The sequence below is a fragment of the Brachionichthys hirsutus genome, chromosome 9 (genome assembly GCF_040956055.1).
Source record: "Brachionichthys hirsutus isolate HB-005 chromosome 9, CSIRO-AGI_Bhir_v1, whole genome shotgun sequence".
Lineage (NCBI taxonomy): Eukaryota > Metazoa > Chordata > Actinopteri > Lophiiformes > Brachionichthyidae > Brachionichthys > Brachionichthys hirsutus.
In genome coordinates, this window is record NC_090905.1 from 12,693,262 (window position 1) to 12,834,617 (window position 141,356).

The 141,356-nt window shown below is 43.6% G+C and overlaps 9 protein-coding genes across 10 annotated transcripts; 2 read left to right on the top strand and 7 right to left on the bottom strand.

Annotated features, from left to right (window-relative positions):
- Positions 1-2,881: 2,881 nt before the first annotated feature.
- Positions 2,882-31,530, bottom strand: kif1aa (kinesin family member 1Aa). Its single transcript, XM_068743215.1, has 50 exons — positions 31,425-31,530; positions 27,587-27,660; positions 27,280-27,462; positions 27,098-27,163; positions 26,759-26,937; positions 26,398-26,509; positions 26,134-26,211; positions 25,908-25,973; positions 25,809-25,826; positions 25,623-25,701; positions 25,451-25,529; positions 25,088-25,230; positions 23,729-23,767; positions 22,148-22,281; positions 21,544-21,623; positions 21,179-21,254; positions 20,526-20,605; positions 20,295-20,401; positions 20,110-20,190; positions 19,807-19,987; positions 19,416-19,488; positions 19,121-19,211; positions 18,895-19,043; positions 18,631-18,809; positions 18,330-18,467; positions 16,469-16,774; positions 14,017-14,135; positions 13,810-13,916; positions 13,593-13,728; positions 12,734-12,896; positions 12,528-12,618; positions 12,324-12,442; positions 12,164-12,219; positions 10,733-10,841; positions 9,842-9,908; positions 9,663-9,747; positions 9,477-9,582; positions 8,059-8,085; positions 6,453-6,476; positions 5,919-6,033; positions 5,660-5,793; positions 5,509-5,570; positions 5,283-5,428; positions 4,908-5,093; positions 4,415-4,486; positions 4,196-4,314; positions 3,486-3,629; positions 3,206-3,398; positions 3,011-3,129; positions 2,882-2,924 (listed from the first exon to the last, which is right to left on the bottom strand). Exons 1-50 carry the CDS (start codon positions 31,528-31,530, stop codon positions 2,882-2,884), a joined length of 5,439 nt encoding a protein of 1,812 aa, XP_068599316.1.
- Positions 31,531-38,892: 7,362 nt separating this feature from the next.
- Positions 38,893-46,009, bottom strand: LOC137899662 (tetratricopeptide repeat protein 39C-like). The gene is made up of 14 exons (XM_068743700.1): positions 45,861-46,009; positions 45,071-45,119; positions 43,447-43,575; positions 42,915-43,029; positions 41,987-42,347; positions 40,632-40,800; positions 40,312-40,405; positions 40,105-40,212; positions 39,902-40,011; positions 39,690-39,813; positions 39,492-39,589; positions 39,292-39,396; positions 39,150-39,188; positions 38,893-38,982 (listed from the first exon to the last, which is right to left on the bottom strand). Exons 1-14 carry the CDS (start codon positions 46,007-46,009, stop codon positions 38,893-38,895), a joined length of 1,740 nt encoding a protein of 579 aa, XP_068599801.1.
- Positions 46,010-47,940: 1,931 nt separating this feature from the next.
- On the top strand, positions 47,941-53,784 carry atg4b (autophagy related 4B, cysteine peptidase). Its single transcript, XM_068743043.1, has 13 exons — positions 47,941-47,997; positions 50,318-50,419; positions 50,507-50,578; positions 50,703-50,801; positions 50,939-51,040; positions 51,125-51,197; positions 52,142-52,221; positions 52,367-52,563; positions 52,647-52,725; positions 52,813-52,958; positions 53,103-53,159; positions 53,239-53,332; positions 53,425-53,784. Exons 1-13 carry the CDS (start codon positions 47,988-47,990, stop codon positions 53,496-53,498), a joined length of 1,185 nt encoding a protein of 394 aa, XP_068599144.1. The 5' UTR covers positions 47,941-47,987; the 3' UTR covers positions 53,499-53,784.
- Positions 53,785-53,940: 156 nt separating this feature from the next.
- On the bottom strand, positions 53,941-56,270 carry dtymk (deoxythymidylate kinase (thymidylate kinase)). The gene is made up of 5 exons (XM_068743044.1): positions 56,093-56,270; positions 55,884-55,992; positions 55,606-55,696; positions 55,311-55,508; positions 53,941-54,254 (listed from the first exon to the last, which is right to left on the bottom strand). Exons 1-5 carry the CDS (start codon positions 56,220-56,222, stop codon positions 54,144-54,146), a joined length of 639 nt encoding a protein of 212 aa, XP_068599145.1. The 5' UTR covers positions 56,223-56,270; the 3' UTR covers positions 53,941-54,143.
- A 657-nt stretch (positions 56,271-56,927) lies between these two features.
- agxta (alanine--glyoxylate and serine--pyruvate aminotransferase a) lies at positions 56,928-59,748 on the bottom strand. The gene is made up of 11 exons (XM_068743357.1): positions 59,590-59,748; positions 58,738-58,930; positions 58,581-58,645; positions 58,403-58,503; positions 58,260-58,330; positions 58,051-58,135; positions 57,875-57,973; positions 57,711-57,780; positions 57,368-57,463; positions 57,129-57,257; positions 56,928-57,035 (listed from the first exon to the last, which is right to left on the bottom strand). Exons 1-11 carry the CDS (start codon positions 59,746-59,748, stop codon positions 56,928-56,930), a joined length of 1,176 nt encoding a protein of 391 aa, XP_068599458.1.
- Positions 59,749-62,030: 2,282 nt separating this feature from the next.
- zgc:103559 (Allantoinase, mitochondrial) lies at positions 62,031-66,867 on the bottom strand. Its single transcript, XM_068743356.1, has 11 exons — positions 66,755-66,867; positions 66,498-66,677; positions 65,508-65,622; positions 65,287-65,433; positions 65,144-65,189; positions 64,897-64,990; positions 64,612-64,798; positions 64,388-64,526; positions 62,860-63,032; positions 62,274-62,306; positions 62,031-62,180 (listed from the first exon to the last, which is right to left on the bottom strand). The coding sequence occupies exons 1-11, from the start codon at positions 66,865-66,867 to the stop codon at positions 62,031-62,033; spliced, it is 1,377 nt and encodes a 458-aa protein (XP_068599457.1).
- Positions 66,868-67,825: 958 nt separating this feature from the next.
- Positions 67,826-78,428, bottom strand: boka (BCL2 family apoptosis regulator BOK a). The gene is made up of 5 exons (XM_068743374.1): positions 78,357-78,428; positions 77,859-78,203; positions 74,734-74,862; positions 71,877-72,040; positions 67,826-69,767 (listed from the first exon to the last, which is right to left on the bottom strand). The coding sequence occupies exons 2-5, from the start codon at positions 78,070-78,072 to the stop codon at positions 69,642-69,644; spliced, it is 633 nt and encodes a 210-aa protein (XP_068599475.1). The 5' UTR covers positions 78,073-78,203; positions 78,357-78,428; the 3' UTR covers positions 67,826-69,641.
- A 1,718-nt stretch (positions 78,429-80,146) lies between these two features.
- farp2 (FERM, RhoGEF and pleckstrin domain protein 2) lies at positions 80,147-106,870 on the bottom strand. Its single transcript, XM_068743054.1, has 27 exons — positions 106,670-106,870; positions 100,329-100,433; positions 99,236-99,278; positions 99,075-99,153; positions 97,662-97,759; positions 97,278-97,392; positions 95,718-95,865; positions 95,522-95,617; positions 95,281-95,444; positions 95,096-95,164; positions 94,916-94,973; positions 94,536-94,803; positions 89,989-90,173; positions 89,775-89,864; positions 88,873-89,006; positions 88,712-88,793; positions 88,390-88,627; positions 87,421-87,551; positions 87,278-87,346; positions 87,111-87,200; positions 86,344-86,364; positions 85,872-85,954; positions 83,990-84,108; positions 83,632-83,795; positions 82,139-82,246; positions 81,894-82,045; positions 80,147-81,819 (listed from the first exon to the last, which is right to left on the bottom strand). Exons 1-27 carry the CDS (start codon positions 106,868-106,870, stop codon positions 81,726-81,728), a joined length of 3,204 nt encoding a protein of 1,067 aa, XP_068599155.1. The 3' UTR covers positions 80,147-81,725.
- A 4,286-nt stretch (positions 106,871-111,156) lies between these two features.
- Positions 111,157-124,555, top strand: hdlbpa (high density lipoprotein binding protein a). Of its 2 annotated transcripts, none has more exons than XM_068743037.1 (28): positions 111,157-111,208; positions 112,638-112,709; positions 114,810-114,922; positions 115,001-115,167; positions 116,353-116,568; positions 116,659-116,865; positions 116,965-117,180; positions 117,287-117,493; positions 117,576-117,683; positions 117,777-117,881; positions 118,057-118,135; positions 118,501-118,640; positions 118,725-118,829; positions 118,919-119,032; positions 119,142-119,228; positions 119,312-119,443; positions 119,520-119,738; positions 120,069-120,290; positions 120,661-120,879; positions 120,981-121,119; positions 121,237-121,388; positions 121,542-121,646; positions 121,736-121,870; positions 122,061-122,204; positions 122,347-122,526; positions 122,780-122,896; positions 122,977-123,117; positions 123,214-124,555. In XM_068743037.1, the coding sequence occupies exons 3-28, from the start codon at positions 114,847-114,849 to the stop codon at positions 123,301-123,303; spliced, it is 3,822 nt and encodes a 1,273-aa protein (XP_068599138.1). In that variant the 5' UTR covers positions 111,157-111,208; positions 112,638-112,709; positions 114,810-114,846; the 3' UTR covers positions 123,304-124,555. The 2 variants fall into 2 exon arrangements, with proteins under 2 accessions (XP_068599138.1, XP_068599139.1); XM_068743038.1 differs by having other exon boundaries at positions 121,240-121,388.
- Positions 124,556-141,356: the final 16,801 nt, after the last annotated feature.

The window sequence follows — 141,356 nt, forward strand, 5'->3', positions numbered from 1 at the left end:
GCAACCCGGATTACTGCTGCGAGCGTGTTTTTGGAGGCGCCTCCAAACAGAGTTTCTGCCAAGAAGCACTTTCACAAGAATGAACCTACAAAACACCAATATCCTTACTTTGAGTGCGCAGTTTATCTATACATGCTGCTGTTATCGATTCAAAGAGGAGTCTATTGTGTTTGGATATTTTTCCATGTTTATTTAATATATGACAATGTGTTTAGTGTACACAAACATCTGACGGTAAACTTCAACACTCAGAGACACTGACTGAACTACAGCCCAGACTTTTGTAAATGGGTGCAACTTTATAATACACTGTTCACAGCAATCATGTTTATATACAATGCAAAATAACACGAAAGAGAAAAATGTACCGGTGCGATTTGGTCGTGCAAACAAACAAACTGAACAACAGTGATTATACGTGGAAGCACAGGAATGGTTGCCCTTCAGAGGACAGTTGAAGGATGAGAAAATGCGAATATTGTGAAGAATGTCCACGAGTGATTGTGAAGGTAGATGCCGAAACAATAGTGAAACTCAGACAGGCTGAAATGACTGACAGGGGCCTGGTGCACCAACAAATTACAGATGCATATTACAGCATCAGCGTGTTCCCTGATACTAAACAACCTACAATCAATAAGGAACCAGGCTATGAAAAAGTTCCCGCTTCTACTCCTGCAGTATAAGTAATGTGAAATACTAATGTACATTCAAAGTGTTTTTTTTTTCTTGTGACTGCACCAAAGGACCTTTGGTTGGCTCAAATGTGCCCAAAACAAAGCAAGAGGAATGATCTTAATAGAGATCAGTCCGGGATAATCCCAGGTTCTATCTAAGACTGGAACTTTAAGGAGATGAAAGAGATATGATGCCCTCCATGATAATGCCCTCGCTGGATAAAATCGCAGAGTCTGGGATAGACTGGCTGGATCATTGATCACCCAACTAACTCCACAAACATTTGATTGATTAACTACATACACGTAGGACTGCAAAATAAATTGATTTGATCACTTGAAAATATGTCCACAACACAGAGAATACTTTCCAGTCTCATAGTATGCCCTTAGTGAGATTCATTACTATGTAAATTGCATCGGCATCAAACAGGGATACACAGAATTGTTTTTAGAATTCATGCCAAAAACCAGCTGTGTCAATGCATAGAAATAAATAAGAGGCTTTGTATAATGGTGTCACGTTTCATTTAGCACACTCCGTAGGCTGGCTGACCTGAGGCGTGCTTAGCAATGAAAGTTCACCCAATCAATTACTTTAGTGTCAGATTCAGGATCAGTTTGAATGAAATGCTGCAGAGACAATACAGCAGCAAAGTTCATTAAAAAAATGCAACTAGTGATAAAGTAGAGCAGAAGACTTTCCTCTTGATACTGTCAACAGAACCGACATTGCAGTTCTGGAATACATATACCGGTAATTATTTTTTTAATGCACAAGCGGGGCGTATGCTTTGTGTTGTGGAAATTCAGCAATAAATCACACCTGGTCGACATGTTATGGAACAAAAAGGCCACATTTTTGACTGACTATAGCAGCGATGGTGATGCAAAGCAGAGACATGATGTGATGTGATCTGCAGACACTTCCAGAACTATTCGAGCAGCATGTAGGAGGACGTTTCAAAACAACTGGCGCAGCGGCATACTGTACAGTATGAGTGTTAAGAGAGGCACTACATTTTATTAACATACACACCATTCAGAAAGCCAGCTTCTTATTCTGTACTGTAAAAGACAGTGATCAGCCCATCTCAACGTCCTTTATCGAATAATAAATATACTGTTTGTTAGCAGGGTCAAAGGTCAGAGGTGACTATCCCTAATCTTAAAGGGGGTAGTATTCTTCGAGTAGTTTTAAGCACAAAGAAAGAATAGAATACAAAATTATTACGTTGTTTAAATAGAATTAACTACAAAGGGCCAGGGTCGCATTATTCAAACATTTGAGGAACTCATTAAAAAGTGCAGTGTGCAGAAATTGCACGGTACAACTACTTTAGAAATATAAATATCTTTTCAAATAAATACATGCAGAAATAAATCATAATGCTGTTAATTATCTAAATAGATCACAGTTTGAAATAAATAAATCATGTGCAGAATGACAGGATTAAAGGTGATGTTTGATGACTTGATATGTGAAAGCCGATAAACTCAGCGCTCCTACAAGTAGCTAAACGCATGAACGAATTAAAATGGCAATAGAAGATGAAATCACGTCGTGCGCTAAGGTTTTATGAGGAGTTTTGGGAACAGGAGGCAGACTACTCAACATCACAGTACACAGATGATTCTAAAGGGTGACACTCAGCGGCTATTTTCCTCTTTCAGAGTGTATTTTTCTAAGTTGTACGCAAATCAGCCCAGAAACTTTATATACTGCTGTAGAGTCGAGTGGAAAAGGATCTGTGTGTTCGTTTATTTACTGATGCAAATGTAGCGAATCTCAACTGACACGGCAGCTTTAGGTAAAAATAAACATCACTGTATTTTTAAGGAATAAATGCATAAGGCTTGATGTGTCACTGACAACAACTACAGTACATTACCATACGTATGCAATCTGAAATAAGAAACTGCTCCTACTTCCTCCATATTGTCGGTTTGCGCAGCTATGAATGAACTCCTGTACAGTACGGTGACACCTTGTTGAAGCGGTTCTCCAGACTACGGGACTCACACCGCAGCAAAGGCCCGACACGATAGGGAGGCTTTTTGATCCACAGAGAATGTGCAGAGGAAAGATGACTGTCGGTGACGGTGGAGGGAGGATGGAACTTCAGCACAGTGGGAGGGATAAAGACAAAGATCTATGTACATTTAGTCTTTGCGTTCATCCTTCTCTAAAGACGTTTGTCCAGTCACATCCTCATCTGTCCCGCTCGTCTCCTTGACAACTTTGACCTGGGAGACGGAACAGAAAAACTATTCATAATAAAGATACATCTCCCATCCCTGAGTTTATTATTTTACACTTACAGTGATTTTACCTGATGGTTCCAGCGAGGAGAGGGTTAAACGCATACAGCCAGTCATGCATCTCTTTGTCATTAGTGGCCTGAAGCAATATTCCACGGTGCTCTGTGCACACGGCGAATGTGTTTGGGGTCTGTGGAAAGAGACAAACTGATTATAGCCTTCGCCGCAGAACGAGGGGATGAAGAAGAGTTTGGGGAATCACCGACCTTCAGCATTGCCTGCTGGTCCTCACTGTACTCCACCTGGGCAGAGGAGAGGTTGAGGATGGCCCGTTCCACAGTGTCTCGCTCTGTGTTGTAGATGTAGACATAAGGCCGTCGCACGACAACGTAGCGCTTCACCCATCCGTTGGAGTGCGGCTCCAGGAAATGTATGTAACCTTTTTTGGACACAATGGGGCTGCAAAAAACAGGCAGTACCACCAAATGTGAACCAAGGAAGACGCAGAACGAGCACAAAGGAAGGGAAGGTACCGTACAGACTTACCTGATCCTAATCTCCTGGATATCAGGGACGAATCTGTGTGTTCGGGGTTTGGTTTCAGAGCCTCCGTCGACAGACTTCCTGACCTGTGCGTCCTGATGCGTGCCAGGACTGGGGCTAACAGCACGAGAGCGAGGCACAGGGGGTCTGTGGTCAGGAAAAATGTGAGGCTTAGCGTCTAATGTTAACAAAGTGCTTCGCAATGTGTGAGCGACTTTACAAGTCTAAAAGTATTATGTTATTTCACTGAAGCATTTAGTCAAAACAGCAGGAAATACTGAGTAGCCCTCGTTTTGAGTGCATTTCATCAAAGAGAAACAGCGGAAAGAAGTCATTTAAGTTTCCCCCGGAATATCTGAGAAAGTACCCCCCCCCCCCCCCAAAGGTTTCAAACGAGTTGCATTGTGGGAAACTCCACCAGAGACAAATGCCTCTCACAGAAATAAAAATAAATCTCTTAATAGTCAAAACTGTTGCTTCAGTGCTTGGTTTTATCATGTTTAGAACAATTTGTGAAAAACCATCAAATGGATTTTGAGTTATTCACGAGAAGTGAAACAGACGGACAGACGGATGGATGGAAGCCAACCCGACGTCCACCGCCTCACGTTGCTCATTGCAGGGGATAAGTAATGCTAAACCAGACTCCAGATCTCAAAACAAAGTGTATCATGGCTTCCAAACGAAAAACACAGGGGGATCTAAGGACTGACCTGAGATCAGTGTTGCCATAACCCTCAGCCAGTGAGGGGCACGTTGAGGAGGGTGCGATTGTGTTGAGGGCGCAGATCGAGGTCGAGTCTCTTAGCGTGGTGACTGACATCTCAGAGATCTGTGACACACAGACGCTCAGCTGTGAGGAATCGATCAGCGAGCATTGATCTGTCTTTTTGGCGGCCGTGGGTTTAGATCCGAGTGTTTTGGAGCACTACCTTGCTTTCGCTGGCGCTGACACACACGTGGCTGTATTCTCGGTTGAAGGAGTGAGTGAGCAGCCGCAAACACTGCGAGTAAAAAAAAGGACAGAGCTTCTTCTGAGGTCACACAAGATTAAGTGAAATCGCATGGACAATACAAAAATGTACGCTACATTCTGATATAAAGGCACACGTGTTGAGGTACAACACGTACTGTACTTGAGCAGGACAAATGACAAATGCTTCTCTGGCACCAAACAACACCCTCCACTGTCCATGAAGGATCTATCGTTATTACACTTCAACTTCATGTAGCTTGGCCACCTTCTCTCTTTTGATGTTATGCCCAAGTCTTCCTTTTTGAGAAGACATAACTCCCTTACATGAACGAATCCAGAGGTTACTGTAGTGTAGCTGTCATTTTCCCACTCATTGATTCTCTGGGTTTTGTAACCTTAAAAATTCTCTTTTTGTCATTCATGAAGCTGAAGAATAAGTGACGGCCGACCTTGGCAGCAAGTTCCCTCTGCCTGTCAGTGATCTCAGAGCCGGAGATGACTTCCTGTTCGAGGTCTGAGGACGGCGGCGTCTCGCTCAGCACCTCAGTGACACAGGACAACAGGGACTCCTGGCCCATGAGCAAGGTAGAGTCCAGTTTCTCTCTTAGCAGGAGGTAATGTTTGGTCTTCTCCACCTGAGGAAAAATAATAATCACAATTATTAGACTTAAACTTGGAGAAAATGATCTCCAAGCACCTTTAAGATAGTTTGACAAGTGGACTGGCAGAGCTGCTTTCAACATCATAAACCATCGTGTTTAAAAAGATGATCTGCATCTGAGGATGCAGTGGAATAAATGACACCAAGTAACTAATCTCCTCACATCCTGAAGGAGGCTGAGTTTCTCCAGCTCCCACTGGTGGTCCAGAATGAGGCTGTCACTGCGAGGCCTCCAGCCAGCCAGATTCTCCTCCCCACGGACGTAGGCCACTGAGGTGTCCAGCACCCGCCTGCGTCTCCGCTGCATACCTGGTATGGGCAGATGCACGGTGATACATGTTGCTGAGGTGAGCTTAACGCCGGATGCCAACTTTTGCGTTGCGTCTCACCTGGGCTTCCGACAGCAGCGAGGTTACACAAGCTGACCTCATAAACTCCAGTTACACGGTTTCTAGAAATGCAAACAAAAAGGCCACAGTTCTTTATCAACTTAGAGAACAGGATATAAATGTTATTCATAGTTTGAAGATCGGAACCCACCCATCAGCTGCTCTCAGGCTCCCAGTACCAAAAAGGTTTCGGATGGAGCGTGAGGCTGAGAGCTTTGTGTCCCGGGAGTAAAACACCATGCAGATATCTTTGGTGATGACTGCAGGCTGGGTGCAGTTCTCCATCTGCAATTGATTATTTTTTTAAAAGTGGTGGATTTCCAAAGCTAATCCTCCAGAGTAATTCATACATCATTCCTGATGACAGCAAAAGCATTTCTGACTGTCATGAATACAGGCAGTGTTCCTACCTCCAGGTAAGCAGAGAGGGTCATGTAGATCTTCTCTCCGTACGGAGTGACTCGGTTTAGCAGCAGGGAGTTGTGCATGGAGCTATCCCAAGCAGCCTCGAAGCGGTAGAAGGTCCTGATGACATTTGAAGGAAAGAAAAAATGAATCAAAGAAGTCCTCACACTTTAACTACAAATAGTGTCTGAGCTAATATCAGCCAGACATCAAGATAATAATCAGGAAAAATAAATACAAAAGTTTAAATAATCAAAAATACTTCACTTACAAAGATGGAGACTAAAATTTGATTTGATACAATGAGAAAATAATATGATTTGTAAAGTAACAATCCTATTGGAGTTGTAGAGTCTTTAAACAGTAATCTTCAAAATGTAAGTACATAATCGATGAAGAAATCTTTTGCATGCAACAGAGTTGATGTTTGGCCTCGTACGAAACACCACAGAAAAGCAGAGGTGAATGTGAGCAGAAACAGGAAGGGGGGGTGAAGGACAGCTAGATGAGATGGGGCGGGGGCGGGGGCAGTGAAATACCTATGATCAAGTTCCAAGGAAATGCTGTGAGAAAGAAGAGATCAGCAAAAGAATAGACATGTGAGCGTCAGGAACTGCGCTGCGGTTTGCACCCTGGTGAGACACGGACGGCGTTTTTCCAAACTATTATCTCCTCGTGTAAACACAGCGCAGCTCGCACACAAGAGACCGTTGAGAAATCCTCTGGAAGCTCATCGACCTGACGCAATCTCTCATCCTGCTCTACTGCTCAAGTGGTCAAATCACAGCACATGGCCATTTCTCAAGCAAAACAATGCTGCTTTCAGTTACGCCTCTGATTTATTTGATTTTTTTCCCACTTCCCTTGAGGGGAAATAATCACACACTGAAACCAGGAGACTGATGTTTCTGTAAACCACAAAAAAACAGGCTGAATGAACTCTCCATGAGGTTCACATGTTGCGCTCGCTGGCCTTGGCCCGAGGCGACCTTGTGGGAACGTGAACAATGTGTCACCCAGAAGAAAACGAAGCACCAATGCACCGAGTAGATTGTGTGGCAAAGAGAGCTCAGCTGCTCTTTGAATGTTCTGTTTTTAATAATTAGCAAGTTCAAGTAGTCGAAAGCGCTTCGCTAAAACTACAGGAAAGCAATTTCCTCTTTGCACGACACCAACATGAGCTCCTCGGTGTTTTACTACCTCCTAAAAACGCAGCAGCCAGGACTGAAGTCATGCTGCTGGCGGAACATGTGAGGAGCCGTTTGTTTCTGGTGCTTGGCGGCGTTTCACTGGAGGTACAAGTGAGATTTACAAATATTCACAACATTGCAGCAATTTTGGGCAACAGAGCTACTGGTGAGGTAATGTTTGCCTGGATTACTTTACAATGGCTGCATGTGAATGCCGGGCCAGAGCGGGTACTGTAAATGATGTGATCCACATTACAGCTCTTGAGTAATAGTGTTCCTGTTAATAGTCTGTGGCTGTGATGGGAAGTTTCTCTTGGGATTTCGGTCATTTACAAAAGTAGAACATATTACGGGATTTAAAATATTGCTTCATTTCAAAGTTCAACATTATGAAACTAAGAAACAGACTGGAGAGGGGGAAGCTGAAAATGTTGTTCAGGCCAGGATGTGTTTATTTCTATTTATTATCTGTGTTCTAATAATGAATCACTACCGCCCCCTGATGGCAGACAACAGAAACATTTAAAATATTTTACTCAAAATCAACGTAAACACGGTGAAAGATGGTTTTCAAGTGCAAGAGTAACCAAATATAGATTCGCTTTCTAATATCAGCTTCATTGGATATTTCCTGCAGCAACTTAGTGGAAACAGCGAGTGTGATACTGACCCCCCCACGACACCTCCAGCAGAGACACAATCCACAGAAGTAAAGCAAGCCATGCACAAACCATCATAAACTGCATGATCAGAGCTCAGCACACATCCAACTCAGCAGGAGACATGCAGCTTCACACTCCCGTCACTTCTCACGAGGCACAGATGAGCCGCTGAGTGATGGCAGAGGTCACAGAGCGCGAAACGAAGGAAATGGAAGTCATGTAGGAAGGACAGAGAGATGGAGGAGGTGTTTCAATAACTTAAGAATATGAGAAGAAAGGCAAAAATCATATACCTAGGCATGTCCGAATCAAGAAACTGTCTGCAAAAGCAAAACAAACAGCATTCCGTTAGTGGACTGGAGGGAGAAAAATGTTAGCATCCATTTATACTTTAATGTTAGTCTCTGCAAGCTGGAACCGGGCTGAGTGGGGCGTCTGTTTGCTTTAGAATGATATTCAGTAAGCCTGAGTATGAGTGGGAAGGCTGTTGGTATCGTCATGGATATTGGAAAGGAGTCAGGAAAGCAGGTGGATTAAGCAATAAGTCAAAAGCAGAGGAATCAAAATTCACCTGGGAAAAAAACTACACCTGACATTAAGGTAATAATTTAGGCCAAATATTCAGTGGTTGTACGGACACTGTTTGATGGTGCTGTTAAAGTAAAGTGATGCTGGTTGGAGGTCAAATCAATTAAAACGTAAATCTTTTTCATGCGAGCGTGAGCGAGTCGAACGTCTTGTGCTGCCCTCTAATGTCAGGCCACAGAAAGAAATAAGACGAGTGAATAATTCAGAGGGAAGCCTTAATCTTCAGTGTGCAGAATATATTGTGAGACAACATGCAACACAGGCCATAATGGGGAACTTAATACTATTTAACAACATTCTGTATGAATTTCAGTCTGGCATTGATCTGCTGGGTTGCTGTTTCCTGTAGTTTAATTCAGTCCGATGCCGATACGTGCAAAGCCAGCAAAAAACATCCTTTTCATGGGTTTAGCGTGGATTATAAAGTTGTTATTCAACTGAAATGTTCATTCAGCAGTGAGATTTGATCAGACGACGGTGGCTGGCGATGAGTGATTGCTCTCCAAAAGCAAACGAGTGTCGGAGATGAGATGAGTTAGAGGTGGGTGGTAAACAAGGTGAGATGGAATATGTACGAATGACCAAACGACACAAAAAGCACAGAATAACCAGGAGGGTCGCACAGCCAGCAGGGAAGACGTTTATCATACAACTCATTCAGCTTTCATAAAATACGCAGGGGACATTTGAGCCACTTTGCTGAGATGGCCACTCCACATTTTTCTTTGTGGAATCCCACAGAAGAGGAAACTACACTCGTGCAGACATAATAATTATAAAGGTGGCAAAAGGAAACTGCGTTCTAAGGATTTCTGGAACATTCACGATGCTTCATTTGTCGTTTATTACAAACAGCCCCTTGATCATCATGACATGCGCCGCCTGTATCCAGTGCAGGTTCCGCCACAACAATACAAATAAAAGTCACAAGGATGAATGGTTTCCAAAGTCAGCAATGTTGCCACGATTTTAGTAAGAAACATTTTCGATTCTTTTATTTCGATATATATCTAAATCTAGTTAAGCCCGCAGTCTCAAAATGGATCAGCGAGGTGTTTCTGTTCATAAACAGGATCTGGCTGCTGCACAGGAAGGCGTTTCCATCGAACAGATCGGTACGTACCGGTCATCTGCCATGGGCCGGACATACCCAGCAGCCAGGATGTTGAGAGAGAGAATATTGGGATCGATGATGGTCTCATCAGCTTCGGGGGTGCAGCGTAGACGACCTGGACAGACATGTGTACTTCATGTTAGGACAACTCATACACAGACAAGAGAAAGTGTCACTATCAGTCTGGAAACTTACCCACGACAAGCTCCCGAATATCCTTCCACTCCATGTCACCTCCTGACTCGTGTACAATGGTAACAGCAATTCTCCTCTGTAGGCCCTTTGGTCATGAAAAACATGGAAAAGAGAAAAAGATGCATAGTTCAGTTATCATCTTTTAAATATTCTATTAGTACACAGTGTGAATAACGAACCTGGTGCAGCAGGAACGTGCCATGACAAGGCATCCCGCCTCTGTGGTCCGCCACTGCAGGGATGTAGCTGAGAAGAGGAACACTGATTTAGTCAGGTGTCAGTGATTTATGAGTTCTGCTCTCCCAAACTATTCCGCCTCGAGGGAAGAACAAGCCGGCTTCCGAACAAATCTTTACTCTCCACAATATCATAGACCAATGCCAAGAACACCAGACACCCCTCAAGATCAATTATATCGATTTCAAGAAGGCCTTTGACAGCATCCACAGGGAGTCATTGTGGCAGATTGTCCAGCTGTACGGTGTTACCATGAAAGCACGTCGACATCTTCAGGGCCCCGTACCGCCCGCAACTCCACTTGTCGAGTGGAAACCATCACCATTATTGTTGTCATTGACTTTGTGATGAGGAAGACCATTAGCGGGGCAGATTTTGTGAACGCGGATGAAGTCTGCCAGCGTCACCAAACAAATTGGATGTCTTCTGCCGACGGTGCCTCAGATCCATCCTGAGGATATCATGGAGAGACCACATCACAAACGAGGAGGTGATGAGAAGGGCGGGTGTGGCACTGCTGTCTGACGTCTGTCTCTGACAGGAGAAGGAGGATGGCTGGACATGTACTCCGGCTGGCAAGAGAGAGACCGCCAAGGGGTGGAAAGAGAAAGAGAGGGAGGCCAAATAATACGTGGAGAAGGACAGTCAAGGAAGATCTATGGGAGATGGGAGTCAGCTGGCATGGAGCAAGAAGGGTCACCAGGGACCGGGGCAAAGGGAGGGGACTCCTCACCCAATGTTCCCATGGGAACGGGAGGAACTAACTAAGTAGCCAAACTATTCTAAACACACAGCACTGGATGCCCGTTGATAAAATAGACCCGGATACTCACTCTCCATTGGCCTCCAGCTCGCAGATCTCAAAGGACACCATGAGATCGTATTTGCTGTGGCAGGGTCCCGCCAGCGGCCGGGTCAGAGCTGTCAGCTTTGTAGCAGGTACTGTTGAAAGGTGTTAAAAAGGGAGACAGGCTGCGTCAGAGAGGAGACAAGTGGCTAATAGCAGGGAGCAGCTCTGACCTTAGAGGGGAAAGAGAACGGGAAGAAGAAAGGAAATCAGGGGGGGGGGGATACCACTAAGACCTGCAGGAGGTGCTGCTTTCCTTCAGCACTGTCCTCCCAGAGGAGAATAACACTGCATCCCCATAATATATCTATTTATGCTGTTTCAGACTTTACATGTGTTCACAGGGATTCAGTCTGTGCTATGCATATGCACAAACTCCTTGAGCAGCGTTCTCCTTTATCACTATCGATGTTATCGATCATAGCTTTGTAAATGAAAACTGACTATGAGCTGGCAGCATTACTTCCGTTTTAAGTAGCTCCTCCCAAAAAGGAGATCAGTGTTCAGAGAAAGCAGTAGAAAGATCATTTTAAATAATGTGTGATACACTCTGCGTGTTTGGACAATGCAGAAATTTGGAGTAAGTACTAGAATTCTTTTTTTTTTTTTCTGAGACATTTTACATCAATTAAGTCAAATAAGTGTTTCAGATACGGCTGTGAATCAGCAATTCATCTGGTTTACATGTTAATATACTCTACAGGTTAGGTAACGTCCCATCTGAGAAGCACTCACAGAGGGAACTGAGAGGAGAATCCACCACAACACACGCTGACAGAGTACACACAGTACACAGAGTACACACAGTACACCAGAGAGCCAATCCAACTGAATCCTAATGCAGGAAAACTCTTTGATATCTACATGTTTCATTCAGATGACTGTTACAGTCTTTGAGAAGTAGCACCTGTAACATAGAAATGTAGGGATTTGGCTCATTCAAAAAATGCAACAGTTAACAGTGAATGAGTAAAGTGTAACGTGATGGTCATTTTAACTTGTTGGTATTGCTGTGATAAACACTCGACATAGAAAAGCTTCCGGTCTCAGGATTCTCTTGGATTCAGGATAAATAACCAACCCGGCTTCTGAGCTTTAATAACGGAACAGATAGAGATGGGCGAGGCTGTCGGCCGAGCTAGCTCATTTCCTTCCAACAGGAAGGAAGCAGCCAAGCCAGCGGCAGACAGCGCGTGGCCCGACAACGAGTCCACCAGCGCCCCATTGAGCGCTTCCGGGACCAGGTAGCGGATCAGCTCCAGCGATTTCTCCCGGTCCGGTGAGGCGTCTGAGTCAGCTGATCATGCCCAACAACACAAGGCTAACGGTTACACGGGAGACCAGTACAAAGACGCTACGACATTTATGAATGGTGGTATTGAAGCAAAAAACAAAAAACTCAACAAGCAGTACTCACCAGGTTTGGACAGAGGCATTACTCGTGGGAACTGTCTTCTGCAGGGACGCAGCGGACTGGTAATGACAACATGCCCAGCGTCAAATGGAAACTCAACAATATGCATTACATCTGTGTGTGCAATAAATAAAAAAAAGACCCCTCATAATCAGACACCGACCTGAGGTCGTCTTTACAGAGAGGCAGAAAAGGCTGTTTCTGGTAGTGTCCAAACACCTCGAACACAATCGGCTGAGTCTTGATGTAGTCAACAAAAGATTTTGTAACTTCAACAGCAATCTATAAAAAAGAACAACATAGTGATCCTACAGACGGAAACTCCACAGCGCTCGTCGTTGCACAGGATCGGACTTGTGCATCTTACGTTCTGGACGTGGTAGAAGCCCAGTGGGGGGCCGCGGCCTGTGTTTTTTAGGGGCTCAGTGGAGAAAGCCTCATCGTGGCGGTGGATGAAACTACAAGCAGTAACAACACAAATCTTGACTGTTTGAATGTAACGCAGTCGCCGGCGAACTAAAAACACAGGCAGTCATGAGAGTTGAACTGAAAATATTAAGATGAAGCGCTCACTTGAACTGGCAGAAGATGTCGGCGTACTCTGCAGGAATGCTGGAGGCCTGCAGGACAGTCACCCGGAAGGTGAAGACGTTACCGATCTTCAGGCGCTCCTGAGTTGTGTCCAGTGGGCCGTCCAGACCGGCCTTCGGGGGGCTCTCAGGCTCATCTGCACCAGCTGGGAGGACACAAAAAAAGAGCATTGCATTCTGGGTGGCCGTTCAAGCCAAGATGTTTTTCTGTACTCTCTGGTACCATGAATCAAGAATAGAGGCTTATCTTTGCACAGTTTGTATGTTCTCCCCGTGTCCGTGTGGGTTTTCTCCGGGTTCCCTCCCGACTCCAACAACATGCACTTTAGGTGAATTGGCTGCCCCAAATAGTCCGTAGAGTGTGAGTGTGTGCGTGAGTGGTTGTCTGTCTCTGGTCCCTGGCAACGCGTCCGGGGTGTTCCCCGCCTCATCTCAAAGAATTGAGATGAGGCGGGGATATATTTTCTTTGTAAAGACTTTTTTAAGAGCTTATTTTAAAATCTTTGTTTCAAGATTCTCCCTGCGGATCACTTTCTTTTGATCACTTGCTGCACAAGTAAAATTTATTTGAGTTGCTTTTATTATTCCACCCATTGATTATAAAATGTTGCTTACAGAAATAAAATGTAATCACTTTTTATTGGTAAATGTAATCTAATAGAACTCATTGGTAAATATTAATCATGTTTTTTCTGCATTGCTCGTCACTGAGTAAAGACGACGAGTAAAATAGCTTAATTTGTTTAAAACCATCCATGAAGAACGGCTGAGTAACAAGAAGAAACCCCCCACACCCACACAAGGCGTTTGTATCTGAAGTACACATGATATAACATGATTACCCGTACATGTGTTGTTGTTGACCTCATCAGCCGAGGGTCCCATTTCTGCATTCTGCCCTTCCCCCTCCACAATACGAAGCTCCTCCTGGGAGATCCCTGTACGGGACAGTCCTGTGGAGCAGGACTCAGACTGAAACTGCAAAGAGAGGGCACAAACAGAATGAACGGCTTGCTGTATACAGGTGTGTATACGTAGTACACCTTGATGTTTCCATACCTTTTCATATTGCTGATCCTCAAAGGAGATTTTGGCAGTGCCTGACTGCCTCACTCCTGATCCATAGTCAGGGGCTTCCTCATCAGCTGGAGGAAAACACAAAGCACCTTCACTTCACTCCCTCAAGAAGTCCCACAGAGCCCGTCCTTTCAAATCCTGCCCCGCCTCTGATCTTAGCGATGATGTGGTTGAGGATACAAGCCTGACCTGATATGGCCTGCACCGCCACTCGGAGGAAACCCTTCACTTCTCCCTTTTCACTGACGATAGCAACACGGTGGACGAGAGCAACCGGATACAGAAGGTTACTCAGGTAAACAAAGGCCCTGGATAGGAAGCAGGATGGGACAAAGGAAAAAAAATGACCACAGGTTAAAGCAATCGCACCGAGGAGATCGCTCACACGTGATAAAACGCCGCTGGACTGGACAACAGAACACAGAGCTGCAAAGCAACCAAACAGAAGCTGGGACTGCTTTTGCGACGGCCGTGGCTGCCCTTTACTCGCTATGCAGGGGCTCGTCTTTACCATCTATTGCTACTGACGTCTTCGGTACAGCTATGGGTCGCATGCAGTAATCCCTACCTTTACTTACTGTGCCGGTGAAAGCTTGGTGAGGCTAGGGAGCATGTGTCAACTGGGAATTCTTTAAGTGTGTTCAAAATACTGGAACTAAGCTCACTAATGAAAAAACAGTGTGTTGAATTGATTAATGATTATTCACTATTATACCACATTATAAAATGTGGTGGAAATAAGAACTTAAGAAGGTATCGTATTTGCATTATCTGACTTTACGTCAGGGACGATGACTAAGGTTTGACAGACGACATGCTGGACCAACTGCTCCAGTACTGTTTCTCTATCTTCGTTTCTCAATCTGTAGTTTTTCACTCTCGTTCTTGATCTTGCAGTCAAAGACCACAATGACAGGAGACATTTAACGGTGGAGAGTGTAAAAGATGGGCAAAATTATGACAAGATTGGTGAGGTGCAAATCAGGCATGCTCAGGACAAATAAAAAGTGAATGGAAATGCGTTCATCTGCTTGACTCAAACGAATCAACAGCAAATGGAACATAAACGGTCATATGGCACATGGTTCAGCTTGAATTAAGAAAAAATAAATAAAAAAGCCAAAAGCTTGATACTGTGTGCTACATCCAAAAAATAAAGAACGACATCAGAAATCAAAATGCACCTCCTGGGTCGAAGTGATAATTCGTGCAAAGGAGGGGCACTGGTTCATCAATAGATGCATTCAAGCTCAAATTGACAAAAAAAAAGATTCAAATGAAAAGTGCTCTGGCATGCCCAAAAGAGACAGCTGCCGTAGAAACCAGCTCTTTCATCTTGAGATATTGAGTCTTCCTTGAACACCATTTTGCTATTTCATATGGATAGTTCCCTAGTTTCAACATCCCACTGGGTTTCTGTGTTATGCAAATCAGACTTGAACATACTTCATGAGACATGTCAGTGCTTCGGCTTGTGAATGGCCTCCTTTAAAGTTATTAGTTTACATTTAGCCACACATAAGTGAGACACACACACATCAAGCAGCTGTTGAGCATCAACTTTGCTTGGGTTTCCATGGCAACATGAGGTATGATATGACCCTCTCTGGGCTGATTTTAAAGACTTGCTTCATACATAGACCAGTAATAAGCCGGAGAAAGCATTTAGTATTAAATTAGTATGAAAAAACAGTAAACACAAAAAAATAAAGGCGGTCAAATTGTTTGAGATTAAAGTAAAAGCTAATCCTTGCAGCCCAGAAACGTCTACACCAGTGACACTTGAAAGAAACCTGTGTAGTGGTTTGACACTCGAGAAGGTTTGTGTCTTAAACATGAGACGCAGTGACGGTGAGACAGAGAATAGAAACTAAAGTGACTTGTTTGACTCGGTGGACTCAGGAACATGGAATGAATGAAACTCTCACCGTAAACCGATAAAGGTAAACCTGGCTTTTATGTCTCTCCACTAGCTGCACTCAAAAGATCATTGTGTCTCAAGGTTGAATAATAAAAATATATTTAACATTTAATTCTGTTACATAACTACAATAAAAAAATGTGACATTTATAGCAATGTTTTGTCTTGTTGAGTTAACATACATAAAGGAATTAACCTGACGGGATTAAATTAATGAATAAATCATTTCAAATCCATTATTTTCATGTATAATTCTTGGATGATAAACTTATTATTCTTGTGTAGAACTTAACTTTAAACTTAACATTGGAATCAAGGCGTATAACATATTTGCAATAATTTGTATTTTATCAGACATTAAATCTATTTAAACTATGCACTTAAAATGTTGCACTGAAATACTTTAAGTAATTTGGGCATAATCATTTATTTGTTTGCACTGAATTGAAATTCCCTGACGCCGTAGGTTCCTAAGTTTCCCAGCTGGACGGCTCATTGGGAAATAAAGCAGGTTCATTGTGTGGCCCACCCATCTTGTGCTTAATACCACGCATACCACAGCATAGTGAGGACATAGTAAGAAGATTCAAGTCTCTTCAGTGTTGCATGTTCAATGATGTCATGTAATTCCTACTGACGCCTATAGGGGGAGACAGACCCAGTGTCTCAGTGTGAAAGAGCGAGTTTCCTCCACCAGCATGCTCCTGAAACCTCACCAACCTTCCCACTACAATGAATAACGGTGAGCGGTCGTAAAAGGGATCCTGGCCTTCGCTGAAGCCTCGGCAGAGCTCGCCCTCATCATCATAATCATCATCATCATCATCATCCTCTCCCCCAAGCTCCAAGCACGGGTCGTCCAAAAAGATATCATCGTCCAGGTCCTCCAACTCCTCCAACTCCTCCAACTCCCCTCGACCCTCCCGCAGCGGGTCAGCCAGCTCAGTGATTTCAGAGTTGGAGAGGGTCGGGGATGGGGTGGGGTCACTCATGCGTTCGCTCATGCATGTGTTGAATATTGGGTTTCTGGTACAGCCACAGACATGGGAACCAGGTTAGTAGAGTTAGGTAGAAAACACACTGGTTCAGTCAGGAGGAGCGGTGGAGCAACTATACTGACTGAACCATTGGAGAGAACCTGCCTGGGCTTAAGGCTGCCCTTCCTGTGTGCCTTAGCGGACGGCGGTCATGTTAACATCGTAATGATGCCACGAACAGATATAAGACAGCACAACAAGCAACACGATGATCACCACGCCCTAAAGCAGGGGTCCCCAACCACCAGGCTGCAGCTCGGTACCGGTCCGTGAGGCATTTGTTACCGGAAAGAATAAATATTTTTTGCATTTCCACTGTATTGATTATTAGCATTTGACAGGTGTTTTATTTTGAAATACGACCAGATGTTCTCCGACGTTACATTCGCCTATGAATCGTCACACGTCAAGACCCGTAAACTAGAAAAAAATAGTAAAAAACAAAAGGTGAAAACAACTGACCCACATGGAAAGGTCCGTGGCAAGAAAAAGGTTGGGGACCGCTGCCCTGGAGAACAAAGGCCAACCAGAGGTTTACCACATTAGAGTGGAGCTGGGTTAGCGTTAGATCTATCTATTGCTTGATGTTTTACATCTGAATGGCTTTATATATGTTTTCTTACCTCTTATTCTTGTCTATGCTGCTGGGAAATGTGAATTTCCCCCGACTCAACAGTCTTATTGTATTCCTTCATATAGTGCATATTAACTTGCGAACTAGCTGATATAACTAGGACACCTAAGTGTAAATATCTTCATATCATTTAAATACACAGATTATCAATAAAAAGACCACACCGCAAACACTAAAGTCCCGTTTGACTCAGCTATTGCAGGAACAAAAACGCAAAATGAGCTAATACATGACATATTTCAAGACGACATCTTCCAGAAAACAGCCTTTTTGATCATATTTGCTTGTCTTGCAGCAGCTAAATGAGATTTATGTGCTGATTATTATGTAACACGGCCCCGTGACTGTGTGTGGGACAATGTGGAAGCGAGAGAATCCGAGTGTTAGAGTTTGGCAGAGAGATGTGGAGGCCGTGTGCAAAGGTGGGTGAGAACGAAGCAGCAGGCTTTGAGTAGGACGACTGATGAGATCGCAGACGGTCCTTTCCATTGAAAGACAGACATTGACTAACAAGTACCGATCATTTCCTTTGATTATCAAATCCATCCTGTGTTCTAAAGCTGTAAAGCCGTGTTCAGCAAGAATATATTCACAACGGCCACCAGATTAACAAGTGATATTGGTCGCTGATGAAGCACGTAGCTTTTTAAAGGTGACATTTTTCCAGCTTAATGGGCTGAACCCATAATGAGGTGGGCTGCAGACTACTCCATCCTTATATCTGTCATCCTGGTCAATTAGTTCACCACATGCACAACATGTGTAGCAGTTAGTGTCAACAGACTCCCATTATCCTGAATGGCTAACACTGTGCTTCTGTTTGCTGAATGAATGTCCTCCTCCTCCTCCTCCTCCTCCTCCTCCTACCCCGTGTCTACACTGAAGAGGACCGGCGGTGTTCAGCATTTACCTTCCAACCAGACGGAACCAGGGGAAGCGGTCGTAAAAGGGGTCCCCTCCTGACATCACGTTGTCAGAGTCTTCAGTGGTGTTGTTTGGCACGTCGGCAGCGCGGTCGTACATCTCTCTCATGAGATCCAGCCTCTGTCTGCAAGAGGCAGCAACGATCGCGTAAAAAAAACACACACGCACAGCTGCAGTTTATTGATTACGAGTGAGGCTTTGAAGGTCAGATAAGCACCTTTGTGGGTTCAGTTTCTTTAAGCGAATGATTCAGCAGTGTGCTGACCTCATGCTATGTGATCGTGTACCTTAATTTTTCTAATGTCCAGTAGTGCGTGGCTCCATTCTTCTGATCCTGCACCTCCACAGCCACAATGGTGCGTGGGAATTGTTGAATCTCTCTGTCCTTACTTGCCTCTGGGGGCAACAGGTCTGGAGCCAGGGGGGAGTAGAGAGTGTCTGTGAGGAGAACAAACTGGAACTGGACCTGTGGAGAAAAAAAACATCAGAGCCATATTATTTCATGACAACAGCCAGTGGATATGAAGGCGATTAGAAGGCAGCTGGCGGACCTTCTTCTTGAGCTCCACACTGATGGCGTTAGCCTCCTTTAGGAAGATGGCGTTCCCCCATAACAGGTCACGGAGGGAGGTGAACTGGTAGCACCTCCACTTACGGAAGCTCCACACAGCCAGCTCGATCTCCCTCTCTGTCCATTGCACTGTGGAATAAAACAGCATCACTTGGTGAGGATTTGCTCTAGTCCCGTTTATCGGTAAACCTTAAAGTTATGATCACCTTCCTCATCTGGCTCCTCCTCTTCCTCTGGGCCTTCCGGGTAATAGCGGTCCACTTGCTTCTGAAGAGCCTCCAGCTTGCTTTCATAATCCTACAGAATTGTTAGTGGCAGACCGATGTCAGTGATCTTAGCTTCTCAAAAAGTCTTTCATGAACAAATGTCAGTAAACTGTCCTACAGAGGTGAAAACACATTCTCACGTAATTAAATATTTTTTGTGTCCTCTACTATTCCAGTGCAGTAAGGATAATTTATTATGCAAAAACATAGAGCTTTCTTGAGCTCACTACTGTACCAGTCTTTGCTGCTCCAGCAGGTTGTTGGCCTCCTCCCGCTCTTTGCGATACTGATCCTCCAGCTCCTGCAGCCTTTGCAAACAGACACAGTGACGAGAGCTTTTGTCCGAACACACACGCACAAGCGTCTGTTGACCTAGTCTTTGTGCTGTGTCCTGCGCTGGCTTCTGATATTGCTGTTATGGTTTGGTTGGATCTGGTTTTTAACACATGCCAGCTGGCTGCTGATCTTACTGCTGTGGCTTCTTCTACTGAAACCTTTGGGGCCAGGCCAGTGGCGAATCGCCGGCCGTTAATTCATCTCAGGTTTGTGTGTCGCGCACGCTGCAGTTTAATGTCTGCATGCCTTCTAACGGCACCGTTCAAGGGATCATTGTCGTCTTGCAGTACCTCTGATCCATCTCCTGTTTCATGTCAATGCCCTGTTTGTCCAGCAGCTCCCCCTGGGCGAAGGCCCAGTCCACAGGCTCGGCTGGTGTTTCAGCACAGGGTGTCCTCTCCCTCTCAGCCCTGGCCTGTTCAGGGTGGTTGAACCGGAACACGTGGCTCTTCCCCAGGATGATGCGATTGCCTTTGTGAGAACAAAACATCAAAATGTGTTAAAGCACACGAATGGAGTAGCATCACATGCGTCTTGTGAAAACACGATACGTATAAAGACGGGCGGAGCTTCACAGAGGAAATCTTGCTGACCTGATTTGAGGACCGTGGGCTCAGTTACCCTCTTGCCATTGACATAAGTCTCAGCGCCGTCACAGGGCTCCAAGACAACTGCTGCTTAGGAACAGAGAGAGCAACGTGAAGCTTCTCCTGTCTGTCAACATCAGACGGTTCAGCACAAAACGGCAGACCAGTGAAGCCAGATAAACGCCACTCACTTTCTCCCATTGGCCCGGTAGAGCTGGCGAAGATGCAGTGCTCATCCTTAATGAAGTGACCGCTGAGGACGATATCTTGACGACTGCTGGCGTCAACACGGCCCACCCTGAGACAGAACAAGTCGCAGCGATATCAGATGAAATCTGAATAGTTATTTATTAAAATGTTAAATCCATCCACCAGTCCTTCCTCATCAGGCTAATATCTTAAAATGTCTGGCAACATCGAACCTCGTCGTCCCGTCTTTGATGTAGTACAGCAGGCACTCAGACATCAGAGGATCCTCGTTCAGGTTCACCAGATGAGGCGTCTGACACAGAACAAGGATGCAGGCGTACAGTTAAGTATACATCGGTCATTAAGTGCCCATACAGTATGCAGACAATGCACAGCTAAAGAAAAACCACCCATAGTTGCATCAGACAATCAGTTAAATCCATGCAGACCAGTTCCCACCAGTTCACAGTGAGTGTTTAATGGAGGCTCGGTCGGATGTGACCGGACCGCAGGCCGTGAATCACTGGCACGGGACCAGCTATTCGCTGTTTTCACCCAATAATGCCTTTCAGGGAATGTTTAAAAAGAGTCATGAAGCAGATTTAAGGCAACAGTAAAAAAAAAAAAGGAAGACATCGGCCGATCTGTTTCGATGAGGCTCCTGTTGAAGTGAGACTAGAGCACTCAGAGAAAGAAAGAGCTTCAAACACTTCACAGCCACAAACCTCATTGGGGGAAAACAGCCCGACTGTGTCGATAAACACAGGCTGGGGCTTTCTAGGGCTGTCGGAGGGCTTTGGGGTAAATAAACAGGTATTTTAGGCGTAATTCTAATGATGATTAGGATATCCCAGCAAGCGTCAGGAGATTCATGAGGCCGTCTCACCTTCTTAGGACTGAACACACCCACTGTCCCACCGTCTTCTCGCATTGCTACGCCCATCTCTGCCAGCAAAGCCTCCCTGTGAAGGGATGCCAGACACTGAATACCGACAGGCTGCAATTTTTTCAATATAGTTTATATAATATTTTTGCTTCATGCTACTCCTTAAAGAACACATAGCGTCATTCTAAATAGATTTTAAAAACCAAAGCTTTATTTGGTTGTTTTTTTAAAGTTGTTGTTACCCTATTCCTTTTGTTTTAGGAGTTACTGTTTCTTGAACTTTTGTGACAGAAAAGGGGGACGTTCAAGAGAAAAAGTGAATTACACCAATCAAATAAAAGGAATCTTTTATCTGTACATCTCACCTTTCCATTCTGATGGCTTCAGTTCTGCGAAGCTTCTCTTCCCAAGTCTCATTGAGTTCGGCAATGATTTTCTCTGTTTCCTGAATATTTCAGAGACAGACCAACATATCCTGTCATGGCCCAACAACGTGTCCAACTGTTCTTATGCTCCTTAATGACGGGTGGGCATTTATTTATTTTAAGTCAGTCCTAAACAAATGTACAATTTACTGTTGAGTAACATTTCATGTTTGCTTCAAGACAGTATTATAGAAAATGATCAGGCTGTAATGAAAAATGACCATCAACCAGAAATCCACCAGTTCAAATCTGCATTGTTGTTGTTGTTGTTTGTAGTTTCATCTATCTTTCTACTGTTTTTTTTTTACTTGTACTGTCAGAAAATGTCACAGAAATACTGCTTGTCAGTCTTTAAAAGTCGGATGGTATCATGAAACTAATGAATTGCTGGTCATTTCCGTGCAAAGACAAGAAGTCTGGAATATTGCTGGCCTTACGCGTAATGAGAGAGCTATGCATAACAAAGCCCAGTGAAGAATTCTTCCCATAAGATCTGCTCATTTACAGCTGATGAGTGATTTAAATGTGTGCTATCCAGGCTCACCTTCAGCCTCTCGATGGCCTCTTCGCTGCCGGGGCTGAACATGATGCGATCGTGCAGGCTGGCGATGGATCCAGCACGGCTGGATAAGGCTGAGAGAGACGGAGAGGGACTCATCCCCGTCATGGCATTGGTCACTGTGGAGAGATCGTCCCTTTGGTTCACAGCTTGGCCTTTATTGTTATTGTAATCGGACAGGTCTGTCCAGTGGGACAAGGATGAGGTGTGTGTGTGTGTGTGCAAGAAGTGGAGTATGGGTAATCAATAATAAGGAATAAATAAAAATGGAGAATGCAAACAGATAAGGAAGATAAGAGATTAGAAAAGAAAGAAGATATGTGGCCTGAAACAATTCATTTAAATCACAGACAGAAATATGAAATGGTAGTAAATAGAAGCGAAGGCAGCACCAGCAGGAAGACAAGCGCAGAAGAACGACCTTGAGCATATTGGGAAGGTCATCGCAGCCATAAGAAAAGAAAATGCAAATGTTAAATCAAACATCATATGCATGAACATGTCCGACCGCCATACTGTTTATATGCTATTTTAAGAGCTCTAGTAGGAGAAAGGGATTCTACTGCTCACGTCCAATCATGCGTCTTTATCAGCAAGTACAAAATGAGTCGTCAATTATGGAAAAAGCCGTTAACAATCTAGGCTGGCCTGGTGCAGACACTGCAGACACATCATGGCTCATTTCTGAAAGGGTCATGTTTCCAGCAGAGAGCATTAGACAGCCAGAGCTCTCAATTTAGATTAATATCAAAAATCAGCATTATCTATTTAATGTCCGTGTGCTTCCTTCATATTCCAACATCAAAGAAAAGGCTGAAAGAAGAAATCCGGTTTGCTTGGATAACCAAGAGACGTCATTGGTCTTATTAGACATTTAAATTAGAGCATGAATCATTTCCTATTATTCTGTAAATACCAACAGGCCCAGATTTTAATAATTCAAAGTTAATTAATTTTTCCATGTTTTGTGTTGTGTGCGTTGCCTTTTCATAAAGTCTATTTCAGACTTTGTAAAACAGAAAATAGCCACCTTGCAGCTGCTGATCTGGCAACACAGAGTAATAAATTGGGAAAGAGTATCACATCGATCCATCTGGACAGGCTGCCTGCCAAGTTGGACCATAAAATATTGCATTCCCAGTTGATTAAGTCATGTATTATGGAAAGACAATAAAAATGTATGGCTTAAAACCTACATTATGTAAGTGATAAAACGCTAATCATCTTCTGCCTGACGGAATAAGCAGGAGAAATTCTTTATCAGGGAAATATATTGTTTGGGATTGATTGTATTTTTGTTTTGCTTTGCTTCATTTAAGAATGCTTCAGGGCTTTGCCACCAATGCCACAGATATAAAGCCCATAATGCATGACATCGCAAATACTCAAGACTTGGATAACATGCTATTTATTAGCTGCCAGCGTTTCATGCAACGGGCCTAAAACATTGCGAAGAAAGCTTTATGATACTGGGCTGCTGCAGAGAAAAGCTCATCTTTACACTAACAGTAGGCGACGTTGAAGCTAAGCGGCCACAAGAGCAAAAGCAAGAACCGGAAAACACACGTTTCAAACCGTCCATGTCAGCACCAGACATTCGATAAGCTGGGAGGAGAGAGAGAGAGAGTGACAGAGACAGTATAACACCTCGAGGTAAAAACTTCCATGGGTGTTCACAGTTCACAAAAAACAGGAAGTCGTCATAATACACATTAGTTTGACTCACCTAATGGTTTCATTTCTAAAGTCACATGTTTTCCTGACAAATGCTGTAAATTAATTACAGTGGAACCTCGGTTTGCGAACTCCTCATTTTAGGAACAAATCAGTTTACGAACACAATACAAGAACGACTTTTGGTTCGGATGGCGAACATGCTTCGGTGCACGAACACCCACGGACACCAACTCCTCTGGTTGGCGTCATGGAAATCGTCAGCTGTGCTTTGTAGTGGGATTAAGAAGCATAATCATATTTGAAGGAGTCGTCTTCCTCCTCTCCTCCTTCCCCTGTGACGCACACTTTCAACAACCAAGGTAAATTGTACAATTATTCTGTTTTATTTTAGCATTCATGTATAACTGTAAAGTGCCTCTCTATAATTAAGGTTATCTTTAATTCCTTTCTACAGATTAACTGGATTTACATTCATTTAAATGGAAACGTTTTTTCGGTTCGGGTTGTGAACGAGTCAAAGAACGGAATAAATTCGTGAACCGAGGTTCCACTGTACTTCAGTTCAGCAACAACACTGGAATATTGTGAACATCAAATGAAGAGACAGACAAGGTTCATTCACAGCTTCTGTTCTTGTTCAACGTGACGAGCTCCCATCGTTTTTGCTTTCATAGTCTTAAACTGAGGAGTGATGAGGAGCATTGGTATCCTGGGAACACAATCTGTTCTAAAATCATCACTGCGTTGTTCTGCCTGCTATTCGCTGGTGCTGCACACATTAGTTCTCACACCATCCGCACATTTTAAATGTTTTTCTCTGATTTACAAATTCACATCAGCATGGATATTTCAGCAGCTTTACTTCAAACAATTGCACTATATGAATCCTGACTATGTGTGGTCTTGTTGTTGTTAGCTGTTAGTAAAACTTTAACTAATCATGACGTAAGAAACTTGAACTGGCTGTTGCTCGGTAACAGGTGCATAGCTTTAAGGTTCAAGGGCAAGGACAGAAAGAGAGTAATCTCCATGTAGACCAGGGTCTTCATAGATCCAGTCCTCAGAAGGACATGGCCTCTGAACTGAGACAGCTAATGTTCGTGCTACAGGGAAAATAATCAGTCCAGTTCTTCGTGTGTGGCTGAAGTGAGACTGTATTATCAATAATAATAAACAAATGACCCCACTGTCAAACATTTGACATTAAATTTAGAGATGGAACTAATGTTCAAATAAACCAACACTTACACTCAATGATGTCACCCAGGCCTTGAGCAAAGAGGAGATCTTTCAGACGAGACACCTCCTCCTTCAGCTCCCGCACCAGTCGGTTGTTGGGATCTTCATTGATCACAGCGTTACAGCGAATCTGTTTGGCTCGGTCTGCGTACCTGTGGGAATAAAGGAGAGATCGCTGGGCACAAAGACACACACACATATTCCCCCGAACACCCCGCATTCGCATAATTGTGCAGCCTGGTACGGCATCTCAGGACGGATATTTGAAGTTTGAAGCTGATGCACGCTGCTCAGGATAAACCTTTGTTTTCCACTGTTCAGCAGCTGAGTGGGAGGTACGAGCCGCACCAGCCCGTGTCGTCTGCTCCCTACCTGAGTGTGCTGAGGGTCTCATCATAGTTGATGTCAGCGGGACTCAGGGCAGCTACCATCGCAGTACGGGAATTCCCTCCTGGCAAGATTTAAAAATAAAGGTTATGTCCAAAACTAACCATTAAAGAATTAAATAAAACGCTTGCTTTTCAAACAAATATCTTATTCATACCCAAATTTTCTCTCAATAGCCATGTCAAAACTGAATCTCTGTAGGGAATGAAGCTTTCCACTTTCTTCTTCTTTTTATTCTATAGATTTGATGAAAACACAAAATTATATGCTATGTAATCAACTGCATGTGCGTACAAAAATCTAAAAAAGAGATTCATTCAAATATATAAATGAAATGAATTACCTTATTTGGCCCAGAGTCCTGAAATGACGAATAAAGTAAAAATAATGTCATTTCCTTTGCCTAACACAGTGGAATATGTGCTGTAAATATAATACATACCACTTCTGCCAGAGCAGAGATGACTTTTCCCAGCGTAGTCAGAGATTTGTTGATATTTGCTCCCTCCTAAAAGCAACAGGCAGAGAATGACGGGTAATCACATAGATTCACAGCTTTAATATGCTTTTATTTTACTGTTTTCCAGATAGTTTTAAAAATATGTTTTCATATTTGTAGCTGAATATTATAATAATAATAATAGAAGCAGCTGAGGGAATCATTCTACCTTCAGTCTGGTCCCTTTGGCTCCAGTAGAATCTGCCCTCTCGCTACCAGCTAAGTCCACCAGACTTATTTTGCTGACCTGCAACAAAACATCCAATGAAAAAAAACATTAAATCTTTTCATCTTTATTCCAGATAGTTTACTTACAAAAGACCTTACCATAATTAAAAAGACGATCACGCAATCAATGATTTCAGACAAGATTTACAATAGTTTCAAGCTCGCAAATAATCACACTGACACAGGAGGAGAGGAGACACGCTACCTTCTCGGAGGTGTTATCAGTCTTAGCATCGTGGCGTTTCTGAGTGAAGATGATGTTAAAGACAGCATGGGAGCGACTGCTTGTCTCATTCATGTTGGTGGCCGCCACGGTCCTGCACAGGGAGTAGAGAGAGTTCAAAAGACACAATTCAAAGTGAAGCTAAAGGTAAACAAATACAAATGATCAGCGGATGCCTCTTCCTCCACTTCAGCAGACGTGTCTCTGTGTCCTGGTGACATTTACATTACATGCACTTTGTCTGTCAGTTCCTGGAATATAAAAATAATGATCTGCCGACACACACAGTGCTTGTTCTCAGAGCTCTCTGGGTAAACAGTGAATAAATATTTAGCACCATTACCTGGCCTTGTTGCCTGAGTCCATCAAGTACTGGATGTCAGTGTAGGAAGTGACAGCTAATTTAGAGAGGTCCTCCACATAAGGTCCCATCAGAGGATGCTCTCGAACTCGCAGGTTCCCCTTATTCTTGGGGTTCAGTAAGTCCCGCACTCGTTCGCAGTAGATTTCCATGTAGCTCACCTGTTCACATTCATTACATTAGTGCTCTGGTTCAGGTTCTTGCATATACAGCACACCTGTATTACACTTAATCTGCATTGTTCCAATATATTATTGTGATTTTAATTGTAATTTTACCTAAACCCATAAAGTTTAAACTAAAGAGGGCACATGTGCTTACCTCCACAGAATAAGCCATGCTGTTGTCTGTATTGTCATTGATTTTGGTGAACAGATCTTCACACATCTGAGAGATGAAACGTGAGATTATTACCTCCATAAAATTTCACATCTGTGAAAATAAAAATTCTATTTCTTTCATTTATTATCAGCCATTGTCAACATTTAGCAATGAGTCGGTACCAGTGGAATGATTCCCTGCTGATCCTTGACGTCCTGTTTCCCCATCATGGTGTAGGACTTGCCAGAACCAGTCTGACCATAGGCAAAAATGCAGACATTGTAGCCCTCGAAGGCGTGCAGCAGCATTTCCTCTCCGATGTCTTTGTAGACTTTCATCTGAGATGCAAAACTGACATCCTCAGGCTGTAGAAAGAGACCAAATAATGAGCGGCTTCAGGAACATTCTCAAACACTTTACATTTGCATCATAATTGCGTGTCTGTTTGAGACTTTTTTGGGGGGGGTGTCTGGGGGTGTAGCAGTTTACCGAGGTGTGGGACCAGTAGGAGTAATCAAAGTTGAAGCTCTTGTTGTCTTTGGCCTGCTTGGGGTTGATGATGGCTGAAACACAGGACAGAGGCAGGGTGAGAGGCTGAAAATGGATCTGAGCGGTGTCGGTGTCATGTTGGTGTTCAAAGACTGCAGTCACCTCCTCTCCCTGAACCAACAGTCACGTCGACCGTGTTTTAAAACAAACGCATGGCAGATGTCTGTGATGAGAAAGTATTAAAACACGCTGAGTTATATCTGTCGGGTCTGGGTCGGGCCACGACCCAGAGAGCCACCATTTTTCACTGCTAATACAGTCAAGACTTGAGGAAAGGGCCCTGGGCTAACGACACTCCCATGGAAGTGCGCACCATTATTTCCCCCACTATGCTGCTACTGCGTTCCTTGAAACAGAGGCTGGCCTGGGTTTTGGATTTCAGACCCATTCCTCACCACGACACAAAGATGAGACCTCATTCAGTACGGATTATAGGTCCAGTTCTCTGTTTAGCTAAAATACCAAACACCACACATTTAGTCACATGCCTGCACATGTGGGCACAAAAAATCCATAATCCATCCAGAACCCGATCCAGAACCCGATCCACCAACAGACTGTCCAAAATGAATGGAGTCGTGCTCTTATGTTGACAGAACAGGTGACGATTGATCACTTACATGCTTGACTCAGGGCTGCTTGGTATTGTTTCCTGATCATCCATTAATTCTGAGTCATTTTGTCTGATTGTTTTGATCACTGATTAGTTATCTTTTTGCCCAATTAATACACTGATTCTTTCATTGAATAATTAACTATTGATGCACCTTAATGCAGCAGCCCTGCAAAAAACTAAAACCATTTTAATGCCACACTTTTAAATAATAATCTCACTGCCACTGAACGATTACTTCCCAGGGACAGCTACCCTTCATATTACACCTGCTTTACTTTCCACATGAGAGGCAGAAAAATATTCACAGTAAGAGGGGAATATTGTATGCTTTGATGTATCTCTCAATGAATGTGCATCCTCATGTTTCATAATGTGCAATGTTTATTGCACTGTTGTTTTATGTATAACCAAACCGGAGAGCTCGCAGTGTCCACATTTCATATCCTGAATCCTAATTATGGTGGCGATGCTGTGATCTAGATTCATCTTGGTTGCCATACGTAATATAAACGGCAGGTTAATGCGGTGCACTCTGCTAATCTTTGTTCAGAGCTGCCACGACTGTGACCGACTGTTATGGGCGGCCTGCCTTGCTCAATCGGAGAGGAAATGTGGCTGCGTCAGGAGGTCTGCTTGACTAGAGGGTAGATGCTACATAGATGCTACATTCAGCTGTGTGGGCGCTTTATGCTGGACAGAGCGGTAATGAGACGCTAGAGCTCTAGAGAAAAATCAAGAAGCAGCAAAACTACATTTGACCTAAAATATATTACATTTGTGGAATACGTTTCTTACTACACTATAAAATTCAAACAGGTACTGTAGTATTTTTTAAATAAGCCCATTTATCCTTGTGGTCTGTTCCCTGCATCTTAATTAAGTCCTGGTAGGAGGGGGGGGGGGGGGGGGGGGAGCCCCCAGACAGCAAGATTACTGACATTCTCCTGCTTTGAGGTAACCGGGCCTTTCGACCCACTTGTGTCAGAGCGCACAAAGAAGTGTGTGAGACAAACACAAAAAAACTCCACAGCTCCTCCTCCTCCTTCCTTTCCTCAGCCCAGAGTAGAGAAAGACAAGGGGGCATTTACATCCTGCCCTGCGCCCCCCTCCAGACACCCCCCCAACCAGTGGGCTTTTTCATTCTGCTCAGTCTGTCCTCGTCCCCCGGATCACATCCAGAGCTGCTGACTCAGCTTTGGAGAAGACGATCTTCTCTCCTGACAGACCTGCTGTCTGAAACGGTGTTGTGGTCGGTGTGAGACCGACCAACCAGACGTTTACTAGCCCTGCTGCTAAAATCAGTTTTAATAAGTCATAAAGGATCAAACCGAATTTACATTTGAGGAATCACTGCTTTCACAGATGAGCAGAATGCAAGGCTGAGAAGGTTCTTCTGTGGAATTCATGTATTTAACTTGCTTTAACAAAGAAAAACTGTGGATTACAGCCCCTAATCTCATCCCACACTGGTGTTAACATTGTCATTCTCATTAATGGAGAGACAGAAGCTGAGCTCTGTGCTTAAGAAATGACACAACTTTTACTGTAGTCAACTAAATCTTTTCATCATCCTGTGCTGAAAAAATAAAGTTGTGACAGAAAAGAGAAATAAAACAGAATACTTTTATGCGCTTAGGGATTTAGCAGTGTCGATCCCCGTCACAAAATACAACAAATCACGTCATCACAATATGGCAGGCGGAATAAAGCCAACCGGTTTGTTGTCTCGCTGCCCATGACGGGAGGAAGGAGGGCGGAGATCCCTAAATTAGGCCAAACGGTAAATATTTCAGGAGGCTTCATCCATTATTGACAAACGGCTTTACCTTGTTGAGTAGAGCTACATATCGAGTTTCTTTCCAGTCTGCACTGTGTGTGCTGTATAAGCCAAGGGATGCGCTCTGAGCTAAAAAACAGTTTATGTTCTGCAGGAAACGTCACTTTTAATTAGATACAAGCAGCCCCGCCCCTAATGACACGATACAAATCAAATTGTTCTTCTTGTGACTCTTACTTTATATTACTTTGCTTATTTCACAGCTTAATCTTTTGTCAGATTTGATGAGAAATATTAATTATCGGTGTTGAATAACAAGCCATTTTTAGATCTGGTTTAATCTGGATTTATAAACAAATAGCACAGCCCTAAATTGATATCAGGTCAACTATGAATGAGATTACGGTCCAGGAGATTTCATTTTAACAACTGCTCTGTTTAATAACTATTAGCAACGCTCTATTTAGTCGGGTGATATATAGACCATAAACTACAGCAGTGTTGATGCACATAGTCACTGTATTCTGGCAGAGACAGATGAGAGGTCGACTTGTAGCTGCGTGTCCACAGTCCTCAGTCTCTCCCTGCATGTATCACAGAATATCAATCGGGGATCAATAAAGAATTCTCATTCTGATTTATCTTATGTAAGTTTGATTTAAAAAAATGTTTTGCCACAAATTTGCTGTCGAATGGTCAGAAAATTGCAAAGGAGCTGCTTGAAGCTGTTGGACGCTCGTTCTCCAGAGACGTCCCTCGTCTCTCAGTTGCTTAGGTGTCTCCAGTTTGCTTGGAACCACTTCCTGCCTTGACAATGTCCGACCACAACAAGGCACACGTTGAGAGAGCACGATGGATCACTTGGAAGGATGAGACCCTACACACCATGGGAATGCCTCCATGTTGTCTTTTCTTTGTCTTTCTGCCGTCCTTGCTGCTGATCCACCGCTGCATGGAGAAACTGATTGAGCCGACTCGGACTGACAGCTGTCTGATTCTGGAGACTCTAAACTGTTTCATGTTAGCCCGCGTGTCACATGCAGGAGTTTGCTCGGATTTTGATTCCTTTTATGTCGGCAGCTACAGCAGAGTATTTTAAAATGCGCCCCTGATGATGGTCGACGGGCCTCCGGCTGAGAAAAGGCTGCAGGACAAGGGACTGTAGCTCCAGCAGCAGAAACGATGTTAACAAAACTCACATTTCTACCATCTGATGATATTTTCCATAAGATCAGCCAACTTAATCGACATTTTCAGACATTCCCTATTCATGGGTGATGAGACATCAACATCCAAAACGAATGCATGAATAAAATGTACACAATATAACACGTCAGACACTACATAGCGAAGCTAAATTCTAGGCTCGTGGTAAAAGCACTTACTGGTTGTGTTTCCTGACATCTGAATGATGCATTTGCTTTCCTTTCCGATCTCTCTTGAATTGAAGGGGCGGACCCTCACCGCCACCTTCACCGAGGCTCCTGCCATGGCGCTGTCTTCCTAGCACCCTGGGGTGCTCGCGTCAATGGCCAGATGAAGAGCCTGCCGGTCTGCGTGAAGAAAATAGTCAATCCTAAGAATCATAATCACAAGTTTTATCACTATGAAGAATAGAAACCTTTATCACATGCTATTTCATGATTGTTATGTGACAATAATCTTTTTCCACGTGTGTTAAAACATGCAAAGACTGACTATTACACTGTGTAGTTGACTTGATCAGAACAATAGAAGAGAGCAGGGCTGTGGCCGTAATGCGAAAAGACCGTGCACGGTCAGCTCCACCCATGAGAGAAAGATAATAAACCTGAAAGTAACAAAAGAAGAGCAGCAGCAGCTAAAAACGCCGGACGACAACGGCACCGAAACCGAAGGCAGCTCTCTGGCGTGAACAACGAGCAACTCCTGAAGCACGAAATGTGTACTTTGAATCACACACGTGATTTAATATGTGACTGGATCATGGCTGTGCGAAGAGGAACTGTGATCATCAACCGGTAATCAAATGACAAAGACGTTGATGGGTTCAATATTATGCTCCAACAGCGAGCAACGGAGCACAATTAGCTTTCACTGCACAAGCCAATGTTTTAAAAGAACAATTATTAGCATGTTCATCAGCAAAAGGGACATTTCTTTAGCTTTAGACGTGGGATAAGAACGGACGCTGAATCAGTATTCAGGGACTGCTCTTACGGCTGGTGACTCGCATGTCTGTCATCAATATTGATTGATGTAAATGTGCTGTGTCATCCTGCTTCCCAGCACAGCTGGCACCCATTAGTGAGATGAATGTCAGTAACTTTAGCAATAGATCAATAAATTCGACTAAAAGGTGAGATTCAACACCAAATTCAATCCGGTTTAATCATTTGGAGCAATATTAAAACGCACATGTTTACATCCTGGTCATGTTGACTTGTTGCAACAGAATGGAATTTAAACAAATTATAATAAACATAATTCTTGGACTTGAAGTCTGTTTTTAGCATCAACATCATGGATGTCCGGCCCAGTCAGCTGATCCCACCTCAGCTGGGCGGACAAAGGCCGGCGTGATGTTTTTATTTACCGTGCTCGAACGTATTTCAGCCTGACGAATATTTCCTTATCATTACTAGAAATATTTATTTATTTTTAACATTTAATTATAATATTTCTGCTAAGACAACAGAGCCATACGCCTCGCGTTAACACCGACTAAAGACCTGAATAAAAAAAAAAAAAGAATTTCTGCTTTACTTTATGAAATATAATTGCGTCATTTTCAGAACGTGTGACGTAACTCGTCTTCATCGCAATAATACGGTCCCCAATGACGGGACATTATTCCATTGTAATTAAAACGCATGTTGTGAACTAATACCAGAAATAAAAGGCATATATTTGTGTGATAGTTTATTGCTGCCTCTCTCTGCTCCATCTTTCCCGACGTTGCAGCCCCGCCGGCCGCACCCTGCCCGTCTCTTCCCAGGAGACGCGCTAGATAAATATGGGCGGTGTGGTTAAAGCTGCATCACCGGACACCGGACTGCATCACCGGACACCGGACTGTTCTAAAATAAAGACCGAAGCCTACCTGAGCGGCGCAGCGGACGCCTTTCCCCGGTGTCCGTCCGTTTTATTGGCCGCAGCAGCTCCTTCCACCTCCGGCGGTCTCCTCCGGGTCTGGCGCTGCCTCCGCTAACAGCCTCCCCCCGCCGCCATAAAACCGGCAACGAATGGCGTGGTCACGCAAGCTGCCCAGTGTTCCCAGCGTTCCCAGCGAGGCGGCCGCTCGGCTGCGCGGATGCTCCTACCTGAAGACAGCGGGTAAAAATGGCTCTGCCGACTCCCCGTCTTTGGTGAGGATGCTCGAGCTCCACTGAGCCGGTGACGTCATCGCTGGGAGAGTTAACAGCATCAATGCGGTGGTGAGGAGAGAGAGAGAGGGGGGGCGAGAGAGGGAGAGAGAGAGAGAGAGACGCCTCACATCCAACTTCCCCTCTAAACTGCGCGCGTGCGCAATTGCGCACTGCTGATGCGTCTTCGCGCAGCGAAAATCTCCGCAGCGCACAAAAACAAAATCCAACCTGAATTGAAAATAAAAGAAACACGTTTGAATTCACCGGTGTCCGGCTGCTGCCGCTAACGATGAGAGTCACGTGCGTATTTACGCAGCTCATCGACGTCCACAGGTGTTTGAGCGAGGAGGGGAGACGCGCGTTTTCCAGAGGAAGAAGGAGGAGTTGTCCGTTTTTGACGTCCATGCACTGAGCTCTGACGTCACGTCTCTGAGTGTGGAGCGGCAGACATTGCTGCTCTGGCAGAGAAGAGTGAGGCTGTTCTGCAGAACCCACATTCTGGAGGTCATTACTGTGAGGCTGTTCTGCAGAACCCACATCCTGGAGGTCATTACTGTGAGGCTGTTCTGCAGAACCCACATCCTGGAGGTCATTACTGTGAGGCTGTTCTGCAGAACCCACATTCTGGAGGTCATTACTAGTGAACGTGTTGAATTCAAGTCCATAATGAGCCTAAAACCTAAACACGGGTCAATCAGCACCTTCTCAGACGTGGTGCTGCAGCACTAAAATATAGCAGCTCAAACATCTCAGCTGTTTGTGCTGCATCTCAAGCATCCGGAGCAGAATGAGAAAGAGAACTTAGTTTAATGAAGCGTATTAAAATAGCATCCAGAAATGCTCTTGAAGTGTTTGGAGCAGCCGATGCGTATAAAGTCAAAGCTGCAGGCAGACGAGGACGTCAACCTGGACAATGTGTCCAACCGTTGGAGACGTGAGAAGGACACAGGACAAATGAGGTTATATGCTGTATTTTGGAAGCGAGGAGTTCCACATGAATGAATGAATGAATGAATTTGTTTGCCCTGCGATGACCTGGCAGCTTGTCCAGGGTGTACGTACCCCGCCTCTCGCCCATTGACTGCTGGGATTGGCTCCAGCTTGGCCCGCGACCCAATGACGGAATAAGCGGTTGGGAAAAAAAAAAAAAATGAATAAAAATATGTAAGTATTTGTACATACAAAAGAAAGAAATACTGATAAAATAACAAAAGAAACAAAAGACATCACAAAATGCAGCGCATAGTTTGAAAAAGGAGTCAGAAGAAGTGGAATACTTAAAAGTAATACCCCTTTGTAACTATTATTCAGTTTATAGCTAAATATTCAACATAAATACTCGTATTAATGAACCATAAAATACTATCAGATATATAAAGAAAAATATATATACTCATCATCCACAGTTAACACCCTTCCTCTTGCGTATACAAAAACAATTGTACATCCTTAGCTTGTTAATTTTCTGTTTTATTTGTTGATTTTATCTCTTGTTTTTATACTCTTGTGCACTTTGAGGTTTGCTTTCAAATATAAAGTGCGTTCAACATAAAATGTATTATTGTGATGTTGCTCACATTTGTCCGAGGGTCTGCTCAGGGAGTTTGTGTGTTTGCTCAGACACATGAAAAATTAGCGGGAACATTGCTCACATCCCTATACTGCTGTTTTATGCACTTTATTTAAGGGGGGGGGCAACATGAAGCATGGACGCCATGTTATTTGCAATGAGTTAAAATAAGTAAATATACTTAATGCTGTGGCCAATAGGATGTTAAAGACACATTTCTTTCGAATACCCTGATCTGAATTGTATATAAGTGAAGACACTGTGAATAAATAATGAATTCACTTCCATTGATCGTCGATGTTCACGCTGTCATTCTGTGGCAGGAAACCTGTGTGGATTGTGGCAGCATACGGGAGAAATTCACATTGGAAAATTGATTTGAACTGTCTTCTAATCAAATGGGAAAAGGGTGCGGTTCTGTACGACAACTGAAGAAGAAAATCAACGTGAATTTTAATTCGCAGATGATTTGAATGGAGACACCCTCAACATAGAGACGGCTATTTAATCAGAAAGAAGATTTCCAGTATTTATAGTCTGTGTTCACAGACTCGAGAGTAAACAAAGAGGAAATGCTGAGCCTTGATCTTGTCGGGAAGCTCGTCGACAGTCCTTGAGCATCCTGCCTGCTAATTGTGAGACTCTGTCCTTGTGGCAGTGACCTGTGACCTGTGGCAGTGACCTGACCTGGACACTGCAGGACACTGATTGGGCTGGTGGCTGCATCTGCTGCTGCTATTTGATCAACATGTGCCTTTTCACTGGAAACTAAAATTTCTACATGTGTACCATCTCCTATGTAACTAACATAGTATGTTAAAGTACATGTACATGTATTTTCAAATCTAATGCATCATGTTCCTATACTTAATATAATTTTTTTGACCTAGGCTTATTAATGTCTGCTTGTGTAAAGATCAATTCCTGTATCATTTGCACCAAGGGCTAAAGCAGCAACAGAGTGTGGTGGGCAGGAAGTCTCTATCGGGTGGTAGGATATTTCCGCTCGGGTTTCACTAAGGGTGAAATCTGAGCCGAAATTGTAGGACTGTGCTCTTTGCACAGTCTTATAATTTCCCCACACTCACTTCTGCTCACTGGTGGGTACCATCTCGAGTCACTTCCATCTATTACCATTCTGCCTGATGTAATTGCTTTATTTAATTTATTAGCGTTAAGATTTCAGCCCATGCACGGATAGAATATTCTGAGGTACAGTAGCTGTGGTTTGCAGACAGCACACCAAAGTGGGGGTGAATCACAACGGCTTACGAAGGATGACGTCACTGACCGAATCACCAGATACTCCAGAAAAGCTTGTCCTCCCTGCTTGAAAGTCAAGTATTCCAAGCTGTTCTATCAGCGTTCGTAAAAATAAATGTGTTTTCATTATTTGCTTCATTCGACGAGCTTTATTCAGTTCTGCTCTGCCTAAATTCAGTGGCACAGGGGCTTGAATAATTTATTGGTTGAATGAGCCGCTGCCCTGAGCCTGCTGTGACAGACATGTTTTCTTCAAGCGGCATCTAGAAAGCATGCAGAGCAAGTGCCCACCCTGAACACGCGACATGGGAACAACAATAGCAGTAATACATGGCTTTAATTACAAATGGAAAGTTACTCTTTCAGTTACTCTTCAGCTAAAAGTAAGAACCTCTTTCTGATGGGGAACAATAAACTGTAAATGTTGTTTTTTTATTATTTCTGATTAAATTACAAATAATAAATATCAGTCATTCTAACTGTGGCTGGAAGTACACAATTTTCATTAACACTTTGATCATCAATGATTCGTAGCTCAGTCTAGATTACAGAGTCTGTGTTTATATTTGTAACTTTAAATGGGAAAACTGAATAAAAAAAGGTAAGAATTTGTAAACATCAAATGCTTGATATTTCCTGCCGACTGAAACAGCTACTCGTTTCAAAATTGGTCATAATTTTCTTCTGATTGACTAACTGATAAATCAGTTAATTGTGGCATCTGTAACAGTGACTTACAAAGCAATAACCTAATCATGTGTCAACCACTTCTGATCAATAACGTGTCTCTGAATGACAGTAAGCCTGCAGCGGGCTTTTTTACATGTCCCAACTCCCAACAACAACTCATTTTGCTCATATTATTTTCATTAGCTCTGCTTCCGCCATTAGGTTCAAGTACAAATTCTGCTGCTCTTTTATGATTTATTAAAAAAAATATCATACTTTTGCGGGGCTTGGAACGGATTAGTGCATTTGCATTCAAAATGCGTCTCTACTTACGAAGTTACTCCCAGAACGAATTAAATTCGTAAGTAGAGGTATGCTTAACGTCAGACAATCTCCCCCTGGTGGAGATTGTCAATAACTACAGCTACAGGTACTGTCGGTAAATAACACATTATAAAAAAAGACACACTTAAACAGTGTTATTTTCTGCCTGGATCAATTCACATAGAACCCTGGTGACTTTGAAGCTTTAATTTTAAAAGCTGTGCTTATGTAAGGATGCTGAGGATGGAGCAGCCAGGGAACAGGGCTAGAGGTCGACCCAGGAGAAGATACATGGACGTAGAGAGGGAGGACATGAGAGTGGCTGGCGTTGGGGAGGACGATGCAAAGGACAGGGTGAAGTGGAGAAGGTTGATTTGCTTTCGCGACCACGGGACAAACCGAAACCGAGGATGATTACCAGAAAGCCCAGAGGCAAAGAAAGACACCATATATATGGATAGCTTAATGGAGAGAAATTTATTGACGTACTGAAACGTTATCATCCTCAGCTTCAACAAATCTTCACAAAAGGAAAGAAAATAATAATTCAGTGATGCAAGTATTTGGTAGAGCAGGCATGTTACTTACATTTCACCATCACATTACTTGGACCGCACAGACCACCTGAACAGCGGTCACCTAAACATTTACCACATTTACATCGATCACAGCCACAGGGATGACTGGTTCCGTTTGACCAGCTGAGTGAAAGCAAAAACAAAGCTATACGTCCACAACCTCCGACGCGGGATGAAGAATACAGATAGGCATAGTTGTGAGATGGCCTCTGTTTCCTCGTACTGCTTGCATGACAAGAATCAAGAGTGCTCGTCAATAAAAGTCAATGTCCTGCACAGAATAGTTCCTGTGTACAGTCCGAAGCTGTGTTAAGCGTTTGTTGAAATTACTCTATTGACCAAAAATAGTGTTTCTGTCAGATTTAAGATCAGAGTTCAAGATTCAAACTAAAAATACCATAAATTAGACCTTAAATCCTCTGCTATGTTACAAACAAAATATGAACTGAACATCTTGCATCACCAAAACACTATTAAAATAACTTAATATCAATATATTTTATTAGGCTGACATTTAGCAGCACCTTTCAATAGTAATATTACAGTACTGCATGTTAACACCTTAGTGTATTTGCAGGAATGGACACACAGGTACAACTGACTTTAATGTAGACTTCAGGTCACTGATACCATGCATAGTGCACAGGAGCGATGCCTGATGCCTCCAGGGAGAAAACATGAGGACGTTGTGGAGTAATGATCAAATGTTTTTCTCATAATTAAATAGTGAATACCTAATTCCCATTAGCAATTTGACAAGTTAGGAGTTAGTGGAAAAAGTATGACTGATTAAGTCACTGCTGAAAAATAAACAACCCATGGAGTCATTAATGAGGTACAGTATGTATAAAATCAATTTGACACCTCTTTCCCTTATCTTTTTCGATTATATGTAGCATGGAAAATAATCCTTATTTACTGTTAACATTTTATTATTGAAGTGCGGAAACTTTGCGTGCTTTTGAAAAACTTTGAAACTGCACCTCTTACTTCTTAATTTGTTGCAAAGCTACTATTGTGGGACAAATGGTGCACGTCTGAAATCCTCCAAATTCGCAAATCAATGAGAAACATTACAAGCTCGATAAATACATTCCTCTTTTCACTGAGGCACTACTTCCTTCAAAGAAGCCAGGGCTGAATGGATGCGGACATGAAGCCTGTTCTCAAAGTCATAGCCTGTAAAATCCTCCTAAAATGGGTGGAGGGACAGAGACAGACAGACAGACAGAAAAAAGGACATATATGTATATACACAGAGAGAGATAAATAGATTAGGATCTGCAACTACAAATATGAATCTAAATAATTTCAAAGCACATTTGTCACATTTTCTGGAAAATAAAATATCTTCTTTACCTTTGCCTGAAGTAGCAATGATCTTCCCTTCCCCACTGTCTGGATCGCAACACACAGAAGAGTGCGTGAGCATGATGTCACATCACAATCCAAATAAAATGTGAGGGAAGGAGAATAACAACATTGTGAACAGAAGACTGACCTCGGGTTTTGCAAGGAGTATGCATCCGACTTCATAGACAGCGTAAGGCTGAACATAGGAGTTGATCTGACGTCCATACTCGTCTCTGGCAGCCAGCTGGAATGCCTGGATCACAGGACGGAGAGTAATGTATGTTAGGTTACAGCGTTTTAGAGTGTAGATTAAATGTAACGCCCGACACTGCTCAGAGGGATTGATACCTGAACGGCGTCTCTAATATTCCCGTGACATTTGTGAACGGCACCAAGAAGGAGGTGTTTCAGGCCTCTGCACAAGGCTTCATCTAAACTCTGTAACACTGGTCATAAAAAAAGAAAGTCACCACAAGGCGTAAAGATGGAACTCGTAGAATTCTCTAATCAGTTTATGTCGACATGCAGCTTGAAGGTTTAATTCACCTTGGTTCATTATCTGCAGTTTAGATGAGGAGGAGTTCTGAAGCGCTTTCCACAGGTACAGCACTTCAATTACACCCAGAATGCATAGCTCTCTGGTTGGCGAGATCTTTCTCAACCTCTCAGCCTGCAGACAGAATTCAGACACAGGAGGGGAAACGTTCGTTACGGCTTTTAAAAGAGGATGCTGAGAGCAAATCGAACGGAAAACTGACCCTTTTGACTGCAAACTGTTCTATCTGGTTGTTTTTTCTCTTGAACAGTTTCTGCACGTCTTTGAAAACTCCGCTTGCTCCGTCCAGGTCACCTGACGCACCCTGACATACTGGACAGAGACAAAAAAAAGACATAAATAAAAAAGACAATAAAATACATAGAGTGTAAGTGTAAGCATACGCCGCTGGGTTAACAGGCTCACCTCCGGTCAAGTAGGCGTAGTAGCACTGAGACCAACGCGACTCATTCTTCAGCCTTTCAAACGACCTGAACGCGTCTTCAAAATTCAACTCTATCATGCTGCACCAACCTGATCAAAGACAAAACAGGCCGACCAAAAACGAATCCCTCCCCGTCCCGTAAAGCATGATCCGGTATTCCGCAACTACGGCCTGATGAGAAAACTCACCGATCTCATAGAGGCACACATGCTGGATCTCTCTTTGGTCTGACGCGAGCTCTAGTGCATCATGGAAACAGGCCAAAGCACTGTTGATATGACACTGGGGGGGGTAGGGAGAACACACACACACACAGGCGGGTGTGTTAGGCGTACGCTAAACACCACATCCATGTGTTAAATGACACAGCTTGAAAAGTAGATGGTGGATCCGATGCCATCCATCCATCACTGTCTGTCTGTCTAATGTCTAAAACATTAACCACTTACAGTTTCAGTGGGTATGTGAAAGTTAGGCATGCAAGCACCTCTGAGCCTGCTAATCGTACCTCCAGCCTCTGGACTCGTCCTTTAAAGAATATGAAGAGGGATGAGTTGGGGTAAACCACCGACTTCCTCTGCAGAATCGATTTGGCCTCCAGCAGTCCCTCGTGCGTATCGGAGCCATCCAAGGCAAAGAAAGGCAGCACTACCGTGTGGTACCACAAGAGGGCCAACCTGTGCAACACAGCGGGAAGCCTCATCCCTGACACAACATGAACTTATCATCTGAAGCTCGCTGGGGATCTAAACAGAGCAGGTTAGGAAAGGTGAGCGTGGAGCTCCGCGCGTGACAGAGCACTTCTTTTAATGGTAGGTTAAGGTCAAGGGCAAATCTGGCGCATTGCAAACAAAACATTTGCTGGTGGGTCAAGATTCAAGATTCAAGATACTTTATTGTCATTATGCGAACATAATAAAATCGTGAGAAGGCCCACGGCTTAAGGCACACATCATAACATAATCAAATCAAAAACTAAATTCTCTCTCAAAGGTCAAAGGCCATAGTTAGAAACGTGGACCATGATGTCCATGCCTCGCTGTGAACTACTATTTTAATTATACTATTATAGTACAAATAATGCCAGCAGAAGGTTACCAGTGCTAAAAATACAAGAAAACTTTTAATCTAATTAGGAGCCAGGATCAGCATCATTTATGTAATTGTATAGCGCCTCTGATTCAATTAATGAATTGGTTGCTACTATTGGTGGAGATAGTCGAGAACACCCACACAGAGCCACCGGAGTTTTCCATTGGTTTCCTAAATATAAGAAATTGTTGCTTGTTTATTTTCTTGACCACCTGCAGCTGAACAAAGACAAAGTGTCCAAAATGTCTCAATACTGGACGATAAACAACGTTCTGAATTCATAATACATTTCATTTATTCATAAAAGAAGCAGAGCAGATTACTGAACCCACTGTTCTTTTTATCCTAGCAGACTATCAACGTAGGTTTATGACATTAAATATGCACGCTGATGAAGAAGAGCTCTACATGGGCTGTATTCACTTCCTACATCTGTTCAAACAGCGTGTATAATCAGCAACATTTGCTAAGGTAGTGTGTGTAGCATCGCGCACAACAGAAAACAAGCTCCTCAAACACAATCGCTATACAGTGTTTTCTTAATAAACAATGTGTTTCTGTAAATCTGATGAATACTCATCACATTAAAACTTTCTAGCTTAATTTGATTCTGTCAAAATAAGAGAGTCAATCTGCAGAATTATCAATAATATGAACTTTGAAAGATTTCTAGTCAAAGAATGTAATTGTTTTTAATATAGTTAGGTCTTTATCTTACAGGACAGACTGACGGGGGACCTGTCACCCCTCTAATGCTATCTGTCTACTCACGTGGCCAGCGGTGCCTTCATATCTTTGCTCTCACTCGCATACATGAGGGAGGACAGGCCCTGGAGACGGTCGCCAGGGAAACCCAGTAGGTTGATAATCTTGAGCAGGTGTGGCGGCACCATGGAGATGCACAGATGGAAAAGGCCGTAGCCGAAGCTGACGGAGCCCTTGAGTCGGTCCAGGGCCTCTGGCGTCACCCCGTTCTCCTCCGGCGCGTTGTGGTTGCCGTTGTCCGTCGAGAGGGACACCTGGTTGACAGACGGCCTCCGCTCACAGGTGTCCTGCAGCAGGCTGATGTCACTGTGGCACTTATTGTACATTTTCCATGCCTTCCGAAGGATCCAGCCTCCTTTGATGTAGGCTATTATAAGAAACAAAATGCATTTGTAATGTAATTGAGGTTAGTCTGAAGCCAACGAATAGATTCATGATCAATTCATCTATTGATGGACTTTTCTCACTTCGTGGAGTCGGCAGTAACTTTCTGTCTGTCATTCTACTACTGTGGTCCATACTGAAATACAACTCCAGCGGCATCTGATAGATTGCAATGCTCATTTGAATTGTGTTCAATGAATTTGATGACTTAACTTTTCATCAAGTCAGATTGAACTACAATACCCAGCATGGCCAACACTAACGCTGCTTGACACAAGCGCGTTAGCGAGTGAGCATGTTTGCATGCTAACCTGAGCTTTGAATTAACAAACAAAAACATGTTGACGCTAACGCAGCAGACGTTTCATGCAGCCTACGCAATAATCACATACAAACATTATAAAAATCCATTTATTCCACCTTAAGATTTATAGTAGCGCTTCCAAAAATATGAGCAGATCATCTTTTGTCTTCTGCATGTGAATCTATTTATACAAATGACACACACACCACAATGATGACGCAAAGCCTTCTGGGTAAGATTCATCACCTGAAAGTTCCTGCTTGACGAAGGAGAGCACGGCGAGATACACCTGACAGTCAGCGACGATGATCTGTCTCTGTAGCCGGTCCACGACGACCACGCCTGACCGCTGGGTGTCCATCTGTAAAACACACACACACACACACACACACACAACAAGCAGTTAGCACAAGCACACACCCGCCATTGTTCTTCAGAGGCTGGCTGCCAATATAATGTGGCGTTTCCTGAATGACCCCAGCTGCTGGACTGCCCCCCCCCTACTCCTCCATCACTTAGGTGATTACATTTCACAGAAGCACTAACTGAATCTGTGGGTGGGCTTGGCATGATCTCACTTCTGTCTGCATCGCTAGGCCTGATGCTGAGAATATGAACATGAACTCCCTGCAGTGACATTTAGACACACGGAAGTGAAACAGAACCGAACGCGTACGTTAGTGTATCAGTAGCACTTCTTCAGTTGCTTTTGTCACTGTTGGCTCACGGGTTTATTTTGCCACGCGACATTCACAATGGCCCACAGTGTTGAACTCACACTTTTTTTAATCTTGTTTCTGATCGTCTCTATGACTCCAGCGTTGTCGCTCTCACACAGCTTCTCAGTGGTCTTCAGGTCATCGCAGGCCATCTGCATCTTCTCCTCCTCAAAGGTCATAATGGCATTCTACAATGCAATGCAATAAATGTGGGTATATATCAGACAAAAGCATTAAGTCTAGTTTTACAGTGGTGGCTCTATGCTTGAGCTGACTCATTACCAGAGACATGCTCTGACCGGAGGGGAGGCGTCTTGCAGAGAACATAGGGTTCTTTCTGCCCTGCTGTGTTTAGGCCTGAAAAGGCCCTGCACAGATAAACACAAGAAGAAACAGTCTGATGTTGGGGAAATCTCCTCAGCTCCCTTTAAAGAGTGACAAAATCATTTACACCCCCATGATTCAGAGGAATGTGTTGCAATTTTGTTCCTTGGCTCTAACCTACAACCTTTGACACCAAGTCATGATGTTGGTGGGCCAGGTGACAGGACACAGCTCGATCTGGCAGCCACCAGGGTGGCATAGCAAGACACAGACTGCTGCAATAGTAAAACAGCAGGTGTTTAGAGGAGCTCCGTTTCCCATCGACCGCAACTGATTACATGAATATAAAATGCTGAATTCTGTAAAAATCTAAATCAGATACAATTCTAAGATTAGCTACAGTGCAGCTAATCTGATGTCAAACCCTCGTCAACTTGTTTCATGAATGTTAGAGATTTATTTAGAGAGTTTTTGCTGCATGTGTTCGCGTGCCTCACTTTTTGATTATTTAAACATCAGGATGACGCCCTATGCCCCCTCCATGCATGTCACAGGGCCCCTACATTCTGTATGTGCATCGATTGTTAAAGGGGCCCTAGTAGTAGGGTGTAAATGGCATTGATGTGTGATATGCATAGACAATAAAGTCATCTTAATCTTAAAGTGACCAGGTTCATAGCTACTCACAGGTCAAAGAATATGAACTACGATGCATGAATTATTATTTTTTATGAATTTTAACAATGTACCAATTTCAAACCAATCAATATTAGAGCTCAGGCCTGAAACATATCTTCCGACAGTTGGGCGACATTTACATATCATTACAGTGGTTTGATATTTTGATAGTATCTTGTCTAAGAGATACACTTTCTCAATATTTGCTGCATTTATGCATGAATAAATATGACCGCCCCCTCCCCTCCCCCACTGCCCTACAGACATTTGCATCTGGGTACAGAGGATGACATCATCTCTCACTTCACGCTGTGTGGGTTTCATCACTAGGGCAAGTGACTCTGTGTGGGTATGCGTGTGTGGGTATGCGTGTGTGTGTGTGTGTGTGTGTGACCACCACACTGTGAAACATCTCCTTTCTTTCATCAGTGATGGATGCAGCGTTACCGTAATGAGCTTCTCTAGGGGAGCTGTGCTGCTGTTGAGAGGAAGACGCACCCATTATGTTAATGGACGGAAAAAGCAGCGGAGAGGATGCCGGTGGTGACAATGACGCAACTCAGATCAGGTTATATCAGGTCTTGATCGCGAGAGATTTCTTTATGAACTGTGACAGCTGAACGCAAACAGCCGTTGGTATTTTATTGGGTCATTTTTATCAGCAGCTGAGAGGAAACTCACCAGGAAACTCACGAAGCTGGCCCCAAAGCTCATCAGTGGGCTGTGAGTCCTGAAGGAGAACAGGGAGGAGAATAATAAATCACATGCCAAAAGGAAAGATAACCGCTCCTGCATGCAGGAAGAGGTGCAGCCCCAATCCCAACGTTCAGTTGTCACGATCTATCAGAGATCTGAAGACTATCTGCTTGACGAGAAGTCTCGACTGCCCGACGTCTACCGGCAAAAATCAGTCAATTGCTCCCAAATTATATACATCTATATATAGATATATATAAAATTCATGCCATCAGAAGTGTTATTGCTCTTATATTGACCGATTTATTAGGAACTGCTTTATTGTTTCTAAAAAAAGAAAAAAGAAGGAGCTACCATGTTCAGGTATGTGGAGAAATCTCCTAAAGCATATATATATATGTTTCAAAAATCTAATGAAGGGTCTTCAAATGAAGCCCTGACCATACAGAATGTTCAACATTCTGGGACATGCTTTAGGAGATTTCTTCACATATCTGAAAATGGTAGCTCCTTCTTTTTTCTTTTTTTAGAAACAATAAAGCGGTTCCTAATAATCGGTCAATATAAGAGCGGCAAGAATTCTGATGACATGAATTTCCAACAGGAAATACCCTTCAATGAATCATGACAGACACCAAAATAATGCATATATTAAACGGTGTTTTGGTTCATCCTAATGTGACAGAATACACGCTGTACGTAAGACCTTTATGAGATAGTTCCAACTCTTCGTGATATCTAAAACACCCTCCGACACCGATTCATTTATAGATACCTGTATCGCCTGAAGAGCTCGTCGCTTTCTTTGAATCCGTTGTTGAGCAGCATGTTGATCCCTTGCAGAGCCATCTCAGCATCATCCATGCGCTCTGCCGTCACCTGGACCTGCTGCTGCTGCTGCTGGCACTGCTCGGGTCCCGCCATTGTTCGTACCGCAGCTCAGCGCAGCTGACGGCTGAAACCAGCGCGATGGGGAACAAGACGCGAACCTCTTTCCTCCCTGAAGCAGCAAACCCGCATTGGTTTATTCCCACTGATAACAGAGAGGATTGAAACGGAGACGCGCAGCGCAGCCTCTGAAGGTCCCAGACGCCCGTGCGCCTCGGGGATAGGCCACTGATGCCCGAGCGGCCTCAATCACGCCGATCTGCTGCTATTTACACCCAACATTGCGCCAACCATGAGCGGGCGTCAGTACGCTCTGTGGCGAGGCAGCACGACGTCATTTGCCCCTGAATTATCCATCCGCCAGTTTGCCCCCTGCAACTCAGTGCCGTGCGGCAGCAGCATTACATAATGAGGATCCAGGACACGTAACGCACTCGACGGCGCTGACGCGTCATAACGCACAGCGCGCATCGCCGGTGGGATGGAGGGAGGGATGGGGGGGGTCCGCTGAGGCGTCCACGCCAACAGGCTCACGCCTCAGCCAATAGAAGCGCATCCTGAGCGGAGGGCGTGGACGTTAGTCTTGAAGAAGTTATTGTTTTATAGTGTTCGCATTTTAAATTCAATCAAGCACCGATTTTGATCAAGTGACGTGTCGTCGGTCCATCATGAAACCTGCTCCATCCATTCATTCATCTTCCTGGCCGCTTTGTCCGTATAAGCACATTTATAGTTGAAAACAAAAAAGGGGAATCTTCTCCATATTACCATCATCACTGGTAGATAAAAGCATTTAAACAGTGACAGAGACAGTGAGGGAAATTTGGCAGATAGATTAAAGAACGACACCAATAACCACTTTGAAAACAAAACCAATTGTAAGATGTGTTAATAAAATTGAAGATATCCTTTGATTGATGCAGTTTTTTTCCACGTTGAAGCGAGAAAACCCAGATATTTATAACATTTGCGGCAACTTAGAGCATTTTTACCTCCGCCAAGAAGCTTACACTCAGTAAAACGACTGAGGGGGTGGGGACGAGCTGGACGTCCAAAAAATATGACAAAAAAATCGCAGCCGAAAGCAAATAAGACTGGAGGTGCAGAAATCAAAACTCACAGCCACAACAATCACTAAGGGGAGACGGGCTGGATGTCTAAGAGCAAAACGGAAATCCACAGCCAACAAAAAACCAAGGTAAGTCTGACTGGAAGTATAAAAATCTAAATCAGAAATCACAGTGACGATAATCATACAACAATATCAACCTGACATTGGCGGCGTACAGATTGGCATCACGGAGCAACACACGAGAGCCATAACACGGCGAAGGCAAGAGAAACTAGAAAACGACAATCAGAGCTTGCAGACCCTCGCCTCCAAAAGACTATTGGATCTTGTGAGACAGTAAATAGGGCTTCCGGATCAGAGGAGCCAAACCTGCTCTAGCTTGCTGCTCCGGAATGTACTACAAGACTCCTTCTGGACTCTTTTTCCCATCATGCCATTCGTGTCCCTCCCTCTTAAAGTGGCAGTTTACAGCACAGGCACGATTCCAGATGTAAAAATAATTCCAGAATCTGGATCCAGATCCGGATCAATGCCATTCTCGGGGAGGACCGAGCCACGGACAGAACCTTGCTTGTGTAAAAATTTCAAGTCGATTGGGTTACTAGTTTTTGAGTTATGCGCTCGGCCAGACAAACAAACAAACAGTGTGACGTTGGTGAAATAACAAACCTGTGAGAGGTCTGGTCAGCTCAACTTCTATATTATATTTTGTCAATTAGTTTATTGAAAAATGTTTTTGCCTAAACATTGCGGACAGATACGTCAGCACTTAGCAGCAATTCATTGGTTTGATAAAATAATTCGGTCTAACCACGCCCCCCCTCTCAGACCTAATTGGATATCATAAGATATATCCCGCCTCTTTCCAAGGGCTCTCATCTCATTGGCCAAGCAAGTCAGAGTGCAGAGAACAACAAACAAGATAGGGTGAAACACGTCAGGATGGATGCGGGTAAGCTATATTTTGCGGTAAAATAAACCCCTTTCCTCTGCCGTGGTATGTTTTATTCGCACATAATAATCCCGAAAACCTAATACCATTCTTTGTAACAGGTCTCCCGCTCTCTCAACACGATTGTCAACTCTAGCAGCGCTCTAGTCTCGGCGACTTTAGCCTGCTAAAGTGATGACTAAAGCTAACAGCTAATCAACATTAGCCTGCTGCTCCTGTTCCTGGTGGGATTCCGGCTTTGACAGCTTGCGACGCTGCTTTGTATCTTCCCGTCACCTCCGTTAATGTAACATGCTGCTGTTACGTTTGCTGCTGTAACCATCTGCCTTTTGTCCACGGACCGACCATCGATATGCTGCGCCCAGGACGAACACCCCAGTGGACGCACTGTCACCGTGACATGTTGTTAGTCTGCAATTGGAATCAACAAATCTGCCAGCCGTGAAAAGAGACGAGGCTCGGGTGGCCATGAATGGTTCTCAGATGAGGACAGTCTATTCTGATTCGACTGCAACGTCCCGTCACTATTCAGCTGTAAAAATAACCAGCTTTCTGTTTACAAACATATAGGAGCTGATGGTTATTGAGCCCGTTTATTAACTTTGAGGTTGAGGTTTTAAACTTAGCTTAGGTGTTGATGAAAACTGCAGACACATAACGTTGGACGAGGGTCACCGACCTGTGAACCTGAGGTCTGATTCCTGGGTACGAAGAACGCACGCAAAGTTTCGTAAAGACTCCTGAAGTACCAGATTTGCCTTTTTAATTACGTTATTATTAGTAATTAATGATGTTCATGATTTCTCACAATACTTGTCAATAATGATTTAACGAGCTAGGAAACAGACAAATATCAATATGTTTTAGCAGGCCTGCGGGCACCGTGTTGGTGACCCCTGACGTCGGAGTATAAACATTTAAATTCAAAACATTCACTAACACTCTAAAAACTTCCTTAAAAACACTCTACAAACAAAAGAGAAGGCGAGACAGTGACAGTCTACGACCAACCTGCCCTCGAGACGGGGAAAACACAACTGAGGACGCTGGAACGAGGGAGGGGAAGCACCTATATACGCGCCCCCCCCCAATCAGTGGTAAATGGGCCACAGGTGCTCCCTCCCACACCTGCCTGCCCAAGTAACTCCAATCATCCGGTTACACAATGATGTGCATAATGTCTTATGAGTTATGACTACATTCTACCATCGCATTTTTGTAAAGGCACTCATTTATTCTGATTACCAGCTTATTGGCTCGAGACTTTTGTTATTAGATATTGATAGATTTGATTGTTTTCATGCGAGTTCTTTTAATAAATCCTCCAAGGAGCCTGTTTTCAGTTTGTTTGTTGATTTGCTGGTTTGTTAAACTACTGAATGCGTTTTGAGCTGGATGCACGGGTTGATTGAGGATTTTCTTTTTGTCACTCTTACATTGCAAACATTTTCTTTAATATTTCAAGGAATAATAAAGAATCTTTAGGTGTGTAAAGTTTGCTGCAGATCCAAATAAATCCAGGAACCTTACATTATTTATGAATTAATGGGGACTATTGGACCATGGAAGTATTTAGTCTGTTGTGTGCCATTCTGGTGTATTCTTTTATTAAAGGTCACTGTGCCTGTCATGAAGTGTCATGCGGCCAGTGAAAACTGTTGTAAAATGAATATGTGGCTCTGAAAAACACCAGCGATGACACAGAGATAGTCTGGGCATGAGCCTTTACATTTGTGACAGAGATCCTGAAATAAAATGGAGCTTTGAATGATGAAATATGTAACTATTTCCCCCACAGGCCAGGTCAGAGTACAACAGATAACACTATCCAGTTGCATTTTGACAAATGTGGGAGTCAGTTCATGATATCATCGGCCATTCTTTGTCAAATCTGTCATTCACAAATCTCCCAGCACTTTAATCTACAGACAGGTGAAGGTAGATGAGGGTAGATTTATAACAATCTTCAAGAAAGTGAATTAAATCATCCATTTTTACACTTTTATTTCAGCATTAAATGGTTGGTGATTTGTCTTTTGTGATTTCCCATATAGTTGCTGTCTACAAAGGAAAGCCTCGAGGCCTTACCTTCGGCACACTAACAGTGAACCACAATGTTTTTAAAGTTCTTTAGAGCATATTTAAGGAAAATGTCTCTTTTAAAAGGTGACCTCTTTTGACCCATGAGTCTTGTTCGGGGTGGGACCTGATAGAGGAGCAAAAGCGGAATGCCATAATTTATTACAAAGTTAATTTATGGAATAATAAATCTGTGATATGTACACGATGTAGAAACACTGACTGTGGTCCTGCTTTGCAGCTACGTTGACATACGACACACTTCGCTTTGGGGAGTTTGAAGACTTTCCTGAGACCCCAGAACCTGTGTGGATCTTGGGGATGGAATATAGTGCTCTCACAGGTAGGCGTGTGACATTTAGAGTTAGCATTAGAGACAATCAATGTGTAAAGTATATCTTTGAGGTTGTACTGTAATTTCTCCACGCAGAGAAAGATGAGATTTTATCAGACGTTGCTTCGCGGTTGTGGCTCACGTACAGAAAGAACTTCCCACCGATTGGTAAGTGAAGAAATGTGCATTTGAGCCAAACCCTGTAAGTTAAAGTTTTAAATAACTGAGATTTTTAACATCGACTCACAAAGTTGGATCTCATGCATGATTTTTTTTTTTTTTTTTTTTACAGGTGGGACGGGGCCAACGTCAGACACGGGCTGGGGGTGTATGCTGCGGTGTGGCCAGATGATCCTGGGTGAGGCTTTGGTGTGTAGACATTTAGGCAGAGGTAAGAACTGGACATATTCTATGCATCGATGGCACGAGGTGTTATCGCTGCGTGTCGCTCGCGGCTCTCTGGTGAACATGCATGACCCCCAGGAGGCGGGTTTTAAACGGGCTGAAAGAGCGTCTCCTTGTTTTCAGACTGGCGATGGGCCAAAGGCCAGAGACAAAGAGAAGAGTACATCAGCATACTCAATGCCTTCGTTGACAAAAAAGACAGCTATTATTCCATCCATCAGATTGGTAAGTAGCGAGTCGGACCTTTCTAACAGTCGAGGACTCGTGAGATGGACGTCAGAGTTTCCTTCGTGTTCCTAATTGCTGCAGCCCAAATGGGAGTTGGAGAGGGAAAGCCTATAGGCCAGTGGTACGGACCCAACACGGTGGCCCAGGTTCTGAAGTAAGTGCTGCAGACACTGTTTCAGTTTCATTATTGTCAATTTCTCTGTTAATTACGTTTTACATTCATTTTCCAACCGCTTTTGTCCAGCACCGGGTCATGCTGGAGCCTATCTCAGCAGTCAATGGGCGCGAGGCGGTGCAGTGCATTGTGGGGCCGCACATATAAAAACCACTCTTGCACACACTCGCATGCACGGATAATATCGGGGTGTCCAGTTCAGCTAAGCTACGTGTTTTTGGAGGTGGGAGGAACCCGGAGAGAATCCACGTAGACTCCACACAGAAAGAAATCAAACCCGGCTGGAACCTACGTGCTCTGAGGCAACAGCGCTAACTACTGAACCACCAGGCTGCGCCCTTCAAAATTGCTTGTTTTCACTAAATTAAAGACCAAAATCCAAAGATATTTAAATTGAATGCATGTGTGGCGTTGGGCATATGGGGCTAGACGATGGTTTGCCAACAACGCCACTTTAGGACTTGCAACCTAAAGATCTATTTTTTTCCTTTTGGTGCCCAGCTCGTTCTAGCGGGTTTCCCGACGGCACTTACGCACAGGCCCGCTCACACTGAAGACCGGCACGGCATTAGTAATTCAAAACATCTATTAACACTCTAAAAACAAAACTAACAAAAGAAAAGGAGAGACAAGACAGTGACACGGGGAAAACACAAATGAGGACGCTGGAACGAGGGAGGGGAAGCACCTATATACGCCCCCCCCCCCAATCAGTGGTAAATGGGCCACAGGTGCTCCCTCCCACACCTGCCTGCCCAATTAACTCCAATCATCCGGTTACACGCGAACCCAACAAATTGTTGACCCCGATCCGATGTCGTCTTTCTTGTCCGTATATGGACGCAGCATCAAGCATCGAAACGAACGAAAGCTCTTTAAATAATCACCTTTCCAGTTTCTTACGTTTGTTGTTGTACTTTCAGAAAGCTGGCCGTGTTTGATACGTGGAGCAGATTAGTTGTACACGTGGCGATGGACAACACCGTGGTGATCGAGGAGATCAGTGAGTGCAGCTGTTCGTGGGGGGGGGGGGGGGGGTCTTCTGTGCGTGCGCTGCGGGCCCAAAGACAGTCTTCTACTAATCCTTATCCGAATTTGAGGTTTCTTTCTTGTCGTTTTGTGTGTGTTCTTTCCTTCTCTCGATGCAGAGCGTCTCTGTATGCCCTGGCTGGAGGTCGTAGGAGCCTGCGCCGAGCCAGCGGGGGCGGGCGAGCTCAACGGCTGCCTGGAGGGGGCGTGCGCGCTGGCCGAGGAGGAGACGGCTCTCTGGAAACCCCTGGTCCTTCTCATTCCCCTCAGGCTGGGCCTGAGTGACATAAACGAGGCCTACATAGAAACCCTGAAGGTGAGGGGGGGAGGGGGGCTCCAGCGTGTCACAAAGTCAGCTCCAGCTGGAGCGAGGTGAAACCTTGTGCTCTCGTTTCACAGCAATGCTTCATGCTGCCTCAGTCCCTGGGGGTCATTGGGGGGAAACCCAACAGCGCCCATTACTTCATTGGTTATGTCGGTATGTCTGTTATTCCTGTGGTTACGAGCGTCAGCCAGCTAGCCATGGAGAGAACGATCTAATGATGGACACATTTTACCCCCCCAGGAGAGGAGCTCATTTATTTAGACCCACACACCACTCAACCCGCAGTGGAGCCCTGTTCGGATGGCAAGGTCCCCGATGAGACGTACCACTGTCAGCACCCGCCCTGTCGCATGCACATCTGTGAACTGGACCCGTCCATCGCAGCGGTAGGAGCGACGGGGAGGGGGGGGGGGCATTTTATAAACAAATCTACAGATGATGCATCTGAAGCCAACGGCCGTTGTTAAACGTGACCGGGAGCTGAAAACGTTCTCGGACATCCACAAACGATTTCTTTTGGTCTCCGACAGGGTTTCTTCTGCAGAACCGAAGACGAGTTCGATGACTGGTGCACGCGCATAAGAAGGGTAATGTCGGCGTCAACACGGGAACGGAGCGTCGCTGTCCCGCTGCAGACATCATGACATGATGCTCTTTCTCCACCAGATGTCCCGCAACAGAGGGGGCCTACCCATGTTTGAACTAGTCGACAGCCAGCCGTCTCACATGGTCAGCATGGACGCCATTAACATAACGCCTGGTGAGCGAGCTCTCCTGCAAAAGGTCATTTTGGGGAAGATGAATTTTAACACCTATTTTTTGCTCTTCCGCCCGTCGACAATCGCTTCGCAGATTTCTCGGACTCAGACAGGCTGGAGAGGTTCTTTGATTCGGAAGATGAAGAGTTCGAGATCCTTTCCCTGTGAGGAAGACGGCGGACAGTGATTTTACCGTCGTGGACAGTCGGCGAGCGATTCTCTACCTCTTCTCTGTATCAGAAGGGAAGTCAGAGCGGACAAACGTAACCGGGAGACGTCCGGCTCGTCAGTGTGTGTCGCACGCAGCCACCGAATGCCGTCTGCAGCCAACGTGGAGAGCGCCAGGTGGAAGCTGTAGCTCAGGACGCATTCTGTACGCACATACGTGTTCCCGTGCGAGTCTTAACACTTTAAATGTTGATTCTGACGTGATATGGTGCCTTTCCATGACTCCATAAAGTAAATATGCCATAACAGTTTTGTCGTACGGAAACGCAACGGTTCACGATGCCCATGGCTTTCGCTGTTTGTCGCTAATAACTCTGAGAGCCCGACCAAATGAAGACGAGTCGTATTAACCGTTCATGCAAAGTATCCCTGACAAGTCTAGAACGTATACGCCCCCCCTCATTGGAATATTATTTATTTAATCAACAATATATAGGCGGGTGGAAAACAATGTAAGAGAATTAATAACTAAAAAATAAAATCCGAATCCCGTGGACTGTTCTATTTGATGATGATATTTGAATGACAGAGCATTTCTCTTCCAGATTAAACGTGCAGACAGTTTCAAGTTCGACCGGTCTCGGTTCACTTCCACAGCTCTCCCAGGGGCAGGTTCTGAGTTGTGTCGATGGCATTGAGACTGTGGGTGGCGATGTCCTTGTGCACGTCTTCGACACTCCGAGCGGCGTCGATCACCTGGAACAAAAAGTTTATTCTGTGTCACAAACTGCTTCCTACGATCTATTCAAGTGGCAGATGGGAATGCATGTCTGGCCCAGTTCAGCTCTGGTACTGATGGGTGTGAACGCAAGGTATCTGAGACCTCAGCACTCTCAATCTAAAAACCAATGGATTAACAATGCCTGCTTTATTGCCAAGTATTGGTTTGGTAACTCTTACCTGCCAACGTAAGCGGCAGACTTGATTGGACAGTTAACCCTAACTTGAGAACAAAGAACCTCCCGCCACAGGAGAAACAATACGTATTGATGTGGACAAACCATAATCTCCATCAGAGCAGAATGACATGAAAATAGGCTACATTCACGCAGGCTTCAAAATAAATAAGACGCACAACTTAAAATGACTTGGTATAATTTATGAAATACACTTTTTGTAGTTTAAAAAAATAAAAACTATCCCTGTTCTGTTCAGACGTGAGAAAAGAATTAAGCATCGTCTGGTTTGCTGCTCCTGTCTCCTGTTTAGCTATGGATGGACATGGATGAATCCATGAATCCCTTTAACGCGTGGGAATTGTGCAATTTTTGTTCAGTTGTTGAGTCAGCAGAAACCCCGACTCATTTGTGCCTTTTTGTAGATTTAGTATTAAATTGTAATCCAATAAGATTTTTCTTGTGTTTGCATGGCATCAATGTACCCGGGAATATTTAGCAGCTGGTCGAACTCACTTTTTTCAGGTGATTTCGTCAATTACATTAAATGTATGAAAGAAGATATTTTATTGACTGGGAAGTTCCCAGAAAATAATCCCAGTTTTCTGAGTTTGAATTCAGTTTAAATGTTGGCTAATGCAGAGTCTGAGAAACTCTTCATATTTGACCCTTCTCATTTACAGAGCAAATGTAATGTCGATTCGCTCCTTCCGTTTGTGCAGTGATTATATGCACACTGGGTGGGGAAGTGAGATCAGTTTGCTGAACTGCAGAATAATACCTTGTGATTGAATTACCCAGGATGCATTTCAATGGCAGCGCTGAATGAGCTTTCCAATCCAGATTCCTTTCTCACCTGCCAGTTGACTGAAGGATCCTTCGTCAGCTGTTCAAATTTCTGTAGAACTGCTCTTTGGAAAACGCCCGTTTCGTATCGCTCCTCTCCAAACTGACCCCGGAGAGCAGCCTCAGCTGGACTGAGCTGAAGGAACATAACAAGATCCGGATTGGGAAGTCCCACGTCGGGGTTCTTGCACCAGTCCAGGCTGAAACCCTGGAAGTGATGTCAGAACGTCTGTTGTTCCTGTCACACACATGCATAACGACATGCTCGGATGGGTGCAGAGATCCGTCGCTAAGCGAAGACTCACCGGTTTGGCGCTGGTAAAAGCAACCCCAGAGAAGGCGTACCTATCGATCACCAGCGTGGTGCCCTGCGCCAGCTTCTTCTTCATCACGGGCCTGCGTCAGAATAGGGAAGATATGGCTGATACAGGCTCGAGTCAGTTTAGTACAACAATGGGGATGATGGATGAGATGCGTCCGGCTATGCATCCGCTTACAATAGTAACACAAACTAAATTCCTTTTCTGCTGTGAAGAGTGAAAGTTATGATTATAAATAATAATAATAATATTGAGGGTCTTACACCAGCTCCCAGCGGTTCGCAGAGAACAGCAGATGCACGGTGTGATCCTCCAGATCGCTCCTTTTCTCCAGGTATGCGCTTATCAGCTGCCCGATCGTGGTGGTCCTGTCTGCCCCCCCCACCCCCCAACAACAACAGCAGCAGCGCGTCTCATATTAAAGCAGGTTACACAAGGCCGAACAGAGAGCCAGCTAGACGTGCTAGCTTACCAGGGAATCGCATCATCTCGGCGGGTCGGCCGCTCTGCTGCAGCGCCTGGACGAGCTTCCTGCACTGCGTCGTTTTGCCGGCCTTGTCGACCCCCTCCAGGACGATGAGCGCGCCTCGCGTACACGCCATGGCGGCCGCCAGTCCCGCAAGCGCGTAGATACAGAGTCCTGGTGCATTTACCCGCCTGTTCCGCGAGTTTGAAGCGACCGGATGCAAACAAACATGATGAATGACGTACTTCCGGCTTACGGTTTTTATATAACTTTATTGTAAGGCGTTTCCATTTCCTGCGACAAGCTCATCAGCAGGAATATGTTTCATGCTTTCTGGGAATATAAATCTTTCTGTAAATCGGTTAAAGGGGGGCAAAGGACAGATGATCAGTGAAGTTACTTTGATAGGCCATCAGAATCAGAGTACTTTATTGATCCCAGTGGGAAGTTCTGCACACGCGCACTAACAGGCTGCAATGCTTCTTTAGGATAGGATAGGTTGCGGTTACATGCACATTTAGTGCACATTAAACAAACATAGACTGGAATGACAATGCTGCACTGGAAACACGCCGGGATTTCCCCCCACAATGAAAGGATGCTGTCCAGCCCTGGGGAGAAGCCTGGTCTGGGGGGGTGCAGGGTACAGAACAGAGTTGGTGGGGACAGACTAGCCAGTAGGGAAAGGCGTGTATATGTCAATTCAGGTATGTAGAGTTCATGGCCCATTATCTGTCTGTATGGTTACAGACAGATAATGGGCCAGCTGCATTATCACCATTATCACACTGTCTTTTTCTGACTGCTTTAAATTATTATTCTTTCCACAGAATCCATCGTGTCAAACTTTGCTTTTGTGGCAGTGTTTCAGCGCGTCTTTCAGTGCTGCCAACACCATGTCAACGTTTTCCTTGGTGCTGTTGCATCCCATAAGTCCCACGCGAAGCACCTGAAAAGACCAAAAAAAACACCTGTGAATAAGTCTAAGCCACTTCTTAATAAAAAGCTTAATATCTTAATATGCAAACACACAATCTCTTACCAAGCCGGCAGATGGCCCGAGACCCCCAGAAATCTCTAAATCGTGTGTTCTCATGATGTATGATGTGATCTCTTTCCAGTCATATCCATGAGGAGCAACGATGGTGGTAACCGCAGGCAATCGTGCTTTCTGTAACGACCATTGAAGTCAGCGCTAATAACGTATTCCATTTGATCATCTTACATTTCTCATTGTAACTGTGACTCATAATTAATTTGTCTCATTGTCTTAAAACTCACTTTGTCTTTGACGAAAAGTTTGAGACCCATGTTCTCGAGGCCAGCATGGAAATACTCTGCAACTTTTTCATGTCTTTCCCATGACTTCTCCAGACCCTTTGGATATCATATTCAGAGAACACATTAATCTGGGTTTACATATTAATCTGGGGGAGGGGGGGTGGGCGGTAAATTTGAGGAAAGATTAGGGTTAAGATAATGGTTAGCTGGTATCTAATCATTTTTCTGACAGCAGTACCAAAGGTTTTCTTCCTCTCTAAAACTCAAATGGCCATTTGTACAGCACTGTTAAGGCCACAAACAGATTCCAAATCAATCCGTTTTTTTTCTGAGCATGTCCCACCTCTTCAGCAAAGACAGCCAGACTCTCCCTCAGCGAGTAGAAAGCGCTGACTGGGCCTGTGTGGTGATATCTGGAGCGAGGAAATGGAAATTGCAGCCCGATATTCAGAACGGCTGTCGTGAGACTCTGATAAAGTTCATTGCAGCCGGGATGAAATGCCTCACGCTCTCGAAGGCTTGCCGTCACATCCCCAGTAGCGGGCGAGCCACCCTAGATCCAGGGCGAAGGACGAAGGCTTTGTTTTCCGGTTAAATATCTTCTGGCTGTGGACATACCCAACCTTAAATATACTTGTTTGCGTATATTATCCTGTATATATATTTCTGCATATATTCCTCACCATGCTCTTTCACTGAAGGAGATGGGGGCCGTACCAGGAGGAGCATTCAAAACCTTTTGGGAGCCAGTGTATACGATGTCTATCTCTGCAAATACAAAGGCCCACAACACAGCACAACCAAGCTTTGGTGTCAGGTGTCACCAAATCATTCAACACTGTAAATGATTTGTATCTGCTGCACCAGATAGAATGGAGCACAAATACAAAACCTTGTTGGTCCATGCACAGAGGGGCACTTCCAAATGATGCCACAGAGTCGACGACAAATAAGCAGCGATACCTGCAGGCACAATCGCAACTGTTAGGTTAGCGTAGATGTGGCGAAGACAAAGGCGCGGATGTTGCCTCTTACTTATGACACAGCTGTCCGATGCCATCTAAAGGATGCAGGACTCCCGTAGAAGATTCTCCATGTGCAAGGAAGAACATCACTGGACGGGATTTTGACAAGGCCTGCGACAAGACAAGAGCATCATCGTGCAGAATGGCACTTTTTTTGTCAAAACGTGGCTGGACGGTGGGAGAGATACCTGCTCAATTTCTGCGTTAGTGAAGATGCCTCCAGGGGGCGCCACAATGGTATCGACTCTGGCACCTGTTGGAATCGTGGCATATGCTAATTAGAGCATTCGTTCATTTGTTGTTGACAGACATATAGACACAAATAAACAACAGTTCCAGTCCTACCCAGCCTCTCCGCCATTTCCGCTGCTCGCTCCCCCCATATCCCATTGACCGCGACCAGAACCCCATCCCCAGGCTCCACCGAGTTAACAATGGCGCACTCCATGGCGCTGTGGCCAGTGCTGCTCACAGCGAGAGTCATGGGGTTACGAGTCTGGAAGATGTACTGGATTCCACTTTTGATGTCATCCATTATCTGAGAAATGAGAAATGTTTTCCCTTAATGAGTGGTAGCCTGCGACCGACCCTAACACAAGTTAAATGTCCAATCACAAGCAGCCTAGGGATCATAGTGGTTAATCGACAGAGAATGAATCAGCAACATATTTAAAATACATTTCAGTCTTCTGGCTCTGCTTCCTTGAATACCGCTAAAGGAGAAATCGAAGTCTCGAGAGTTTTTTCTCACACTCTCATTGACATGATCCAAAATGTAACCATCCATCCATTTTCTTGAAGATGAGACGACCTCCATCGTCCCAGCTGATTACCAAACCCTTTACCGGTTTAATCGTAATCTAAATCTAACCTTAACATGAAAACCAAGGTGGGGGACCTCGATCATACCACAGAATTTCATCCGGGTGGGATCCGGAATGCGGACACTGCCGCAATCCGATTTTTCCCATTTACTTATAATGGAGGCTTTAAAAAAAAAAAAATCATATCTTGTAAAGATATGTAAAGACAATTCACTCGCAGTCATAAAGGGGTCTGATATGCACTCTCATCAATGCAGTTTATAACCTTAGAGTTTAAGTTATTGTAATACATCATGCGATATTTTGTGCTTTTATAGCTTAATCTAGAAACTAACCAGCGTCTAAAACACAATGCTTAAATCCCCCGGGTTACCTGAAGCATCTCTGGATGCATGTGTCCAATGACGGGCTTGGACCCGGCCTCAGTGATTCGTGGAGGAACATTGGAAGGTCCCGGTCCAAACATGCGTCGTTTTGGGACAACCAGAGGTTTCTGCAGGCATTTTGCTCGCGGTATGGAGACGGACAACATGATCCCAGCAATCAGAAATCAGTCAAAGCAGCAGGAGCATTTTCTGATTTGATCTCCTTCTGTTTTCTTCTGATCCGCTCCTTCTCCTATCTGCACACAGAAGCTTAGGAGGGTCGAAGAGCTCCGGTCTTTTAAAGATAAGCAAGTCACAGCACATCCCCTGAACTGTTAATCATTAAACACATCTGTGTAGCAGTTAGGCCTGAAGGTTTCGGTCCTCACTGCTGTATAAACATGGAAATTAACTTATGGGTATAACGTTTAGATTACGTAATTAGAGGCTTGAAGCAACTCAAGTTTTTATGAGTCATAGGTTTCACTTAGAATGTCTATCAACAGAACAAATGTTAAATTCTAATTAAAAAGTGCAACAAAATCGGTTATATAATGTTCATATGAAGGGAAATGGCTTGAAAAGAAACGCATCATAAGGCCTGACTTTATTAAGCTGCACTTCACAAAAGATGGGACTTACCTTCCACTGTGGTCGTCAAAGTTTCAAGATCTAAGCGCTTTCCGAGGTCAGGTTCTGTGGTTACGTATTGACTCATGTTGTCTTTACAAATTATAAAACCATAGATGACTCAAGAGTTGAATAATTTATTTGGCCTGAGAAAATCGGTAAATATTGTTGTTTACAGATCTTCAATAACGTCATAATCTTGAGTTTTCTATAATTATTTTTTTAAAAGCCTGCATGCATTCTATTAGTATCCCTGTTCGGCAGCTTTATACAACGGACACACTGTATTTTCTGATTTCTGCTTCCGTATTTTTCTTGGTGATAACCTCTGACCTCTGTGGAAGTTTTGTCGGTCGGATTCCGAAGATTACACGAAACAACAGAACAAATGTCCATGAAACTTGGTGGAACATTGGCTTGTGTTTTAATTTGAATAGAATTGACAAGAGAGGAACTCGAATGGGACAACAACATTTTAATACATCAGCGCAGCAACACAGGGGACCCCATCCTTTTTGATGCCACGGATCGGTTTCATGCCGTGCACATTTTCTACAGACCTGAAGGTAATTAAATAAAAAAAGAGGACTCAATATAAACATATTATGCACTTGTAATAACTATTAAATATTACACCGCTATCTACGCACCATAGCACGCACAGTTGTTGAAGTTGCAGTCTCAATAATTGCTTCTGTCTTTCATTTTCTTTCAAATAATTCTACGTTCTTGTCTTTTAACGCAGGGTTCTTGATCTCTCTGTGCCGAAGGCTAGGGTTAGGTTACAAGGAATAGACATAAAGAAGGTCGAGGACTTCAGGTACTTCGGGTCAACAGTGCAGAGTGATGGAGAGAATGTGGAAAGGAAGTGAAGAATCGTGTGCAGGCAGGCTGGAACGGGTGGAGGAAAGTATCAGGTGTGCTCTGTGATAGGATAGTGTCAGAGAGGACAAAGGGAAAGGTCTACAAGACAGTGGTGAGACCTGCCATGATGGACGGCTTAGAGACAGTGTCTCTAGTGAGGGAGGACATGAGAGTGGCTGGTGCTGGAGAGGACGATGCAAAGGACAGGGTGAAGTGGAGACGGTTGAGTCGCTGTGGCGACCACTGACAGAATAAGCGAAAGGAAGAAGAAGGTATCACGTGACCACGGCAAGCATCTCGACGTGTGAAGATTCACAGGCAAATTGTCGATCTGAGAAAATCCAGTCGTTTTTCAAAATAAAACGCCTGCCAGACTCTAATAATCAATACATTGGAAATTATATAAGTTATTTACCGTTTCTGTGCAGCCCAGTAACAAATACCTCACGGACAGGTACAGGGCCGGGGCTCGGCGGTTGGGGACCCCTGCTGCAACATTCTTTAATTATCCTTCTTTAATATGAGATGCAGTTAACAGCCTGTAAATTGTACAGTATTTTACTGATGGAACAGCAAACAGCGTTGTGTTCTCAGTTTAACAGACATTAATGAACCTTATTTCTAGCAATGTACTTTCATTCTACAATATAAGAGAATGTAAATAGAAAAAAAATAATTACCAATTGACACTTAAAGATTTGCTGTGAAATGTTTTACAGTGCAAGGATCTGCATCAAGGAACAGATTAAGGTCGTTTTATGTCTTTTCTTTAACATAGCTCGAGATAAAGTATCGTTCAACCTTTCTGATTACAATAGAAGCTAAATGAGTTTTCCTGCACAATGAAATTCTTACTTTGCTGCTCAATATAAACATTCCTGGCATTCCCTCACACAAGGGAATGTCAGGAATGCAATAAAGAAGAACAGTAAAAAATACAAAGTGATCTTATGCATCACAGCTGGGCTTGATTTGCCCTGGGAGGAATGAGGAGCTGCTTCCCCAGAGCTTCAGGGGAGAAGGAGCCTTCTCTGTACACCAGCCGTCCTCTGACGATGGTGGCCCACACCACTCCTTGCAGGGTGACCCCCAGGTAAGGGGTGAGCTGAGGACACACACAATCACAAAACAATAAAAACAGCAGGCATATAAAGATGTGCTGCAAGCATCACACAAATGATCCATTGAATGTATTTACCTTGTTTTTATGATGTATGTTTGCTTCTTTAATCTGTGGGGAAGACAGCAAATCAGATTTAAACTAGAAAAGCACTCAGAGAGCACAGACCTCCACCAAGCAGCTCATTCCCCTCCTAACTGGATTTACACCGTCCACATGGTGATCTGGATCAGCACCAAAAGGTTCTAAATTGTTCTTGGTATCTTTATACACCATCCATGAAACGTAAAAGTGAATCAGAGTTGATGCGTATTTGTACAATTTTTGTATCCATAAATGGGGTCAAAAATGTTAAAATGAAATGTTTTTTTCCTGACTCCATTCTGGATCAGATCCAGATGAAATTCGGTGGTAACATAGAGGCCCCCACCCGACACGACTGCCTAATTCCACAAACCTCGGTCAATATTCAACCGAGATATTGAGTAACAGATTTTGAAGCTCCATTGCCTGCAATGTTGACGAAAATTTCAAAGTGATCCAGAATCCAGGATCTCTTCTGGATCATCACCAAAATGTAATGATCTGTTCCTGGTAACAGACAGTCTGTCCCTAACTTTGCAGTCAGATGTCGACAGTTTACTGGTGCATTCCTTATACTCACTTCAAATTCTCTCTCTGGGTCCCAGATGACCAAATCAGCATCGTGGCCCGGGCTGAGGCTGCCTTTCCTTTGTTCCAGACTACACAGCTGAGCCGTGTTCCGGCTGAGGAGTCTCGCCACATCAGACAACTGAAAGCCTCTTTTCCTGGCTGAACTCCAGAACAGAGGCAAACCTGCAGATGCAACATAGAGACGGTTACGGTGATTAAATATGCATGCTTAATTTATTTTTTTGTATATAATCATTATTTTCAAAAGTCATATGAGGGTCATTGTTCTCTGTGGAGATGAGGATGATCTGTCGGGGTTACCCTAGTCAGACTTTGATCACCCTCTGAATGTGTGTCTAGTAAATGATTGTTTAAACTGGCCCTCGGCTCTTGTGTACCTAACTGTGAACTTTACACGATGTGAGTAACAGTGTGATTCTGGTAGGAAGATGGGCACAATCCATCCATCCAAAAACTGCTTGTTCTTTGTGCAATTAAATAATCTTTACACAGACAGGGAATAAAGTATAAGCTGCCATGGAAATTACACATTGATGATGATACACATTGAACCCATAATAATGCCACGTCATTTACTTCAGATGAAACGTAAAATGCCACAGAAAAGTATTTGCAGCCATAACGATGTCTGTTAACATGCTAAAATAGCCATAAGCAACTTTGTGCAACCAGCCGATCCAGTTTATCAACCTTTATATGGCCTTGTGTTCTGGTTACCTCATGAAAGTACAGTATTCACTCTGTAAGCTCTTCTTTGTGGTTCGACAGTCAGGCTTTCTTTTTGTGGATTGGAGCTCTCGAATGTAAAACTTGTTAAAGCATAATGGTCTCGATGCACAATATGATGTCTATACTAGCATTATAAAATGGGCATCGTTGTAATGTATATTATGATTATAATACACATGTGCCTTTGTTTTTATTTAAGTGCATGGAGGAGTCACCGTGTATAAATGTAACTGTCAGTATCAACCCACAGCCTTCTGATGCTCCGCTCCTCCTCACGTTCCAGAATATGCTTTTTCTCCCGTGTTTTCCCGTCGCCGTCGTGTGCCAGTATTTTAATTATAGCTTCCGCTTTTCAGTGTATTTTTGTTTGATTCTCTGGCGCCCGCCTGCCTCATCTCGCTTGTTATCGGTCAGTGTTGTGGGTTTTTTTAGGCTGTGTGTTTAAGTTCCCGTGGTTCCGGACAGTCCAGTTTTTGTGTAGTTGTTGCTTTCTTTAGGCAGAGTATTTCTGTTACTGTATTTTTGCCGGACGCCTGTCTGTCTTATTCTTTGTCTAATTCTTTGTTTCAGTATTAAAAACTGTGTGAACCTTTCTCTGCGGCTCCGTGTCTGCGTTCTGGGCTCCACGTTTCAGTACTAAACCAACAACCCGTCTACTCGAACCCATCCCAACTAAACGGCTTATTAAATATAATCATTCTGTCAGCCGTGCAGCAACGTCATTTTGAGTTTTGCGGTCACAGTTGTGCCGAGACTAGCGTTGTGATGCGTCACTGCTCAGTAGTTACCGAACTGTAGAGAAGAAATTCCTCCCCAAGCACCAATGAAATCTCCGGTATCCAGCTTCTTCAGATCCGGGGTGCAGGGGGAATGATCAGACACCACCATATCAATCTGGCCAGCTCCCAGTGCAGACCATAACTCCTCCTGTGGAGGTCAAGTCAAAGAGCAATGAGCTTAGAGCTGCGCAGCTGAAAGGAGAATCGTCCGCTGCACACCCCACACTATTCACCCGGTTGGCGGATCCTCGGATGGGGGGGCAGCACTTGGCTTGTGTGGCCCCTGCGGGTATGTCCTCTGCAGACAAGCTAAGGTAGTGGTGGGTTGTCTCCACAGTCAAGGGGGCTCCAGCCTTCCGTGCTTCCTGGATCAGGTTCAGCGGCTTTGCAGATGACAAGTGAACGATGTGACACCGTACCCTGCAGAGAGTCAGAATCCTGACGTGTCCGTCCTACACAGGGACCTGAATCCTATCCAGACGCATCCGCTGTGGTATGAAGGTTATTGATGGTCTTACTGGAACTCGAGGCAGAGTTCCGTGACAGTGCGAATTGCCTCTATCTCCATGACATCTGGCCGGGACTTCAAAAAGGTGGAGTACTGAGTCGGGTCTGCGTGGATAATAATACAGCGTAATAATAAGCGCATAATAGTGACTTAATTTTGTCCTCCTCTGATCTTCATCCAGCCAGACATATAATATACCACATTCATGACACTGAATGCCAGAGACAGATACCGTCAACCCAAAAAAGGATGATTACCGCCGTTCTCCTCTGCTATTTGCTGAACTTCCTTCTCAGCATGAAACTACAGGAGACAAAGCAGAACGCGTTTTGTTCATATTAGTGCATTCGACTTCAGTATACACAGCTGTGTGCAAAAGACGCTGCAGTCAGCGGGTCACCAGCAGGACGCTTCCTGTGCCCTTCAGCTGCCTCATGGCGGCGTGCAGGTCGCAGTCAGTCACATGGGGGAACTCCGCCACCCCACTGTGGATGAGGAAACACTTAAAGCCGGCCACTCCAGCCTGGATCATGGGTCGGAGTTCCAACTGGAAGGAGGCACCAGTGGTTGGTGGACATCAGCTCTGGGAATGGATTCGTTTTTTTTTGCCCGATTTGTTACCTGGTTGCCAGGTATCACTCCCCCCCAGAAGGCCGTGTCCACAAAACACTTCCCTGTTGCCTCCTGAAGCTTCTCCTGAAGATTGCTGAGCGTGGTGGTCGGAGGGATGCTGTTCCTGTCGGACAGAAGAAGCAAAAATAACTGATGGAAATTCGAACGTCACCGATTTGTTACTGTTCTTTAATACAGCTGCACCAGTTTGGGCTAAAGGACCGTGTTAAAAGAACCGGTCCAAATCAGCACCTTCAGCGTAGATACTGATGCAGACTCGTGTTCTACATCTAATGCATTTTCCAGAGATCACTAATGTGCTACTTCTGTTTTCTTAACAGTGTTCATTTGGTCCCTTAATTTTGCTGCTTTTATTTTGTTCCTCCACAGACCAGTTTTTGTTTTTTTCGTATCCTGAATGTAACTTTTTCCACATATTGGACTTATTTTATTACTTGTGTAATTAATCCTTGCTATTGATTGAACTTTTTAAACACGGGTCATCACAAGCTTGCTCAGAGACCTAATCCAGCTAAACAATTTCCACTAATATATTTGTGGTAAAAGTTTTTTCCAACATTTGAATTAAATAAACCTGCGTTCTGTGTCTTGACGCCGAACGGTAGCCCCCAACCGGAAGATCAAATGAAAACGGTAAACTCTTAATAACAGTATTTATTTTAAACTCTGTGGCGCAGCTGTTGCGGGTTAGAATCCCATCTGTGTGGCTCTTGTGTGTTCTCCCCGTGTCCGCGGGGAGAAAAACTTCCAATGTAGGTTAATTGATCCGTCGTGTGTGTGTGTGGCCGCGTGACGCGCTGGCGACGCGTCCGAGGTGTTACCCCTGACGCGTAAAGCTGCGGTAGACAAAATGAACGTCTCCTTTACAAGACAACGGATGGATAAACATATTACTACGTTTTCTCAGCCCTCACAGTACTTTACTGTGCACAGAGAAAGTATGATCAGTGGTTTGTCCCCGCGTGTCTTCCCACATACAGCGGCATGTCCACGATGGTGGTCACCCCTCCAGCTGCAGCGGCCCTGGTGGCGGTCCAGAAGCCCTCCCAGGAGGTCCGGCCCGGTTCGTTCACGTGCACGTGGCAGTCTACGATGCCGGGCATCACAACGCTGTCCCCGACGTCAAGGACCTGTCCGCCACAGCGCAGAGACACGTCACTCGGAGTCCACCAGGATGTCTCCCGGGACCAGTGAAAGACATGCTTACCTCGCAGCTTCCACTCACGCCTCCGTGCGGAAGGATCTCGTGGATTTGTCCATCTTTTATTACTACGTCAGCAGGATGGACGTCGTCCCCAAGCAGGACTCTTTTACTCCGCACTGCACGGACGACTTGTCCAAGCTCCATGTCTGCGTTTACAGCCACGATTCTGCTCCAAGCCCAGTCATTTTGGATGACCTACTTTTACAGCCCCCCCCCCCCCCGTTTGCAGCGCTTCATCCGCGTGCATTCTGTTTGCATTTCTGCAAAGCAACCTTTAAAACAAACAAGGAACTGACTCAGTCTTGTTACAGAGTTCGCTTTAACTCTCTCTTCCGGTTCTTTTATCTCAGTCAGAGGTGTGTGTGTGTGTGTGTGTGTGTAATTATGACAAATAGGGGTCTATTTATCATATACATTGACATACATATTGGTTGTTACATGCACTGACAGCAGGGGGCGCTCCCAAGGTGTGAGAGACTATTTGCAACCTTGTGAAGTGACGCCTGCAGAAGTTCAGAGAAAGTACATCCGTTTCAAGTAATGTGATTCTTGGCGAACAGAACCCACAACACAAAAAACAAGTCGGCGAGGATGCAGCTCTGGGATCGTCAACAGAATCTGCAGCAGGTTCTGAACAAGAGTAGCTCTCTGGCCGTCTTACCTTGTCCTGTATCATTGGAATCAGTGACGTGTGGTGCCCAGAAAACATTAGTATTTATAATATTATCAACCCAAATGTTAAAACTTGCTCGTTGTACAGAATAATGTAACAAATTCTGAAGCTCCATTGACTGCAATGTTACTGAAAATGTCAAAGTGATCCATAATCCAGGATCTCTTCTGGATCATTACCAAAGTTTAATCATCTGTTCCTGGAAACATTCCCAACATTTCCTGGAAATTTAATCAAGATCTGTCAGTAACATTTTTAGTTACGTTGCTAAAAGACAGACGAACAAACAAACAAACCAACGCAGGTGAAAAAATAACCTCCTCGGCCGTTAAACAAGGGAGGAGAATGAATGAATGCCAATCAGCAGAACATTTCTATCTATATATTTATCAATACATAGATATACAGTATATTTATCATCAATATGTATTTATCACCACTGCAGACATGTCGGAGTGATGTAGACATATTTATTGTTATTATTTACAGTCACATGTGACACAAACCTTTGCTTATTTTCTGGGAATCCTGCAGCTACACGCCTCCTAAAAGATAAATTATTCATGGGATAATACTCGTACAATACAATCTTATCAAAGTGCTCCAACAAAGAGAAAATATACTGCAAATTCAGCATGTAAGAACAATAACAATACACTCCATCAAATACAAAATAAAAAAAGTGGAAGCTACGTACTGTTCTGTCTGAAATACACACTGCTAGCTCAATTTATCAAATTCATTTGGGGCTGTAGGAAAGTTAGACGAGCGCAGATGGATGAATTTTACACTCGATTGAAAAGACAGTCAGGATTTAACACCGAGCTGCGTCCCTCTCCCTCTAATAATGAAACATATCTGAGATCACGGAGCAGCTGCATCAGCTTTCACAATCACTATAAAACTATTTAAGATGCTGGGCCCCGATTTAAACATCTGGCCAACATCTTTTTCTCATTGCATCTGATCTCACAGATTATTGTGTGAGATCAGAATGTGTGATCAATAATGGGAAGGGCTGCTGTTGCTAATGACAAAAAACAGAGCCAGTCCAGAGCGCGCCTTGTCCTTTAATGGGTTCTCTTTATTTGTCCTTCTTTCTACATTGTAGATACAAAATGAAGACATCAAAACAATGACGCAAGGTGTAGAGAATTATGTAGAAAACAACAAAAAGAAAAAAAGTGAAATAACTCAAAACATGTTTGATATTTTAGATTCCTCAAAGCGATGACACGGGTGAGAACATACGAAGCCCACACGGATAGGAATCAAACCCAGAACCTTCTGCTGTGAGGCAACACCGCTAACCACTGTGCCGCTATTTTGAAGACTGAAAAAATATCAAACATGTTTCGAGTTATAAAAAAATAATAATGTTTACTACATAATGTGATCATTCATAGTTTTGTTGCCTTCAGAGAGAATGTACAATATAAATAATCGTGAAAATAAGGAAAACCATTAAATGAGAAGGTGTGTTCAAATATTTGACCGGCATTGTGTGTCAAGAAGCGTAAATTCACTATGTGCATGAATGTAGTGTTAATTCTGACACTTATTTATTTAATCCTAATCTTAATCCTGGGCCAGAGATACTGCTCAAAATACCAACATCCTGTTTTAGTCGTGTTTTAGTTGATTAAAAAGCACTATGTCTGAAGGTGTTTCACCTCTTCACCAGAGTGAATGGTGGGAAAATGTTTCATTGTATGAAGGTGAAAGATGGATGGAAAAAGTTTGTCATCATTTTTCTTAATTGTTTTGGATAACTAAAATAAGTAAAAAAAAAACATACAGTCCCTTGGTTAGAGGAAAATGCGTGCACTTATCATTTATCATGGATTCCCTACAGCCTGTCATCCAGGCGAGAAGTTGATCGGGAATGGCCTCAGCATCCATAGGAACATTTGATTACCATTTCAAAACACTAGGGGCAGTCAAAGCTGACAAACGAGCACTAAAGGGGGCAGTTTGTAAAAATGCTACAAACCTGAACTGTTTGTGATTTTATACATTCACATCAAACTTGTGCCACAATATAACCCATTTAAATAAATAGTCCACCAGAGGAGGCAGAAGGAGCACAGAGTCCGTTTTCGGTGAGGAGATCGGTGTTCATCATCAAAGGCTCAGTGCAAATGAGTGTAAACGTATTCCAAAGCAGCGGATGCTTCAAGCGGAATGGTGCTGGGTGCGGGTGGGTTCACGGTGCGGGTCACAATCCAGTGTGCGACGCCTACTGTCACTCGTCCCTGAGGAGGTATATCACAACGGCCTTCAGATGGTGCCCGAAGGTACAGGCGGCAGACACCAGCCAGTGGGAGCGGAAGCTGGGGTCAGTGTTCACCACGCATTTAGTCACATCCACCTGCAGCAACGGAGGAGCCAGAGTCATTCAGAGCGCTCACCAAACCGTCTGTCGGAGCCTGCCGGAGGTATGAGCGTTAACCGCCAACTAAAGGATCCACAGGCTCTCTCTGGAGACGGAGGACAAACTTCAGAAATCAAATTTAAGTTTCTTATTTTAAATTCTACTTTGCTCCTCACGACATGAACACAGCAGCCCGTTTATTCTAAAATCTAAAGTGCGTTGCCTGCCCGCATTTAGCTGCTCGGTTCCGCCATTCACGTAAAAGGCAGACATTTCGCGTATTGATTGATCGTTAAAAAAGCCAATAATTTACAAATACAGGGGGAAAAAAATAATAATATAGGCTACTATTTGGTTTTGTGATTTGTTAAGTTAAAGCAGTATTATAAATGTTGTGTAATCCTGTCAGTGACTAATTGATTTGGACCAAGCAAAGTTGTACATATTATGTTGTTGTACATATTATGTGTCTTTTTAATTTAATTTAATTGTTATTTTGCATCAATTAAGTAATTTAATATTAGTTTTATTGGTATTGTTAAATGTCGATGATTTATGTACTAAGCACTTTCAACGGAAACAAGACCGCAAGGGCTTTTTTGAAATGCTCCTCTTAGACAGAATGTTATAGTACAAATACAGTCAAACATACTATCTAATAAATATATTCATCATCATCAAAGTTATTTATTTGTTTGTCGAGAAGAACAGTGATTTTTCTTTACGCAGCGCCGAGCAGTTCGGATTGGGGTTGTTAATATCGGGCTTTAACAATTGCAGCTACACTCGTGGTAATTGCGCAACAAAAATACCTCATAAATGTGTTCCAGATGCCGTAATGCTCAGAATCTGGAGCCATTTGAACACAAATCTCGCAGTCCTGCAGTGTCAGCGAGGTCGGCCCCCGGCATCACGTCACACGTTAGGTTACCGACTCGATGACTAGAGACTTTTGTTCCGTCTAATTAAACATATGTTTACAGTATGTATAATACCTGTGTTATTACTCTATACCAGGGGTGTCAAACTCATTTTCTCCGCGGGCCACATCAGCATTATGGTTGCCCTCAAAGGGCCAGTTGTAAATGTAACATCGTGTAAATGTAACAAAATGTAATGTAATGTAAATAAAATGTAACTACTCCTTAACATGCTGCTAAATAACTGTATTTACTACTACATACTTAATTAAATTATAAATATTACATATGCAATTGCATAGTTCTAAAAATATACCGATACCTTACTGCTGTAAAAATATCCACCGAGGTTATGTAATCGCCGGCGTCTGTCTGTAATTTGTTCTTCAATATCTCCATTGATTATTGACCAATATTTAGGGAATTTAACACAGTCATGTAGGGTGGGGGCCTCTATCTCGCCACTGAATATCATCTGGGTCGGATCCAGAATGGAGTCAGCAACAAATATTTAATTTTAACATTAAAATCAGATTAAAAATCAGTTACAAATACACATCAACTCTGATTCACTTTTACTTTTCAGCATTTTACAAAAACAAATGTCTGCACAAAGCTCTTGCGGGCCACATTGGCCCCCGGGCCTCGAGTTTGACACAAATGCTCTATACTGATAATAACAAGCTCCTCCTCTCATCCCAGATGCCTGTGTTTTTAAAAAATGTTTTTGTGGTTTCAAAAAATGTTTTTGTGGTTTCAAAAACATTAAAAGAGAAGATTAAATAATCTGTAGCTTAATCTGGATCCCCTCCAAAAATTCCCGAAATTCTTCTTCTTTGAAACATGCCCAACCCTTCTATCATGTTTCATATCCATTTGTCAGTTCGTCTTCAGACACTCTGCTAACAGACAGACGAACAAATAATCACTCAGCGGCAGGATTCTAAAGTTTCACCGACATGCGTATCTGTGGTTTGTAGCAGTAATTAGATTTTCCTAAAGCAGCCAGTTTATTTTTATTAAAATCTGAAATCTTTAGTCAATTCGGTGACAGAAAACATTCTGTTCTTGGTTGCTGCGCTTAAATAAAGTACAGTAAAGATGAAATATTCGATAGATCTGATTTGGTCGCGTGCTGCACGCTCAGACAAGCGATCAGGTAGCAGAACAAGACGTTTTCTCTTACCCAGCCACCTCTCCTCTTCAACCAGGAGGTCAAACTCTTGCGGACGAACTCCCCCATGCAGTCGACAATGGTATGGACCATAGCTGGATGACCGTGGCGAACGCAGTCTACAGCCAAGGCTCCGGCGACGGCGTACAGAGACACAACCTTCCCCCACGTGACACCTGGCAGGAGACAGTTAAGAGGACCGTGAGAACGACACGTATTTCGCATTGGTTCCCACTAAAGGCTAAAAGGGTCAGACTAGGATCATTTGAGGAGGCCTCAGGCGCGTCCAGGTATCGGCCAGGAATCCCAGACAGCACAGCCGAGGCTGCAGGCAGGCGTCACACTGCAAACTAGATTACTGAGAAAATCCTTCCTCCAACCTCATCTCCATATGTTGACTAAAAGACTAGCAGTGTTTACATGTTCAACACAAACGGAGCCTCCACAATCCACGTCCCGCAGCTGGCCACCTGATTGGTGATTGGAAGGTACAACCAGCTTTTGCTGCAGAGAGTCCAAAAAAAGGGAAGAACAAGAGCGTGAACATCCCTTATTCTGCTGGGGCGGAGGAAGCAGAGAGCATCGGACCAAACGCGGTGAAAACTATGCAGCACCACAGGTTGAACTACCCTCAATAAAACACTACATAAATAAGCAACGTTAAATTCTGAACTGCGGCAACGCTGCATGATACAAGACGCAAAGTCCTCACAATGCAAATACATTTGAACCAGATCTGTTTTCCTACATTTGTGTTGGAAGTCATCAGGATGGTGGGAATAAAGCATGCTAGCACGAACTCATGGAGGTTAAATATAACTGGCTGCATTGCATGAGAGTCTGTTCTTGCAAACCTTCCGGCTGTATCACATCAAGTCAATAATAATAATCATAATAATGTCAGTGGGTGTCAACCTCAATGTTCATGTGGAGCACACCTTGACGTTTCACCTTGTGCAACCCTGGGCCATAAAATCCACAATAAATGAGACGTGTTATCGTGTGGCCTGCATGAGTCTCACAGCAGGAGTTGTACATCAGCCACACTCTTAATATTATTAATAATACTAATAATAATGTAATAATGTAAAGGTTTATCATTGTTCTGGAACAGCAGAAGCCTTAAACTTGGGTTTTTTGAGTAATGCTGTTGACAAACAAACAATCTAGAATGACACACAGCATCTGAATCTGAGGAAATTTACAGGATGGACAAGCTGACATCCTCTTCTTCTTTTCTCAAGGAAGAAACTGGAATAGCAACAAGCTTATATCCTGGAAATACTGTTGAGAAAAATTGTATAAACTGCTTTTCCAAATAAAAAGATTTCTGAATCCGTCCTTTATCTGCATCCACAACAAAATTTAATGAGCTCCATTTCTGGTTGCTATAGCTATAAACACAACATATAGAGCAATATCCCCATTAACGTTGCTATGGTGACCCAGCAACACATACAGCAGGAGAACAACAAGGCAGTCGTTAAAGGCCATATATCAGGTATTCATAATTGCAGTTCCTTTGTTTCCTGCTTTGCCCTCTAGAAGTGGCGCGCTCCACTATCTCTACCGACTGTTTCCTGACTTTGCTGTTTTTCCAATGCGCCGCAAGATAACCGCAGGAATTAATGCTGTTTTCACTGAAAACAGCATTATTACAGAGGGGCTGGACCAAAACAATGAGCTAAAAGACACCAAACTGAGCTGAGCGGATCAGCGTCTGTCGCCACTTTCAGACAGGCATTGCACAACAGCGACAAAAGAAATGTCCTCCTCTGTGTAATCCCTTTGATTTGGTTTGTTCGGAACAGACCAACCCAAGGCATCACAATGCTAAGCTCGGTGCGTGCGTTCTAATTTGCGTGCGGCGGCGTGCGACGTTAAAAGCCGATGTATTTCATCATCGCCCCCGCTTGTTGAAATAACGATCTTCCCATAGACATCACAGAGGTGAACCAAACTGACCCCCGTCAGGCCTGATCTACATCCACTGAGGTGGAATAAAGGCCTCAACCGGCCCAGGATGAAAACGCCGTCTGAAGGGATCTCATGATGAGAAAATATATTCAAATTAAAATAATAATAATGAAAGAAATGCTCCCAGGATTATTGCAGCATTAGTTTGGTCCCTTGTTAATGTGAGACCGTTAGGACACACAGGGACCAAACTATCTGACACACGTCAATGCTTGTGGTCATAATCTACTGCTGCCCGTCACTTCCTCTTGCGAATCCCTAAATAAACACAACTCGCATTCACAATCTGATGATTGAGATGCCTTGTTTTTTTTAAAATATATATTATACATTTGAAATAATTAAAGATACCAAAGGTATACCGAAGATATCCCTGAAGAATAAACCATCAGAGATTCATGTCTGAGCTGGTCGGGGTCCAAACTGCAACAGTCACTCGCTCTACAACGAGTTAGCCTAATATGGACAGAATGCTTTCCTTGTGGTTTCTTTCCTGCGAGGGAATAATGGCTGCAAAACGAATGCTTTCTGCCCCGTGGATGCCTGGACTAAGAGGTGCTTACATGAAGACAAGAGGCAGTAATGTTTATTTTCTCAAAGGAAAACCGGCTCCAGAAATCCAACGAAAGACATTTCCAAGTAGCAGCAACACTCAAACGTGTACACGTGTGTGTGTGTGTGTATTTATTGCATTTGCCATTAGCTCTGAAGTCCCTCCTTCCAAATGAAAACAAATGGGGAAAACCTCCCTAAAAAGGGCCAAAGCTCTTTCTTTTGGAGTCTAAGTGAGCGCAGAGATGAAGCTGATGAGACAGCGCTGCGGCTGGTTCCAGTCAGGCGGGCCCTGCCTGTGTGGCCTCACCCACAACCCGCCCAACGCTGATGGACCTACCTGTGGAGAAAAGGTCTGCAGCCACGGCCAGGAAGGCGTCAGACACGACGCCCTCCGACGCCACGGTGATGTTGAGCTGTCGCGCTACGTTGCGGTACACGTTGGGTCGAAGGTACTCCAGCTCGTCACCTGCCCAGAACGAAAGCGGCTCGGTTACAAAACGTCCACCGACTCTGCAGAGCCTGGAGGGTACAGACACGACTAAAGCAAGGCCGCAGCCAAAGGAACAAGAACCCCCCCCCCTGGGCAAATCACCACTGTGGCTTTGGTATTAACAGTTTTAACACACTGGGTGTTTTCTTTCATGTGATTAAACCCACATCAGTTTTTGCCAAAAGGTGCTTCAGACAGAGAGCTTCTCTTCCTCCCGATGAAGATGAGAGACCTGAAGATTGTCCGTCAAGATATTTGAATTTGTTGGTTTGCTGTCAGATATTTCTTTCTTAGCTTGATTAAATAAAAAAGAGATGCAACACCCACAAAACGCAGGACGAGGCATAAGCCAGGAGGGATCGGAATGAAGGGACATCAGAATTATTTGCTAAAAACGAATATATATATTTTTAACATTGTAAGATGAAGAAATCTCGGTTTCCAGGCACTGAACTCGTTTCCAGGAAAGCTCGAGGAGAAGTTGGATGTGGGCCAAACAAACTGGTCGGAGGTACGAGTTCTGCCGAGTGCCGTCCTCGTCCTCAGATGACATCACCCCTGTGACATGACATTTTGCTTGTTTCCTGCACAGGCAGACTCCAACTGGGATTTGGAACTAATCGATCTGTGTGCTCTCTTCAGATTCGCAGATCGCTCCCTCGATTGATTATTGTTTGATTCTTTTTGTGCTTGACGGGACAAGCCCGGAGACTCCAAGACCTTCAGCTGACATGAACCCGGTGAACGTCGCGATCTCTGGCTGAATGCAAGTCGCCAGCTGCTGCAGTCTGTGCAAAGTTTCTGTTTTGCTCAGTGAAATTTGTTTTTGTATTTAATTGAGGTCCCAAGATCAGATTAATGCAGAGGGTTGCAGCAGGAATGGCATCCGGTGTAAAACTTAATTCCAGAATTAAGCATGCCATCGACTAGAAGGTTGATTTGCTGTGGCGACCCGTAACGGGAAAAGAAGAGGAAGAAGAAGAAGAAGAAGTGTTCAAATATGCAAATTCTACCTACAGCATGAGGCTTTGAACACACTGACGTGAATTCATATTTCTGCTGGTGTGTCTGGTTTTGCAATGAAACATTTGAGGCGGCATATCCTTCCGGCTCATTCGTCACATGTGCAAAGTCTTCAAGGCTCCAGGTTCTGACACCACTAGCTCCTGGTAGCAAAAAACCTAATTTATACAGACTTTTTGATGAATATGGCTATAAAACGCATTCATTTATGACCCTTCTCTCTCTTTTGCTGCTAAAACAAGCTCTTTTTACGTTTAATCTGAAAGCTAACAAGAAGTTCTGGACTACATTGTCTCATTAGAACTGCAGACAGACGTTCTGAATTACGTCATCTGAAGGTCTTGAACTTGTACATACGTAAACAGCACGCAGACGACATTTCTACTGATGAATGCACTCATGCTGGCTGTTATGTGGACGATTCACATTCTAGTAAATTACCCAATACACACTATGCCCTGAATAAGTCACAGTGCATCCTGGGTAATGACCTGAAAAGGTCGTAGTGCATCGTGGGTGAAAAGGTCGTAGTGCATCTTGGGTAAATGACCTGAAAAGGTCGAAGGCCGTAGTGCATCGTGGGTAATGACCTGAAAAGGTCGTAGTGCAAATTACACTTTGCAGCAACCACTTCTTCAAAACCTGATTTCACCAGAATCCTTCATTCGCACGCTTTTTAAATGTAATTCAGTACTTCTGATCCAGTACGGACTCGGACTCGGAACATGGTCCTACTTCCACTGATTGGCCAACTTTGTTTTGACATCACTTTTCAAAGCCTCCGCTGGAATGCTTTCCAAAAAAAAAAGCATTATCCGTGTTGGGGTTTCTGTATCATTTCTGCCTCAGACTGGAGGAGCCATCTGCAGTCGATCCGATTTCGGACTGGGCCGGAGTCCAGGAAGAGAAATTTGACTTAAGTGGGACTTTGTCTTTGTTTGTCTGGGGATTCCTGGGAACGTCCTCTTGAGGTCTTCCAGTGAGAATCAAGCATATAGGACATATTTGACATATTTGATCAATCAAATTTTAATTATTCCTTATATTTACACCCTCCCACGCCAACACAAATTAACACATACTTTGTTCTTATTGTTGTAGAACAAAGTATGTTCTTCTATTGAGATCAATTTTATAAGACCCATGGGGTTTTCTGATCTCACCTGCACAGTCTGTTTAACTTTTGTTTTTATTTGTCTGACTGTTCGATTCGTAGTGTGAAAATAAAATAGAATGGAAACTAGCCCCACAGGATGGCTCTAAATGTTGGTGTGTGTTGTCAAATATACAAGTCATGTAAATGTACTGGAAACGACTGTGCTTATCAGAACAGACTATTTCTAAGATGAGAGTTGCATCGTCGTCTTCCTGCATTCCTGCAGACTATAAAGACGTATGAATGGCTGGACTCTTCGCTCTTCTCGCTTGCGACCCCTGAACAGATCCCGTTGATGCACGCCAACTCAAATAAGTTCCTTGAACGTTTTCCAGTTCCATGATCGTTGAACATCAACGCATCATCAGAGATGTGCAATAGCTCCGCTGGCCCGTGTGTCGGCCGAGCTGCTTCAGGAACATATTTTAGCAGCATTTACAGGAACAGTTGGTTGTGGGACAAGGAACAGCGGTGAAGAAACACTTTTTTTTCAGCGGCGGCTTCTTTTCACACTCCTCTCAGGAGCATTTCTCAACATCGTTTGTCATTATTGATAATCAATGAAGCCATTAAAGTGGAACTGTTCATCCATTTACTGTTCAGCCTTTAAAATGCAGTTCTATTAATCAGAATGAAGAAATAAACATGCTGCCACCTTTGATGTTTGAGTCACAATTAAACACTTAAAAATACAAATTATAAATGGATTAAAGGGTCTCTGGGAGCATTATTGGAACATCTTGACGCACCAGATCTCCCAGTAAATGCAGCAGCCCAAGCGGACTGAACTCACCCAGCCACAGCAGCACTGTAGAGATCTCCCCCAGCGGTCCACCCGAGGCAGCCAGTCCGTGCTCGGGTCTGGACCAGCCGATCCCGGCGCGGTTCAGCCTGGAGTGAATATAGTCCCGGCACAGCGCTTTGGCCTGGGACACAAGCTCCTTGTCGGTCGGAGAGCGGTCAAACACCTCAGCGGCAAACACAGAGGAGCGGCGCAACATCTCCATGTTCCCGGCGTCATGCGCCGCGGACTGCGCTGCTCACCTCCCCGCGTCCAGCGCCTCGCGCAGCGGCGTCTGGTCCCCGGCGCGCCGCCTCACTCCTCCTCTCCCCGGCGGAGAGGACCTGTGAGATTATCCTGGGCAACAATATAGTGGATCAATATGAGGAGTGTTTGGATAAATATGTCCGATCTGAAGAGACAATGTGTGGAAAACGTTCGACGCCGGAAAAGTCACAGTTGGTGTATAATAATAATAATAATTGTCACTATAATTTAAATAACACTTACTAGGAGTTAGCAGGCTCCAGCTGCCCAGAGAGCGTCACCCTCGCACACGGGCTGCGTTCCTTACATGTCGCTGCGCACGAAAGCGGCTCAAGTCATTGAAATGACGCGAAAGCGCTTCTGCCTCGTAAAACACGCTCCCACAATGAGCACCGACAGGCTTTCCTTCTAAGGGCACTTATTGTGTAGTTCACGGGCGGAGACAAGCACCGCCCCTCCAACGTGACCCGGTGGCGCGTGAACCTTTATCCAGATCAGGATTTATCAAAGGGAGTCTGCAGAATAAAAATCACCAGATCTCATCTCAGACCATGATAATCATTTATATTAGACTTAACTAAAGTCAACAGGAAAGCCACGGGGAGGTTTTCCGAAATAAAATAATATATTTGAAGCAAAATCAGAGAAATAGAAGCGGAGATGTGAAAGAGTGATTCTGTTATCCTAAAACAAGTCACGGTCAGAATAAAAGAAATCTAGTCGCCCTTGTTACTTGCTGTTCCTGTTGGTTGGACAATGTAATAATATAATTTAAAAAAACATGACAAAAACTGTCAAAATACCAAAAGGCACATCTGCAGTAGGCGATAAATGCGTTATTGCATTACAGTCAGGAAAGAACAATCCCTCTCACTAAATCAGATAAACTCAACTCAAGTCATTTACTGTTGCACTACTTTAGCATTGAGACACATTAAATCAATGAAATAAAAATTGAAAGCAGAGGCTGCTTATAAAATTAGTATCAGTACCTAGTCAGGTGAATGCAGTGAACTACATTTCCCATGATGCAGTTAATATAAACCTCTTTTCTGTAATGATTGACATTTTCCAACCCCAAACTGAGCTCACTCTGATGACATCACGATGACATCATCTGGCTAAACCTCACACACACACAAAATAAAAAATAAATTATATATATTCTATATATATCACACAACTCTAACGATCCCGAGGAGCTGAGGTGAAATAAATAGTAACATTGACCATTTAGCTCTGCACGTTAAACGAGCTCCATTTGAAATAGATGATTAAGAATGAGAAACACTTCTTGCTTCTTGAGAGCGGTGGGTGGATCACATCTGATCTGGACTGACGGGGGTTACCTCCAGCTCATCTTTCGGCTTCTGGTAATGTGACATGAGTCAGAGTTGGATGAGTCACCCAGTCTCTGCCCAGTAGAGCCCATGTGGCCTATTCTGACCCAACCAGTGGCTGATGCCCTCAAACAAGCATTGTGGCGTTTAGCTTAATGCGCAGCCATGTAGCGCTGATAGTACAGCACAGGCGAGCAGACGTATGCCTCAACTGAACGTTGTGCGAAAAGATTTTCGACAGGCGAGCTGTCATGACATCTGCGGGGAAACCACCACACCCATCGCTCACGCTGCTCAGACGTGCCCGAGGAATGCCCTGCTGTCTGGCTGCCAGGGGAAACAACAGTTGAGGACATTGTGACACCGATCCAAGAACAGGATTACATTCATTCCTATCCATGTTGACAGATGGGGTGTAGTTCAACATCCTTGTGAATTTCTCAAAAAACAAATTAACATGTGTGTGTGTGTCGGAGGGGGGGGGGGTGAGTGTAAATTACCCTCGGGTGTAGGCGAGTGGCAATGGTGCATCTGTCAGCTCACAACCTGCCCAGGGCGTGCCGCGACTCTCACCCAGTTTGAACTGGGATAGGCTCCTGCACCCCGCCCCCCCCCCACACCTCTGAGGGATTAGCGCCAACACAAGATCTGTATTTATGAATCCATGAACATTAAAGATGAATATTGTACCACTGAAAGTAAGAATGATTTTTATTAGTCAGATTTTCAATGGAATAACATTGCGACTACACGAGGGCATCGAGCGGAGCCCCGACAACATGCTAGGCAATAAATAGGAGGAACACACGCAAACATGTACATAGTAAAGATTCCAGTCTCCATACAAAAACAAATGCCATGGTAGCATGTAGCACACCAATTATCTGATAATAGATGCCATTACCCATGAATCAGATTCCATTTGTCTAAAACTAACATGGAAATCCAATCATTATGTTCGTCAGGCTCGATTCTAGAAGGAAAGCCTGCAACTTCTACAAAGACTAGTTTCCTCGACTTGCTACCCCTAAATAACAACCGGCTACATCTGATTACATTTGGTATTACAGAGTGAAATGCATAATCAAACTGGCCGTCGCGCCTCCTATCCAAGCGGAAAACCCTCCCGTTGAACATTTCAAACATCCTTGCATTAGCATGCAATAAAACCTTAAGCGTTTAACAAACAGATACAGTTTACATTAATAGCCCTCACAGGTTTATTCTTAAAGTTAAAATGTGCACTTTACCAATTGTTTGAAACCAGAATCAGTTGTCTGGCCGTCCAAACGGTAGCACGACTTTCTCTTTACTCTCCATACAGCTGCAAAACGGAATGACTGCCCTTTCCACGAACCGCCCGCACACCTCCGCCTGACCAGCAACCTTCGTTTACTACATACCGGTTATCTGTAACAGCACAGCACTGCTCACACAAAGCTCCAGGCATTTCTCAACCTCCCCTATTAAAATAACACTTGTTTCAGTCAACATATTTCTGGAGCAACACAGGTGAGGAAAGGAACTTGTTAACTAGTTAAAAATAACCAGCACACTGAAAATGACTCAAATCAATCAGCAGGGCGAGATTATAATCTCCAGAAGCCCCTGAGATCAGAAAGCGATTCAAAGCCTCTGAACTGTAGCGTACGGTGATACGTGTGAATGCGTGCCGAAAGCACTAAGAACCAATCTCAGTACCAAAAAAACCACTCCGTCCGAGTTTGTGCAGGGTGCACACTAGCCTCTGAGCTTAAGAGTTCAGCTTTAAAAGAGTGGAAACACTGTGAAATATGAGAGGAGCCACTTCATGTTTGTGGCTGCTTTTAAAAGACATCCTTCCCATCCTCTTCAGTTGGTGAACGCCATCATGCCGTTTGCCCGGGAAGCTCCAGAAATGTTTTTGTGCGATTTTCCATCTTCACGGAGGAGAGGGGACGACTGGACTTCCATTTTTGGGTGAACTATGCCTTTTGGTTCGGAACTGGTCCAACAGAAGTCGGATTTCCAATAAGGCCACATGGAGAGACGGAACGAGCTCCACACACGCAAAAAGCTGATTAAAACCGTCTTTCATTAAACCCCGTTATGATTTACATCAGCGATGAAGAAAGGAACACCGACTAAGAGTTAAATCTGATAAATGCTAACGCGTCACGGTGCAGTCGCCACCCGATACCGACTGAACGTTCACTTCACTCGAGCATCGCGGTGAGGAGGAGACTGGACAGTCTTTGTGAAGTCCCAGAGGCCCAGCCTCCAGGTGTCCGATTCAGTTTCCGTTCATCTCCGTGGGGCCTCCTTTGGGTATCAGCAGGCTCATCCGGCCTGCAGCGCTGGCTGCACTCTTGATCACCTCCATCCATCTGCAGACACAAGACGTTACACGCAGGTCTGCGACCGCTGCGACAAAACGTTACGGCTGTGAAAAGTGCCACACCTTTCAAAGGTGTACTCGCTCTCCGCTCGGAAAAAGTAAACGTGGGACTTGAACTGCAGTTTGAAGACGTAGTCCTTATGGATGCCGTCGGACTCTTCGGGGGTGCTGACCGCGTACCCGAGGAGGGGGAGGCTGGCCAGCGGGAAGTCGTCCTGAAACCGAGAAGGAAGCACTGAGCACAGTTCTACATGTTGAGGGTCTAGCTCTCCAGCAGAAGCGCCACATCTCAGGGTGGGCGTGCCGACCTGATGGGTTTTGTAGAAGAACAAACAGAAGTTGGTGAAAACCACCCAGAGCTTCTGCCAGCCGTTACTGTTCTTAAACTTCCTCAGGAGGTAACCGGACAGCTGGTTCTGCACAGAGGGAGACAGCGGAGGAGATGAAGGTTAGACGGCGACATCGTTACACATCGACTTGTTACTGTTGGTGTCTGATTGTGAAGATTAACGCCATGAACGTGAAGTGATGTTACCCCAAACAGCAGAGAGAACGTCTCATTTCAATCGTTAAATCAACGCTTTCTGTATCCTCACCATTTCTGCAACTCACCAAAACAGACCGGAGGCCTGCTGTTCTGACAACATGAGACTGCAGAACCTTGTAGAACCGATTTATAAACTAAGGACATGTTTTAAAGGAAAAGGTTCACCCAGAAATAGAAACTCAGTCCTTAACTCCATGCTGACGGAAAGTAAGGTGACATTTCGTATTCAACAAGAAAAAAAAAAGACACTGGAACTTCACAGAATAATAATTAACATTCGAATTAACAGCTGACTGGGCGTAAAACACAAAACTGTTCCAGACATCTGAACCAGAAGTCAACGCAAGCTACGAGATCCCAGATTGATTTGCAAGGACATTAGTTCCACCATTGGAGCCAAAATACTTAGTGTAGCCTCTAAGCCAATAGCATCCGAGTGTGCACAAGCGTGAACACGTGAACATGTGACGATAGACGCGATCAACAAGTAGACAAAATCTCTGCACGCCTCAGCTTTCTCCGGCTACCTCAGAATCTCACATCAACTTTTCGTCCCTGAAACGTCCTCTGCATTTCCATTGGTGCGAGAGTGAATTCATATTAACGGAACACATTTCTGCTCAGATCTCAAGGAGACCGGTACAAGAACGGGACCCCTTCTGACATCCATCCTGGCTGGTGGCTCTCGTGTCTAGTACCTGGTTCATGTGTAGGTAATCAGTGAGAGACAGGTTCTGGTTTCGGTACCAACAAACATGCGTGATGGTGTTTGGTCTTTGGCCCTGACCAAGAAGATAGCGAGGAGGAAGCTCCGGTGAGACAGCCGGAGAGCCGAACACTGAGAGGGTAAAGAGAGCAAAGAAACGGTGTGCGGAGACAGTGTTAGCACGTTAGCTCGAGGGGCAGGAAATGGGAAAGGACAGTTAGGAAGTCCAGAGCTGTGGGGTAAGAGTGTTAGTCTCAGACATAAGGGCTGAACCTGCCCTGCATGCACAGTCCATGAAAGCTTAAACAGTCTTCCAGTCGACAAAAGAAACAAGACGTCAAGAGTCACTGGGAGGACGGCAACACAAGAGGAGGGGGTAGGGAGGGGGGCAAACGACGACACGGGCCCACGAGCGCATGGACTTCTTTCTGAAATCCACCATCTCCTTTCCAGGTGAACCAAATGACTTGCAGCGTGTATCTGTGCGTCTGGTGGGAGTGTGCGGACGTGTAGATGCGTGTGTATAAATGTGGGCGGAGGAGGAGTACCTCCACAGCCAGGCTGTGATCAGACATAGACACGCTGGTGTTGCGGTGCCAGCACACGTGCACGGTGGTGTTGGCACGGTGGTGCGTCTGCTTGTCCAGTGACGTATGAGAGGAGTTCATGTCATCCTCGGACTCCTGCTCCAGAGAAACCTCATCGGATGATCCTGAGGGAGGGGGAGGAGGAGGTAGGGCAGGACGTTTGGAGGCAAGGGGTCAACTGTACATTAGAATCTGTGCTGTAGCCCCAAACAAATCACCTGGGGTGATTTAACAAGTCACACTCTGCCCTCAGCAGAGCCTGTCATTACTGTCATCTTTACGTTAGGGGGGGGGGGGGGGGGGTCTAGAGAAGCCTTACGGTTGGAGTGATCCATCAGACCAGCCTCAAGGAAGACGCTGGATTTCTCTTGGGACTTCTTGGCCATGTCGATAGCCACGTTAAGATCCTCAATCCACTTCCCCATCTCCACTTTGGAGCTGAAATCACAAGCGTCAGACACGACAGGCGGACTGAATCACACATGGCTCAGAGTTACACGATGCAAAGTATCAAATTATACGATGTCAGTTTTCTTCAGCCCACTGCCAAGGAGGTTTTGTCCCCCCCCCCCCTCGTTTATGGCAGGGAGCAGAATTACGCAAACCCTAATTAGCCGTTTGTCATAAAACTTTATGGGGGAGTGGGGCATGACAACGATCCACTAAAGACAGTTGTTGTTAAACCTACTAGGTGGGTGGATGGAGCAATTTTGTGTCATTATCTCTATACAGGTTTCTAGAATCAATGGGTACACACGAATTTGTGCTTAAATCGTGCATGCGAACGTTCGATGCGTAAATCTGTGAGTCATCAATATGTTCCTCCTTGAATTAGTTTTTACTCTGAACAAATGTAGAATCTGCTGAGACGATGAGTCTGAATAATTAAGGTCAGCATTCTAAAAAACTCGTCTCATCTTTCACCCAAAATGCACAATGCACTGAAACTACATTTATGAAAACATTTGCTAATAATTTAAACTACAAATTTGCTAATGAGTTGACGAAATAACTATGAAATGGACACTTGTATAATCGCCACACATCCGAAACGCCGTTTCCGAAACGCAGCTACTGTGTCATAACGGACCTTTGATGCTGGAAAACGTGCGCTACTCAAAAACATCAGAGTCTTGGTCTGAGCATCGTTCACCGTCAGTAACGGTTGAACCTGATTGGTCACCAGATCTTAACCCTTTAGAGAATCTATGCACACATTCTGTGGTTAAACTGACAAAGCAATCAGAATGATTGGATGGCATTAATGCTCAAGACTTGGAAAAACACTGGCTGTTTTCTGGAGAAAAACTATCCCATAATAAAACTTACCCTGGAAATATACAAATAATTTTTGTGTAACACGGTCACTTATTTCACTTGTATCTGTTAAAGATCACATATTACACCCTTTCTCCACAAGTTGACACAGTTCCCAAACACTTATATGAAATATCTGTGACAGTCTTTGGTCAAAACAGCAAACAGAGGCTGCAGGACAGCGTCCCTCATGTCTGTCTCAAACAGAGGCTGCAGGACAGCGACCCTATTTTCTGTCTCAAACAGCTGTCAGAAAAGCCTCTGAAAACAAAATCAAAACAAAATTAATTGCGAGCACGTGCGCAGCTGAGTGCACACGTGTGCACGTTTTCTTACTGTGACGTCACAGTGAGTTAGATTTCTTCCAGAAGAGTTTCTGTACTTACAGATTACAGAACTACACAAACTACGAAGGATTGACTGGATGGTTTATTTAGCTGCTTTTGGGTTGATAATGACCCAAAACACACCAAATTAGTGGCGTAGAAACATGGGAAAAGTGAGTTTTTCATAATATGTCTTATGTTTGAAGTAAAAGAGGTCAAAGAAAAATCCCGTTTCTTGTGTACGGCTCAGTTTTGTGCTCACGAGTGTTCTGTGTGAAAAATGTTTAATAGATGTTCATGTCTCTATTTGACTTCTACTACATAACAAACAAATCATTTGAAGCCAAATGAATGTTTCCTGGCTATTAGCATTACTGAGTGACTGATTTTACTTTTAAAATTAGTCACAGAATTTGTTTGGTTTAGCTTTTTGTTTTTTGTTTTTTTAAATTGGGAATGATAGCTTAAAGCTTCACCTTCTCTTCACGTGCATCACTTTTTCATCACATATTTTACGCCGCACATTAACAGTTCCACCACTGTTGTTCCCCTCCTCACCTGGCAGCCACGACGATGGTCCTCTGAGCGGAGTAGATGGTGAAGCAGTGGGGGACTGACCACTCATTTTCACTTTCCTCCACCTAAAAGTAGAACAAAAACACCCCAAAACAAGGGAAGCCTTTAATCTCAACTCATTCGTTTAGGAATAATAGTTTGAGCTGAGGGAGGATCTAAGGCAGTGACTGACAGATCTGCCGGAGCCTCTAGAGGAGCATCTAGAAACCCTGATGGCTTCACATGCTTCGCTGCCTTTCGTGCCCAAGTCATTTTCCCCATCAGTCAAGGCCTTCTGTCGTTCAACATGTTCATGGTTTGGCTTGGCTTGACTCACAGAACTACAAACAGCTTCAAGGACGGGCAGATTCGGAGTAATCAAGGTGTGATTCTGGTGATTTATTCCACCAGCAGGGGAAGAGGGGGGAAGGAGAAGGAGTTGGGCATCCAGGCCGGCGGAGCTCAGAGGACTTACCGGAGATTCCAGCACTATGAGCTGCAGCCAGGAATAGAGCAGAGACACGCGAGTTAGGAGACCCAGGCCCTCCGTTCCCAACACGCCGCCACGGGATCAGTGTTAACCTACACATCCCACCATGCGCCGCTGATACTCTTATCGTAGCGCACCCAGGGCTGCCGCAGAACAGCGACAGGGATGCCGACGGTTATGATGGGGCGGGGCATTACATTCCTCACTGTTATTAAGATCTATTCTGCCGTCACCATTACCCCCCCTGCGGGATTTTCATTACCCAAAATGCCTTTGTCGATAAGGAGAACGGTTGACACAGGGTGTAGAGTTTTAAAGAAACGAGGACCATTTCCTCTTTATTCACGGAGATGAATGGGAAACCTGTGCACATGGCGTGTAAGCAGCAAGTGATCAAAGAATACAAGAATCAGCACCTCTGACTAATGGTAGCAAATAAAACAGCTGAAATGCCAATAAGATAATTTAATTGTTAGCCCGTAGCCGAGATGGCAGCGACGCAGCAGGGAAAATTAGCCGCTTTATTAACAGTGAAATGATATTAGCATCAAAGCTGTAGTAAAATACCTTATTTTCATTGTGACTAAATGTATTGTGCCTTTGTGATCTGTTCATCTGCACTATGTTATAAGTTGAGCTAAAGCTCGGTTGCGTATGCATCATTTTCTGGATATGAGGGGATATTGGATTTTTCTCACCCTGTACAGCTCTAGTTAATACACGATGCCACTCAGGGAGCTGAACATACTCACTATCATGCCATGAAGGGGGAGCTGCCCATGCACTTTGAACTGATTGGTGGCGGTCACACCTTTGCTTGTATAGAGGAGCATGTCAGAGAACTGCAAAGACGATAGAACGTTATTTACAAGCGCACCGACTTGTTAGACGTTAAGCGATTGATTGGTTCTGCACCAACCAGGAAGAACATTCTCTGCTGCAGTCCTTTCTTGGTCAGCTTGTAAAGACATCCCTCTCGTATGAACTCCTGCAAACAGGAGAAGCGTGTCAGAGTCTGCGTTCAGAGTTTCCCCGCCTCCCGCTCCGTGGCGCTGGGCTCACCCTTCCAGGCGCTGTGAGGTTCTCTATGCCGATCAGGTCTCTCTGCAGCTCGGTCAGCTTCTGGAAGTTCTCCAGTCGGATGAGACTGCTCTGGAGCCGAGTGGCTATCTCAGCCACGTCCTTCAGAGCCTCTGTGGGGCAAAACACACCATGTGAATCCTAAATACTTCGATCAGGGTTCACTTCCTGTCACTGGAGGAGTTGTAGCACCAGTACACAGCGCGAGTCAATTTAAACTCGTAACGCATCTCCACGTTTGATATTTAAGCTTTCCATTTATATTTATAATAACCTCACATGCATGTCCGCTCGGATACACAGACAGCGCCTTGTGTAATAGCGGTCAACAGTGGACGGCGCATCTGCATATGCAACATATATGTAACATTGTATGTTTTGAATGAGACCACCAAGTAGCGATGAAGGAGACAGCCGAAGCTGTCACGCCCCCGACAGCAGGCCTCTCTTGGGTTAAGGGTTAGGGTCAGTGGACCCGACGTGGTTTCGGTAAACCAGTCGCTCGCTCCTCCATTCCGTTTGTATTTAGGCTTTGTCATAAGTTCACTGTAACCACGTAAAACAACTTTACACAGTTACAGCCGGTGCGTGTTCTACCCTCCTCCATCCATCTTCTTTAAATTCAAGCCTACTTGTGCCCCCGTTTTAAGCTCGTAAGTGCAGCTGGTTGCTATGCAATGTCCTTCTATGTCACAATGATTTTTGATTGACTCAGAATTTCTAACAAGCCTTAACATCACAGAACTCGTCTGCACTATCGCAATGAAATCAAAAATATGAGCTCCGTTTTTGGGGAGCCTGAATTAATAAGAGGTGGGCGAAGCGAGTTGGTGTGAGTCAGTGTGCTAGCAGCCCGAGGTGTAGGCGTGACATGCAAACCTATAATTTATAACAGGAAGATCAGCCAAACTGTGACAGAGCCCTTAAATACTTGATGCCTATAAAACCCACCCTTGCAGTCGTCATGGTCGCGGTGGGTGGGAGAATAATGCTTGCACAGTCTCTCCAGGATGAGCTTGTAGTGCATGAGGCGCTGGATGGGCTTCAGCAGGAATGTGTTGAGGGGCAGGTAGCAGACCTTCTGCAGTTCAAACTCTTTGTAGACCGTCTCCAGCTTCTTCAGCCTCTTGGTGGCTTTCTCCAGCCCTGTTAGCACCTCGTCGTGCTTCTGCAAGTAGGCGGTGAATTCCTGAGGACAACAAGGGCCGTGGGAATCAGGGGCATCCCGCATGCCGATCAAACATGCAAAGGAGCGTCAGTAAAGCTTCGGCACCTTCAGAGCACACATGTTCCTCAGCATCACATCCCCAATCCTCTGGTAGTCCCCTTTGACGTGAGCATTAGAGCGCCCCTCCCTGTAGAAACAGACAGTTTGTCTTCCTATCGTCTAATTAGAAGTGTCCACACATCTCATCACACAGAAGAAACACCTACCAGAGAGCCAGCCTCTGGTCCAACTCCTTGAGGAAGCCTCGGTGGAACTCATAGATGGGGTCAATGTTGGAGAAGAGTAGGGTCATCAGGCATTCAGGCATGGCGTTTTCCTTGATCACAGCGCTGCGGAACCACTGGGGGCACGAGGGGGACAGAAGACTACTTATGGACAAGTATCAAACTTGTTCCATGCTGAAATGGTTCCTGCCCCAAACTACATTTTCTGTTTTACTCTCCATTAGATTATGCATTAAGTTAGAAGATACATGGACGTAGTGAGGGAGGACATGAGAGCGGCTGGTGCTGGGGAGGATGATGCAAAGGACAGGGTGAAGTGGAAAAGGTTGAGTTGCTGTGGCAACAAGATATTACAGTAGTAGTTCCTGTACAAGGAAGAGAAGCGCCTGCCCGAAAGTCAACCAGGAAGTGAACCGACTCCACTGGGGATATTTCCGTTACACAACATCTCGACCTGTGCCGCGAATCAGAAAAGTGTTACAAGAACAGGCTCAGAAGTTCACCGAGGATCACTGTGAAGCAGCTGCAACGCCCCCATCAGCTGACGGGAGAGTTTCCAGAAAGGCCACAACATCGGAACATCGCCGTTAGCAACAGTGCAGCTGAGATCTGGCGAGTATTGCGAGTCACAAATCTCGCAGTCCGGGGAAGATTTTGTGAAACCAGTCAACTAAAGGATTCTTACTGTTTTATATGTTTAAAAATTAAAGGTACGGTACTATAGCCTGGAACTGATCCCGTCTCTAACTCGACTGGTCTTCTAGACAGGTTGTTATCCTTCCATGCACATCATCAAAAAAATAAATACACATTGTTTAAACTAAACAAACTACAAATTTAATTCACAGATAAATAACTTTCGAGACATTGAAACAAAAACTCACCACAGTGACGACCTCGAGGTCTTTCAGGTACGTCCGCTCGGTGGTCAGAATCTCTTTGGCAATGAAGTAGGCCTTGTCGGTGGGATAGCGCTGAGGTAGAGGAGGGACGCACGTTTATGAACTATCCAGAGAAACCAAGCATTGCAACAAACAATTGTGAAAGAAACTCTTGAAAGGTGTCGTGAGGTCGAGGGGTGGCATTTGAGCAGTGTACCTTCCTCCTGCCCTCCTCTTCCTCCTCTATCCTGGCATTGCAGCCCACCTCACTCAGGATGGGGCTTTGCATGGGCGACAGGGCCTGTCCCGGGAGGCTGAGGGTCGATATCTGGAAGGAGGGCGACAGGCAGAGGGGACCTTTGGCGTTGAGGGGTGAGAGCTGAGGGCTGTCGACAACCGAATCTGAAACAGAAATAACACCCAGAAATAAGACCGGAGGAAGGGAAAAAATATTTATTAACCCTAACCAGGATGATATTTATAAATGGCCAGAGCTTAAGTCACCAATGCCTAAAACAATCGAAACCGAATATATTCGAGAGCCACAACATGCTGAATACAGCCAAAGATCAGGCATAGGTAATGCTTCCCACATTGCACCACTGCCATTGTTTTCAAAGCTCTAAACAGGAAGAACAAATTATTTCTTGTCAATTTCAGTGAGGCCGTCTCATTTTAGAGAACTGGCTCTTCTGCTTTTGTTCCGCACGCGAGCTGCGCTACACAACAAACCAGACAAAACGAGCAGATCAAATGCTGGACTATCCCCTCGACTGAGTCACAAGTCACCACAGCTGTTCTTCCATTCTATTAGAAAGGGGAGGGAAAGAAGAGGGGGGAAGGCTGAGAGAGAGGAAAAAAAGTCACTACTCGACCCGGATATAATTGCTCAAGCAAAGGCTTATCAGGAATGCGGCTTGTCTGGAGAGCAGGGGCTGTTTATAGAGTATCTGAAGTTCCCCACGGGGAACGGAGCAGACGGCAGCTCTGCAGCAGGACTCGCAGACTTGGCACAAAGCCTGTTCAAACTGGGAGCACACACTCGGCTGGAATTAAGCTGAGGAATCTTGTGTACGAGCGAGACCCCACCCCCCCGCGCCAACAACACACAAGTCTGCAGCCTCGAATGCTAACAGCAAAGCTGACTTTTCCCTGCAAATGGAATATAGTAATTATTTGGGGACATTCATCACACAGACACATTTTAAGCTGATATCCAAACAAACAAGTAAAAAGAAGCATTCTGAGGCTTTCCCTTCTCTCGCGTCTTGATACTGCTGCACAATGCTGGACTGAAACACGATTAACTGATCTGGACGCTGCACAATATTCCATTTTGGCCGGTAGAAAAGATCTCTAGTGTTCCGTTCAGGTAGTTGAACAATCGCATCACCGTCTTTCATTTCAGTCTGCATCCCAAAAATAATTTTAAGTCTGACATTCATGGTACCCAAAAGTGATTACTTTATTCTTGAGAGTAAAACATACAAACATGAAGTACAGGTTGTTTATAATGAGTCATATACATGTTCAGGATTAAGTGATGATTACTTCATGCTTAAGTGCTGTTAGCTTAGCTGGTTATAACAGCCAGCCTCTAATTAATTATGTAATTGTGATTTGGGAATAACAACATGGCAGAAAAAGACAGTCACGGCTGAAAGTAGTGCTTCCATTTTTAATGAGGATTATATTAGAATGACCACATGCCAGCCTTAAAAATGACAATGAGAACCTGTGAGTTTTTAACATTTGACTTTGATTTTCTAAAAGTGGAAATGTCTTAATTTAGATAACCCCTCTTCCATTTTGACATCCACCGGAAACCATCCCAGCACAAGTAAAGCATTAAAAAGAGAAGGTGCACCTGACACGAGAATAAAAGCACCTTGAATGCAAAGAGTGAAAGACTTAAGGCACCGAGGTGCAGGAAAACCTGCACGAAGCCAAGCGAGATGGCCTTCAGTAAGCTCAACTGGAAAAAGGTAATTAAAGCTCAAATTAAGACTGGATAAGTTAGCAAGATCAACGAAGAAGAAGCAGACCACCAACTAGTTTAAATCGAACACAATATTAACTTTTCATGTTTACATGAAGAATAGAGGTCGAGCAACTAAACAATTAACATTTCGTGTCAACGTTTATCGATTGACGACGTGACAGAAACTGTTATTCCTATCTGACATTTAAAACATCACAAAAGTCCAGCTATTATAAGACAGAAATTCAACGCTGAGGTGCAAATACGCCCGTTTCCTTCAAAAAAAAAAAAACCCAACAGAATTCTGAGTAGTTATTACCCTGAATATAGCTAAAGCCAAAACACCAAACTTTGCAAAGTGACATGTCAGAAAAGGAATCTCCAGTTTTTATACGGACGCTTCGGTAAAGGTCTGAGCTGCTGTGTCTGAAGGGCTTCCTGGCGGCTTTTCTAGTGTTGAGAAAAATAACTAATTAAGACGTAGCAATGTCACACACAATTCCATATGCTTTACCAAGTGTTGCTACAGAAGAACAACGTCCTTCATCCACACAAGACGTTACATTCATTTTGCAGGAAGTGGCGTTAACAGCACACTTAATGGCTCATTAGTACACCGCTTACATTCTTCAAATCAGCTCAACATGAAATCTGAGCTGGTGTCTTAATAGATGGAATGATTTTTTGTTTTTGCCTTCAGACTTCATGAATGAAATACGTGCCGACACCCCCCCTCAGCCAGCAGAGGTCAGTGAAGCAGACAAGTGCAACGGGAAAAGCGGCTCCACGACATTTGTCCTGGAGCTGCTTTTGTGATACTTCCACTTTGATTTTAACCCTGAGATCAGACGTGTTAAATCAGAGAATGACGTTTACCCGCAAAGAAACCTCTACACTACTGTACCATCAAGAAGTACCACGCAGATCATCAAAACTTAAAACGAGAGTCTGATCATTACTGATAATACTAGTCATCACCTTTGCAAATGGTTATTGTTCTGACATTCTGAGTAAATTATGTATTCAGCAAATAGACCAAACTAACAAGACATTTCTATACTAACGTGTACGTTCACGATGCATCATCCACATCCACTGTCTTAAGCTTAATGGTGTTATTAAGACAGAGGAAAAAAGGTGGAATATTTCATTGAAGAATCTCATTAAAAAATGATGTGTTGATAAGCAAAGCTTCAGGAGCAGACGGGAGTAATTTTAAAAGAGCACCACAACCTGACCATGACAGACACGCCCGCTCAAACCACTGACTCTCACAGAAAGAGAAATGTTTCTGGACAAACCCAATTCTCTCCTGTGGGGCAGCTGAAATAAAGACAGGTAAAGCGTTTGATATTAAGACAGCCGAACCCCAGACGGGCACGCTTTTGCCCTCGTGGCTTCACCTAGTGAAACTCTGTCGTCGGCAACCTTTTGATAAAACGTATTGTGGATGTGAAAGTTTCAGGCACCAGGGTCAAGCTGCACGACTACTGTAGAGAGTAAAGTAGAATGTCAATTACTGCTTATTTTCACTAGAGGGGGTCATGGATATACGGCCTACGCGGCCCTTCGACCGCACTCGTCCCTTGTTTTTTGTCCGTTTACGAGGTGTTTTAACGACATGCCGGAAAGCGAGCGAGCGCCTCGAGTGTGCGATAGTTTCTGCAGCCTCACCCACGATGTTTACAAAGAAAAAATGGTCTCTTCCTACTCCTCATTTACAGCATCATGATAATATACTTACGGTAATTTAGCGCAGGCCGTTTTATGACCAAGTGGCCGACCCCCTGCACTGATTACAAGGCAACAAAGTTTCCTCTTTTAGTTGGCCTGCCTTGCACAGAGGCCACGAGTGCTCTATGCGATTTACATTTTGATATGGGGGGGTGCTGAGGGGTCTGCGAGTGCCAGAGCCTGCAGATTGTGGCACTGAAGGAGAAAACCCTCGATTCCACTGCTCCCAGTCAGTGGATTATTGTAAAACAGGTTCTGCTCTGGGGGAAGGACGCTGTCAGAACCCCAGTCTGAGTCCGAGTCCGAGCTGCCATTCCCGGAGCCCTCAGTGGCTGTGGGGGGGTAGCTGAGCTGCTCAAGCTGCTCTACCAGGTCGCTGAACTGCACAGCAGAGCTGCTCTCGGATCGCACCGAGTACGCTGGGAAGTTGATCATGGAGCTGGCCTCTGACTGGATGTCAGAACCTGGCAGGCGAAGAGAGGAGTCATTGCCTCCAAAACCCAAGGACATGGACTCGCCTGCAGAGCTCAGGCCCAGGTTGTCCAGGGAGCTGCATTCTGAGCGGTTGTTGACTAAGGAGCTGGTCTCAGAATGGCCAGCAATGCCATCAGGGAAGGGGTTAGTATTCCCATTCAGGTCTTCAAGGCCCACACTGAACAGCCTGTTTTTGCTGAGGTCAGCTTCCTCCACATAACCAAACTGAGCTACTTTATCTTCGAGCTCAAAGGAGAAGGCCTCGGCCCCCCCACCATAGAAGGACATCTCAGTTGGGTCATCATCTATGAACTCCTCAGTGACGCGTAGCGGCAAGCTGGACATTGAGAACATGGGGTTTTGCTTTGTACGCAAAAGCTCCACCTCGAATGCCTCAGGTGTAAGAACCCCCTTCCTCTTCCCTGCACCCCCTCCCACTGAGCACCCGGTGCCCCTCCTCCCACCGTGCTCATTATCCTCATTGACATTTTTGGAGGGCTGCAACTGGGAAGTGCCACTCTCTAAACACACAAACAAGGGGCTGCAGTGTCCTGCTGCCTGATTACTAGGGGCACCTTGAAAAGCGTAGCGAGATGGGGAAGCAGGCTTGGCAGGTTCTTCCTTCGGAGGGCTGGGCGGTCTGGCAGCTCGTAGAGGGGACTGAAGTTGCTGCTGCTGGTGCTGCTGGGGAGGTGCTGGAGACTGGCTTAGAGCGGGCCAAGGCTGGGGCTGAAATTGGAGTTCTGTTCGCAGGGGAAAGTTAGAGCCGTGCGCTGGGTAGAAGGACACAGTAGGGGAGGAAGGAGAGCCGAGGGCCCTGAGACTGTCATTGAATGACAAGCTCTGAAACACAGACGGCACAAACAGAACAGAGTGAGTAATAAATCGTGTCATTACTGCACACATTTCAATGTCACCTGTTGTGCAAATGCACCAAACCTGTAGCACCACTGACCTGCTTTGGCGCATCTGTTGCTATGGAGCGAACAGACATTCGGATTTTACTGTTCCTCCTGGACAAAAGGTATTAATGGTTGAATTATTATCATGACTGCAGTGCTGAAACATTCCGAGCCAATGATTGTGAGGCATTTGTAAGTCATAATTGTATTTCTGATCACACACACACACGCACCTCTGATATGGTGTTCTCTTTGCTCCATTTTCCCTGACATACTCCACAAGCTGCTTCTGGGTCCTTCCACTAACATGGTTTAGAATTAAGACACAGAACAAATAAAAACAATTGAAACATTTCCCTTTTTGTCGAACAAGAATGGTCCTTTAAAAAACACGACACATGCCTTTGATATGAAATACCTGTATCTGAAGGACGAGCCTCTAGAGAAGAGGATAGCTTTGGATTTGGGTTGTGGTTGGTCGAACAAACGGAAAAACGAGTGGTACTCTACACAGATCTTCCAAAAGATTTTGCACTGGTCCCGACTGGCCATCATAAACTCAAGTGTGTCCTGATGGGGACCCTGAAAAGAACAGAGAAAGACCATAAAACAACAAGCATTCAGCGTCTCGAAGAAAACGTCTCTTCATCAATACATACATGAACTTCCGGGTGGAGCTTGATCAGGAACCGTTTTCTTTTGAAGCTCAGCTTGCGAATCTTGGACCAATTGAAGGTATTTATTTTTGTGTGGCCCTGATGCAAAGGTACGTTGAAAGAAAGAAATAACCCTCAGTAACATCGGTAGGCAGAGGCTGCAGCAAACCACAAAAACAGATAGTTTGAGAGCTGTCACCTGAAAAACCTGAAGCCCCATATGGGAAACAGCCAGATGAATTTTGGTGCCCTCCCGGTCAGCTGCTGGGTGGAAGCGGACGCCATACAGCTCCAGTTTACGGACAATCTCCAGGATTTGGACATCTGATTCAGCTGGAGTCTGGCCCCTACAGCAGACAGCATGTATAAAGGAACACGTCCTCCTCATACACAATCTCACTTTTACAGTTTGGCTTATTTGTTCCACAACGGACCGTGTTGTCCTATATTACCGGTAGTTGGAAACTTTTATCTAGAAAAGAAACAACTTCTGCCGTTTCAACGAGGAACCCTAATATACCACAGTGAGTTCCACAAGGTTCAAGCTATAAAATACACTATACTACAATAGTATTATTAGTACAAAGTATTTGTAACCATACATTTGCAAAGCGACTTGCATCACGTTCATGAATTAAAGTTTAATAATCAGAAGTGTCGTGCTGCAAACCATCTTTTTGATTGATCAAATGACATTGCATAATGACATGTTTTTGGAATAGTATCCCTTTAAACTCATAACTTTCAAGATTTGAAAGGCACTCTAGCAATCCATATGTTAGGAAGACACATCCAACCAATCACCACATTCTAATTTTGTTGATCCGTTAAGTGGCGAAATCTCCTTATGCCCCTGCTGCTGCTTTACTTGCCCCTCCTCTGCCCCACTCGGCCCGAGGAAGGGATTAGACCAGAGAATTCAACACACCAAAGGACGAGATTATCAAAGGTCCTTCAAGCAGCCTAATTCACTGGGGTGAAAAGATCCACTACGGGCCACAAGATAGTACGGCGCTAAGGATGAGGCTGGTGGGGGGGAAAGTGCAGCAACTGTGTGAAATTCAGGACTGGGGAATAAAACAAAACCTCTCATTGTGGTTGTTTAGCAGAAAAGTTGGCTCAGCTCAGGCAGCCATCTTGGTAAACAGTAAACATTTATATTTAAAGCCACATTATAAACCATGTTCAGAGATGTGCCGACAAATCCCCCAAACTGATATACTAGACGCCATTTGTGGTGAATGAACGAGAACTTCTAAAGAGGTTGGCAGCAGCCTTACGAAGGCGAAATCCATGGCTAATTCACCTAGCCAAAAGTCTCTACGAAGTAAACAGCTGTGTCACTTCACACAACCGGCTTAATTACTTACATTTAACCTTGGAATGTACTCTTGCTACTGTGATCGCGTAGTTTGTGTAACCGTAGTAAAAAAAAAAAAAAAAAAACATTAGTAAGCAGTACCTAAATGCTAGCTTCAGTAGCATTTAGGAATAAATATATATATATATACATATAGCCTAGAAAATAAGAAGTGTACTCAGTTTAGAGTTAGGGAGGGGTGCATATTTATTTTTGAACATTCCATCATTCAAGTATAAAGATGATTGATATTCCTGATTATTGATTTGTCTGATTCATTCCCTGCTTGCTTTATCCATCCACCATGTTAAGCCGGAACTTTTTGTTCCTCAGTCAGATTGAACAAATCAATGAAGAAATACAAACAAGGCATCGCAGGTGAGCTGTTACTACACTTACAGGTGTCTGCGGTGGAGCTCCATGATCTTCTCTTGCACCTTCTCTTGGTAAGGCAACAGCTTGTTTGTCCTCAGGAAGTCCCTGTCCGCATCATCATCGTAGTCTCCAATCTCCGCTGCAGTTTTAAGAGTGTTTTTTGTACCAAGATTAAGTGCATGTAAGCAGAGTACTGACGAAACAGACACAAAAACGTTTCCATTATTTTGACTATTCTATCTACATCAATAATGAATGGATAAGACAGCAACATCTCTTTATATATAGATAATAATAAAAACTCCAATATATTATATAAACGTTTGTTTCTGTTGGCGTTCATGTATTCAGAATATTACTGCCCTCTAATGAACAAGAAGAGATAGGAAAATAACAGCTCAAACATACACTGGACGAGGTGAGAGGCCAGCAGGGCGCCAGTATTTTCCGTGCAGATCAAGTTGCCCTCCATCAGATCTCTTTTCATCTGCAGTGAGAACAAGTACCTGCAAAGAACAAAAAGCACAGGAGTCTGTTAATATACATACAAATAAATGCATTCTCAGTATTTTGAATGAAACACAAATGTGTTTCACCAGTTCATTCGGTTTCATCAAATATCTGCAATAGAATCATTTGGAAAATGAAAATAGTTAAAATGCTTTAAACTCTGCCAACATCAAGATGCATGTCTCCTCTCCATGGCAGATGTGTACACAAAGTTCCATGAAAAAAGTACTTCAAAAATTATGCCCTGGAAACCTTCACCTGAAATACACCACACTCCAGGTATGAACTTAGTTTAAACTCTCAGCAAAGAAAAGAAAGAAAAGGAGAGATGTAAAAAATCTCAAGCCAGCACTTCAGTCTTTGGTTGATATGAACACCCCACAAGCTAGTTTGACCGTGCAGTTTAGGTCCATGCATGTTGAGACTCATAATATACCGGCAAAGTAGTGTTTGATGAAGAGCTTCATCAAATTATGTTAAGACCACCACTTCATGCAATCAAAAGCAATCAGCTCGGTGCGCACCGAAATGCTTTGAAAATGGAAGTTGCTGCAAAAAAGCTACGATTTCTAAAACAAATACTTTACAAAGATCTTCAACCAGACAGAATAGAAAATCTATAAAATTAGTTTATGGTCATACAAGATTAGCGTGAATTTAGAAGCTTAACATGTGAAGTACACCCAACATGTAAAAACAGCTCATTTCTCCTACTGTGCCTTAAGCCGTGGGCCTTCTCACGATTTTATTATGTCCGCATAATGACAATAAAGTATCTTGAATCTAAACTTTAATGAAATGTCACAAATTCTTGAGTTATGGCTAAAAACATTTTATTCTTGTGTCTGAAGGATATTTAAGACACATTCTTAAAGTCCCTGTGGGCATTTCTGAGTCATTATATTCAAGATTATGGGATGAACATGCAGCTCAACAACAAAAAGATGGATTTCAAATGAATCACATAATAAATTATCATCTTTGAGATAATGTGCACCTCCACCATGTAGCATAAACTGTGTACCGACGACCCTCCCTCCCTAAACATCCCCTCTTGTCCTCTAAAAAGGAAAAACTGGTCTATGGCGTGTCCTTAAAAGCCAATGTAAAGAATACACAAACGATGCTTCCATGATATTCTACGTTTCTTTTTCCTAGAATGTGTTTTCATCAACATTTTGTGGAGAACAAGAGCTTTAATAAACCAAAAAAACAGTTTGAGCTTCTGTAAAGGAAGGAAATGCAATAGGGCTCCTCCACATACGCACGAGATACAAAGTAATGTCAAGTAGGAAATTAAAGGTCACCGACCTCGTGTACTCCTCCTGAAGCTGACCGGGGTCTGGAGGAAAGAATTTCACTGACAATCTAAATAGTGTATTTGCTGGTCCTGAAAAACACGAGAACACATCAACAAACAAAGACACATCTTCACTGTGTTCCAGCACTGACTAACCATTGAGCTCACATACTTCTGACTTGTTTCACAATAGGCTTTGTGGGCTCCAGCCAAATCTAGAGAAAAAAAAGAAAATGTCATCTTTATTAATAAAATCGTGAGAACTACAGCTCTCATTTTACAGTTTCATTTAAATATGCAGCCACATGTAAAGGTAACTAATTCAAACATATTGATAAAAGTGCAATTTGCAGACAGAACAAATACAATCAAGTCATTTTGGAACTCTTTGATTTTATATTAATTTCGTAGAGGAAATATTTGATGTTTCCGTCCTCTTCAGAGTCAGGTTTTGTTGATTCTCCTTCCTGATATTAGCTGTAGCTTCTAGACATGGCTGACGACTGATGATGATGATGGTTGTCAACTAAACCAAAAGCTTATCACAGCAGCCATTATCCATCGCTCATCCATCACTCATCCATCCATCCATCCTCACCCAAACCTGGCAGAGACTAAAATAATACAGCACTAGTTGTAACGATTTGTCTTGGATTAATTAGCCTTTCAGCTTAGAGACATTGTCTTTACATCATTGCAGCTCCTACCAGCCTGGCATTGTGCAATTCTGGTACGCACAAAATGTGAATGCTCCTTTAAAATGACGCTACAGAGCAAATGAAGTACCGTATTTATGCAGTAACTAATGCACCCTATATGCTGCACAGTATTCAATGTTTGACGCCAGCAGCATCGTCTTTGAACAAGACATACAGCCCGTTTCATCTCTCTTCTCTGCTGCTTTACGGAGAACTTGTAGATGGTCTTGAATTCCGCTTATGTTACTGGAAGAATACAACAGTGGAAAGTCTGACATTCTGTATGGGCAGTTGTGCCAGTGAAGTTAAAAATATGCTTGGATTACAGGCCGCTCGTGTCCAGTAAAAACAATCCCACATCACGGTTTGCCCTGCTGCAGGAAGCTTCCAGAGCTAGTAAGACGAACCCAGTCCATCTTGTAGCCTGAGACACGTCATGCTTTCAACAAGCCGTTACCTTTGAAACGCTGGCTGCGTCGGACATCAAGGACATGCATCACCAGTCTCAGTGCTCGTGTGTGTCTGCTTTAAAATGGCTAATAAATACACAGCTCATGGCGTACGTACCCAGATCATCTGCATGTTCTGAAACTCGAGGCCAAAGTAATCCCTCTCTATGAGGTTGCCTCTCAGGGAAACCTCAGCGAGGAGGGCCTGCCCAGGAGCTTTAGGCTGAAAGACAAACAGAGTAAAAGGAATCATGACTTAAAATCGCTTGTATCAAAATAAAGTCTTTGAAATTCCGGACATGAAAATGACAGTTTATATTTGATCAAGTATGAAGAATATTCCACTTGACTGAGGACATGGGTAAGAGATCATAATAAAAACTAGTTCGTACTGAGCTGTGTGGGTCCTCAGTCATCCAAGTAGAGGTAAGCCACGAGGAGCAAAAACAAGGAATGAACTGGACTGGTTTAAGTTTGGTTGAGGACGTTTCACCTCTCATCCAAGAGGCTTCTTCAGTCATAACTGACTAGGAGTCCAGATACTTTCACTCCTGTTGGAGCAGAAAACAAACAAAAGGACCGAAACCACCATGTTGAGATCAATATAACAGCTCACACAAGGGTGTGTGTGTTGGGGGACGACCTTTCACCTAAATGTTAATGACTCCCGGTGAGTCTTATTGTGGTGGTTTCGGTCCTTTGCTTCCTGCTCTAGCAGGGGTGTATCTGGACTCTCTACCAGTCATTTAGGAATGAAGAAGCCTCTTGGATGAGCTGAACTGACTTCAACCAAACGTGAACCAGTCCAGGTGAAAATAATCCACTTTATTGTGTGTTGTATGGCCGCCTCTGTTCCATCTGTCAATTCAGATGGTTTCCTTGACCTGGCTTAGCAAACAAACTGCAAATATACATCTTACTGCACATTTAAAGTTAAAAAGCCTTGGTCAGCAAAATCCCAAGCAGGAAATCTGCAGAAGTTTTACCTTCAACGGTTTCTTTTTCTTTCACTAAACGAAGAGCTAATTACTATGCACTAAAAACACACTGCACTTGAGGTTTGGAATCCTAGTCTGTGACTTTGAGAAAATTATAGCCCAAGACATCTGGTTGTAATGTAAAATAGTATTTTTAAAAGTCTTATAAAAAGATCTGCTTTGCGTTGACTAAAGGAAAGCATCAGAGTGCACCAGCATGTTCAGTCTTCATTACTCTGATTCAATCAGGGCCGTATTCACAAAACCTATAACGTGCAGGTGAGGCCTGCCGACAACATCCACAAACGTTGGACTCTGCAGTCAAATGTTCTTTTTCCATGTATTTACAGAGTCTGATTGCAAAGCTGGACTAGTTTGTGTCATCGAATCAAATGTAAGAAAAACATTCAGGTACTTTGCCTCAGTTTGACTGCTTCAGGAGGTTAAAACATTATAGATTCAACAAAAGCCCCCCCCCCCCCCCCCCCCCCCCCACACACACACACACACACACACACACAACTGTTTACAGTGGGACTGCAGTGCCTTTTTTGCACCTCACTCTTCTATATAAATGTTTAAAAAGGTGGAATGTGGCAGTCGCTGCCATTACGCCTCTGAGGCGGCAGCAGAGGCAGCAACAATGCCAAGCCTACGCCTGCATGAATGGAGCGAGCCGGTAGCACAGGAAGCACCGCCGACATTTTGATTATGTCTTACATGTGCTAACCATAACCGATTGAAACATATCACCCTTACAAACTAAGCAAGGATACATGGAAAGAAACGATGCCGAAATAGCCCAGTCGAGAGACAGACTGAAGACCTAACAGTCCCTGGATTAATCCTGGGTCTACTGCATTTCGTTACCTTGTACATGTGTAATGGCAATAAAGTTGAAACTAACATAACTCCAAGCACATAATGAAAATCTCCACAGAATATCCACCCTCGAATTAACACGGACACAGCGCAGAATAAAAAAAAACAAGGGGTAGCACACACGGCAACATTTCATTAACGCAGTGATTCTCGAGGGAGCACGATGGGACCTCTCTGGAGAGGCAGCAGTGTCATATAATCAAAATGACTGGCAAAGGTGGCGTAGCGATCAGCAGGACACAGAGAGACTTTGCGTAAGTGAAACAGTCGGGAGGATGTGGTCAACCTGAGCTGCTTCAGGAAGAAGTGGAGATGAGAGCATCATCTTCAGAACTTTTATCACTACCACGGTAGCCACACCAATTTTACCAGCGCCTGATGGTAATAGTGCGTTCTTCCTCTTGTTAATGGTGGAAGCAAACAGTCGATGGGTGAATGCGTTTGCGTTTTGAATATTTCAACCAGTGGGCTGCCACCCTTAATTCTGGCATAGAGCACAACTGTGATATGATCACATGCAATTTGTTCACACCGAACTTGTGACATTGCTTGTAGTCTCATCTCTAAGCTGTAACATCAAGGGTCATTAGGTCACCCAATCAAGCTCTGAAAGCAGCAGGGATTATGACAAACAGATGTTTCTTGGGAACAAATCTGTGTGTGTGTGTGTGTGTGTGTGGTAGGGGAATACAAAGGCAGGGTTTGAAAAGCTTCCAGCTATAAAGGAAGGACAGCCCTTTGAACACACAGAAAATGAAGAAGGAAAAAAAATCTTAACTAAACAAGGGTAACCCAAATAGCAGCCTGTGCTTCTCATGTCCAAGGCTCGGGCAAACCTTGCCTGACAGGTTAAACATGGTTCCCAATCAGCTAGCAACAGGGTTGTGTTGAGACTTGTATCAAGAACGATGGGGTGAACACTGTGGGACTTGTCAACAATTTTCCTAGTGACACACAACGAAAAGTCCGGCGCACCTTCCGTTACTTGGCAAATTGTGTGGCTCGACATTTCAAAAAGGCAACCAGACATGTTGACGCCTTTTTTAGCTTAGCAGAAATTACGACTCTAAGTAATTAGAAAAGATTTATTTTTACTACTTGGCTTCAGGAGACGCATGTGGGGCAGTCGGTCAGAGTGCCGGCAGATAAGCACAACATGGTGGTAATCAGGATCAGCTGTTTTAGTGTGCCTTCTGCTCCGGTCACCTGTGCAACCCTGATATTACTAATACTCGGCTTGTCATGCAAAAGGTAGAAATAAAGTCCTTAAAAGGAACAGCTATTAGACGAGCTACTTCAGGACACAGTGGGACAGCGTTTTGTAACGCTGAGAGGCGAGCGCTCAGATTTAGCGTTCGTAATGAGGAGCCGAGTCGGCTTTTGTGTGCACGCACCAAAACGCATGTCCAATTTAGCTCCATTACACATAATTACAATCCCCAAGAATCCTATGAAAGAGCACTCAAGACAACAATTAAAAGACATAAAACACCAGCATCTTTCTCACACTCTTGAATCTTTGCTCAAACAGAGACAAGCGCTGCTGCGTTAGCGCCGAGTCACACGGGTTCATCGGTCTCAAGTGACAAAATCAGAAAGCGGCTACTGCTGGAGGCAAGGGGTTGAAATTCCAAACTTTTTGGCAGGGCTTCACTCCGGAGTGCGTCCCCTCCCCCATCACCCTGGCTCAGACTTTGTACTGGCCAGAAACGCTCCCTCTGAACTCCTCTTTTAGCACCCTCAGCTCCCCCAACACACTTGGATGTGAACCTTTCTATTTACGTGTTTGTTTGCCAACACTAACGCAAAGCCTGCTCACCCCCCCCCCCCTAAACTGTATGTGATTTCATACAGCTAGGTTCTACATCCCACCCTCAGACTAGTCATTTCTGAGCTGGACGTTAAGGTCAGTAAAGGGGCTGGCTGTGCTGGATAAAAGGAGCCTGTGTTTCCCTGGCCTGCCGGCCCTGCCTCCATGGTTGAGCTTTCCCCCTGTGCAGACCGAGGGAGGGGGTCTGTGGACAAGAGCCGCACAAGTAAATGTGCTGATGACCCTGCAAGATACCTGCAGCAAATGAAGTCCACAGGTCAAACCAATAATGCGCCGATTCACTTCGTCAGCTGTGGTTCCAGATGAAAACATTAGGTAAACATAAATGCAAGTGTTCCCTTGGGTCTTCATAATCAGGAAATACAATTTGTGAGGAACTTCTGATTGCAAATAATACAGCATAAAAAACGCATAAAAGAGCTTAAATATGCATAAAAGAGGAGACGTCAACACACAGCAGACGAGCGTTCGGGCAGAGCTACAGCGAGCATAGCGACTGCATGATCCGAATAAATAAATGCTCGTGTTATTTGAGTACCCAAGCTTCCAAAATACCACAGTGAGTAGTGGCATGTGCTTAAAGGCCACAACCATTTCAAACAGTAAACGCTGTCCACGGGGTTTGTTTTCTTGTAAACTGAGAATGAAAGCATGAAGGGGTGAAGTGGCCATGTACAGGGTTGATGCAGAAGGGTGTGTGTGTGTGTGTGTGTGTGTGTGTGTGCGTGTGCATGTGGAAATTAAGTACAAGGCAACACATGGTCAATCAGAAATAATCTACAACCTCAGGATAACGTGTACTTCAGTGCATCTCTGCAGAAAACACTCGTTTAGCTACATTTACATGAGGTCACAGGAACATGACAATCTCATTCTAATTCAGCTGATCCTGTATATAAACTTAATGAAATCAGATGTATAAGGCCCTATGTCTTCCATGATTTTGGTAATGATAGATATATATAAATACACAGTATTTGGTGATTACATGCTGCGTAATAGCATAATGCATGGTATTCAATGGTAAAACCCAAAAGTGTGAGGATTCCAAAACATATAGCTCATTCAGAAAATGCTCTTGCATCTAATTTTATTTATTACAGTACTTTTGGCTTGTCCACAGAAAATCAATGTTCTCCACATTACCCTGTCCTTTGCATCATGCACGTATATCGTTATGCTTACAGCACACTACATTTTTATATAAAGCTCCACTCCTTCATGCACTGGTTTAAACGGAGGCTCCTCATTTTTTCATTGCCTTATCTCTCTTTGTTTGCATTGTTAAATGTTCCCGTATTGCAGTGCACCTGGGCAAATGGCAATAACCTACCAGCATTCTATTCTGGCTGCCACTGCCAAATCAACACCACGTCCAGGGCTTTCTTTAAACCTTTATGGTCAAACTCAATCATGTATCAAAAAAATATTTTACAGTTTTGAGTTAAAATGCAACAATATAAACTAAAATAAATCATAAATTACAAACGTTCCGAAATAACTAAAAGGCACCACTTCAATACTCTGTTCTTACTTTCAGAGACCAACCATGAGAATCAGACCAAGTCAAAATTGCAACAATGGAAACATAAGCAACCAGCATCCTTAAATAGAAATAGGCACCACCTTCAGTACGTGGTTGTTGTAGAAAAAATACAGAGATGGTTTTAGAGACGCGTTGGAAATGCTCCTATATCCCTCCTCACTTCAGTCAAGGCATGAGATAATTAAACTTGTGTCTGTCACATCCTATTAGCGCACAAGTTTGAGACAACATATGGTGCACAAGATTATGAAATGTCTGACTCAGCCGTGCCTCCGCTCTGCATCTGCCAGAACCATCATTGTGGTTACATAAGGATTGAGGGCAGAGCAGTGAGACAAGTCAAATGAACCTTTTCTAGTAGTCAAATTAAATCTCATTTATCAATCAGTCAATTGCCTCGTCATTAACGTCATCGTTTACCCATTGTAGAAACTCTCCTTTGATCAGTTGAAAATGTTCCCCCCTACAGAGGGAACAGGAAACTAACTCCGATACAGTAACTTCCTTATTGCTTCCTATTTGCCCCCTGAAAAGCTCCGGCAGCAGCTCAAGTAAACACAGGAAAGCCGAGTACCAGAGTCAATCCGAAAGTATGCACAGACCACGACCCATCTCGGGGCATTACTTTTCTGTAAAGTGGTTAAATGGAGAGAAAAATATCAGCTCTCATTCTTGAATATAGATTCACTCCAGCCAACTTGCAGATTATGATTTTAGTAGCTAAATTTTGCTTCAAGAGTCTGGCTGTAATGTCAAGGTTGTTGAGCAACACCCTAAAAACGCTCATTTTGGAAGAAGTGCTGTTGACAATTACAAAGACCCACCAAATACATCTGAATACGGTTTCATTTTAACATTCCAGCATCCAGTCTGCTTTGGGCAAAACACAAAAATCATCCATTTCCATTGAGAAATATGGAAACTTTAAAAATAACTCAATTTCCAGATCTGCCATCGTCTAAACTGTTCTAATTAAAGAAAAAATAAATAAAATATTATAAAGAGTCTTGGTGAGTTACACTTATTTACCAAAATAAGAAGCCATATGAGGAAGGGATTTCAGCCAAAGCCATGTGGCAGCTGTCACAAACCAAAGCCGGGTATAACCAGAAGTCTAAGGTAAGATGCAACCTCCCGTGTCCCAGCCTGCAGACTTACTACAGGACAAAGAGAACAGATGGGTAAAGAAAGAATGCAAGAAAGCAACGCGAGGATAAACTTACGTCTATATCGAAGAACTCCAGGGACTCATCTAGACCCTGCACACGGATTTGTATTCCTCGCCCACGGCTTCTGCTCCCGCTGACCATGTTGCCACTCAGGCTCTGGCCCGGCTCCAAAGTGCTAATACCAGCATTGAACTGGGCTCCCAGCCGGGTGCCGGGGGTCTGCAGGGCCCGGTATGACCCCTCGATCTCCCCCATTGATGCTCCGAGCAGCCCTGTCCTGCAAACACAATCATCAATACATGTTTGAGACAGAGAGAAATGGTGAGGAGATGGTAGTTCTTGGGTTTATTTTTTCCCCTGTGATGAATCTCGCCTGTTGACACCGGGGCATGACTGGTTTAACATGCTCCTGCATGTTTGATTAAAACACAAAACAAAAAAGCGTCGCCTGATTGGGGTTGGGAACACCGTGGGAAGCCCTCATTCATTAAACACGTCTCCGTGGCGTTAAACGTCGAAGCCTTCCGGAGATGAAGACCTAAAACTACAGAAATAAACGCCGCCGCACAGATTTAAGGGAGAATAAATACCGTGCATGTCTCACTGGGTCAGAGACGAAGCTTGAATAAGTAGCAACATTTTAAACGCTAGGAAAAAAAACATGGGCACGACATTCACGGACTAAAACGGACAGCGCGTTAAAGCGAAGGTTCCTTTAGAGAAACAACAACAAAAACGGCCTAAAGTCTAAAACGGAATCTCACCTGAGCTTTATCTCTGAGAGAGCTGCCACAATTCAGCAGCTAAACAAACCCAAAGAGCGCACAAACTCACCGTTTCAGCCGCTTCGAAACTACACGCTAAAACTTTGTTCACCGAAAAAGACGCTCCGCCAGTCCCATGGCCGCCGTCCAGCGAAGTGCGTGCGCACCGTCCAGTCTGTCATTGGTTAAAGAGGTCGCGCTCGTGCTGCCATTGGTTCAAATGTGGTTGAGGATTGTCTCTGACGAGGAAGATTTACCTTCCATCGCTTTAAATAGCTGCCTTAGAATGAACTTGTGCGCCCGAAGATATTACATGTTGTGGATTGAAAAGTACAAAGAAATGTACAAAATAAGATATAAGATTAAATAGTTACAAATATTATCGCTACAGTAAACCATGACACTGAAAAAGACAGGACTTTGCATAAAATTGGCCAATCAATATGACTGATATTCAAGTTGTACGCAAACACACGCGAGCCCTAAAAAAACAAATGAATGGAACAGAATAATTACTCAAATGTGCGGATTAAAGCTCAGAAAATAGATTTTCACTCATGTAACTGTACAAGATCTGAGGCCAATATTTACTCAAATCTTTCCTTATCTGTTACGTGCGGGCCTGGTCTATCGCACATTTACTTGCCAACATTTGGAATAAATTTATGGAGACATTCCGTACCATTTACAAACCAATCTTTATTCAGATTTAATGAACGTGGGACAAAAAGGGCTGTGTCCGTGAAGAGGAGTTTCAATGAGATCATTTGTTTTGAACATGACGATTTCCTGAGGTTTATTGCGCTCAGCCTTAATTGAAAACATAACGCGTTCTGCCATCTGCTGGTAATACAGCCTACATGTGACCACGTACGCTCATGACTAGAGCTTTTCTTCCACTTTAATAATACAGTTTTCCTCAGTCACTTTGGTGCTTTTCTCACATCACTATTAACATTTGCACAGCAGTTAGTGCATTTCTCAAAACAATTAATGCAAACTGCAAAATCTAGTGGATGACCTGCAAAAGCGCATGTTTTTATTATGACACTTTATTCTCTCAGTGTTTTCTAATGCAAAAAAAGAAGGTCAGAACTCGGTGACACGACCTGAAAATGCTCAAGACAGAAGTAGACACTACTTGTACAGCCATTTGAAAACTACAATAAAGTTACACATTGCTGTAGTCGCTTTGGTTCTATTACATTGCTGATAATAGAACCAAAGCGACTGTAAAAAACTGTAATATTGCGATTTATCGATTACGTATTACAGTCCAAACATGAAAAGCGGAGATGCAAACCTCCGCCAAGCAGCTTGTTCGATTTACACCGTCCACATGGTGATCCGGATCATCATCCAAAGCTTATAAATTGAACAGTTGACTATTGTCATTCAATTCTCTTGTGAACAACTGTTAAGTGGCTCAGAGATTTCTCCTTGTTTTGAGAATATATTTTTGGTTTCAAGAAATGAGTTAAACCAAGTGACTTCAATGTGTTTCTAGTGCCCTCTGCTGAGCCCGCACAGACTGAACCACTGCCCCTTTGTAACTCCCCCACCCCCTTTATATTTCTCTGTTGTAATTAAGTGTTTTTGAATTTCATTTCACAATTTTTAAAATGGGATTTACGCTCCCATAAACACCAGGAATACAAAGTGACGGTATAGCTGACATCACCTCCAGCAGTGACAAACTATGAAGATGGCCACACTTGCTGCTGTGAACTAATCGGTTGGTCCGAGAAACACGACAGAATAGATTTCTAGGAAGATGACTGTTGTTGTTGTTTCTCTGGATTTCAAATTAGTTCAAATGACTGACGACAGTAATAAAGCCATTTGGCCTTTGTGTCGTCAAAAAATGAATGAATGGGCACTTGGCAGCACTGTTACTGCAAAAGGGCCTTCTCACAGTGCCTTTATGTCATTAAGGTTGTCAGATTCTTATTTTAGAGCCCATCCCAGCTGACACAGGGCGGGAGGCAAGGTTCACTCGTTCGTTTATTCATTTTATGCCAACAAAAGATTATACTTTCTTGTCTGCTCTTTTTCTTCAACACAATTAATTTTGAATGCAAACTAATCCTGCGATGCCATAATAATGCCATAAGAAGCATCTTAATCTTCAGCTATACAGTAGTATGGGAAACACAAAAATCTTATTTATCCTTATTTGGTTTGCATCAAACCAAATAATTTCTGCAGGACTTCCTTCTGCTCAAGGACAATACATTAACAAACATAATCTATTGAATTTCATGCGTGCAGTTTACATTATCCATTCAATCCTCACGTTACACAAATTAATTGCAATGTCTTCCATTGGTGATACTTTCATTCATGAACTCTTAGAAATAATTAAAAGATTAAATAAGTTAAAAAGTCATCATCATCTTATCAAACGTGAAAGAAAACACTGTGTATTCATAGACGGAAAGATTACCCCTTTATCCTCCCCGGTGAAATATTTTAAGCATTCAAATTACTTTGAAAGTTAGCAGTGATTAGAACAGAAATACAGAGCTCGCTGTCAGAATGTACCTCCTTTAATTACAATTGGTAACATGATATTTTAAGCTCAGTTAAATGCTGTACTTCATTTATCATTTTTATTTGATAAAACTGTGGACTTTGTGACCTTATGCATTCCATCACAGGTAGCTGAAGAATGACAAAGGCCGGAAAATGTAGCCCTTCTGATCTTTTTTTAAATAGGAAAGTACTGTACCTCTGCACCAAAGCTGTCATAAATTCAAATAAAGTCATATAACTTTACTTTTGCAATATATTCCTATATACAGAATAAATAAAACAATGGAAAACAACAATATGACCTTAAAATAAATAGATCAGAGGGACCTGCACGGCTTCAAAGTCAAAATGTAATGCTGAATATTTTTTTAAACCAATGTACAAAAAATAATGAAATTAATTCTCGACTTTTTACACTGAAATCAGTATTTCACAAATGACCTTACTATTTCTCGTTCTCCTTTAGAATCCTGTCCCTTCTTAAGGCGAAGTGGTTTACAAAAACATCTAACTCTTGGTGCCTGTTCTGCTCATCCATCCATCCATCTTTTGGTAACTGCTTATCCCGGTCGGGTCGTGGAGCCTGGAACCTGTCCCAGCTGATGGGTGAGCGATGGGGTACTCGAGGTCACCCGTTCATCGCGTGGCCAACCCACGATGCCGACCATCCATGCTTCTGGGCAGTTTAGAATAACTAGCACACACAAGGCCCCGGGCCCCCAGATGGATTTGAACCCAAAACATCCTTGCTGCGAGGCGAGAGCGCTCACCACAACCCCGGGAAATCTGCAAGCTTGTTTGGCATGTTCCTATTGCTCTCTGAGCTTCGATCATCATGGCCTTCCTGGATTTGACTCTTTGCAGACTAGTGGTTTGCCCTTTATGGGATGTCACACAAGGCTGCAAAATACGCAGCGAAACCATCCAAGACCTTTAGAAATGAGCACACAAAAAATACTTAGCCACTTGAACAAGTCATTTTTGGGATCTGTGCATGCTCTCCAGTGAACATGATTTTGAGCACATCTATGCAACATTAATTACACGTTACCTCGTGTACTCATTATGTACCACGTGCAGGCAAAAGTTTGGAAGTTACACAAGACTCTATCCCTCACCAGACGAGAAATAAAGTGGACGTTTGTAATCGGACTCTGTGACGTGACGCTGGAGGATTGGAGGACGTGATTGGTGGGCGGCGGCGGTATATATCCGTCACACTTCGATCCCACCTTCTCGCCAGTGGAATCATCTCAGCTTCTGCACCTTCAGGGCAGACGAGTACGCGAAATAAGTGAGTATTACTCCGTTTCGTGCGGGGCGTGCGTGTGCCGTTATTGGAAATGGCATCTCCGCGTCATGTACTTTACACGCGTGTACTTGTTGGAACGACACTTGGTCGGCGAGCCGAGGACCTTTCGGGCTGTTCTGGCCCGACTCCGTGTCATTTCTCCGCCGCTCAGCTGTATGCCTACGTGGACTTGGCGAGCTAGTAGAACAAACTGCAAGCTAGCATGAACTCGCTAGCTAAAGCTAAGGTTAAACTTTTCCAGGGCATTGTAGCATTTGTGTTAAATTCACACACAGTCCACGGTTACGGGCGATGCTTTCATCTTACACTCCGCTGTCAACGGCCTTTTTTTCCTCCCTGCGGAACGTCCAAGGTGCAGCTCGGAAGTTCTGTGTGCGGCTGCAAAGTGAGCCGAGCTACGCGTTAGCCGAGCAGCTACGTGTCACAGTCGCAGACACCACAGGCAAAGTTTTTAGCAAGTTTGCTAACATGCTAGCTAGGGGGTTCGGAGCTAATGTTAGTGATCCATGCTAAAGCGATCACTATTTAGGAGAAGAGGCACAATAAACGTTATATCCGTGTCCATGACATATTAATCTTTCCGTGCATTTGTGTAGTTGATCATCGCAGGACAACGTGACGGCAGCTAGCATTAAGGGGAATGCGTTGTTGGCCGCTGCCGGCTCCTTTAGTTGGTTTGGCACCGCGTTAGTTAGCGCTCACGCTATCCGGCTACTTAAACAGTTAATCTGGGATTAGGACTTCTGTCGTACAGGCCCGAAGGCTTGTCACGCTGCTGCTGCTGCTGCTGCTGCTAATGTAAACGCAAGTTTAGCTCGCTGAACCAGTCGGTCAACATTAACTAGCAGTCCGGCCGCCGCACATGATCTCGTGTGTTGGTCAATATAAAAGCACAAGATTGTCCCAAGTGTGTGGCTGTTTGTTTTTCTTTCTGAATTCGAAGCTCATGGATTGTATGCTGTAGTTTTTAGTCACCAATTTAAACTCATTACTGTACCCATGACGCGGTAGCAGAGGAGTCAGCCGTGGCTTCAGGGAGTTGTAGTTCTCATAGTGGTTAAGCCTGGGGGATTATTCCGACTACTGGGATGGAGAGAAGCAACCAATAATGCAGTGGACAGATCTGTCAAACGCCTCTGCCTGTGGTACCAAATCCAAAGTAGACCTCTGGTAATCATTATTTGGTGCTTGATCCATAATAAATATGTATTACAATTGCGTTAATGATATCTGCCTCAACAAATTAATCTAGTGCTCATAAGAAGCTGCTGTAAGGAGTTCTGTGTAAACTTTAAACCATGCTTGTGATCAATGAGGGATGAGGTGAACTGGAGCTGAGAAACTATTTCAATACTACTGATCCCCCCCCCCCCCCCCCCCCCCCCCCCCCCCCCCCCTCTGTTGTTTTCAGGCAAAAGCTGGCAGGCTGACGGGAACTTTCACCTTTACAGGACGGATTATCTGGTAACTGACCATTTTGCTGGTAGGTTTTTCCAGTTATTGGCATAGAAGGCCCCCCGTCGCGGTAGTTATGTAATAAAAACTATGTTACAATACAGCTGTTAAAACTCAACCTTAAAAATTATGTTGCAATACGATCCACTATTGTTTCATAGGCCTCTGTTATTGCATTTAATGAACGATATGTGCTTCCTTCCGTTTTTAAATGAGTCAAAGTTGAAGTAAGAATACGTCACTGCTACCGTGGTGTAAACTTGGCTTTGCAGCATAGTCATGATAGGAAAAAGACAAAAGTTGTCTTGGTCTCTCGACTCGGACATCCATCCTTGTCATTAAGGGTTTTCTAATGGTAGCTGTTCTGGAGTTTAGTGGAAACGCATCATTTTCATAGTACTTGAGCTCCCTCTCAGTGATCAGAAGGGGCAAAGTTTCATCTCCAGTCTCTAAATAGACTTGGTTTAAACAAAATCAGATAGTTCTGTTGTCATGCAGTAGAAAGCTAAAGTTCACTTTTAATATTGGACAATGCTAATGATTGAGTTGTATCCAAATATGTTCAAGTCATTTATTTGATTTGAAACGGGTAAGACTTTCTATTAAGCTTCGGCATGACTTTCATTCCGCCCTCCATTGATGTACTCTGTGATGTGTTGCGCACAACCATTGTAAACCAGCTGGGTACAGCATGTTTCCAAAAGCAGTATATTAGGCATCCGGAATTCTTCTGTACAATTTCAACCCAAACTTGTTTAGAATCAGTGCAGTGTTTTCTGTTTTTATTTAAAAATGTTTTTATAAGTTTTTTAAATCATTGTTTGAAAGAAATTCAGATTTACTAAATAGTAATTAGTGCTAATTTGAGCAGCCTTAACTTTCTGAAGCCTGACTAGAAGGATGCCAATAACAGGGTTTTCTTAAATGCGTAGGAGAAGCACAGCCTTGTAAACTGACTACCATAATATTGACGCTTGAAGGAAATTTCCTTGAATTTAAAGGCCTATGGGGGGCCTTTAAATTCAAAATCATTTGAATAACAGTAATAGTTTTCTGTTCTTTCCAATAAATGTCAGACTTGCTTAGGGGCAAAATCCACCATCAAACTATTCACATTCCTTTGCTTTTGCTTTTTTCCCCCATCAAATGGGCAGACCAACAAAGTGGTGATGTCTGATTTTATAGATTGACTTTCATCTTTTATAATGAGATCAAATTTCAATCCCCGTACCTTTTTCTATTAGTTTCTGCGTCACCGAGCAAAATTAACGAGTGCCAATGAAACACAGTCAGCGTTTTCAAATGCATTTAATCCAGAAACCAAAGTAGCTGGAGTTCATCTTTTTACAAATGCCATGGACAAGAAAATTGGCTTTGCATTTTAGATTTATGTCGGTGGAGTTATACATTAATCCGATCCGACATGGATGTTCACTGAGGGCACGAAAGAAAACCTGAAGTCATCACACAGTTGGAGTATGCTGTCATTCATTCCTAACTTTGAGAGTAGATGTGTGATTGGGCCGTGATCGGCACGGCCTCTGTTGATAGTGAAAATCTCAAAGTCCATCAGCTTGTATTCCAAATATGTCATGTGCCACATCAGAGGTGACTGTTTGACAATCATTTTAGTGACTGGTTTTTAACACTCCTATATACTATTAGCTATTAATACATTTATTTTGTTTTAAATAAAATACATTTTTCACATCCATATGTCATTGGCACTGCTCATCATGTTAAAACATTTGTTTGTGTAGCCTAGATTTAGAGTACCAGAAGCACAAGATTGACTGTAAATGGTGGAAACATGCTACAAAATATAGATTTTACAGCCTGGATTTTTGGCGTTATTGAAGTAACAAAAACTCATTGCAGTTTTATGACAATCTGTGATCAAAAAAAAAAAAAGAGAACCCATAATTGGGCATCATTAACGCAAAATCTTTCATGTCAGCTCTGTTTACGGAAAAAAGGAAAACCATGACTAACATTTGAAAAATCTTCAATACAACCAAAATTGTTCCAAGAATCTTTTCGGTCTACATTTTATTGAAAGGAGTTGGCACCATTTTAAGTATTATGCTGCTTCTATTATGAAATGTATTCACGTGAACTTTCCTTTCAGTGGCACACTCGGACTCTGTTGGCGTGGGATCTTAATCATGAGCTCAGTCGCTGTACTTACGCAGGAAAGCTTCAATGAACACCGCAGTGGGCTCCTCATGGAGCAGAGCGGTGGTGAGTACTCTGCTTCGATGGCTGCGCTTGGTAGGTGAAGTGCAATCATAGCCATGAGCTGCCACTTTGTGTGTTCAGTTCCTGTGGCAGGAACCGGTGCTGGAGTGGAGGAGGAAGTCCTTCCTACTTACAAGGATGCCTTCCCACCTCTGCCTGAGAAGGCGGCCTCACCTGAGGGCACCCAGGAGACGACCAATGCCTGGACATCCAAGATCCGTCCTCTCAAGTCTTCTATAATCACCCAGGTACAGTAGTGTTTTTAAAATTTTAAAAACTTCTTAGAACACTTCCTACTTTTCTTTTTCTAAATAGAGTTGGTAATTTAATAATTTCATAAGTTTTGCGTGTATTTGTTTTTTTTCTTGGAAGTCTGCATGCACTTCGATATCCACCTCCTTATGATGTAAACGCTGACGTTTTTCCGTCCGATAGCAAAATGACTCAAAAAGTTCAGGGAATGTTTACAGGAACAGATGGTGATGATCCAGAAGAGATCCTGGATTGTGGATCAGTTAAAAAAAATTAGGTAGCATTTCAGTCCATTTGTTTCTCAATATCTCGGTTGATTATTGACCGATGTTTATGGAATGTGACAGGACCCCCCCCCCCCCCACCCCTACATGACTATCTCGCCACCAATTTTATCAGGATCGGCTCCAGAATGACGTTAGGAAAAAATATTACATTTTAACATTGAAACCCCAATTTATGGATTGAAAAAATGTAATACTATAATAACAATATAAATACACATCGAGTCCCTTCCACTTTTCACGGTTGGTGTATAAAGATAGCAAGAACAATTTATAACCTTTTGGTGATGATCCAGATCAACATGTTGACGGTGCAAATCTAATTATGAGGGGAATGAGCTCCTTGGCGGAGGTCTGCGCTCTCTGAGTGCTTTTCTAGTTGATGTGGTAGTTTCCTTCATTTCCACGGACAACCTTTCCCTGTAAACACTAGAGGACCCTGTGGTTATAAAAATTTATGTAGCGGGAAATTGTATCTTAAGCAACATGGAAAAATGGGTTTCGCGACCTGCTGTCTTTGATGTTTTGGATAAAGAAGCATATTTGGACATAAATGTTTAAACAAGAACAAATAGCATTTCTCTTGTTCAGCTAATTTGTAGCATGACAAGGTTATAGGTTTAGCTTTTAGGTAATGCACTAGTTGAGCAAGTCTAGAACAAAATCACAACAACATGTGGTGTTAATGTAGTGTCATTTTTGAGGGCCAAATTTAGTTTTTTGCCACTGGCACAATGTATGGTGGATGATTTTTACTTTTTATATTTGCTCTTCTAAGGTGCAGTTTCAACTGTGTTTTGGGATTACCTTTTAAATTACATCAAAGCAGTTCTGATAGTAACAGTAATTTGTATTAAATGTATGTCTTTTTTTGTTTTGTTTTCCACATTGAATCAGGTTTTCCATGTGCCTTTGGAGGAGCGCAAGTACAAGGACATAAACCAGTTTGGGGAAGGAGACCAAGCGAAGGTCTGTGTGGACATCATGCATAAGACCGGAGCCCACCTGGAACTCTCCTTGGCTAAAGATCAGGGTCTCTCCATCATGGTTTCTGGAAAGTTGGATGCTGTGATGAAGGCCCGTAAGGAGATTGTGTCCCGACTGCAGACTCAGGTCCAGGGAGCTATCTTTTTCAGCAGAAAACGTGTGTGGCATTGTTAGTTGGAAGCGATAGTGACATCTGTATATTTGATCCCTTATCAGGCTTCAGCTACTGTTGCCATCCCCAAAGAGCACCATCGTTTTGTCATCGGCAAAAACGGGGAGAAGCTTCAGGAGTTGGAGCTCAAGACGGCCACCAAAATCCAGATTCCACGACCTGACGACCCCAGCAACCAGATCAAGATCTCTGGTACCAAGGAGGGCCTGGAGAAGGCGAAGCATGAGATCCTGTTGATCTCTGCTGAGCAGGTAGCGACGAGTAGCTTACTTCGGAGGTACCGGTACCTCCCAGATACGGCAGCCTTAGAATACACTCTCGGTGCTTTCCTCTGACCCTGGTTCCCTTAGGACAAACGTGCTGTGGAGAGGGTGAACATCGACAAGGTGTATCACCCATTCATCACCGGTGCCTACAATAGGCTGGTAGGAGAGATGATGCAGGAGACGGGAGCCCGCATTAATGTCCCTCCTCAAAGTGTGAACAAGACGGAGATTGTTATCACTGGGGAGAAGGAGCAGGTGGCCCTGGCTGTGGTTATGATCAAGAAGATTATTGAAGAAAAGGTATGAAAGCATCAAACACATTGGTTGCCTTTGTGTTTCTAGATTATGGCTATGGGGGGGGGGGTTGAACATATGAAATGTAACTAATCTATTTATTGCAATGCAGAAGAAGAATGCAACCACCATTGCGGTGGAAGTGAAGAAATCTCAGCACAAGTATGTCATTGGCCCCAAGGGAAACACCCTGCAGGAAATCTTGGATAAAACTGGCGTCTCGGTTGAGATCCCACCAACTGACAGCGGCTCAGAAACTGTCATCCTCCGTGGGGAGCCGGACCGTCTGGGTCAGGCCCTCACTGAAGTTTATGCCAAGGTAGGGTTTATATTGATCTTTGTCCTTAGACATTTGAAGAGCCTCGGAGGAATAATTGAGAGCAAGTGTATCACTTTTGTAGGCAAACAGCTACACTGTTTCCTCGGTCTCAGCTCCTTCTTGGCTTCATCGTTTCATTATTGGCAAGAAAGGGCAAAACTTGGCCAAGATTACGCAACAAATGCCCAAGGTATGTTGGAGAAATAATGTTTTAAAGCCGTGCTACTTTAAAATGCACTTTAGATATCGGTTGTAAATATGTTGTCATGCTCATTGCATTCAGGTGCACATTGAGTTCACTGAGGGAGAGGAGAAAATCACCCTGGAAGGTCCCACCAAAGACGTGCAGATGGTGCAGACCCAGATTGAAGCCATTGTTATTGATTTGGTGAGTCTTCTCTTTCCTGTACCACTGGTTTCTATTTTGTCAAGGATATGTTTTGGAGTATTTAAATGATATAAAAGAGAGCGCTATAAAGTGGATTAAGGCTCAACATGGGAAAGTCCAGACAGTAAAGCAGCATTTAACACTATTCGTGTTTCTCTCTGCTTTTGCCCAAAAGATAAGCCGCATGGACTACACAGAGATCAGCGTGGATCCCAAATTCCACAGACATCTGATTGGTAAAGCGGGTGTGAACAGTAAGTGCAGAGTTCCTGTTAAAGGAACCTCTACTATGTAAATACGTTGACAAAAACATGTAAACACTTGTTACAAGTTATAAAATCTGTTTTGTTTACAACATAAATTGATACATGGTGGCCGACATGTTTTCGCGTGCGCAATGCATTCTGGGTCAATGACGTCAGATGGTTGCAGCCCGAGCTATGCACAACAAACGAAAACAAATGTTAGTAGTGCTTTCCCACCTTCGTGAGATCGTCCACTGATCGCTGGACGACCCTCTCTACCAACCGGATGGATGGAGCCAACGTGCCATTGTAGTAAGTTGCAACAAAACCTGGGTTCTTCTCACAGTCTATAATTATTGATTTTTAATTTGCAGTCAACCGTATCAAAGAGCTGCACAAGGTGACCGTTCGCATCCCTCCTGACCATGAGAAGAGCTACCTGATCCGCATTGAGGGGGATCCCCAGGGTGTGCAGGAGGCCAAAAAGGAGCTGCTTGAGCTTGCATCACGCATGGTGAGCACCAACTTGAGTTCACTGGCAAGATGCTACAAATTGGATGGTGTTGTGTTTTTACTAAATGATGCTGTCCCATTGTAGGAGAACGAGCGTACAAAGGACCTGATTATTGAACAACGTTTTCACAGAGCCATCATTGGCCAAAAAGGGGAGAAGATTAAAGAAGTTCGTGACAAATTCCCAGAGGTGAGGAGGAAGCAGCTGGTGTGTGTAGATTGGCGGTTTGTCTCTACAAAACCCACAAACCACTTAATTTGACTTGATATTTGTTTCAGGTTATCATCAATTTCCCTGACCCAGCACAAAAAAGCGACATCGTCCAACTTAGGGGCCCACGAACGGAAGTGGAAAAATGTTCCAAGTTCATGCAGAAGATAGTGGCTGAAATGGTACATCGTTACTCACAAGTTGCCAAACTCTCATGTAAATATGTTGATGTTCTTTGTTAGGCCTCCTCGGCTACGCTGGGCGTTTACGTTCAGTGCTTCCTTTTGTCAGGTGGAGAACGGTTTCTCTGTCTCAGTCCCCATCTTCAAGCAGTTCCACAGAAACATAATTGGAAAGGGAGGGTCAAACATCAAGAAGGTACATATATTTTAAAAGCAGGATGTGGTTGAAGAAAACGTTTTAGTTGTTTGAGTTTGATTAGCCTTTTTTTTTTTTTCTAGATTCGGGAGGAAACAAACACAAAAATTGATCTGCCTGCTGAGAACAGCAACTCTGAGATGATTGTCATCACAGGAAAGAAGGCCAATTGTGAAATGGCACGAAATCGCATCTTGGCAATTCAGAAGGAGCTGGTGAGCTTATTAGGCTCTCAAAGTCTTTGGGTCTTCATGTCGCCACTGTGATTATTTACCATCTCCTCTTTTCCAGGCTGACATCACAGAGGTAGAAGTATCCATCCCCTCCAAGCTGCACAACTCCCTGATTGGGTCAAAGGGCCGTTTTGTGCGTTCGATCATGGAGGAGTGTGGTGGCGTGCACATCCACTTTCCCAATGAGAGCTCGGGGCTCGACAAAGTCACAATCCGAGGCCACGCAGAGGAGGTGGAGAAGGCCAAGCGGCAGCTGCTTGCTTTGGCAGAGGAAAAGGTATGTGTACATGGGATGTCAGTTAAACTTGCTAAACTGGGAACCATTTGAAGGGGGGGGGGGGGGCAGGCAGGCAGGCAGGCAGGCAGAGGGAGGGGTAAACTGCAAAGACTGTTTCTGTGGCTTTTTCTGCACACAACATGCGTCTTGGAAAAACCCTTGTAGCTGTTTGTAGCTGCAGTTCTACACATTTAGTCAAATGTAGAATCCAGTTTTGTTTTTAAATAAACTGTCATTGTTAACGTAAACATACATTTTTGCTGACTAATGCCTGCGCTTGACCTGCAAATTATATCTTCAAAAACAATTTTGTGAACAACTTTTCCACAGCAAACAAAGAGCCACACTGCTGAGTTGCGTGCAAAGCCAGAATACCATAAGTTCCTCATTGGGAAAGGTGGTGGAAACATCCGCAAAGTTCGTGACAGCACTGGAGCCAGGGTCATCTTCCCCACCGCAGAAGACAAAGATCAAGAGCTCATCACTGTGATCGGCACCGAGGAAGCGGTGCGGGAGGCCCAGAAAGAGCTGGAGGAACTCATAAAGAGTTTGGTATGAGACGAGTAAAAAATAATTAGATTCTCTTACAGATTTTTCATTGTCATTTTGCATTTATTTTAGATTAATTGTTAGTTTGCATCGGCGGTGTAAAATCATTTTATTTTTCTAATGTTACTTTGCATCAATTGAGTTATTGAATGTTGGTTTTATTTTTATTTGTATTGTTAAATTTATATTAATTGTGGATGATTTATGTACGAAGGACTCTCAACGGAAACAAGACCGCAAGGGCTTTTTTGAAATGCTCCTCTTAGACGGGATACTTTATTTGTACTGTGCTATGCGCTACTCTAACATTCTATCTAATAAATATATTCATATTCATTCATGAATGTCAAAGATATTTACTGCTCGTCCGCAGGACAATGTCATCGAAGACACCATGAGCGTTGATCCAAAGCACCACCGCTACTTTGTGGCCCGCCGTGGCCAAGTCCTCCGGGACCTCGCTGATGAATACGGCGGCGTGATGGTGAGCTTCCCTCGCACCGGTACTCAGAGCGAGAAGGTCACCCTCAAAGGAGCCAAAGACTGTGTCGAAGCAGCCAAAAAGCGCATGCAGGAGATTGTCGAGGACTTGGTCAGTAGAGACACGTTTCATTTGCTGAGATGATTTTATTGTGTCCCCTGTATTCCGGTTTGAAATTTACTAAATGTATTATTTGAACATTTGCTTTCCAGGATGCTCAAGTGACCATCGAATGTGTGATTCCTCAGAGGTTTCATCGTTCTATCATGGGCCCCAAGGGCTCTCGAATCCAGCAGATCACCAGAGATCACATGGTGCAGATTAAGTTCCCGGAGCGTGAGGACCCGCAAGGTAAACGAACGAAGGAATATTGGGATGACTTTGGACCAAAGGCGTGTGTGTGTGTAAGGCCCCTTCCTCGAACAAGGAAAGAAATCTCACCAATCTTCATCCTCTTCCCTCTTTCAGCAGGACCCCCGGCAGAGGCCCCTGTTCAGGAGAACGGAGAGGCCAACGGCGAAATGAGGGAGCCCATCGATCCAAATGCACCCAAGAAGTGTGATGTGATTGTGATTTCTGGTCGCAAAGAGCGGTGCGAGGCTGCTGTGGAAGCCTTGAAGGTATTTTATTATGTAATAAAGGAAAATATGAAGAATCTTCTGGTACAGAATTTACAAATACACAAGTTGTGGTTGTGCATGATGGAACCATGACACTCATGAGACGTCTCTAGTGAGCTGTTCCTGAAAACCTCCGCTTTCTCTTCTGGTTAGGCTCTGGTTCCTGTTTCTATTGAGGTGGAAGTGCCTTTTGAGCTTCATCGCTACATCATTGGACAGAAAGGAAGTGGAATTCGCAAGATGATGGATGAATTTGAGGTGCACATCACAGATTTAGTGTTGGCACAGTGATGCATGATGTTGTCCCGGCCTTGCTAACTTATAGTGACACCGCTGTCTACCTCCAGGTTAATATTCAAGTGCCTGCTCCTGAACAGCAGTCTGATAAAATCGCCATCACTGGCTTGGCCAATCACCTCGATCGCGCCAAAGACGGCCTCTTGGAGCGCGTCAAAGAGCTGCAGGCCGAGCAGGAGGACCGGGTTGGTATCGGTGACCTTTGACATTTGTACAGAAAGTTGGTGTGTGCTTGGGCAATGTTTATTATTCACATGCACTCGTGGCAGTTATCTTTCAGGTTGCTTTGAAGGCCACCGTCAGCATAACCTTCAATAAGGAAATGAGTTGATGATTAACTTTGCTAGTGTTGGTTTCGTTCAACTCCCTGTGCAGGCGCTCAGGAGCTTTAAACTGACCATCACTGTGGACCCCAAGTATCACCCCAAAATCATTGGCCGAAAGGGTGCGACTATAACAACCATCCGCACTGATCATGATGTCAACATCCAGTTCCCAGAAAAGAATGATGAAAATCAGGTATGACATTTCTGCAGAACTTTCTTGTTTCCCTATTGGTTTGCTTATTTTGACCAACGACTCGTGTAACCGTCATCCTACAAGTTATTCTGGACGAATAATGCATTGTTTATTTTGTCGCGTTGAATTTGTTTCACCACAGGATCAGATTACAATTGCAGGGTATGAGCACAAAGCCATAGCGGCGCGAGAAGCCATCCAGGCCATCGTGGATGAGCTGGAGGGGATGATCTCTGAGGACATCAACCTGGACAGCCGGGTCCATGCCCGTATCATTGGAGCCCGCGGCAGGGGAATCCGCAAGATCATGGATGAGTTTAAGGTGAGTCTGCAGCCAGCATCGCCGTACAATGAAAGGGCGAGAAAAAATATTCTGGAGTTACCACTTCATCTGAAGACGTACCAACATTTCCTAAGCCTTTCCAAGTTTTGTTAAATCTATCAGCATATTTTCTGTAATCCTGCCAAGCTAATGTGGTTAGAGTCAAGTAGAAAGCAGCTGACTGAGTAGTCCTGGACTTGCTTTTTGTGTAAAGTCACTTAAAGACCTTTTTCTTCTCTTCCCTTTTTCCTAGGTTGATCTCAGGTTTCCACAGAGTGGAGCTGCAGACCCAGACCTAGTGACGGTCACAGGTCGCCCTGAGCTTGTGGATGAAGCCATTGACCACCTCCTTAACCTGGAAGAAGAATATGTGAGTTTCTTCAAATGACGACTGTTGACATTTGGTGCCGTCTTTTAAAATCCTGCCTTCGTCCGTGTCGCTGCTGTCAGCTGGCAGATGTCGTGGAGAATGAGGCGAAGATGGCTTACATGAGGCCTTCCGGGGGAAGCGTTGCCGCTGTGGATGAAAATCGAGGCCCATCCAAAGGCTTTGTGGTGAGGGAGGCTCCCTGGACCACTGCCAATGAGAAGGTGAGGATTTTTCTTTGTTTTTCACGCTGTGTGATTTTTTTATTTTTTTTTATTTCCTCAATCAACATTGATTTTTATTTTTATTTCCATTTGCAGGCCCCTGATATGAGTAGCTCTGAAGATTTCCCCAGCTTTGGAGCCCCAGTGGCAACCAAAGCCTCCCCCTGGGGGCCCAAGCGCTTCTGAGCCATGCTGCTACAGATGACTATCACCTTAACCATGCACAATCTTCCCCTTCTCCCCCCCCCCCCCCCCCCCCCAGCTGACCCGGTCTGACCGCTTGCCCTATAAGTCTTCAGTTCTGAGAATGCGATCCTCTGTCTACTTAAATTCTGGCCTGGCCTCTTGCAGAACCATGACTCTCAAAGTGCTTTCACATCCTGTAGTTGACCTGTGAGCTTCGTATCCGCATTAACAGAAGTGAATAATGTTTAAGTTGGCAGTCTGGATAAGACTGGCGAGTGTTTATAAGACCTGGCATTTCATTGTGGTTTGAACTTTTTATACCAAATTTAGGCCGAACATCGGTGTTTGAGCTGCCGGTATCTTAGTTGCCTTCACAGGGTGGGGTATTGGAACTGAGTCGCGACGTGCATCAAGCATGATTCCTGTCCAATGACGGGCCAGCGGTTTCAGTAACCCACCCCTCTCCTGCTCTGCTCATGTAGCTGCGTGAAAGTTGTGTGTTAGCGCTCAGGCACTCTGTTGGTCGTTCTCTGTCACATCGCCATTCGTTCTTCAGTCGCCGCGCTTCTGTGGCTGCGCTCAACTAGCGGCGCGTACCTTTCAGCCTTACGAAGTGGCCGACTTCACTACGGGACGGGGAGCCGTCCTGGGCCGCTTCGGAATGGCGCCTACTCAAACTGCCAGATGCTTGGAGGTTAGGCCAGAACTAAACTTGCAACACTAGGCCTCAGCTCCAACGTGTCAAACGTCACACTAACTATCGAACAAACTGCTCTAAAGTGCGTCATCGCTCCGTGAAATCTGTGTGAAACGACAACATCTTGTGCCATATCTGTCGAGTCTTACTCATTCTTTGTACTGGGTCAGTGTCCAGACCTTTTGTCTTCCACTTGCTATGCAGATGGTTCTGTTAAATAGCAATGCCCCCCCCCCGGCTTTTCTTTCTTTCATTAAATCAGCCTTACAACTAGAAAGATACAAACCAAGATGAGATGTCACATTTCTATTGGACAGCTGAATGTTAACTGTTCTCTGGAAACTGATTGAACACGGCCAACCCCCCAGTAATGTCATTTCAAGAGTGCAGATTAAGTTTCCCAGATGCTAATTCAGCATCTACCATCAGCTTACCTTGGTTTATATCCTCCTTGAATTGAGTGAAAGTTTATGCAAATACCATTGAAGTGAACGGTTATGGATGACACTGGAAAAGAAACTGTCCAAAAAGTCAATAAAAATGGAAAATCTCGTGCATCTGTCTCTTTTGTACAGATATACTTTATTTGCTTGTGGAAGGTACAATGTATAGCGGACGCTCCAAAATCAGCTTCCTCCCACCGTTGACAGACTTGGTGAATAAGTGGATGGATGGATTTTGTGCTCAATAAAATATGACCCTATTTACCACTGATAACTCAGGTAATGCAATCGCCGAGGTTTGTCCGTCAGTCTGTTAGCAAGATGACTCAACGATGGATGGATCTTCATGGAATGTCCAGGAAATGTTGGGAATATTACCAGGAACCGATGATTGAACTCCTGGATTCTGGATCACTCTGACATTTTTGGTAACACTACCAAAAATGTATACAAACCAAACAAACAGTCACACTAACTATCGAACAAACTTTGGAATTGTCACCAAAGTTCAATCGTCAATGGAGTCAAAATGTGTTGGCCATGTAGGTTGGGGATGTCTATGTTGCCACTGAATTTTATCTGGCTCTGATCCAGAATGATCAAAACAAATAGTTATTAACACTGAAAACTCCATTTACGGAGTCTGTTAAAAATCAAATCAACTCCGACTCATTTCTTCTTTTCATGGTTGGTTTATAAAGATACCAAGAACAATCTAGAACCTTTTGCTGATGATCCAGATCACCATGTGGAAGTCGTAATTCTAATTTAGGGGCATGAGCTGCTTGGCGGAGGTCTGTGCTCTGAGTGCTTTTCTAGTTTTTGATTATAAAAAGTAGCATACCCATAGATTGCTTATACAGACTATTTAATTCACTAATACCTTTCATTTATTTAATTCATAAATACATATTTGCTCTGTAACTAATATAAACTAAAGCTGACATTTAAAAACCTCATTGTCCCTGTTTGTAACAGGGACAATGATGAAGATGATTCTTACGTTTTATCCAACCAGAACAAAATATTGTCACATTTTCAGATTACTACAAGCCACAAATTTAAACACTCATCCAAACCAAAAACTTAAAAGCTCTAACAAGGATCAAAAAAGGTCAATTTTAATCAATGTCAAACATTCCTTTTTCTAGATTTGCTTCTTCGGTATCAGGAATTGTAGCATGTTCCCTTCTGTTCCCTTCTGTGGTTTAGATGAGTGGAGGTGAATTTATTTCCTGCTCCCCCCTGAATGCCAATAGAGATGCACTTTCAACATCCATGAACTGCTCCCCGTGCGTTTGAAAGGAACAACGTAAAGCTCTCACCAGAGCTGTAAGGCATAATCATGACACAATTAAGATAATTTTCCAATGACTGCTGGTGGCGAGAAAAGCAATTTTTACGCCTTGTAATCGAGGCTGGCTGTCAGATTAAGATAGCAGGTGAATTGAGGGAAATTGTCTTGGCTAACTCTTTGGAGTGGGATCCAGGTGGCCTCAGGTATATCTCTGTGCCCATTCAGGTTGCCCGTAAGGTGAGTTGACACACTTTTGATTTTGAAAATGAAAGAAACATTTGAGTGGTGGATTTGTGTCTCTGGGCATTTGTCATCTATACTTCTGCATCTTGTGACTTAAATGAGCCAAGTGGTCCTACTTCTCTCTCCTGCCATCCAATGACAAACTTAAAATTCAACACGTATGCTATGAGACGCCATATGTGGGGATGTTAAGAACTTCAAATGTCATATTTATTTCATAATGCAGCACGCTATTACAACGCTGAAAATAAATACCATGCTTCATGATAATACAGATGCATTTCAGGTCTCTGTAAAAGGTCTATTTTGCATTTTTAGAGATGCATAAAAGAAATCAATAAAAAATATTGTGATCAGTGGCTTTAGAAAATACAATATAATAATAATAATAATAATAAAACATTTGATTTGTGCTGCCTCACTCATGCCCCACTTCTCCTCAAATCATTGTATATATCACTGTACTCTAATTAATTTTGGAAGTGGGCCAGAACTATGGGGATAAATGTGTTTCTTTTTATGCAATCAAACAAAAAAATTCACCCAATTCACCAATTGATACGGGTCATTCACCAATGACCCGTATCGTAGCAGTGACGTTTCTGTCACTAGATGGCAGTGGTAGACCGGAATTTAATGTCCTCTGCTTTCAGGCCTGAACGCTTCACACCAGCGTCAACATCCTTCTCATCAACCTCTTCTACGAGTTTACACGTAAAATGCCAAAATGAATCTGGTCCTTCATTTATAACATATACACTTATCTATGAAACATTCAACAAGCTGCAATTACAATAGTGTAAAAGGAAAAAGTGGATTATTTGATGTGTTCAATGAAGATGACATTTTAAAAGCAGATGTATTATTAAGTGCAATAATTATTTTGTGTAAATGTTTAGCACCTTTTATTATCTCAGTATGAATGTTTTTTTTCTCCCTCTGAAGCTTTGCTGTAATTGCATGTGAATATAATTTTTGATTTATTGTCCACATATGCATATCTGTAACAGTATTTATATATTTATATGTATGTATTTCTATTTCAACAGATTTATCAAACAAATGGGCAGCATAACAGCATCATGCAGTAATAATGAGGGTGATATGTTGTGTTTGAATTTTATATCAGTAGCATCGTTCATTTTAAGTTTTATGCTGTTTTGATAAGGAAATAAAAAAATAATGTTTTCTGGCTTTGATGGCTAATTTTAATATTTTATTACATAAAAAAAAAACAACATCTGCAGCCTCTCTGGGTCAATTTAGATTTGAAGGCCCCAGCAGTAAATGGTAAAGACAGACTGTGGAATCCTCTGCTATCCAAACCGGCAGGGCTCAATCAAATGATGGGAGGCGACACATTCACATGCAAGTAAATACAGTACTATGTTCCCTGACACACTCACCCAGAAAAGGCTTGGCTGTGCGAAATTTTGCTGAACTTAAAGTCTTCTATTAAAAAAAAGAGGAAAACCATCCAATTTGCCTTCTGATTTGTCCTGCATTGGGGTTGCCTCGGCCAAACTGACAATCACTAACCACATTTCATTGCAATCTTGACAGGACATGAGCTCCACATCTTTTAGAAAAGAGAAGGAGTCCACACCTCTCTATATATTTAACTGTGTCAGCACTTCTTTACTTAAAAAGAAGCGATAGAGCACTAAAGGAGAGGCGTGAACATGCTGCTTTAATGCTGGATCTCCGTTATTGTGACCAGTAGAGGTCACATGTGGCCTGGGACGTCGCCCAACACTTACAGGAACTGTATGCTAAATAAATGGAAACAAGAAGGCTGTTCTTACTCTTCTTCTGTGGTTTCAGTCTAATCACCTCATACTCATTTAACTGTAACTCTATCTGTCTGTATTGTTAGGGCTGGGTGTCTTAATACACCGACCAACACCAGGTGACAACGAAGCCGAACACACATATATTCTAAAGAAATATATTAACCCCTTCTACCTCACAGACAAATCCATCAGCTATTAAAATGCAGAGAAGTTTCATTTTGCTGCTGCTAGATGCGTGAGAAATTACACTGAGAACAACATTACAGTAATCGAGGGATGCCAGGGAGGGGCTGCCGCTTCGGTACTTTCCTCTGTGTCTCATCCTGACCCAGAATATGTGGATGAGAAGCAACAGGCTTCAATGCAAATAGATCCTTTCCCGAACCCAGAATCTCATAGTTTTTGAACCGAAACTTTACCAAAGAGTTGGTTCGTATCAACGCCCCCCCCCTGTTCAGACTTGGTGCATCACGCACAGAGCATCTCATGTCTCCTGTTAAGGTGAAGCAGAGACAAAGCAAAGAACTCAATCCAAGGTCAATCTGATGACCTTGGCAAATCATTTTGTCTCCCTGGAGGTTTTCAGGCCATGAGTGGCTCGCAAATGACTTGTTGTTTCACAAAATCAGGTGAGTCATCTTCATCTCTGATTTAAGGGAAGTACAGCCAATATATTCGTTTGGGAACCGCCCTCTGCTGAATTGATGCTAATGACAAGCAAACACACTCTTGCACAAGATAGCGGCGGTGGGGCCTTTAATTATTACTGATGCTGTTTGTTAACATCTGTGATGTTTGGAGTCTGTTAATAAACCCACAACGTAATAGATTGCATATATATACATGCCATTTAGGTGGTTAGAAATGGCTGATTAGACCGTAATTACTAAGCAATAAATGTGCATCAGCCATCTAACCTCAAAGGAGCTGGAGTGTTTCGAGTTGTGGTTTTCTTGAGCTTACAGATCAGTTATTTAACTGAAATTGCTCTAGTTCTGCAGTGAAATCCAATTCAGGTGCAGTCTCCCGATGTTTCAAGATGCTTTACAACTAAAACAAAGTGTGGACAGGGGAAAAAACCCCCAGAAAAACAACTCCAGGCGTTAAGCAGCAGATATCCGGCGTGCTGCGACCTGCAGCTGCCGTCGCTGTGCCTTTCAGAAAGCCTCATCACAGCGGCCTGAAGCGCAGACGACGTGGCTCAGTGATGGTTCCTGTTGCATCGCAGCCTCAATGTTTCAATGGTTTTCATGTTGAAATAAAGTTGTAGACTATCGTTTTATAAAATGATGTTTATTTCGTTTAATAACAAAAACAGCAACACCATCTAGATCGTAAAATGTAGGTGTGGCAGCGTTTAAGTGTAATTACAGACAGCAAGTTTGGTTTTTCCATCTGGGATTTCCATTTAACACAGTAGATTGTTATTATGAATGTCAAGCCTGCTTAAAGTTATGTTTGTGTTATAAAAGTATTTAGTAGGATGGTAATAAGACAACCGCAGTCTGAACAAAACTGTGGATTTGTAAACTCCACATTTGTGCAGAAATAAATGAAATCCAATGAATCCTTATGATTTCCTGACATGTTATTTGTGTGCAGACGCTCTGATTGGCCAAGAAGGAGGCCTATGTTGTTTTCACCATCACCAACCATGCAAAGAAATGTTCTTAAATGTTCTTATGTGTGAGATGTGACGTCTATCCTGCTTTGCTGCTGCTGGCGTTTCTAGGTTTTGCACCGGGCAATGTTTCCCTCGCCGTGAGGATGAGGCTGCAGCATTTCACGGCAACTTTCACATGTCCAGCGTTTGAGCATGGCATGAATTTGCCCTCCCGCTTGGCCTTCTGGAGCACTTCTGTATCTGCTACTACTGTACTGTCGGTTTGTCCAGTGAGGGGTCGCCACAGCAAATCAACCTTCTCCACTTCACCATCGTCCTCCCCAGCACCAGCCACTCTCATGTCCTCCCTCACTACGTCCATGTCTCTTCTCCTGGGTCGTCCTCTAGCCCTGTTCCCTGGCAGTTCCATCCTCAGCATCCTTCTACCGATATAGTCCCTGTCTCTCCTCTGGACATGTCCAAATCCATCAAAGTCTGGTCTGTCTGACCTTGTCTCCAAAACGTCTAACCTTCACTATCCCTCTTATTGTCTCATTTCTAATCTAACCTGTTCACTCCCAAGAAGAACCTCAGCATCTTCATCTCCTCCACTTCTAGCTCCGCCTCCTGTCTTCTCCTTAGAGACACTGTCTCTAAGCCGTCCATCATGGCTGTCCTCACCACCGTCTTGTAGCCCTTTCCCTTCATCCTATCACAGAGCACACCTGATACTTTCCTGCACCCGTTCCAGCCTGCCTTCACCTCCTTTCCACATTCTCTCCATCACTCTGCACTGTTGACCCGAGGTACCTGAAGTACTCGACCTTCTTTGCGTGTATTCCTTGTAACCTCACTGTCCCCCCCCTGGGACCTTCTCATTCACACACTTGTACACCTTCATTTCTCTCTTTGGTTCTTTATCTTTCCATCTGATTCCGGCAGCTGATTCTGATGTCACTCAGGTGGCTGCTGAATACTGTGACGTCCATAGCCGTCCGGTCCTCACGCGTCAATAGGCTTGCATGGACTCTATAGCACCAATGTAGGACTCAAAATATTCTCCTGTCAAATGTTTTATGAAGCAATAAATGCATTTGACAAGTCAGGCCTCAACTGTATACCTGCAGACACTTTAGAATAAAGCTGAATAGAAACAAAAGTTTACGGTCAAACTTCCCAGGGCATCATTCATTCACTGGGCTATCAGCGTTATCACCACTGCAGGTTGTCTTCTAGGAAAACCTGTGCTGCCCCCCCCGTCCTGCAGAAGGTGATGAAAAACGACTGCAGGAGAGAGGATTTGGTGGGGTGCTTTCACACAATGACATTGTCTGAACTACAGCCTCCTCGGTGCAGCGTGCCTCAGCGACAGCCCTTTAGTATTTCCTGTCAAACAGAGCATTGTTGCTTTTAGTTCACCTTAAGTGTCGAGACAGTGGTTTTCCTGCTCCGTTGGTTCTCCTGGATTGAGGCCAAATCTTCACTCTTGGAGGCGATAAGCGTCTTATCTCGCTGTTAGAGGGGCTAGAGACTGGAGCAGAGCTCAAGTGAGTGTCACTCAGGTAGGAGTGTGGGCACCTTTAAGAGCAGCAGGGATAGTCCAATGGCTTAGAGGACTGACAATGAAGCGCGCGCACACACACACACACACACCCACACACACCTGGCCCTCCTGTCCTCCTTAACACCCCCCCCCCCCATCCATGTTTAGTTGGAAGCTGAAACTTTTACAACCTCTCCTGTTGTTAAACTCATCTGGAGTTCATCGCTGTGTGAGTTCTGCATTGGTAAACCAATCATACGCCGTACAAGGGCAGGTGAAGTGTGGCGACATTTGCCAGCATGAAACGATGGCAAAAAGCTTGTGAACAATGTTTAACCGATGTTTGCAAATGCAGCTTTTTTTTGGGGGGGGGGGGGGGGGGGGTTCCTGCTCCTCCAGGATAAATTACGAGATTGAGGTCCATCGACACACAATGGGCAGCCTACAGTCGTTCCGACAAAGGGCAAGAGGGTAATATGACGTGTATTCAGAGGCCTCCCTTTATGTCTTTGCTGGAAAATGTTTGTTGTGAAAAGTCCAAGGTCCCTCAAGCAAAAATCAATCTGAGGATTGTGCGATGGTCCTTGTCTGAAGTCCATTGTGGATATATTTCCCAGCTAAGTAACACACAAATGCTGCTTTTATTCATGGCATAGTTGATCCACAATATTGGCAAATTGGCTCTTAATTCATCTCTATGCAAGGTACCTCTCCAGCCTGAAGTAATTCAGACTCTTTTCTTCCCTCCTTGTGTTGCCAAATGAAAAGGAGTCAATAGATGTGGCTGATTTATTCAAGGGAATAGCAGTAAAACTCTGGAATGAGAAGCGCGACTGTATTCTTCTGCAAAGGACGTGTTATTTTCTACAACACAAGGCAGAATCTATGGCTGCTCAATTCATTCTGCACTCGCACACAAAATAAAAGGATACAAGGGAGGAATAGGAGGAAAAAGTTTTCACCAGTATAGGCCACATGTTTGCTTAATGTTGGAACACACGTTCAAGCTGACTGGTGCTTTTACCACTTTCTCAGTTTGTATTGTTCTTATTTATTTCTATATAGACAAATTACACATTAAACAAAAATAAAAATAAATAATATATATATATTATGGCATGCCGTTCAGGAACTTATTATATATATATATCAAAAGTGCTGGAATATATGGACCGAACTATGAAAAGTCTGAGAATATGGACCAAACTCTGGAATATATATACGAAAAGTCTGAGAATATGGACCGAACTATGAAAAGTCTGAGAATATGGACCGAACTCTGGAATATATATTTTGATATATATATTCAGACATTTTCATAAATATATTCAGACATTTTCATAAATATATTCAGACATTTTCATATATATATTCAGACATTTTCATAAATATATTCAGACATTTTCATAAATATATTCAGACATTTTCATATATATATTCAGACATTTTCATAAATATATTCAGACATTTTCATATATATATTCAGACATTTTCATATATATATATTCAGACATTTTCATAAATATATTCAGACTTTTTTCGGTGCACGGGAATATATATTTGAAAGCCGCGGTGTAGCGGTTAGGGCTCCGCACTCACACCCCTGTTGCCCCTGTTCGATTCCCGGTCGGGCAAACTAGTTTATGACTTTCAACGGAAACAAATCCACGGGCGCTTTTTTGAAATCCTCCACTTCGACAGGATATTTGTACTGTAAGACATGCTGCTGTCTGACTGTACGTGTACTCTAACATTCTATCTAATAAATACATTCTATCTAATAAATATATTCATCATCATCACGGCGCAGCTGCGATCTTGCGTCATCACTGAGCGAGTCAGCTCGAAATCTAGTGCCGGCAATTCTCAATGAGGAGATAATGAACGCCCTGAAACAGATCTGCGAGGGCTTTTTTGAAATGCTCCTCTTAGATATGATGTTTGATTGTACTTGTACTGTAATACATGCTATAAGTGTCCGTGATGGGGTCGAGGCTGCCTGCCCCGGAACATGCATAGCGCCGTTCTGGCTTTATACGGCACTTGACGGGTCGCGTGATGGGGTCGAGGCTGCCTGCCCCGGAACATGCATATCGCCGTGCATAAAGCCGTTCTGGCTTTATACGGCGGAACATGCATAGCGCCGTATAAAGCCAGAACGGCGCTATGCATGTTCCGGGGCAGGCAGCCTCGACCCCGTCACGTGACCTGTCAAGTGCCGTATCAGGTCAGAACAGTTTGGCCAGCGAGGGGGCGTGACGATCAGCTGTCGGCACGCCAGCCATCACGTGACTTGTCGCGCGTCAGACGGACACCCACAGCATGCATCACACTACAAATACAGTCAAACATCCTGTCTAAGAGGAGCGTTTCAAAAAAGCCCTTGCGGGTTTGTTTCAGGGCGTTCATTATCTCCGCATTGAGGATTGCCGGCACTAGATTTCGAGCTGACTACCTTTATGACACAAGATCGATCTAGCTGCCCGACCGGGAACCGAACGGGCGCGACTGGGGTGTGAGCGCGGAACCCCAACCACCACACCGCGGCTTTCAAATATATATTCCCGTGCACCGAAAAAAGTCTGAATATATTTATGAAAATGTCTGAATATATATATGAAAATGTCTGAATATATATATGAAAATGTCTGAATATATTTATGAAAATGTCTGAATATATATATGAAAATGTCTGAATATATTTATGAAAATGTCTGAATATATTTATGAAAATGTCTGAATATATATATGAAAATGTCTGAATATATATATGAAAATGTCTGAATATATTTATGAAAATGTCTGAATATATATATGAAAATGTCTGAATATATTTATGAAAATGTCTGAATATATTTATGAAAATGTCTGAATATATATATGAAAATGTCTGAATATATTTATGAAAATGTCTGAATATATTTATGAAAATGTCTGAATATATATATCAAAATATATATTCCAGAGTTCGGTCCATATTCTCAGACTTTTCATAGTTCGGTCCATATTCTCAGACTTTTCGTATATATATTCCAGAGTTCGGTCCATATTCTCAGACTTTTCATAGTTCGGTCCATATTCTCAGACTTTTCGTATATATATTCCAGAGTTCGGTCCATATTCTCAGACTTTTCATAGTTCGGTCCATATTCTCAGACTTTTCGTATATATATTCCAGAGTTCGGTCCATATTCTCAGACTTTTCATAGTTCGGTCCATATATTCCAGCACTTTTGATATATATATATAATAAGTTCCTGAACGGCATGCCATAATATATATATATATATATATATATATATATATACACACGCACGCCATCTAATCAGTACTAATTCAGTCTCTTGCATCAAAACACTTCTGGGGCTCACACCACCAACCTTCTGATAAGTCAACGGCTCCGCCTCCTGAGCCACAACCGCAGCAAAGATGCTGAAACATTTACTGCATGAATAACAGGTAGCGTTCAATCTGCACCGCGACCCTGATGATGTTTGTAACCCCAAGAACACACAACAGAGAGGAAGCGCTAGGCGCCTTTAGCAGCCGTCTGCACGGTGACATCCAGACTGTTGTTCCTACATGACATGCACCTCTTTGGCCGCCTTCAAAACGGCCCTAAAAATACACCTTTCTGGGGGGCAGAAACGGAGATTGTCATCACGACTCTCTCCGGATCAATTCCCCCCCCCCCCCATTTTTTGTCCACCTACGTTTATTTATTGTTATTTTGCATCTGTGGTGTAATTAATTTTTATTGTATTATTATTTTGCATCACAATTGAGTAATTTAATATTAGTTTTATTGGTATTGTTAAATGTCGCTGATTTATGTACGAAGGACTTTCAACGGAAACAAGACCGCAAGTTTTTTTTTAAAATGCTCCGCTTAGACAGGATGTTTGACTGTATTTGTACTGTAATACATGCTACTGTGTTACTGTACTTGTACTCTAACATTCTATCTAATAAATATATTCATCTTCATCAGATGCTCAGCCAGATCCATCTTTGTTGTTGTTGTTGTTGTGTGCGACCAAAATTGCGGTTAATGTTTTGACGGCTAGCGCTCTTCTCGTTGATTTGTTCTTTAGCAGACGTTCCCGCTGACATCATTAAAATCAGGGGACTTCTAATTAGGATTGCAGTACACATTGCTGGTGTCGACCGTTTTTCTTTCGCTCCTTGAGGCCCTGCTGTTTTCATTTTGCCCGTGTAAGAGTTGTATAATCAAACTGTTTTGATGCTTCAGTCGCTCTGACATTTGATGGTGCAGCCTGTCAGGCCTGGTCTTGGATTAAGGGCAGCATCAGGCAGACATGTGTCCTTTCGGCTTTTGTATTGGTTGGTTATTTTTTTTTTCATCTGGGTGAAATATAATTTTTATCTCACTTCATTCAGAATGACAGTTCCTCAAAATCGCTCCACACCAAGGGATATTCATTACTTTTTGTAGACCTGCCTGGGTAGCCCGTCAACTTTTCATCTCCCTTCATCTCTCATCTATTTCACTCTCTCGGAAAAGCCTGCTCCCCCCCCCCCCTCCCTTAGCAATTTTCCTGCTTTACTTTGCTATGACCTTCCTGCGTAAATTGCTTGGCTTGTGTTATTCACAGTTGGAGATTTACAGAGAATAATATTGCGCCATAGGATTTCCCACACTCTTAGGTGCCCAATAACTTGTGACAGAATTTCTGTGACCTGCTCCTCTGTATTTTCTCAGCTTAGGTCGAAGGGATGGGGGGGCTGTAGTTCTCATCCGGCCCCGGCTTTGCTGAACAGAATGCTCGGCCTGTCTCCTGTAGCCAGACCTGCATGTGTAGTTCACAAGAGCCGATTCATGCAACGAGGACAAATAGAAGTAATAAATGATATATTTCATTTTTTGGGTATAAGCAAGAAAACTGAATGACTCGTGTGTGTGTGTGTGTGTGTGTGTGTCAGCTTTATGTACTGTGGGGGAGGAGGGGGATAAAGAGGTCAACATGATTGCTGGATGGAGCACTTGCAATGGTGGCGTGTAAAACATAGAAAAATGGGTCTTTTAGTTAATTTAAGACAGTGAGCGTTTAGCTCTTGTCTTGTAACCAGTGCACAAAATGTCTAAAAGGGGATGTGCACAAGTAGACCTTATTCAAGCTTCTTCCCCTCTTTCTTGTAAAGAGGCTTTCACATCGTCACGCTCTCATTTGTGGCACATAATAGTGTCTGGAACTCTCTGTGGTCTTTTTGTCAACTACGGGACTGGTTGTCCATTTGGAGCATCTAAAATACTGGGAGGGCTTTAATCTTTCTTCATTATTTTCCAATTTTGGATAAATGCACTCATAATACGTCCCTCCTCCTCCTCCAAATGAAACTCTTTGACTCCCACATCCATCACCCTTTTTCTGTTCCAGACCTTTTTTTTCCCCACTTGCTTTCATCTTGTACGCGGTGCAAAATAAGTAGTCCGCGTGTACCGTCCAAATGTGGATATGAGGGATAATTGAGTCGATAAACATTAGGGTCAGGGTGATATCATTGTTCAGGCTCCTTCAGAAGCTGGTAGTCTCTGCTCAACGGGTGGATTTCCATATTTTCCGTTATTTGCCGTAACAGTGAGACTTGACCCAGGCTGCTCCACAAACTGTGTGGATAGTTTGCAGGACTTTAAGGTCACACTGCCACTGCCTGCCTGTTACAGCATCCTCTCTATGGAGCTGCATCTTATAATGCAACTTGTAACCACTGTGCAATTTATTCTGATATCTGAGATGTAAAATTTAAGGCGCATGGTCTCTATAATTGGGCGCCAGACTTCATTTATGTTCTGAAATTTTGTATAACTTGTGACGTGCTCGGTGGAAATAGGTCACACGAAATATCAGGGTGCCTTGATCTGACCCGGAGAATGTTGCCACTGCGGCGGATGTGATTGGTTACGGATATGCACATCAGCCCAGACGGTTCGGGGCTCTTGCTGCTGGTCACTTGCACCCAAACGCTTTGCTAGAACAGCACAGATGTGAAGCCTCAGGTGACATTGTACCTTGGTTGCACGTAGTTAAAAGTCAGGATTTATCAGAAAATGATTACACTGGCGGGAGCAAGGAGGAGTCATTTATTCATGCCTCAGAAATCTGAATGCATAAATGGAAGCACATTATAAAAACAGCTACAAGCTCATGCTGCTCCTCCTGAAAGTTTGGAACTAAAGTGTAAACCAGCAGACGCCCATTGAATGTCCACATCAGCCACGTGTAGAAGAACCATTGATACAGTGTGTTTTAAATATCCACCGTTTCACAAGCAAATTAATTTATGTGTCTGTTATGCTACAAATGGCTTTGCAGGTTTAAAAAAAAAATTCACATCTGCAGTATGATGCATTTCTAAAGATAAAACCATCCTGCTTTTACTCAAAACCAGTCTGTTTTGAGTAAAAAAACCCCAAGTATTCACTTTTAACACACTATGAATAAAAATCAGTCAGTGCTTTGAGAACATTTTAAGATATTTTGCATTCTTTTTTTTTTTTTTGTAAGCTACATTCTTCATGCCCTAATTTCAGCCTCATTTCAAACGTTTGTCAACCTAGCTTATTTAATTAAACAGCAGTTGACAACAACGTTCTTCCAGCATTAAGAGCTTTCGTTTGACTCTGTCCAGCTGTATATAAATTACTTTTATTTAAACCACTCTGGAAAAATATTTTAATCTGGACGATTTTGACGTTATTGAATCCTAGTTCTATTTCAAATTAATTTTAAAATATGTTGTCATTGAATAAAACGAGTGAACTTCACTAAATTACAAGTAGGACTAATTAGAATAAAGTGTGTGCGATTTTATCTAGCGTCTGTCCCGTCTGCATATGTGCAAACACACGACGGATCGTTATTGTGGAGGTGCGGATTTATTTGTGTCATGTTTCTGGGCATCCCGTTGGAGATTCTTGGATCCAATATAAATATAAGCCTAAATTAAAAAGCAGGTCTGAATCTAGACACAGATATTTTGTGCAACCACCTGAAATAATAAAATAATGCAAATTCAATTTTTTTTTTCTTTCATTGAAGAAGCTGGTTGCAATATAAAAATCACATAACAAAATATTACAAAAATCAGTGCTGAATAATACAATCAGTTTATCCACAGAACAAGTACTCTCACTTTTCATACAATGCATACATCTTTCTAACAGTCCTAAGCTCCTGCACCCCCCCCACACCGTGGGGTTCACAGGAGCCACTGGTTGGAGTGGTGGCACTGAAATGTAGAAATGTAACCACAGATGTTATTATCCTTTGGACATGGCTGCTAGACTTTCTGGACATGTGGATTCCTCTTGATCCATCTTCATGCTGCTGATGCACAACTTTAAAAAAGCCAGCGTGTCGTCTGTGACCTTCATCGGCATGCAGCTGCTGACCTCCCAGCGGCGCTGATCGCCTCCTCCCAACGGTCCTTCAAGTTTGTCCTCTTGAGCGACGCAGACGAAATAAAGACATCAGCTGATTGTAGCAGAGATGAAGATCCTGAACCAGAGCTATCAGGAGCATCAAGGGCAGTAAATATATCAGACTCTGTATAAAAAGAGATTTTCTATTGCAAATATAAACAGAATAGCTCAGTGGGACGCCAGGGATGTACTTATTTTCATTTTTATAGGTTGGAAAGTACGTTCTGAAAAAACCATAAATCGCCTGCTGTTTTGCAAAGCAAGCATGAATCCATTTGTATTGATCATTAATCATCCCAATCATAGATATATTCTCAGCTCTGGGATTGTAAATCTGACTCGTTGCCTTTAAACGCCTCACAATAGTATAATACTGTGGAGGAGAGACATTTTTTTCATGTAAATAATTTTCTTTGGATTCCTAATTTTCATAGTTTATTATAAACACACACATAATTAAAAGAATTAAAACCAGAACCTGATTCAAGGAGCAGCTGTGAACCTATTTGAAGATCACTTTAAATAAGGATAGAAATCGCTCTGCTCTGATTCCCTGTGACTCGCACTGATGAATCCTGCAGCCGCAAATCATCAGCATTAAACATAGCACTGACTGAAACAGAGTAAAAGACGCTCTAATTACACGTGTCAGTGTCCCCTTTTTAAACCTCGTGGCTCTTGTACATGATCTAACCGTGCAAAAATAATCAACACAGCCAAATGTACCAGCGCTCATTTGTAATATGTTGCGTAATGCTCCACAAAGCAGGAGGAACAGAGCCGGTATTCACATCTTCACCAGCGCCTGTCAGGAAGAGCCATGCCTAAAAATGTCTGCCTGACACAGAGGCGTGTGAAGCCATCGTGAGATGAGCGGCAGACCAGGTGGGAATGATCAATATGGAGGTATAGCATCGAATCAAACAGAATGAAAGCCGGCGTGAAAGCAACCAGGAGAAACGGGAGGGGCGAAACAGTTTAGAATTAAGCATCCATTGAAAGAGGAGAAGAAGAAGAAGACAAATCTGAATTCCTGGGTCCTAATCTTTCGCTCCAAGCGCTGCACTGCTAAGCTCTGGTTTGGGATGACAGGTCCCCCACCTGGACAAGCTTGGACAATGTCGGTGCTATGTCTCATTTCTGTGGGAACAGTGGCACGCAGACGGCTAATCACGTCCAGAACCAAAGGCACCTGCCCTATCTGCCTCTACATTTGGTCGGGGAATCTTTAAAGAGGCTAAACCTCACTTTCATGCTTGTCTTTTATTCGCGGTAAGTGCTTATCGAAGCCGAGCTGTTGCCACTGCCCCATCTTCCCTCCCACAAGCTCTGAGAACGCTTGACGTATAAGTACAGGCAATCTGGGTAAATATGAATCTCTCCTTGCTGTCACTGCTGGCATATTATGCCCCTGAGGGAACATTCTTTTCATAATATCATAAGCTGCTTAGCGGTGTGCTTCTATTTAAGGCATACATATTAATAGCTATAAGGAAATCATATTTGAACTGTTCCCTGCAATCAATGTCTTTGGGTTTGCTGTTGTACTTTGTATAAGAAGGTGCTAATAACTTGAAGGCACTTACACTGGGCAATCTAATCCCTTTGTATGATAAAGACTCGTCTTGGCAGGAGAGTGTGCCAGATCATATAGGACAAGGTGCTGCAGAGGTTTAGTCCCTCAAATCGCAACCTTGACTCATTCCTTTCTTCTTTTGAGTGGGAAACAGAAGAAACACGAGGCCCGGCAGTCAAACTTACTGCTACTGATACAAATAAAAGTTTTGTGATGCACCTGGTTCAACCCTTTACAGTGTACTCTTCTTACAATGGCCCCATTTTCTTAATTATGATGTATAAAATGTTTAGAAAATTATATGTTACAATTTTGTTATTATTTATTTTCAGAATCATATCCCAACTATAATTTGGTTTATAATAATATAGTAAAGAGAACAGCATTTCAGAACTTCCTGGCAAACTGCCTGCAAGTCTGATGTTTGCTTTAATCATTCATTTGCAATCAACTCTGCATTGAACTATGTGGCAAAATGATTTTCTGAGGTCAAAATGTAACAAAAACATGTACCAAATGATGTTTTACCAGGTTTCTTTTTTATTACACGGTACAAAAATATCTCTCTTTCGGGAGGAGAACTTAGACCGTGTTTTTTTTTTTTTTTTACAGCCATAAGGAGCACATCGTGAAGAAGAATGCTGACCTATCAGCAGTCAACAAAAACATTAGCAATTTAAGAAATTTCTTTTTTTAAAAATATATTTTGTGTGTTTTTTTCCCCCCTTTATTTCAGTGACACCATGCGTCACCTTTAGGAGACCTCGCCTTTATAAATGGAGGGAATAAAAAGAACCACGTTGGAACCTGAATGAAACCCCACTGCTGCTCTTTAGCCTGCATAGAGGCACTTAAAATTATTTTCTCCAATCCATCTTTAATACTTCAAGAAAATATGCCAAGAAAATAATAAGAATGTATTTTTAATATTGTTCTAAAGTAACACAATAAATCACGATAAGCAAACAGTGCTCAAACATATAGACGCTTTAAAATGCGAGCGGTAGAAGGTTGAAGTTTGCTGCTCTAGATAAACCCAGCGGAGGCTCGTGTGGAGTTGGCTGGGCTGTGTGCACAACTGTAGCTGGTTTATTTGGCACAAACTAATTCCAGTAAAAAAAAAAAAACGCTGGCATTTTAAACAAAGAGCTTTAAACTGGGCCAAAAAACACATCTACAATTGAGTCACATAAAAACAAAAACAAAACAAAAAAACACTCTGATGATTTCTGGTGTCAAAATGCACTTGAGTCCTGAATCTCATGTTGTGTTAAAATAATGGCGATAGAATTGACATTTGCAGATAAACAGAGCAGGAGTCCTGCAGAGGCGGAGTACACCCTACGTCCAGCAGGGGGTGCTGGCGCACAGGGCTTCTTGGTTGGTTGAGCGTGAGGAAGAAGTTGGTGGTGGC

What these genes read in the sequence shown, in the direction of transcription:
- zgc:103559 (XM_068743356.1), bottom strand. Translation starts at nt 66,867, where the DNA reads ATGGAGCTTGGACAAGTCGTCCGTGCAGTGCGGAGTAAAAGAGTCCTG. An exon ending in ACCATCGTGGACATGCCGCT is followed by an intron (nt 65,623 to 66,497) that starts GTATGTGGGAAG and finishes TCTGTCCGACAG; the next exon opens with GAACAGCATCCCTCCGACCA. An exon ending in AATAGCAGAGGAGAACGGCG is followed by an intron (nt 64,991 to 65,143) that starts GTAATCATCCTT and finishes TTATCCACGCAG; the next exon opens with ACCCGACTCAGTACTCCACC.
- farp2 (XM_068743054.1), bottom strand. Translation starts at nt 106,870, where the DNA reads ATGGGGGAGATCGAGGGGTCATACCGGGCCCTGCAGACCCCCGGCACC. An exon ending in ATCTCGCTACGCTTTTCAAG is followed by an intron (nt 90,174 to 94,535) that starts GTGCCCCTAGTA and finishes TTTCTGTTTCAG; the next exon opens with ATTCGGTTGTCGACAGCCCT. An exon ending in AGCAGAGAATGTTCTTCCTG is followed by an intron (nt 87,201 to 87,277) that starts GTTGGTGCAGAA and finishes TCGTCTTTGCAG; the next exon opens with TTCTCTGACATGCTCCTCTA.
- hdlbpa (XM_068743037.1), top strand. Translation starts at nt 114,847, where the DNA reads ATGAGCTCAGTCGCTGTACTTACGCAGGAAAGCTTCAATGAACACCGC. An exon ending in AGTCTTCTATAATCACCCAG is followed by an intron (nt 115,168 to 116,352) that starts GTACAGTAGTGT and finishes ACATTGAATCAG; the next exon opens with GTTTTCCATGTGCCTTTGGA. An exon ending in AAAAGAATGATGAAAATCAG is followed by an intron (nt 122,205 to 122,346) that starts GTATGACATTTC and finishes GTTTCACCACAG; the next exon opens with GATCAGATTACAATTGCAGG.
- atg4b (XM_068743043.1), top strand. An exon ending in GGAATATAGTGCTCTCACAG is followed by an intron (nt 50,420 to 50,506) that starts GTAGGCGTGTGA and finishes TTCTCCACGCAG; the next exon opens with AGAAAGATGAGATTTTATCA. An exon ending in CGTGGTGATCGAGGAGATCA is followed by an intron (nt 52,222 to 52,366) that starts GTGAGTGCAGCT and finishes CTCTCGATGCAG; the next exon opens with AGCGTCTCTGTATGCCCTGG.
- kif1aa (XM_068743215.1), bottom strand. Translation starts at nt 31,530, where the DNA reads ATGGCAGGAGCCTCGGTGAAGGTGGCGGTGAGGGTCCGCCCCTTCAAT. An exon ending in GACATCTTCTGCCAGTTCAA is followed by an intron (nt 12,619 to 12,733) that starts GTGAGCGCTTCA and finishes TACTGCTTGTAG; the next exon opens with TTTCATCCACCGCCACGATG. An exon ending in AGAGGGAACTTGCTGCCAAG is followed by an intron (nt 4,487 to 4,907) that starts GTCGGCCGTCAC and finishes TTTTACTCGCAG; the next exon opens with TGTTTGCGGCTGCTCACTCA.
- dtymk (XM_068743044.1), bottom strand. Translation starts at nt 56,222, where the DNA reads ATGGCGTGTACGCGAGGCGCGCTCATCGTCCTGGAGGGGGTCGACAAG. An exon ending in CGAGATGATGCGATTCCCTG is followed by an intron (nt 55,993 to 56,092) that starts GTAAGCTAGCAC and finishes TGGGGGGGGCAG; the next exon opens with ACAGGACCACCACGATCGGG. An exon ending in CTTTTACCAGCGCCAAACCG is followed by an intron (nt 55,509 to 55,605) that starts GTGAGTCTTCGC and finishes CATCACTTCCAG; the next exon opens with GGTTTCAGCCTGGACTGGTG.
- agxta (XM_068743357.1), bottom strand. Translation starts at nt 59,748, where the DNA reads ATGTTGTCCGTCTCCATACCGCGAGCAAAATGCCTGCAGAAACCTCTG. An exon ending in ATCGGACAGCTGTGTCATAA is followed by an intron (nt 58,331 to 58,402) that starts GTAAGAGGCAAC and finishes TTGTGCCTGCAG; the next exon opens with GTATCGCTGCTTATTTGTCG. An exon ending in TCGGGCCATCTGCCGGCTTG is followed by an intron (nt 57,036 to 57,128) that starts GTAAGAGATTGT and finishes TGGTCTTTTCAG; the next exon opens with GTGCTTCGCGTGGGACTTAT.
- boka (XM_068743374.1), bottom strand. Translation starts at nt 78,072, where the DNA reads ATGGAGATGTTGCGCCGCTCCTCTGTGTTTGCCGCTGAGGTGTTTGAC. An exon ending in TGCAGACCTTTTCTCCACAG is followed by an intron (nt 72,041 to 74,733) that starts GTAGGTCCATCA and finishes GTCTCCTGCCAG; the next exon opens with GTGTCACGTGGGGGAAGGTT. An exon ending in TGAAGAGGAGAGGTGGCTGG is followed by an intron (nt 69,768 to 71,876) that starts GTAAGAGAAAAC and finishes CCGTTGCTGCAG; the next exon opens with GTGGATGTGACTAAATGCGT.
- LOC137899662 (XM_068743700.1), bottom strand. Translation starts at nt 46,009, where the DNA reads ATGGCGGGACCCGAGCAGTGCCAGCAGCAGCAGCAGCAGGTCCAGGTG. An exon ending in GACGAGTCCAGAGGCTGGAG is followed by an intron (nt 40,406 to 40,631) that starts GTACGATTAGCA and finishes TACCCCCCCCAG; the next exon opens with TGTCATATCAACAGTGCTTT. An exon ending in TACTCCTTGCAAAACCCGAG is followed by an intron (nt 39,189 to 39,291) that starts GTCAGTCTTCTG and finishes GTTGCGATCCAG; the next exon opens with ACAGTGGGGAAGGGAAGATC.